This window comes from Hesperophylax consimilis, chromosome 10 (genome assembly GCF_061612785.1).
Source record: "Hesperophylax consimilis isolate HC1 chromosome 10, BYU_Hcon_1.0, whole genome shotgun sequence".
NCBI classification, from domain to species: Eukaryota; Metazoa; Arthropoda; class Insecta; order Trichoptera; family Limnephilidae; genus Hesperophylax; species Hesperophylax consimilis.
Genome location: NC_142845.1, coordinates 27964807 through 28091347, shown reverse-complemented (window position 1 = coordinate 28091347; position 126541 = coordinate 27964807). Strand labels below are relative to the sequence as shown.

At 34.2% G+C, this 126541-nt stretch overlaps 2 protein-coding genes across 6 annotated transcripts; both read left to right on the top strand.

The window, feature by feature from the left end:
• The first annotated feature begins 13704 nt into the window (after positions 1–13704).
• On the top strand, positions 13705–90348 carry LOC149420568 (putative chitinase 10). Its single transcript, XM_089636384.1, has 40 exons — positions 13705–13913; positions 30310–30373; positions 36365–36547; positions 37372–37523; positions 38134–38360; positions 38842–38962; positions 40000–40185; positions 41226–41382; positions 41530–41635; positions 42780–42988; positions 45021–45203; positions 46079–46230; positions 46841–47067; positions 47674–47794; positions 48743–48928; positions 49969–50125; positions 50274–50379; positions 51257–51354; positions 54497–54697; positions 55219–55370; positions 55969–56192; positions 58683–58800; positions 60340–60525; positions 60865–61036; positions 62757–62862; positions 63413–63532; positions 64313–64425; positions 66805–66870; positions 67841–68017; positions 69144–69295; positions 76435–76661; positions 77756–77870; positions 78570–78755; positions 79902–80073; positions 82954–83059; positions 83656–83845; positions 84365–84452; positions 84802–84850; positions 85357–85464; positions 89333–90348. The coding sequence occupies exons 1-40, from the start codon at positions 13872–13874 to the stop codon at positions 89979–89981; spliced, it is 6354 nt and encodes a 2117-aa protein (XP_089492510.1). The 5' UTR covers positions 13705–13871; the 3' UTR covers positions 89982–90348.
• An 8693-nt stretch (positions 90349–99041) lies between these two features.
• LOC149420567 (putative chitinase 10) lies at positions 99042–126314 on the top strand. 5 transcript variants are annotated; one of them, XM_089636211.1, is made up of 20 exons: positions 99042–99098; positions 103088–103151; positions 105547–105750; positions 106496–106647; positions 107981–108204; positions 108849–108966; positions 109439–109624; positions 110314–110482; positions 111207–111312; positions 111992–112227; positions 113477–113647; positions 116394–116545; positions 117960–118186; positions 118303–118420; positions 118673–118858; positions 119132–119303; positions 125030–125126; positions 125321–125430; positions 125540–125588; positions 125970–126314. In XM_089636211.1, the coding sequence occupies exons 2-20, from the start codon at positions 103088–103090 to the stop codon at positions 126037–126039; spliced, it is 2811 nt and encodes a 936-aa protein (XP_089492337.1). In that variant the 5' UTR covers positions 99042–99098; the 3' UTR covers positions 126040–126314. The 5 variants fall into 5 exon arrangements, with proteins under 5 accessions (XP_089492337.1, XP_089492336.1, XP_089492334.1 ...); XM_089636210.1 differs by lacking the exon at positions 99042–99098 and adding an exon at positions 99177–99416 and having other exon boundaries at positions 103088–103145; XM_089636208.1 differs by lacking the exon at positions 99042–99098 and adding an exon at positions 99177–99416 and having other exon boundaries at positions 111995–112227.
• The last annotated feature ends 227 nt before the right edge of the window (positions 126315–126541 follow it).

The window sequence follows — 126541 nt, the reverse complement described above, 5'->3', positions numbered from 1 at the left end:
CGACTCCGAGGTGATTTCGTTTCGTATTGCCAATATGGATACAAAACACTCAAATGGATAATTTTTTTAAAAATAACTTTTGGGTAACTAGCATAATATTATAATTTTTCAATAACCTATAATGTATATTGTTATTTTATTTATTTAACTTCTATTTCGACAAATAAATATACAGCAAAGTGATGTAGCGTAGTATATCGAATTGTGTCGGTGCACTAGTGTTGTCTTTTCCCGAGTTATTGATATATTTTATTAGTTTTTTTTGGTTTAGAGACTTATTTTGAGTATACCATACTTGCCGATCTTACTAAAATTGGACCAAATTCAATTTGTATACGTCAAGTACTATAATAATTTTCAATTTGGGAGGTGGTTATGGGTACCGCCGCCCCGGGAACCATTTATTGGATAACCTCTGCCATAGGTCACCCCAAGTGGTTCGCTACGTTTGGTGACTTGAGCAGGGGTGCCCGGGTTCATGGGGGTGAGGATTGTCCGGGTCTTGGCGATATATGCATCGGTCCGCCAGTTGCGTGGCAGGCCGGATCGGGAGACCAGTCTAAACGCACGCTCAAGTCGCGACGCGACTGAAGATGAGTTAGCAGCAAGAAGCCTATTTTCGAGTTACATGGATATTTAAATACTAGTTCATTTTTACTCATGATCCGATTTTCAGAACCCCGACATGTCTGGAGGTAGAGTGGAAAAAAATGGAGGTTTCCTCCACACCATTCGATTTGCAGTGTGGTGATTGGCAAGGGTTTTATGGCTTTAATGTCATTTTCAAAATTTCAACGAATGGCATTGGCGTTGGCTCTATTAACAAAACACAATAATAAGATTCGTAAAACAAAATAGTGAACAAAAAATTGCAATATTATATCGAAAATTGGTCACTTGCGATGTTTATGAGGTAAAAATTGGTCATTTTGGCCAAATAAACATCGCAAGGGAATTAAAACCTGTTGATTTCAGGAATTTTACTAAAATAAAAAATAAATATTTTATTTTAATACTTTTCCCTGTCTCCAACAACTTGAATGGTTTAGTTAAGTTTTGATAAACAAAAAAGATAACTATCTGTCCAAACAAGTATTTTATATTATTTTTAATTGATTAATTTAGAAAACGACACAAATTAATTTAATAAAATTTACTTGCGCACGCCGCGACCTGCGGATTCGTAGCCAAGAGCCTTACCCTTCAACCACGGAGGCAGTTCAAATGTACGCACCTACATATTTTAGTAGGTGTACCTATATGGGTAGTAAGATTTTTTTTTAATTATTAAAAGAAAGACAAACTAAAAGAAAGACAAATACTTCACTTACATCGGGTCCCCAAGGTCCATCCTGAATCCAGCCGACCCAAGTCAATAATAGTGAAGCTTCCAAGCGTGAGGGTAAAGAATGAAGTGCTGGCTGCAGTTGCCAACTTCAATAAAAAAAACAAGATGAACAAACTAAATTCTACACACATAGGCATCGATGGCACGAAATCACCAATTTACGTCAGTGAACATCTCTCTCCCGCGAATAAGGCCCTGTATGCAGCTACTAGGATGAAAGCCAAAGAAACACATCATAAATTCGTATGGATCCGAAATGGCCGGATCTTTGTACGAAAAAATGAAAACTCTGCTCACGTACTGTTGATCCGCGATCATGACTCCTTGGATTCTCTCACCTAAATTTCCCAATTTAATTTATCTGTAGAATGTATAATCTATCAAAATCTTAACAAAACAAAATGGAACTGATTTTTTTTTATCAAAACGTTAGAGGAGTCAAAACTAAAACAAATGACATAAAAAATGAAATTTCAATCAACAATTACGATATAATCTGCTTCACTGAAACATGGTTAAATTCATCAATATTTAGTAATGAATTGTTTGACGAGCGTTACCTAGTTTTTCGAAGAGATCGCGAATCCACTAGTTCAGCATCCAGAGAAGGCGGTGGAGTTTTAGCAGCAGTCGATAAAAAATTAATAACAACACGCAAATCATCTTGGGAAAGTGATGGAGAAGATTTATGGTTATCAATAAAACCGCACGAATATTCTAACTCACTTATCTACATTTGTGTATTATATATTCCTCCCAATTTATCTGTTGATGATTACTGTAATAGAATCAAGAATATTCAGGATATTTATCTACAACATAGTAATCCGAAATCTAAATTTATAATTATCGGCGATTTTAATTTACCTGAGATTAAATGGACACCTGACATAGCATATAACAACAAAACACTAGCTCCGTCCAACTACACTAGTCATAAAGCTCACTGTGTTGTCAACTTGGCCTCAATGTGTAACCTTCACCAATTCAATTATATTCTTAATGGAAATTCTAATATTCTTGACCTACTTTTTTGTGATGAAACTAATATTAATCTGTCTAGAACAACAGGGTTATCAAAAGTCGACAATCATCATCCCCCTTTCGAAATGATTTTAAAATTTGAAAAACTGAAATACTTAAAAGATAATCATTGCCCTATTAAATACAATTTTAAGAAAGGAAATTATGAAGCTTGTCGTCTAGATCTGTCAAATGTTAATTGGATCTCACTTTTCAGTAACTCGAATGTCAACAATAAGGTACAATTATTCTACGATACTTTGTGGGATATTATTGATAAACATATCCCGAAAAAAAAAACACAAATAAGAAATCACTACCCCAAATGGTTTAGTCAGTCTCTTATTAAGCTCCTCAAAGAGAAAAATAAAGTAAGACTGCGGGCCAATAAATATAAAAACCCGCTAGACTATGCTGAGTTTGGTATTCTAAGAAAAAGATCGAAAAAAATGCAAAAAGAATGCTATTTATCATATATAAATTCTGTTGAACAAGGCATAAAAGTAAATGTAAAAGCTTTCTGGGCATACTCAAAATCGTTGCGTACTACCAATTGCATTCCTAAATTAATGCACCTGGATTCTATATCTGCAGATAATGGACAACACATTGCCAATCTTTTCTCTAATTATTTCGCATCCGTTTATACTCAATCTAATCCCTTGTTATATACTGCCATGCCAAAAGTTTCACAAAACAACCAATTTAATCTTGGAAAAATTAATGTTAGCAAGGAAACCATTAAATCTTATTTAGAAAAAATCGATACATCCAAAGGCCCAGGACCTGATAAAATACCTCCCTTGTTTGTAAGATGTTGTTCCAGCGCGCTGATTAACCCACTTCTTTTAATATATAATGAATCATTATCTTCAGGAACTTTCCCAGACTTGTGGAAAAATGCACATATTGTTCCAATACATAAATCTGGTGATAAATCTTTTGTGAACAATTACCGACCAATCAGCATTTTATCTTGTTTTGCGAAAGTCTTTGAATCTATAATATATATTTCTGTATTTTCACACTTTAAACCGCAATTATGCATCAATCAACATGGGTTTGTTCCCAGCAGATCTACAAATTCAAATCTTCTTGACTTTTGTGATTATGTTTGTAATGCTTTCAATGAAAGAACTCAAGTAGATGCCATTTACACAGATTTTCAAAAGGCATTTGATAAAGTTAACCATTCTATTCTACTACAGAAGCTTGATCGAATAGGTATTCACGGTGATCTTTTTAGATGGCTTAAGTCTTACTTAGAAAATAGAACACAATTAGTACTTATTAATGGGTACGAATCACCTCCCATAATTGTAACATCAGGCGTACCCCAGGGGTCCAATCTTGGCCCACTGCTTTTCTTAATCTTTATTAACGACCTTGGCCCCATGTTACGCTGTGATTTTGTTCTATTTGCCGATGATCTTAAGATTTACCGCAAAATTTCCACTGATTCTGATCATGTTAAGCTTCAAGAAGACCTTTACACACTAAATAGCTGGTGCATTCAAAACGATATGTTTTTAAATACTGAAAAATGTTACATTATTACTTTTACTCGTAACAGAAAACGAAAGGATTTTGCATATTCCATTAATAATGTACGATTAAATGCAGTCACCACTATAAGAGATCTAGGAATCACTCTTGATTCAAAGTTTATGTTTGATGTACACATAAATGATATTATAAGTAAATCAATGAAAATGATTGGATTCATTCATAGAATATCGAAACCATTTAAATACCCCCAATCCATTATAACATTATACAACTCGTTGGTCAGAAGCAAATTGGAATATGGGAGTGTTATCTGGAACCCACATTATATAAAATATTCTAAAAGTATTGAATCTGTGCAAAAAAAATTCCTAAGACTGTTATCATATAAACTTGGATTAAATGCCTCACTCAAATCTTATGAAGAACGTCTACTAAACTTCAAATTTACGACATTGGAAAAAAGAAGACAATTTGCAGACTTAATATGTTTATATAAAATTATTCATGATAAACTTATTACCACTAATTGTCTGAGCAATATTCATATTAAAGTCCCTAATAGACATAATTTAAGGAGCCAAAATATATTCCATATTGATATATTTAATAATAATATTGCATATTTCAATCCACTATCTAGAATGTGTCGTCTGTACAATACAGTTGAATGTGACCTTATAGATATATTCGCAAACAGTCTCGCATATTTAAAAAAACAAATCAACCATCTTCTACCATGATATGTTATGGAGAACAGTTAAGAGATATAATTGCTTTATTATTTTCTTTACTTTTCTTCCTTATCCTTTCTCTGTACATTTACTATATTTTATATTTCATACTTAATATTCATGTTTTATATTTCTTTTTAATTATTATTATATTTGTATTTTTTTTTTCTTTCACCACTAGCATCTCCGCCTAATATCAACTAAACCTTGTTTACGCATGCTGTGAACATTTTTAATTGGGGTGTTAATATATGTGCACATTCCCACCGAAACAATATAAATGTAATAATTGTTAACACTCTGTAAATGTTTCAAACAATAAATAAATAAATAAAAACATTCCCTGGTTACGAATAACCTAACATTTGAAAAACTCCTACTACCACCACACTAAGCGGAAGGTATTGCTTGTGTTGTGATGGAGAACTTAGCCAGCCGAGGAATCGAACATGGGACGCGCGGGTGGGACCCAAACGCGATGCCCACTCAGCCACTGACCGGTCAAGTAAGTAAGAGCAATACAATTAATTAGTAGTACATTATTTTGATGTATCTCACAAGGTTTAGCCAGCGTTAGCAATTTAAGCGCCCGAAAATATATTTTAAATCACTTGATTACACAATGACTTTCCTCTATTTTTTATAAATATAATACATATTTATAAATTACGTGTGTAAACCTTTCGGAAGAAAATATTTAAATGATAGTGAAAATCCTATCAAAATCCATTTCGTAGTTTCGAAGAAAACAAAAACTAAGCACACAAACAGACAGACTCTGATACTTTGTTCGATACTATTTAGAGATTTTAGTAAGACCCAGTAAGTGCCCAGTAAACAAAAACATTATATGCCGAGACAAAAGGAGAAATAAATCGGAAAAATAACCACAAACACCAGATATACCTACATGACGAAGGACGGAAGACGGGAGATGCGGGGCGGGAGGACGAGCGGAACATGCACACACTCTTAGTTGGGTGGGTACCTACACATCAATAGCGCGCTCGCTGAGCAGAGTGAAATAGCAAGTGATTTTTAAAATACCTATTGTTCAAATTTCTCAGCGCCCGGGTTTCCTCTTAATATCTTGAATATGCTGTTTAAATGTTAAGTGTTTATCAATGCACAGCCCAAGATCCACTGTGACTTATTTAGGCTTTTACATTTTATTACATTACACGCATGGGGTACACAATAAAATGTTGAATTAATAAAAACTGAACATAATAAATGGTGCCTAATAATAAAACTTGCATGAAAGTACTTAATAAAATATTATGGTTGTGTTTTCCCGTAAAATGGAAATCATTCAAAATATTCATTATGGCGCGTTTTTTGTTGTTTTAATAGATACAATAATTTTCAATGTGTTAATTTTTCGGATCTTCCAAAATCGCACCAAATTTGTGCTTGTCTGTTTGACGTCACCAGTCACAAAAGCCTATGTTTTATTTCAACAGTCATTGTATTTCGTCGAGACTAGAGACGTTTTTATTTCTTAAGTTTAACCGCTTTCTATATTGAAGAACACTAGGTTAAATGTCAGCACTAATCACTACTGTTAATGTATTCTACTTAAGTGCAAAACAACGCCTCAATTTAGCGAATAAACGTAGTCATTCTAAAAATATGTCATCTCAAAATGTATTGCCAGGTGTGTCAAGGCAAGTTCTTTCAATGGATATTTTAACTTCATCTACTCTTTTTTGCACTTGTTTTATTTACATACGAGGATAAAATTATAAATCTGAAAAAACAATGTTAAAAATAGCAGAAAGTGTTATTTCAAATTGACCTATTGTAAACGATGATGCAGGGTAATCTGAACTATTACGCCAAGAAGGTCGATCACTCCAGACCGGTCTCGAAGTCCAGTGCCGGTTTAACCATATGGCAGAGTAGGCAATTGACTATGAAAGGAAAAATAATAACATAAAATTTCCAAACAATATTTTTATAAAATCGTTTAAATATCTTGATTGTTTAAAAATAATTTAATTATCAGTAAAATCCTTATTGGATATGAAATAGGACAAAACGTATTGGGATATAATTGACTTTTTTATGTGACACCTTACAAGAGCGCCCCTGATTGGAACCTTGAATGAACAAAAATGTCACCTACGGCGCTTTTTCGAGAAAAGGGTCTCGAAATTGTAAATGTTTTTTTTTTAAATTAACACCATTTCGGCCAATTTTATCTCTTGAGATGCTGTGTGGAGGGTCTTTTTTAAGGAAAGGAAGGAGAGGATGTTTTGGGAAGGTAAAGGGTGTGAGGGTTGGGTAGGAATCTAGGGATTAGTGTATCCAGGAGTGACGGACATGAATATATTCCTCCAACTGCGGTACAAGGCGATGGGTCGAGACACCAGTTGGAGAGATCAAAGTGCTGGACCCGATGAACCCGGGCACCCCTGCTAAATCACCAAACGTAGCAAACCACACGGGGTGACCTAAATAAATACAATAAATGGTTCCCAGGGCGACGGTACCTAAACCCGCCTCCTAAATTGCCTACTGCCTGAATCCGCCCGCCCTGAATCTCCAAGGGGCCCCAGCTCGATAGATTTCTAGTTAAAAAACAGCAAATAACAAAACAATCAAAACGTACCAAACTAAATATCATTCACAATTGAACACATAAACGAAAAAGCAAAAAATCACAAAGAAAAACTGTTAATAGTTTTAATATCTCTGTGACTTATTTGTGATGTAAAAGCATCATCATCAATAATTTAATGGACTTAAGGATAGTTCTATATCGCTCATAGATGAAAATCTCAGTTCCTCTTTCTTAGTTAATAGCCATTGATCGAAGTTCTTGTCACTATGTTCAAAATATTTCCAAAATTTCTACTGTGTTTTGAAATAACCAAAATGTTTTTACGACACACTTTAGTCTGTCTTTAATAATTTACGACACACTTTAAGTCTGTCTTCAATGTTTTACGACACACTTAGTTTGTCTTAATTGTTTTGAATCTGCCGAGCAAAATTACAACGTTTTTAAGTTAACGTTGTAGTTAACGTGTTAATCTTTAATATTTCAGGACGATTTTTAATTTTTTTTTGCTGCTGCTCCCAACCATCTGGAGCCAGTGAGACTATGGAATCCCCAATCGAGGTATGTTTTGAGGCTGAAGGTAGTGGGGAGGGGAAATAGATGTGTAAGAGGAAGGTTCATTCATATAATAATAATAACAATAATAATAATGTTTATTTCAGCTGGACAGAGCGGTGTGTGCAATGCTCTGCCTGCCATAAAAGTTCATTTAAGTTAATACATAAAAAGAAAAATAATAAATGAATACATTGATGAGCACATTAGGACTTTATGGTGGCTTGAGTGAAATTCTCCATCTCTGGTGTAGAGGCGCTCCCTGCCACTGGGCAACGGCCTGGACAAGAGTGTTGTCCGATCTCTGGTAGCGCTGACTCGTCCCGGCTATTCTGTGGCGCATTAAAGCTGCGAACCCATGCACCCTTCCTTCGGTGAACATCTGTGAGGCGCTGCATCGCCAGGGGAGGTAATAGCCCAAATAGGGCTCTGTATGCGTTGTTGTACTGTACTCGGAGTGTGTTCATGACGTCTCCGGTCTCACATCTGTCTGGAGCCAGTGAGACTATGGCATCCCCAATCGGGGTATGTTGTGAGGCTGAAGGTAGCGGGTAGTGGAAGGAGATAGGGAAGAGGGATGTGGGAAAGTACATGGCCATTCAGATCTGGTCACCAAACACGTCCAAATCCATATAAGCAACGTTTCAATTCTGTATGGTGGGTCTTACACCAGGGCGATACTGGGAGTATCTTCCACCCTGGAACGTGCCGCCAGTATAGTACATATTATTTTAAACGAATAAATTGTGAAATAACAGAAATTAAACAAATAATATTTATTTGCGCACGCCAGGATTTGAACCAGAGATCTCCGGCTTGCTAGTCAAGAGACTTACCACCGACCACGGAGGCCGTGATACGAGCTGATAATAGCCTTTCATACGTCGCCTTTCTTGCGTTACGTACATTTTAAAGGTAATTTATTGGTTTGACCTTGGAGCTAGAATATTTTTTGCCGTTCTTCCCAAGCCTCCCAGATTGTAGAATCCCACTGTGTACCAAATGTCTCACTCCCTTCAGCCTCGTTACATACCCAAATTGGGGATTCGTTAGTCCCATTAACTCCGAGATTTTTAAAAATTATTTTTAGTTACATTACTCCTCACAGTAGGCCTTGAGGAAAATATTTTCCCTCAGTTTGTCCAGGAGTGACGGGCATATGAATCTACCCCTCCCGGAGACCGGTTGGAGAGGTCGAAGGGTCTCCCAAAACCAGCCTCTTCCGATTTGGCCAGCCACGCATCCTGAATGAACCCGGGCACCCCTGCTGTCACCCCAAACGTAGCGAACCACTTGGAGAGACCTATGGTAGAGGTTACCTTGCTGCTTTTAAAATATTGTAAACTAGACAAAGCATACTCATATGTAAAGCATTTAAGCATTTAAATGAATCATCAACATAAAAAAGTTTTTTTTTCAACGTTGAGGATTTAAAAAAAAATCGCAAGTTGCGCCACAATACGAAGTATGTCAAAAAATATAAATAAATAGTAGTATATCTGTGTGTAAGGATATAATGGCCAACCTTATAATTCCAGAGATAGCCTCATTTTTAATGTCAGTGCCATACATTTTTTCCAACTCCTTCATTTGTACACGCAATTGCTTCATACGAAATTTTATAGCTTAACCGGATCTTAAATGGATCAGCAGAATCCATTTCTAGCCAAAAAAATACCTTTGAAAATTCAAGTCTCTATGTCTATGAAAGCGATTTTCAGCCCACTGTGCGCCGCTGTTCTAAAGGCCTCGTCATTTTTACCGAGAGTGGCCTCAACAGTCAACACGGCTTAGTCTGGCACTGTCGAGGTTTCGCCTTTTGTAAAACATACTTTTATAACAGCTTGAAGATGAGTAATCTTCCTATTTATACAACTGAGGTGGTTATACTTACTTCATGACAACAATGGCCTTAGAGGATCTGAAGATGACCCCAAATTAATCTGTTATGTTTGAACAGTGAACACAAGAGAAGGTATAATACTGGATGTGATAATTCGGTACCTACCGAATAAAAATTATTTATCGTATGCTGAAAAATTGTACACACCTACTCCAAGCAAAACTAACGTATCGAAAAAACATTTATTGTCATAAAAAAATTATTGAGCCCACCTTTAGGAACAAATTTAATTAAACAAAACTGCACTTACACATCATCCATTGCTTGCTTCGTTAGTTGAGATTTTTTTTGTTCCTTTGAAGTCCGGAAACAAAATCAAATAATGTAACTAAATAAATTAGCTTGCTTATTTATTATTATGCGTACTTAGTACATACTTCGACTCAAGTCACTGAAAAGCCACAACTTACCACTAACCATTGCTACCCAGGCAGTTTTCTAATTTCATAGAATAACCATATTATGCATAATAAAATAAACTCGACCGTTTGGCATTTCAACTGTCTATGTTTTTTTGTATGTTACGTTACCGTTTCAAAGTGGTAGTCGTTTTAATGGTTCAGTAAAGATTCTTCTTCAAATCATCATCATGCTAATTTGGAACTGCTTGACGAAAGTTTGGAAAAAAATTGTCATTATTATTTGAAAAAAGAAATGTTACGTACATATTTATAGCCATATAGTATATTGATAATGAATTAGTTCTGTAGGTATTTAAGTACATACTTATAATTTTTTATGATTTCAAAAATCTGATTTTGAAAATCAAAAACATGTTTTTTGGGACGACAGGTCTATTGTTCACAGAACTAATAGTAATAATTAATAAATAAATATATTTTGCAAAATTTCCTCTTCGCCACAGACATTCCTGGTGAGGCAGGTCATTCAAGACCTGAAATAATAAACACGTACTTACCAATTAAATAATTTAATAGGTGTGTAAAGATCATTATAATGTATATTCGGGGCGTATACTGTACAGATACTTCTAGAATCGAGAAGTTGTTTTAAAAGGCTTTATCCGTATTGAGTAACCAGATTTGAATAGCCAGGTATTTCCCAACTTCAGCCTGAAAACATGCCCCATATATGAGTACTGATGATTTATTAAAATGCGGCTAAAAACAGGATTGCAGTACATTTCCTTTTAAATTTTTTGTACATTCTTAATAAATCGGAAAACGTGTTCATGCACCTACAGATGCTCTGATAATTTATAATGACGAATTTTTATGAACACGTGTTCAGATATCGCGATAATACATCCCTTTTGTGGTTAATGTTTAGCAGGAAACGTGTCAATTTATTCTTTAAGGGCCTGCAGTCCAGCTTTTAACCGGATTACGAACAATTTGAAGAGATTCTCAGATCAGTAAGTTTTTTCCGCGTACATTCCCACTAGCTCCGGGCAGTTGGGACTCTAGTGTTGACGAAGTAGTATTCGAAATCGAAAACCACATGACTCAGCCAAATTAATAAGTTATTATTACGTTATGGAAGTCTGCGGTTAACTACCATTAAAGGCGCCTATGGGTTGAAGCGAAGTAATAATTCCACGACGTCCTCAAAGTCACCACTGACGTACATGATGTAGGTACCTAAAACACAAAATGTAATAGCAAATGTAATGATAGACACAGGCGCAATTGGAGCATTCCGCTCCGGGCGCTGACTTGTCAAGGCGCTGACAGAACCTAACAGCGTCCTTGAGGTGTTTACCAGCTCCAAGCACCGTTTGACTCAGGGCAGACAGATCGAGGGAGATTCCACCGAAAAAACAGGTTTCTTTTTCATTTTAGAACTTTCCCACTGTGCGTTGGTGTCGCTGGTTTTCCCGGCGGCGACAGATGTAATCCGCATTACAGTAGTTATTATTATTGGTAAGATACATTTGTATAATAATTAATAACATACAATTATTTATATATTCAACACGATACATTCTCATATACTATGAACTAGGATTGGGACAACGCTATTAAACACTTTTTGCAAGCTAACACATCTTATATAAGGACATTTTTATATACACAGTACAGATAAAAAAATCATTTTAAACAGACCTTTGCGTGAGTGGTGGTGTACTGGATAAACAAATAAATATTTTAATTTAGTAAATATATTGTTTTTGTTAGGAAGCTGAAGAATGAAACAAAAAAATGTAAAATAACATTGTCGAAGTAAGTCGGGAGTCTAAATTTAAATGGAATTGATAATCGTCGCTATGCACCCATTATTTTTGGGCATTTAATATACATACAAGGTATGAGGGAAATGTAGACGGGTGTTCCAAACTAGTTGGAAGAACTTTCTTTTAATCTTCGATATTATCGGTGTGGACAAATACATTCAAACGAGTCCTATTTCAAATGATTTGCCTGTATGTTTTTTTTTAATAAAGTCAAACATTTCCGGGTAACGAATAATCTGACAATATTTCAAAATCTCCTACTACCACCACAGTAAGCGGAAAATATTGCTTGTGTTGTGATGGAGGACTTAGCCAGCCGAGGAATTGAACACACAAAGCCTGGGTGGGACCCAAACGCGATGCCAACTCAGCCACCGACGGGTCGGTGTTATTTGTTACCCGTGAAAACCACGTAATGTATGTGCGAAGGCGGCTCGGGAATTAGAGTGCTAAGATTAGAAAAACCGAATTTTAACTTACTATGACAAGCTTCGAAAATACATGTTTGTATGAAAAGTTAAAATTTTAACAAAAAGACCCTTAAAACTTGATTTACGCATATTTTAAGCTATATATTTTATTTCTTCCAATGATCAAATATAAACAAGTCACGCAGTTAATAATACATAATAATCAGGTAGAAAAATAGCGAAGACAAATACACAAATACAAATACTCTATGCAGAATTCTTGCCTGAACAGACTATGCAATAATTCCAATAGCGTATTATCCAAGGTTGATATTTTCAGTTGCGAACTTACCAAATACAAGAGGTCCATAAAAGAATATTTCTCTGATGGTTTGTGAATAATGTTTATGTCTCTATTGTTTATATCTAATATGATTTGATTTATATCTACAACCTCTCTCCATGGCTATAATGTATTGTTTTGTAAAATTTTCGTTTTATATAATCTTTTGTTTTGTATAAATTTTTTAATTCATATTCCTTTCTTACAAATTTAAATAACTTATTCCATATTATGCTGTCTCAGTTAAAGTCACAAAGAGGAAATCCATAATTGGTTTTATTTTACTATACACGGTGTCCGGAAACTCGTAGTACAAGCGGGAAACTGGAGAATCTACACCACATGGGGAACCCAAAAAAACATAAAGTTTTTTGAATTGAGCATTTTCAAAAAAAAAAAAAAACCAAAAAAAAATATTTTTCTGCTATTTTAGGGTTAAAGTTTTTTCTGGTGTTTAGGGTTGAATAACAGATGTTTTAACCCTGCAGAGCAGAAATATTTTATGATTACACCGGGTTAAATGAAGGGTGATTTCAAAATAATGCTTCAAATCCGAGTTTCTTCATTTGTTTTACTTTCAAATAGATTTAATTAGTTGGGTACTTTGATCTTCAGTAATAATTTATAAGAATTTGATTAAAAAAAAAAAAAAAAAAATAAACTTCAAACTCGATTTACTCGATAACGAAAGCTCAAATAAAAAAAAAATATACTACAAAATCGACTCCAAATGTGATGTAGATTCACCAGTTTCCCGCTTGTACTACGAGTTTCCGGACACCCTGTATAATACTTATGTACAAACTGAATAAATGTAAACTGTCGATTTCCCGAAAATGAATAAACAAATAATATGTAACACAAGTGAACTCCTAGGTAAGGCGACATTATATAGTGTTTTAATTGATTTATATGTGAGTGATAAGCAATTAAAAATTCGGTAATGCACAATTCGGAATGTGGTTGGCTTGATCGTGATCACGATAAGCGAACTCCACAGTTGTTATCAACTCCGTGGGGTCAATTAATACATCCAAGGTAAAATAATAGCGTCTTCTATAGCTATATTTAGTCGTTGATACATTCGCCAATAAAGTTCAGTATTCATTTGATCGCGGTCGAGATAGGAAGGTGAACCAGTGCTGGTGAATGCAACGGTTGGAAAACAACGCGTTACAAAATAACAAACCGATAATAAACATATATAAACTTCAGTGTTGCTTCTCAAAGTGTTAAATACAAATAATAACAATAATGTTTGTGTAGTGAAAATTGTTCAATTTTTGAGAATGTTTTTTCGGCGGGAGGAAAAATCTACGAAGATGGGACCGGTGAGTTTTTTTTAATAGTAATATGACTGTACTAGACGTTGCTGGGGGTTATCCTTAGGAAATAGACATATTCCATTATGGACTTTTCTGTAGGCCTTTTTAAGTTATACAATTCCGTGCTACATTATTTTAATGTAACTCATGAGGTTTAGCCAGCGTAGTAATGTAGTGTCCGAAAATATATTTTTACTACTTGATTACAAAACATCGACTTTTTATAAATATAATATGCATGTATCATTTATATTAACCTTTCGGAAGAAATTACCTAAATGATAGTGAAAACTGTCAAAATCGATTGCGTAGTTTAGAAGAACTAAGCGCACAAATAGACAGACGCGGATAGCGTCTTTATTTTTTACTATTTAGAGAAAAACATGAGTTTAAAAATGTATAGGTACATATAAGTGCATTCTTAGGCATGCATAACTTATCTGAAAAGATGAGCCTTTTTACCTGATAAGGAAGCCACATTGGTGCATAATATATGTAATTTAAATTATTTTTTTTTAAATATTTGCACACATATAAAAGTTTTGATTTAATTTATTTGTTTTGATTGCTCATGAATACAGTAGGAAGATTGTTGTAATTTTTAATGGCTTGGTAAATATAATGATTTTCCATTTGGGTCATTTTTGTCGTTTTCCATTTCTCATAAGTTTGTAGTATTCCTGATATTAGTGAGATTTTTTCTTTACAAATTTAAAAAATAGAAGTTTGCTTTAATATATTTCCAATATTTTGTACTGGGAACAGTTTAAAGGGTGATTTTGTTGAGAATATAAAATTTAGATTAATAAATACTTTTTCGGAATTGAAAACTCGGTTTATGTACCTATTATTCCGTTATACAGGGTTTTCCAATAAGAGGTGTTATTTTGAATAGCCCGCTATTTCGGTAGATGTTACTTTTGAACAGAGATGTGCAAAATGGGTACCCAAAACTATTTGAAATGCAAAATGGAAATGGGTCAAAACTTTTCCATTTGAAAATGCAAAATGCAAAATGGTTTTTGAAAAGGCATTTCAAATGCAAAATGCAAAATACCTATTTTCAAAATGCATTGAAAATGCAAAATGGTTTCTCAGGTCAAACAATCAAAATAATTATAGAATTTTTAAACAATTTTGTCATTTAATAATGGACATCAATGTAGAACAAACATATTACATGATGGTATATCCAAAAACACCACAACTACAGATTATGAAACCACAAAAAATTTGCGCGGGACTAATGTTGCCAACGTAAAAACATAGAAACTGCTATCTAACATTTCATATTACAGCGTCATGGCCCCGTTCAGTATTTGAATCAGTATTTTTTGTAATGGTATCACTCAATTGCCAGGGCTCCTGCCAGGGAGCAACATGACAAATATAAATTATCTCTCATAGCGAGGTTGAGGACCGACTGATATTTGGGGCTTATGAAAAAAAGATGAGTGGAGATAGTAGGAAGAATGTTGCAAAAAAGCATTTAAAATGGAAAATGCGTTGAGAAAAGCATTTAAAATGCAAAATGCAAAATGGTTTTTAGAAAAGCATTTAAAATGCAAAATCGAAAATACCCATGTTGCATTTTGCATTTCCATTTGAAATAAAGCACATCTCTGCTTTTGAAGCTGTCATTTTTTGACATTTGACAAGTAGAAACTAGGCCATTAATAAAAATGGAACGATACACGCTTCAACAACGCATTGAAATTATTAAAATCCACTTGAGTGAATCAAATGCAAATCATCTTGAGTGATGAGGCCCATTTCCACCTCGGTGGCTTCGTCAACAAGCAAAATTTTCGCATCTGGGGCTCGGAAAACCCAAGAGTTATTGTTGAAAAGCCTCTCTATTCTCAACGTGTGACTGTTTGGTGCGGTTTATGGTCCGGCGGAGTCATTGGACCTTACTTTTTCGAAAATGAGGCTGGAGCAACATTTATGGTGAATGGATCGCTATCGAGAGATGATGAATGATTTTTTATGGCCGGAATTGCGTGGTATTGATCTGAACAACGTTTACTTTCAACAAGACGGCGCTACGTGCCACAGAAGCAACGAAACCATTGATCTTTTACGATTGAATATCAAAATAACACCTCTTATTGGAAAACCGTGTATATATGTATATATCGGTTGTGCCGTTGGGCTTGTCGGCTGATCACAATTTGGTTTATAATAATAATACATAATACACGATCCGATGTTTTCGAACATTAGTTTTAGCGTCATGAAATTTTAACGGACTTTCAGGGTGCACTTATCTGGCAAATGAGACAATACGTTTTATTGATTCTATATTTTTTTAAAACACTTAAATAAGAAAAAACACATTTTTTTAAAATCTCAGGTGAAAGCCAGGTGGTAAAAATATAAGTCAACAAAATAAAATACGTAATAATTCTAACAGAATAATTATTCACAGTTTAGGACTAGTTTGTATTTTGTTTACATGTTGGAAAAGTTATTTTGGTCAGTGGAGATTATGACGGTCAACCATTTAATAAGTAGCTAGTTTTTACTCGTTAAAATATGATTGCATTTCTGTGGTTAAGTTAAAATCATTCAGATAGGATCTAACCGTCATAAAACACTATTCAAGATATCAAAATTCAATTAGAACAATACAAAAATACAATAATATTTTTTTTAAATGTGCATAAGAAATGATTGATAAATTTGATCGAGAAAGAAAAACGTTAAATAAATAATATTTTTGCAAAAAAAATCAATCGACTATGATAACGTTTCAGTGCTATGTAAATAAAAGTGAGGAGCAGTTTTTACTCTCGATCTCATACTAGGAAACGAAAATATCTATAGGTCTAAATAATTATAGGTGATAATAATACAGAGTGTCCGGGGTAAAGTTCACTAACTAAAGGTAAAAGAGATAAATGACTTTTTTCGAAATTCCATCGATTATTTTCCGATACAAAAATATTTTTCCATAGACCTTAAAACATTTGAATTTCGAATTTTTTGCTAACTCTTTACTTCTAAAATTATGTAGAATCTCCCCCCGAAGTTAGCGCACTTTACCCCCGGACACCGTGTATAATGTTTGATCTAATTTGAAAAAATGACGAACATCTCAATAACTTCCTTACCAGTATGTTTATAAATCGTAAAAATATTAACAAACAATCAAAAGAAAACTAACAAATTTAATGTATAATTTGTCATTGAAGAAGAATATAATACTAATAAATCTAAACAAAACATGAAACAGAACAAGACACAGAAAAAAAGATTACTAAGTACAAATTGTCAATGTCATTTTTGTCGATTTAGACAATAATTAGGTCCCATGGCTGAGTTAGTTGAGGCGTTGTCTCGGCAAGAAAGAGGTCCTGGGTTCGGTTCCCAGTTAAGACCATTACTTACCGTTTTTCTGTTTCATGTTGCATTTAGATTTTGGAGTACTATCTTCCTTTTTAATGATTAATTACATTGATGGGTATACATTTGACGGCCGGCATAGTCCAGTGGTAACGCATTGGACTGCCATCCCGAAGGTCGCGGGTTCGAACCCGGCGTGCGCAAATAAATTTTATTTGATTAATTTGTGTTATTTCACAATTAATTAATTAAAATAATATATAGTATATTTGCGGCACGTTCCAGAGTGGAAGATACTACCAGTATCGCCCTGGTGTAAGACCACCATTCAGAATTGAAACGTTGCTCCAAATGGCTTTAGCCGTGTTTAGTGACTAGATCTGAATAGCCAGGTACTTCCCCACCTTCCTCTTTCCCTTCCCCACTTACCTTCAGCCTCACAACATCCCCCAATTGGGGATGCCATAGTCTCACTGGCTCCAGACGGGAGCAATTGGGACTCTTGTGAGGTATTCACCATAAAAAAAAAAAAAACTAAAAGTTATTGAAACAGTTATTCAAATAAAATTTAATATACAATTTGTTCACGTTTAGTAACGTCCAAAAGCGGATTATATATGCGATCGTCCAAAACTTGATTGAAATACTCTTCTTACAACCGTAAGACCGTAACATTTGTTTAATTGCATAATGCACTGTTCATATTGGGTGTGAAAAAGATCCAGGCGCGATATCTTTTTCTTGTCTTAATTAAATGAAAACAAAACCATTATTTTTATCGATAGCTTTCCAGTACAAAATAATTGCAAACAATGGTTATTTTGCATAATATGTTTAAATCACTACCAATTAAACACTCAGGTATTCCCATCACGGCTATACAACCAGTTGAGAGTGTTTCTCACGTTTTTCTCAGTCCCAATTTTTGCAATCTAGCAGACCATCATCTGTTTCTGAAGCAACACAATTCAACAAATTCGTGAATAGTAGAGTAAATGTCATGCGTCATGAATTGAATGAAATCGAAACTAATGAAAAAAACATAACAACTCCGACGGTTGACACAAGCTTTGGACAAAGACAACACAGATAACAGAAAATAAAAGCATTCAACGAACTTTCACTCGATGTAAAAGAGAGGGAAAAAATACATTTCAGATCCAAAATAAAAGATTTATAACGTAAAAAAATAAAACATGTAAACGTAAGACCATCATCTGTTTTTGAAGCAACACAATTCAACAAATTCGTGAATAGTAGAGTAAATATCATGCGTCATGAATTGAATGAAATCGAAAATAATGAAAAAAACATAACAACTCCAACGGTTGACACAAGCTTTGGACAAAGACACCACAGATACCAGGCAATAAAAGCATTCAACGAACTTTCACTCGATGTAAAAGGGAGGGAAAAATACATTTCAGATACAAAATTAAAAGATTTATAACGCAAAAAAATAAAACATGTATACGTAATAATAATAATATCATTGCAATACACATTTCAATATATTATACAACCGTATCTCATAACATTTGCAGATTGTTTATATGTTTTTCATTTCCACCTTTATTAGTCGATTTTATTTTGATTTATTATTTGATATCATCACTTATTATTGGCAAAGCACCCAGCAAGGCCCATATATTGAAATAATATTTTAAAATATGTAAATTTATTGTTACATCGTCATTTCATCTGAACTTTGAAATGTGCAATACAAAAGCGTAAGTTTTAGGTTACAAAAGTTTATCGCCATCTATAGACATCTTGGCCTTAATAATACACTGGACTTCCTTTTACACGGTTTCGAAATAACACGGTGCTGCATTCTTTGATGTCGTATCAAATAAAGTAATTTTTAAAAACAAAATTAAGATTCAATAAACAACGATGAATTTTATTTTTTTTTGATTTTTATACAAGGAAACGTATCCATAATTTTATTTTATTTTAGAATACTTTTTTTACACGGTATTGCATGGAACGTATCCACCGTTTAAAAAGTAATCCAGTGTAATTCCACAGCAGAACTTATTAATAATTAACTTTTTTTGGGCTTCACAAAATAAATCAAAATATCTTTTTGCATAAATAAACAGCCGGCCGGAACATTTTGTTAGAAATTTTTAATTTGTATCAGTTTTGTGCCGGTCCTGTATGAAATTAAAGTGGTCTGCAGATTCTGCATTTTTAATCTTTCCTTAACCATTGAAGTGTCACATCATCTCAGCGCATGATAGATTAGCTCATTACAGAGACGGTAGATCTCTTCCCAAGTCACGATGAGTTATGTAACGTGCACAAATGCATGAACGAGCATGCAGTAGAATCTGCTCCGCTGAGAGAAAGGATATCTTTAATCCGCAAGATGTTATAAGCTGTTTATCAATAGGCACTCACTGGAAAGATAAACCGAGAGAAGTGGGAGTGTCCGTGTTTCTGTATTCCTGAAATAAGGTAAATTTTTCCTTAACTCTGTTGAAATCGACTAATCTTTCTTGAGCAGATAATCGATTTCATTTCCCCAACTGGGGCCTAGGAGTCGTAGGTAAATTGTAACTATACATATTTGAATACAAAGAAAACCGATGATGCAAATCTACTGTGCACATATCTCAGTATATCTCCACAAAAGAAAACAGGTAACAAAAGTTGAAAGCTCAGAATCAGAACCAATAGAAAACAACCTCGGTGTTCCGAAAGGGTCGGTATTAGGTCCAATTCTATTCATTATTTAGATAAATTATATAATTAAAACATTGCAAAATTAGATTATTTGCAGACGATACATTAATCAACAAATTAAATGAAGACCTACAAAATATAGCGAAATGGCTGAAATTAAACAAATTAAAACTAAATGTAAACAAAACAAAATATATGGAAATAGGCAACAAAACGCATAACACAGAGTAAAAAAATTGACAATTAATGATGAAAAAATTGAAAAAGTAAATGAAATTAAGTACCTGGGTGTAATACTCGATTCAAAACTAAATTTCAAATTTTTAATATTTATTTATATATTTTGAATACAATTATTTTTTATTATTGTGTAGGTACTTATATTTATTTACTTATTATTTATTATTATTATTTTTTTTTGATAAATTAATGTTTTTAAGACAAGATTTTATTTATGCATAGCACAAAGGATAACAATTATTTTTATAAGCAATAATTGTTCGCCTGAAACACTCATCCACATTGAAAAAATCTCCTGATAAAAAATACATGACGCCAACGGGACTCGAACCCGTGTCCATTCGATTTCCGGTCGAAAGCTCTGACCACTGAGCTATGGAGGCTTAGCTCTTACCCGCGAAATTATTCAATATATGCTAGTGTTTCATTCAACAATTACTGCTTGTTACATTTTTACACGGGTTCGAGTCCCGTTGGCGTCATGTATTTTTTATCAGGAGATTTTTTCAATGTGGATGAGTGTTTCAGGCGAACAATTATTGCTTATAAAAATAATTATTATTATTTACTATTATTTTTTGTTAATATTCATACCATCCTTCTTGTCATTGTCAGTATGGTCACCCTATGATTGTGGCTGATAAGCTAACACAAGTACTTTGTAATACTTATATAGTCAGTAGAATGTTATTGTTGCCAACTTTAAACGTATTGCCCTGTTGTAATTTTCGTATGAATAACTGCAGTGTTTTTTAAAAATAATTTTGTAGGTTTATATTTTCAATATTATACTAAGTTTACACTATTTCAATAAAATATTTACTATAATTGTACGAGGTTTGAAATGTTGTCTTTTTTCTGACGTTTTTCCGCTCGTAAAGCTGCATATCTCGACACAAGAGTTTTCTAGTGATTATGATTTTATTGTAATACAGATTTTTTTTGAATAAATAATTAAATACAATCCATATTTTAGCGACGCCCCCGACTTCAAATATAGGTTTATCGATGTACATATTATGTAGGTATCTATATATATGTTAAAAATTGTTTTCCCTACTAGGTGAATGGACCGAATTAGTGACGTCGTTTGGCATTTATTGCATTTGGCCGATCATGTTGCGAAATTTTCCGCTACATAGGTAGGTACCCTACGAGTATAATACAAAAACCCGACAGGAACATTAACCAAAATACTGGTTTTTAACATATTTGAAGTCTTATTTCCGTAAATTTGATGTTAATCATCACTCTAAACGTGTTTTGAACGTTTCATTGCCGTTGTTTTGAATCTGTTCAGTAATTAAAGCTCAGAATCAAAACATGTATTATTATTATTACCTCCAACAGGAGGTAACTAACCTTACTACGAGGGGTATCTGCTGGAAATGAGTCAATGGTAGTAAAGGTTAACCGATTTCAATCTCTTCGAACTTCAGTACAACATCTTCAAACCAGACATTTTTTTAAACAATTTTTCTATAAAAGTGAACTACGACAGTGGTCTAAATGTCGTCTTCATCAACAAGGACAGGTTGTTTCACAGAATTTGAACATTTCATCAATTTCCAGAGTTAAATTCAATTTGTTATTATTTCATTATGGGTCTGCTGTTTTACAGTACTTGGATAATAACAAAACTTGAATTTTAACAGAATTTGTGGTTGTTATTTTTAAATTACGCTATACGCATCATGGCTTGGCCCATTTCAGCATGTCCCTCGTCATACAAGTGCTCAGTGGGAATGTATGGAGTAAATACAGTGCGCTTATAGAGCGGTTTGGCACAGGTGAAGTTATTTAATTATATTTTATTTGACTTCCATTTCTTTTTTAGTGTTTATTTTGTTCTTCCATTGACCTCTTTCAGCTAGATTTTTATTCTTGATATGTACTCATTGAACTTTTCTATTAGTTTTATATCTGGGGGAAGGATGTTCTAGAGTTTTGTTGCAAAATAAATTTATGCAAAAAAAAACAATTTGGAATGTTTTTTATGTCATTTTGATTTAGTCTATTTTGATGGATACGCGATTATGTCCAGTAAAAGATTTTTCAAAAGCTTTAACAGTATATTTTTGGCATGCATTTGTTGTACGTTTCACGCTTAATCCTTAGAAATTATTTACTTTCACATTTTTTTAAAGAATACGCCCTTCCAAAGCTAGACTGCTCTGCTCGGTTTTCTTTGTATTTAAAATATACCGCTCTGCGGTAGAACACATTTTGGCATTTGAAATAATATATAATATTTCTTTGAGTCTTTTTATAACCCCGAAAAGAATAAAGTATCAGGCCTATAAAATCCGCTTTAAAGTGCAAAATCTACTACTTACTAAACCCTTTTCGGACAAGTGAAAGAAAAACATTTTGATATTTGTGTTTAAACTTGACAAAATAAAGTAGAAAACTTTTTTTTTTAAATAATGATAGTCTCACACGGGCGTTGTACTCTCATAAATATGTTTGATTGAGAACGTGTTCCAAGTCCTAAAAAATCAGTGCCCCCTGGTGTACCGGTCTCACCGGGATAGTAGTGCTCCTGGCTGGGGTAGTAAAATCATCTCGTATCGTATCGTATATCGCCGTTTACATAAAGAATGTGCGATTTTGCCTGATTCAGAATATACACGCCACGGTGCGTCACCTTAAGCATATTTTTTTTCATTCCAGGACAAGTTTACAAGCTAGATTGCAATGCACGACCATGAACGCTTCCTCAGAAACCAGATTTATAAAGTAATTTATTAGCTTTACATCAAGGGCGAGAACGAAAGAAACCATAGTATTGGCTTCTTGGAGACGTACCAATGGTTCATGACATTATTTTTAGTTAAAAATGTTATTGAAAATTTGGTCTCCGGCGACTTTTTGTTGTTGTTTTATTTATTCTTAATATATATATTTTAAACAAACTATCAAAAAAATCTTTCATTTGCCATCACTCTATCCTAAATGTCAAATCAACGCCTTACAATACATCTAGACTTGTTGTTGTGTCACAAAATTAAAATAAAATGTGGCATGTAAGAAAAACTCAGATTTTTAGTAAATTTTTAATTCAAAAGTTGTTCATATATGACATTCAAAAATATATGTGTATGTTTTGATATTGAAAAGTTGGTCGAATACCTACTATAACAAGGCCGACTAAAGTTACAAGCCTTTGTGCCTGACGGATTTTGAGAAGTCAGTGCCGTGCCGTAATAGAGCAACGACAGTTTGCAAATGGCGACGATTGCTGTTGGTACTCGTTGTTACTGCTGATTTGTTATGTTGTTTTACAACAGAGTGATTAGACTATTTTAAACAGTGAAGTTTAGTTGGCAGCACTGAACTGACTTCGTAATTGGGTTGTTGCGCGCCCAGACATGTAATGTAGTCCACCTTGCATTTTCTCTACGACGCGCGACGCATGAAATCTTCAATGATGGAAACAACTCTATTATTTATAAAAATCAAATATAAGTAATTAATAATAATCAATAATTTTATAATTAAGTTCAGATATAAATTGCCCATCTGGTAACTCATTAAATACATATTTCTTTTTGAAATATTGTTTGTTTGTATGTAGTATTACTTTATGTTTGCTTCACTCAAATGTAAATTGTTAACCTCGATATGGGCTTAGCCCTAGTGAGGTTAATTTTTACGAGAAAAAACGTGTATTTAGACATTACATGTAATTTCTTGGCGTTTACTAGTATTTTCAGAGTAATAAAAAAAATTCTCATCACGCACGAGGGCATTTTGGCACTTTTTAAATGCAATATACGTAAAGGTACTACACGACTTTACGCGACGCGTGACATTTTAATTCTAAAACTAAAAATTCGAAATCACTACAATTGGCGTACTTTTTGCTTGCCACTTTGAGATTTCTGCAGCGCATCTATATATATTGTAACTTCATTGGTCTCAGTACGGTAATTTTTATTTGAAAAAAAAGTCATGAGACCAAAATGTCATGAATATTTTTTACTTCAAATAACCTCAGTAATCACTGATTAAAATACATCAGGTATGTCTCTATGGTTTTTTCAGGTAACTCTTAACGCATTGCGTATTATAATGCTGGGTATAACGTTTTTCATTTACACCCCGATTATGTTATAGTTCGTATACAATTATGAAATGAAACGGGAGCCGAGCCACGAATTAAGGGAAAGAAAAGTTCCTTTCCTATCAGTTGAGGTTCAGCTCGGCAGTTCGGCTCGCGTATGTATACGTCGCATTAGACACGTTATTGGAAAAACCTAAAAACATTGCGCTAAGTACAGGGTTTTCCAATAAGAGGTGTTATTTTGATATTCAATCGTAAAAGATCAATGGTTTCGTTGCTTCTGTGGCACGTAGCGTAGTTGAAAGTAAACGTTGTCCAGATCAATACCATTCAATTCCTGCCCTAAAAAATCATTAATCAACTCTCGATAGCGCAATCCATTCACCGTAACTGTTGCTCCAGCCTCATTTTCGAAAAAGTAAGGTCAAATGACTCCGCCGGACCATAAACCGCACCAAACAGTCACACGTTGAGGATAGAGAGGCTTTTCAAAAATAACTCTTGGGTTTTCCGAGCCCCAGATGCGACAATTTCGCTTGTTGACGAAGCCACCGGCCAGCATTTGGAAATGGGCCTCATCACTCAAGATGATTTGCATTTGATTCACTCAAGTTAATTTTAATAATTTCAATGCGTTGTTGAAGCGTTTTTCGATCCATTTTTATTAATGGCGTAGTTTCTACTTGTCAAATGTCAAAAAATCACATCTTCAAAAGTAACACATACCGAAATAGCGGGATATTCAAAATAACACCTCTTATTGGAAAACCCTATATTATAAAAGAAATTAACTTTTCACATTTTCCTGGCGACCAATTCGTGTTCCAAAATACCTAACATTCCTATTGGATTTACAGTAAGTAATAAATTCAAAAGTAATAAATGTACGAAACTTTAATACCAGAGGTCAAAAATTACTGAATTAAAACTTAGCAGATTGCCTTGAAAATCTTGATCTTACTTAATAAAATAACAATGTATCATTTTAGCGTGGTCGTATATTTTAGAATTAAACTTGCATGTGTTATCTGAAAAAAACCTGTTTCTATCATATAGATAAGTGTGTATATATTATACGGAGACTTTAAACCATGTTCCTATTGGTTGTGTCTGTAAATTTGTTTTGCGCGTTCCGTTTTCGATTCAAGATGGTGACCGTTTTGAAATCGTTGTTTTTATTGGGATTTATTCTCATTTTTCAAATAGATAGGTCTGTTTGTCTGAATAAAGATTGAAAAAGAATAATTATTGTCAATGAGATAATAATTAATTAATTAATTTATTTATTCATTTTCGGGAAATCGACAGTTTACATTTAATCAGTTTGTACATAAGTATTATATAGTAAAATAAAACCAATTATAGATTTCCTCCTTGTGACTTTAACTGAGACAGCATAATATGGAATAAGTTATTTAAATTTGTGAGAAAGGAATAAGAATTAAAAAATTTATACAAAACAAAAGATTGTATAAAACGAAAAATTTACAATACAATAAATTTATAGCCATGGAGAGAGGTTGTAGATATAAATCAAATCATAATAGAGATATAAACAAAAGAGACATAAAAATTATTCACAAACCATCAGAGAAATATTCTTTTATGGACTTCTTGTATTTGGTAAGTTCGCAACTGAAAATATCAACCTTGGATAATACGCTATTGTAATTATTGCATAGTCTGTTCAGGCAAGAATTCGGTTTAGAGTTCGTTTTGCTTTGATCAACCCTGAACAGGACACAAGAGCGTGTTGAACGCGCAGGTTACATTGAATGGAATCTTGTTTAGCAACTCTGTGCATTGAAAATTATTATTGATAACTACTTTATACAGGAATAGTGCATCATTATGATACATCAATATCAATACACTCCGTACACTCAGTGAATCAATTTTAAAGAATGAATAATAATAATAACATTTATTTGCCATTAGGTTAATTTTACATATTTTTTAACATAAATTCTATTGACAAAAAGGTCACTGCTCAGATATGAATTCCGGATATTTCCGGAATGCAGCTGGTTTTCAGCAGTGCCTCCAATATAATAGTATATACTATGCATATTTAGGTATAATAATGAACAATAAAATAATATTAACAAAAAAACCCAAATCAACACATACAAAAAAAATAAAATTAGAAATAGCAGGTATACAAATCAATGTAGCTAAGTATCCCCTTAATTGTAACGATAGCAACCAATCGCAGTAGAGCTTTTTGAAGCAATGCAACGATGTCGATATTCGAATTGACAGTGGTACTTCGTTCCAAAGCTTTGACGAAGAATAGCTATACATAACTACCCTCAAACACAGTAGTTTTATGTTTGGGGAGAACGAGTAAGTAGTTTCATTGATGCGTACTATGTGTATGAGAGTCACGGGAACCCTGCAATCTGTCAAACAGATAGGCAGGAACCTTTGAATTCATCAAATTGAAAATTTGACACAATTGATGTAATTTCCTTCTGTTCGACATATTTAGAATCTGGTGCCGATAGAGGTAAGGCGAGATATGATCGCGTCTCGGGACATTATAACAATATCGGACACATGCATTTTGGACTCGTTGTACTTGTTTTTGTTTTTTTTTCAGTAAAGAGGGACCATATACTGTGTCTCCATAGTCCAATATTGAGAGAACAAGACTATCAGTAATAATCATTCGTAATTTCATTGATATATGATCTCTTATATTATATAGCAGACAAAGTCTCGAATAGCACCACTGTGAATTATTGTTTTTAAATGTTCCTCATACCTCAATTTACCGTCCACCATTAGCAGATGACAAATGTTAAATGTTAAAGTGACGTTTCTTTGGACAAATTGTATAATTCCATTTTTCAAATAAGCAAATGCTATAAACATATTTGGTTTATATAACTAATGGTAGGTAGATATTTAAGTACCTACTTAAAAATCTTTTAAACGATTTCAAAGGGAATTTTCGTTAGAATCATAGACATCCAAATTAATTGACTTGCTCTAACACGAAATCTGGGTATCATTTCGATGAGCTGGAGGCAAACCTCATGATCATATTTTTGGCACCAGGAGGGTTCAAGAATACTTTGAATAAGCTACGACATCAGTCGTACATTGACCGCCGAAGAGCGCACATTGAAATAACCAGATCCTGCGCAGAAAAGCAAAGTTCGCTAAAGGAACTTTCTGTGCAGGATCTGAATTTTCGTTTTTAACCGAATCGCCTGGCGTAGCGACGCTAAAATTGAGTGGGGTGGGTAAATCATATCACTATGTCTATGGATGGGTTGTTTCACAGAATTTGAACAATTCATCAAATTTCAACGTTCATTTTCGGGTTCTGGGAAAGTCTAATTAAAGTTCTATTATTATATCATTATAGGCTAGTTGCTTGACAGTACTGAAATAATAGTCCAGTCAGTGGGGAGTTTTACCTTGCAAAAGGTTAGGTAGTAGCGATTTTGATATATGTTGTTAAGATTGAGACTCTAAAGAAAAAAAAAAGTTTTCGACCTTGGGAGGGTCGAGCTCGACCCGCCATCTTGGATTGAAGGTGCCAAAATTTGTTTTTTTCAATATAATTGTGAAGTGGTCGTTTTTACAACCAAATTGTTGAAGGCAAACTTAAAGACAACTAAATTACCTACATTTTTTGTAGAATGTTTTTTTTTGTAAGTCTAATAGGTAACGAGTTACAGTGGCGGAAATGTGAATATTTTTCTAAAAAATTATGAAATTCCCAACTTTGTAATTTTTTCGGGTTATTCATTACATAATTATAATAATTTTGTGAACTCATTTCCACACCACCATGGGTAGAGAACATGGCGCATTTTTTCTTACTGTTGTATCCTCAGTAGGTCTACTCCACAGATATACCAGCGATGGTAGATTTCGAAATTATGTTACATTACTATGAATTATGTTACTATAAATTATGTTACGTAATAACAGTCTTCGTCATCAATGTCATCATCTAACTCATTGCCTGTGATACTGAGATTCTGGGCTTCCATTGACAAAATCTCTTCTTCTTCGTCCTCGACATCGATGTGAACCTCTGGCGAATTTCGGCATGTTTGACCATTACAGCACCCACATACAATAGAACACTTCAATCCAGCTTTCCAGCAGCTACATGCAACGCCGCATGCTTTTTTACAACTATTGCATGAAATAAATGTTAATAAAGTCTCGGGTGCTGGTTTCTTTGTCATTCTTACTGGAACAAGCCCGTTGGTGTCACGTTTCCAGCCCCAGTTTTCTAAATTTTTTTGGATTCCATACCATTTTTGGACTTGATGGTACGTTCTAAATGCATGGTACCGTGCAGCGTCGTTCGTTGGTGGCAAAGAGGCAAGATTGAATTTGCTTTTTGTTGTCGACTTTGCGAAACGTTTGTAGCAGACTTCTTCCAAGGTTTCCTTATCCATGTCACCCCCGTACAAAACAACAAGAAAGCGTGTTCCTGCAACTGCTATGTCTTCTGGTGTTGCATCATGTTTTTTGAAGATTCCTATCATGGCATTGAGTCTTGTGTCATTTTGCACAAGCGAACAAAATTTTGTTTTTCCTTGGTTGAAGAAGGACGATTTTGTATCTCAGCCGCTAAAGGCATGAAGAAACAGAATATTCTCAGCCGTCTCTTTGTATTTAACACTATTCGCGAAATACAGTCTTTCAAAAGTTTTGCCTCTCCCGGGTTTGCGAAGATATATACTACTTTTGGGTGGTGTTAATACTGTCAGCAGATCTAGGAGATCAACATCTTCGCCAATAATGAAAACAGCGTCATATGATGAACACAAGGAAATCGCAGTATTGACAATCAATTCATCAGCATCTTCTTCAGCCTGCTTAACTGTAAAATCATCCTGTATAAATTGCTTTGTAAGCATCGAAATCAGACGGACTTTGTTATTTTCATTGACTAAAAATCGTTCTTTTGAAACTTGAACTGGCATTGTTTCATCGAAAAGAACATCTGCAGACATGTGATTCTTCGATCGGCGAAGTCTTTCTGCGGTTTTCGTGTTTTTTCACCATCATCAAGCGGATATTCATCGAAAACAATGACTGCATGTGATCCATAGTGATTTCTTCCATAGTGAACGTACTTCTCGCAAATTGACCCAAAATAATCATTCCGATTCCATACAATACAATACAAAATTTATCAAGAAAACTGGAGTTTTACAATTTTTTGTCAAAATTTTCTTCTTTCAACCGCTGTAACTCGTTACCTATTAGACTTACAAAAAAAAACTCTCTACAAAAAATGTAGGTAATTTAGTTGTCTTTAAGTTTGCCTTCAACAATTTGGTTGTAAAAACGACCAATTCACAATTATTTTGAAAAAAACAAATTTTGGCACCTTCAATCCAAGATGGCGGGTCGAGCTCGACCTTCCCAAGGTCGAAAACTTTTTTTTTTCTTTAGAGTCCCAATCTTAACAACATATGTGAAAATCGCTACTACCTAACCTTTTGCAAGGTGGAGCCCTTTTTTATCCCCCACTGACTGGACTATAATAACAGAACTTGAAAATTAACATTGAAATTTGAAGAATTTTTCAAATTCTCTGAAACAACGCGTCCTAAGTGTCTAACTAAATATTGTAACAAATTATTCAATTTTGGAAAAAAATCGCCTTATTTGTGATTTGTAGTTAAGTTTTTAAAGCAGCCAGCATTTTGCGCGCCGTTGTAAAAATGTCTAGTAATACGTAAACAGATTTTATTTTCGTCGATTAAATGCTAATATTACAATTCGAGTTGCCTGTACACGGTCAGATTCATTTATTGACACATTACAGAAAAGGAGACGATTACGACCCCTCCCCGCTCCTCGCAATTTGGTTTGTTCCCCTTTCCCTGATGGGCTAGTCAATATTAGTTTGGATGTCTTTGGTTTGGATGTAGAAAATTAGAAACATACGTTGCTTTGATACTGTTCACAGAACTACTTGTAATTTAAGGTCATGATTAGCTAGTAAGGATGAGGTACTAAGTGTTGAGTCACAGAAAATAATATGTTGATAATAACGATAATTGTTTTTTCCAGATGGGATTTTCAAAATGGTTACTCACTGCCATCACGTGTGTCTTCGTCATGACTTCATGCACAGGTAGGCACTGCTTATGACATTGGTATCTCACTTTGAAAACATCGAAGACCTTCATGGCAGAGCGCTAAGCTCTGAACCCAGAGTTGGCAGGACCAAGAAAAGATTTTTAACATTTTTTACATCATTTGATATTTTTGTCCTTTAGTCCAAGTAAGATTCTCTTGTGAGATTGAAGATTCTCTGGTGAATAACAACCGTTTAGCGTTATAACCTTGTAACCCATCTTAAAATGGCTTTTGTTGTGTTTAGAAAGTCTTGAATTTCCTCACTTCCTTCAACCGTACGACTTTCCTAATGGAGTGAGGATACCTTAGTTTCACCGGTTCTGAGCATTTTTAATTTTTGTGCGTTATCAGAAAATTATTCATTAATTTTCATTCATGAATGTAAGAACAGTTCTGGGCAACACAATGCCTTCTATAAACTAAATTATTGACAATACTTAGATAAATCCCAATTTCAAACTTAAAACTTAATTTCTGTTACCGTAAAGATACAATAAAATATCATTTTAGATTCCAATTTCAGATTCACGTAACACAGCTGGGTAACCTGATGCCTTCTATAACCCAAATTATTGACAATATACTCCCTTAAATTCCAATTTCAACCTCAAAACTTAATTTCTGTTACCGTAAAGTTACAATAGCCCATCACTTTAGATTCCAATTTCAGATTCACGTAACACAGCTGGGCAACCTAATGCCTTCTATAACCCAAATTATTGACAATATATTCCCTTAAATCCCAATTTCAACCTCAAAACTTAATTTCTGTTACCGTAAAGTTACAATAGCACATCAATTTAGATTCCAATTTCAGATTCACGTAACACAGCTGGGTAACCTAATGCCTTCTATAACCCAAATTATTGACAATATATTCCCTTAAATCCTAATTTCAACCTTAAAACTTAATTTGTTGCGTCGTCCAATAAAGAATATAATAACTTATCTAACTTCGTGAATCCCGATTTCAACCTCAAAATAATAAATATTGTAATTACATATCTAACGTCCTAAATCCCGACTTCAACTTAAAAAACTTAATATATTGTGAAACTTTATTTTAACTTAAAACTTATTATATATGTTCAATAGGTTACGATAACAAATTTCTACAAACATCACTTTGGTTACTTTGCCCACTCTGCCCAGATTGCTACGCCACTGGTAAGAGTTGTTACAGAAAAATATACTGAATTTTAAATAAAGAAGAACTTATTCAAACATATAGATTAATAAAATAGGTATGTTAAAATGTAATACCCAGTGGACGTATAGATAATTAGAATACCTATACATTGTGCAGGGGCGGAAATAAGACTCAAAAGGCGGTAGGCAAACGTATGCAAGTGTTCCTTGTGGAGGGGGGAGGATTAACGGAATTAAAGGGATTGACGAAATCGGAACGAATTACGGAAATATAACAAAGAAACCTATGAATAAAATACCCAAGGAAATTTTATCCTGTTTATACTTAGCATACTATGTTTGTTTTTATAACGGTATGACCAGTGGCGTAGCTAGGTAACCAAGGGCCCTGGGGCATATTAAAAAATGGGGCCCCACTGCTATGTAAACTGATTAGGTTTTATCAAATAAAAATATGAAATATACAAACACTTTAAAAATGCTAAGCTACTTAAGCTCTTTTTTGTGCACTGCAGACTGCAGGGCAGGTAATAAAAACATTAAACAGTAACAACATAAATTACAATTAATACTTGGTGTAGGTTTGGCTAATAAAACGAAATAGAGAAGATTCAAGGGTTTATCGTATAAAGGTCGGGCCTACCAACTGACTAAATAAAAATTATATTTACAATTTTTTCCTAGCTTTAGTTTTCGCAAAAGTATCAATGACTTCGTTTAAATCCAGGCTTGATGCGGTTTTGTTTTCAATTGCTATTAGCGATAAATGTCGGAGTCGAGTTTGGCCCATCTTATTTCTTAAATATTTTTTTATTATTTTTAATTTGCTAAATGGCCTTTCAGCTGCTGCAGAAGTGACAGGAATTGTAAAGAATAATAAAATTCCATATTTGCTCATTATTTCCTTACATAATTGGTGAACAGTCCATGCTTGAGTTAGTTGAGGTAAAACTAGATGGTAAATATTAATAAATTGAAGTGAAAAACTAGGGCCTATTATATCTGAATATTTTCTTTGGAATTCGTCACACTTTTGTAATAAAGTTGCTTCATCAATATGTAATAAAAATGTTGGTGTTAGAAAATCGAATATATGACAGACTGCACTCATACCAATAAAACGTGTATCTAATTGATATATTACTGTGTCTAGTACATTATTGAAAATCTCAATTTTCAATATTTTTTCTAGGTTTGGAAATCGGTGATCAGCAGCTAATTCATCAAAATGTTTTTAAACTTTTCTTTGCCTTTTTTCTTGAAAATGGGTATCAATACCATATTTTCTTGCAGTTTCACTGGCATTGCACTTGAATAATTCGAAATCATTTCTATAAATTTGCAACTTTGCTTTGGTCTCTGCTAAAACTTTACTCGCCTCGCCCAAATTGATGTCGCATTTTTGTAAAGTTTTAGATGCATAATTGATGTCGTTCAATACACTGTGCATGAATTCGCAAAGCAACACGAACTCGAAATTTAGCATTTTTGTTTTAATACTCTCTGCTTCACTACGCTCATCTTTATTAGGACTCTTTAGAACTATTTCTGATAATGCTTTGATAATATCAAAATAACGAAGTTTTATTGCAGATATCGTATTGACCCTACTGGACCATCTAGTCGGATTTAGTTTTTTTATAGTGGTGTCCGATTCGCCAGTGAATTTTGACAGTAGATCCCAACGTTTGATGCTGTTTCCGAAAAAGTTATACAAATCTTGCAACGTTGCGAAAAAAAACTGTATTTCCACACAACTGCTAACGGCATCATTTATCACCAAATTTAAATGATGTGTGGCACAATGTACGTACTCTGCGTTAGGCTGGATATCCTTAATATGTTTTTGTACACCATTATACACACCACTCATCACACTGGCTCCATCATAGCCTTGCCCCACACATTTTTTTAAATCAATATTTTTGTCGATGAATAATGTTGTCACTTGGTTGACTAAATCTACTGCGCCATGTTTGATGGCTGCATAAAAGCCTAGAAACACTTCTTTTACTTCTATATCAATTGGCTGTCCATTTCCGATTTGGTTATTACTGCATACCTCACAACAATGCTTAGCTGATCTACCTTCGATATGTCCTGTGTAGTATCCATTATCATGGCAAAACCGGTGACGCTCTAATTTGTTCTAGTAGATGGGTTTCGAGTTTGGTCCCCAAGCTCTCAATCATTTCATTTTGAATTGTTGCACTCAGATATCTTGTAGATCCTAAAAACATAAAAATACACAATTTCAAAAAAGTCAAGTCAAGTTAAACAGTTAATAATTATAAACAAAATAAAAACATAAAAAAAACTTAATTATAATTATTATTACCTTTGGGCATATCCAAAACTTGCCGCAAAATGTGATCATATCGGGCGACAAGCTCTACAAAGGACAGAAAATTTCCGTGGTATCCTTCCTGACTTAAGTCTTCTTGATGTCCTCTCAAAGCCAAAGAACTCTTTGCTAGGGTAAGTATGATATCGCATAACCTTTGAAGAACCATTTTCCAAAATGATGCTTCTTTGCGAATTTCATTTTCAAGTTCCTTGTCGATAGTATTAGTATCGTTTTTTTTCCAAAATTCATACACAGCACATGCTTCCGAATGGCCACTCGAACAACTGTGTTGTTTAATTCTTTCTGATAAATGCTTCCAATCTCGAATTCCCGTACACCAAACATCATTCCTTTGTGAAGCAAATAACCAGCAGGGTTGACAATAGACAGCGTCTAGTATTTTGGAATAACACAACCAAAATCGATTAACTGGCCCATATTTAGAACACGAAAAGTAGTACGATTTTAAAAAACACCTATTGTTCTGGTTGATGTCTGTTGGAAAAGGTCCTGAAGGCTGTAAAAGCCCCATATCAAGAATTTGACGTTTTTCGTTTTCACTTAATATTTTGTTCGTGAAGTTTCCCAAGTCATAAGAAGATTTGTCGTACACATTTTCGAAAATGTAGAGGTCTGTGGTTCCTCCAAGCCCTCCGCTCTTATGTGTGTCATGCAAACATCATCCACGTTCACATGATCGGCGGCGGAGGTATCTCATGGGTATCTCCAACTGCAATAATTGTCGAATCTTCTTCAGTAAACTTCTCAACCAACACTGCAGTTACCACATTATTTGAGTCATTATCAATAGAAATATTTTGGCCAGATGTACTTGCAAAAGGCTGACTAAAAAACTTGTCAATTTTTGTTTACTATCTTCTCTTTCTTGGCGTTGTTTGCGTTTAAATGCACCACTGGGTTTCTTCTTTTTATCCATATTTTAATACGCTACAAGTGTCGTTGGGGAATAACGCACATATCACTATCCGTCAAATTAACAACACTGCCAACCTACAGAAAGAATTTAGGGGAATTCCCTGAGCATAACTTTTGAATTTCTCTCAACTGAGTTGTCATGATTAAAGTGGGCTTGCAAGTTGCAACTTATCATATTTATTTTGAAAATGGGAGAAATTTCCAAAAGTTCAGTTCGATCGAGATTTCTGGTAAGGATTCGAGGGCCCCCTGGGCTTGAGGGCCCCGGGGCACTGCCCCGCGTAGCCCCTAGGTAGCTACGCCGCTGGGTATGACAACGAATTACATCGCCATAAATATAATTTAATTTATCATCGAAGAAGAATCTAAATAAATACAGGGTTTTCCAATAAGAGGTGTTATTTTGAATAGCCCGCTATTTCGGTAGATGTTACTTTTGAAGCTGTCATTTTTTGACGTTTGACAAGTAGAAACTACGCCATTAATAAAAATGGAACGATACACGCTTCAACAACGCATTGAAATTATTAAAATTCACTTGAGTGAATCAAATGCAAATCATCTTGAGTGATAGGCCCATTTCCAGCTCGGTGGTTTCGTCAACAAACAAAATTTTCGCATCTGGGCTCGGAAAACCCAAGAGTTATTGTTGAAAAACCTCTTTATACTCAACGTGTGACTGTTTGGTGCGGTTTATTGTCCGGCGGAGTCATTGGACCTTACTTTTTCGAAAATGAGGCTGGAGCAACACAGTTACGAATGGATCGCTATCGAGAGATGAATAATGATTTTTTATGGCCGGAATTGGATGGTATTGATCTGGACAACGAAACCATTGATCTTTTAAGATTGAATATCAAAATAACACCTCTTATTGGAAAATCCTGTATAATGGCACAAAACTGGTTAGTATACAACCACCCGTGAATGACTCAAAGAAGAAATATCCTAGTTTGTGGTTCAAATAGGAAGTCTATTTGAACAATATATTCACAGTGGTGGAGTTTCCGTTTGATAATGTGGCTCTAGTGCCTGGTTCTAACCACAGTATTGCATATAAACTTTTAACTGGATGACTGTACCTTATTATGTATTACGTAGCTAGGGCATAACTTGAACAATACCTATACAGGGAATCCGGGGGTAAAGTGCACTAACTACGGGAGGTGATTTTATATGATGGTAGAAGTAAAAAAAGATAAAAACTTTTTTCGAAATTCCAACCTTTTTTTTTCTCATACTAAAACATTTTTCCATAGAAGAATAATTATTTTCCCAAACATACAATTCAACTTTTTTAACCTAAAAACTACCTTAAAACGTTGGAATTTCGAAAGAGTTATTAACCTTTTCTACTTCTAAAATCATGTAGAATAACTCCCTGAAGTTAGTGCACTTTACCCCCGCACACCTGTATAGGCGTCTACGGACGTCTGGCCGGCCAGGTACTAATGGGGTATTTTCACAAACGCTAAATCACTAGTATTGTCTTTAATAGTTACACAAAAAATTTATCTTTAGTAAAACATTATTGACATTGGTTTTGGTTTACAGAGGCAGTTACAGACCGCGTGGTGTGCTATTACACCAACTGGTCAGTCTACAGGTCTGGGGTAGGGAGTTTCCCCCCCACGGCCATCGACCCCCATCTCTGCACTCATCTCATCTACGCCTTTGGAGGCTTCACTAAGAAAGGGGTCATCCAACCCTCCGACAGCTGGCAAGATATCGACAAGGGTGAGTTCTGCTATTTTTATTTTAACGATTAAACACCTCATCTATGCCTACGTAGATTTCACCAAGTTGGGATCATTCAACCCCGCAACAGATGGCAAGATGTCGACAACAATAGGTTCTGTTATTATATATCTTCTAGCAATAAACAACCTCATCTATGCCTATGGAGACTTCATAAATGGGGGATCATCCAACCCTCCGAGAGCTTGCAAGATGTCGACAAGGATAACTTCTGCTATTTATCTTCTAACAACCTTACGCAGACTTCATCAAGTAGGGGGTCATTAAACCCACCGATAGCTTTCAAGATGTTGACATGTAAGTTCTGTTATTTATCCGACCCACCGACAGCTAGCAAGATATCGGGTAAGTTCTGCTATTTACCTCATAGCAATTAACAACCTCATCTATGCCTATGGAGTCTTCATCAAGTAGAGAGTCATCCAAACTCCAACAACTGATAAGATCTCGACATCTAAGTTCTGTTATTTATTTTCTAGCAATAAATAACCTTATCCATTCCTGCAGAGACTTCATCAAGTAGTGGTTCATCCAAACTAATACTGCTGAATTTTTAAAGTAAAAAGTCTCGAAAGTTCCCACCTGAAAACTGATTTATTTAATATGTTAAAATGTTTTCATTTAGATAGTAAACTGAAGGGAATTGAAAACAGTAGAGTAGAATTACTTTAAAGCGAGCTTTTGTAACGTATAACGTATCGTTTCAACCTATTTAGAACCTATTTGAGATACTACTGGGGAGCACACTGTACAAGTGAAAATTATTTTATTAATTTATTTACTTAATTTTTTGTTTTATTTAGACGGGTATGCCCAATTCACGGGTCTAAAAAACACCAACCCTAACCTGAAAACGCTGATTGGAATCGGAGGATCAACAGAGGGATCCGCCACATTTTCACACATCGCCTTTGATGACGAAAGGCGGAAGGAGTTTGTACAAAATGTTATAAAGGTATGATATTATATGGTTAGCTGTGACATGGCTCGCTTATAACTTGGTATAAGAGGATCGTATATACATAATGCTTATGGAACAATTTCATGATATTTTGTTTAAGAAGGGTTTCATTTAATAATAACTATTCTGAGTTTGCTAATCGTTTGTTGGAAACAACATAGCTTCAATAAAAAATAGTATTGTGAATTCAGTAAAAAAATAATAGTATTCTGTAAATCATCATTGCTAACCGTATTTCCTTATTTTGACTTCTCCTACTCTCCCTCCTTCAACTCTCCACCCCCAACCAGAAATGTCTAAATTATATATGTACTTTTAGGTTAGTTTTAAAAACGCAAGTTAATGTATCGATACCGATAGCGAAATATCAAAAAAAAATTAAATATAAATTACAAAATAAAACTTTTCTAAAACATATGATCTTGTAGGCCAAGTTGATCAGTGTCCTGGCCTGGATTGAGACGGTTGTGGTACAAATTTAGAAAAATTCTAATAATGAGTCATCTAAAACTTTATTCTATGTCTGAAACTATTCTGTATCGTAGACTACAGGTAGGTGCTAGTGACTGTAAAGATTTAATAAAAAATCTGTTTTTGTTTTCAGTTCTTACACCAACACAAATTCGACGGTGTTGATTTGGACTGGAATCGCCCGGCTTATGGATTAGGGTCCAAACCGGAAGACAAAGACAACCTGGTCAAGCTGGTGCGAGACATGAGGGAAGGGTTTGTATCAGATGCTGAGGGAACCCCCGAGCTTCTGATCTCGATGTCGGTGCCCAGAGAAAGGGCCATCATAGAAAAGGGATACAACATACCAGAACTTAACAAGTGCGTTGTTTTATTTCTGGTTTGAATTTTTACACTACCATAATTTTATCAGAACTTTGAAACTGTATAAAACCACTTCGACCTTTAATAATTTATAAAAACAAATATTTGCCTCATATCATCGAGTTTCCAAAAAAATGAAATTTTCCCTTAAAACGTTATTAAACTTGAAAAATTACGACATCTTTCCAATGAAATTATAAAAATACAAGACACGTTACATTCATACTAATCGAACAAAAATATTGCATCGCTTATGAAAAGGATAGCCATTAAAATAATATTTATGTGCGAATGAAACGGCCTGCCAAAGTATGTCCGTTGGACCTAATTAAATCCAATTTAAAATTAAAAATTCATTTTACTTGAATAATTTTACGCACTACTCAAGAATATAAATTCAAATTATGCGAGCATTCACGGACAGCCAAAATTAGAAAATTTTAGACAAATTATTATTATTTTTTTTGAATAATTTCAGATATGTAGATTGGATGGATATCAAATGCTACGACTACCATTCAGTTCTGGATGAATTGGAGGTTCACCATCACGCCCCCTTGTACGCCACCAACACTGACCCCAACGACATACTAAATGTTGTAAGTATTGATTACAACATATAAGTAATCTCCAATTTCACCAGCCTCACGATATTCCACAAATGGGGATACCATATTTCCATAAATTCTATACTTGTTGTTCTGTGAACGGCAGACATTGCATTCAAAAGTATCGTTTCTAATTTTCTCTTTTATTATCAAAACAAAAATTACATCTAAAATCATAAGATTTGTACGTAGGTACTAAAATATGTACCTAATTTATTAATAGACACACAGATTTTAAATTAAAAAAAAAATATTCTCTAATGGATCATTAAAACGGCCACCATCTTAAACTGCAACCGGAACGTAACAAACAAATTTGAAGATAGATTAAATGCTAATCGGTCGAGTTAAAAAATTACTTCAATACATACTTTAAAATGTCCTAATTAAAGAGTTTATAAATAGAGTATTAATGTTAAGAATTATGATAGTTAAGCAAAAAAGTCTAAACAATTTTAGACAGAGCGCTAGAGGTGGGCTGCAAGGCTTATAATTGTTAATACAAACCTAATGGCCTCTTCTATATTTTTAAAGTATTATATATTTCTCACAATATCCCTTTAAATGTATGAAATAAAACCAACCCTTACAAGATAGGGTTGCAATGATGTCGGTCGTCGTTTGCGGTAATATGTAGGCTATGCGCTGCATATGAGGTTCATCAGTTCAGACAGCAAGGCTGGAAAAAGTGCGACACGTAAGTCGGTCGCTTGTAGTAATATGTAATTGAATGAATGAAGAGCTGTAGTGTCACGCACAAAGACCATCGGTCTAGCTCTTTAGCGATAACGTGCTCGGTCGACCGACGATTCACGTGGCACTATTTACAGCCTTATATCGCTAGAGATGCTAGGGTAGCATGTTGCCACCATAATGAACGAAGAATATCAAAATCTGGACGTATTACGATTCTAGAGTGTTTGGTTCCATTGACTCCGATCATTTGCGACTCGTTATCTGTTAAGTATATTATTATGTTTACACATTTTTGTTTTGTTTGATGATTAAATTGTTGTATCAAATTTCAGAACAACACTGTGCAGTACTATATCGACGCGGGGGTGGACAGAGAAAAGTTGGTGTTAGGTATTCCAACCTTTGGGCGTTCGTACACCTTAGCCAACCCTGAAGAAACCGCGATAGGGTCGAATTCCACCGGACCTGGGGAGAAAGCTCCATTCACCAACGAGTATGGATACATGGCTTATTATGAGGTTGGTTTTCTTATATATTCTTTGTAATTCAGAATCGTCCAACCAAATTGGTGTAGGGACCCAAAACCAGTGAATTACATATGGTTTTGGTAAATGCAAATTTAAACATTTCATTAGTTTCAAATTTACATATTTGTACAATTACCATTTGATTAAAATTTCTATCATTATAAATTTTTTTCTAAATTCCTTATCCAAGAAACAATATTTTTAGTATTGTCATACAGCGTACATAATGGAAATTATTATAACCTACAATGTTCTTATGTCTTCTTGATAAACTTAAATAAAAAAAATTTGGATACAACACATATCGAGATCTGAATAGAAAAAAACACCAAAAGTAGGATTAAATAGAAACCACACAACTGCGCTATAAACACCAAAACAGGTAAACGTCATTTTGCTGTTATATCATCGCCACTGATAATACTGCCAGAAGTTTTAACGGATCACATAATACGCGCTCTGTCTCGAGCAGGTAGTCAGGTAGATTGAGGGCGACATTTTGGCTTCTCTAGCCGGACTCTCTCAACCCAACATCTTGCACCGTAGTGGAAGGGATGCATTCATACATCCATCACTCCTAGACACACTGACCCCCAGATTCCAACCCACCCATCACACCCTTTTCGTTCTCAGAACTTCCTCTCCTTCCTTTCCCTAAAAAGAACTTCCACACAGCATCCCCAAAGATGACAGGCCCTGAGGGATTTTTTCCTCAGGACCTCCTGTGTGGAGCTAATGTAAAAAAAATTCAGGTGTCCCAATAGGCTCCAAGCATTGGCGACGTGTGAGAATTTTTTTTTGTCGTTTTTAATTGATAAAATCATCGGCCAATAAAATAACATCTACAAACGACAAATCCATTAAATTTTAAATACGCAAAAGAAATCTTCAGCACGGGAGATCATTGTGTCATTATTATCAATTTTAAAAAAAGAAGATAATTACAAAAAAATTTAACTACAATCACTTATTGTGTAAAAGCCCTATGGGTATGTATAAAAATTAATTAAAGGAATGTTATAAATGATCAGATTTGCGAGGACTTGAAGAGTGGAGAGTGGACTGTGGAGCGGCCATTCCCAGAAGCAATGGGCCCATTCGCCTACAAGGGGAGGCAGTGGGTGGGATACGACGACGTGCAGAGTGTTGAGATGAAGGCTCGGTACGTCAACCAACAGGGGATGGGAGGTAAATATTGATAGCTTTTTTCGTAAACTTTATTCTAGCGTTAACATACTGAAAGACTATTTGTATTTTTTTATATATTTTTTTAAATTTGTTGATTTCCAAGAGAGTGTTAGTAAACTATATATTTTTTAAATTTTTACTTTTTAGGTGTCATGTTTTGGACCATCGACAATGATGATTTTCATGGAACATGTCACGGAAAAACGTTCCCACTGGTCAACGCTGCGAAAAACGCTCTCATGAATAAATCTGTGTAAGTAATAATTATTAAAAAAATATATTTCAATAGTAGCAGTGTATATAAAATACAAAATACCAACTTTCTGGTATTATAATATTGGTGGTGCGCAAATCTTTCGTTCGCAATTGTGCGGAGATTGAGGAGATGCGGTAAAGACTATATTTTTTACAGGAGAGGAAAGATTGGGAAAGAGTACCCCTAGGTCTGGTCCTCCGTAGCCGCTGGTTCCTTTTACAAAAATCAGTTTAAATATAAACAAGGCAATTCCTTTTGACACTTTGTTCACATAACATAAAACAGTGATGTTCACTGAGGCGGGTTAAATGTTTCACTTGACCATGTGATATTCCAAAAAATCACAGCCGTGTTTACATCTGCGGGTATTCACAAAATGACACGACAATTCTTCTCGGTCACCAAAATGCAACAATAATACTGTTCCTTGTCATTTGGCCCGGATCAGCAGGAAAGGAGACAAGGGAAAAGGGGGGTGAAGGGTACACCTTTAAGGCTATTCAATTAAAACCTCACGCGCAACTAAGTATCTTGAACAGAGACCAGGTAAACGCTTTATAAATGTGTATAGCCCGGTTGAAGTTTAGGGATAAGCAAAATGTGGTAGGTAGATCTTGAAATAAAGTAACCTTTTTAAAGCACAATGTGTTGTTTTTCATGATACTAAAATATTACAGTAAAATGTGTTGGGTTTCATGATACTAAAAAATTACAGCACAGTGTGTGGTTTTTCATTAGACTAAAATATGACGGCACAATTTGTTGGGTTTCAGGATACTAAAATATTACAGCACAACTTGTTGGGTTTCGTGATACTAAAATATTACAGCACAATGTGTGGCGTTTCATGATGACCATTGAACTAATTGCAAGATTCTATCCGAATTAAATGCAATCTAGATATTGTCTTTCAGTTGAAGTATGATACAGTTTAAAATTCGTAAATTGAAATGTTTGAATTAGCTCAGTGGTCAGAGCATTTCCCTCGCAAGGAAGAGATCCTGGGTTAAATTGGTAGATGCGACTGAATCTTTTTCTTTCTTTGCTGTTTTACATCATGTGAAGTGTTGAAAGATTAAATATTACAGTTTGAGATTTTATTCATTAAGTTATTCCACTATAAAAATTAATATTCTTTCAGCGTTCCATCGGTTACAGAAGTTATCCAAACATCAGACAGCGTTCCATCAGTTACAGAAGTCATCCAAACATCAGACAGCGTTCCATCAGTTACAGAAGTCATCCAAACATCAGACAGCGTTCCATCAGTTACAGAAGTCATCCAAACATTTACAGAATCACCTGAAATTACAACTAAATCTTTACCCACTTTTAGAAAAGGACCCAATGGTAAGGGAAATTCAATATAAATTAAAAATTAAGGAAAGGGAATGAAGAAACCTATGAAAAAATATGCAAGGAAATTTTATCCTATTTATACTTAGCATACTATGTTTGTTTTTCATTCTTACCGGTATGACAACGAATTGAATCGCCATAAATATAAATTAATTTATCATTGGAGAAGAAGAAGATATTAATAATTCTGAATAAATATAATGTAATTTCGTGGCACAAAACTGTTTAGTATACGATTAACCGTGTTTACTCACAGTAGAAATATCCTAGTTTGTGGTTCAAATAGGAGTCTATTTGAACAATATATTCACAGTGTTGGAGTATCCGTTTTATGATATGGCTTTAGTGCCTGGTTCTAACCACAGTATTACATATAAACTTTTAACTGGATGACTGTACCTTATAATGTATAACTGGGGGTAAAGTGCACTAACTTCGGGAGGTGATTCAACATGACGGTAGAAGTAAAAAAGATAATTTTTTTTTTAGAAATTCCAACTTTTTTTCTCATACTAATACATTTTTCCATATAAAAAGATTTATTTTCCCAAACGAACAATTCATCTTTTTTTACCTAAAAACTACATTAAAACGTTGGAATTTCGAAAAAGTTATTCTCTTTTCTACTTCTAAAATCATGAAGAATCACCTCCCGAAGTTAACGCACTTTACCCCCGGATACCCTGTATAGGCGTCTAATGGTGTATTTTCAAAAACTAAGAATACGGTAAAAATGTGTGGAAGATTAAAACTTTATTTTTCTGATTCTGATTATAGTACAAAAAATATCTCAATTTAATATTATGATTTCTAAAACCCCATATTTCGTAACGGTTCCAACTGGCTACAACGTCATTATGACATAGAAACTGCCAAAAGCTGGTGAGATAGCTGTCACCAAAGTTGCCCAACGTGACGTCAACCCCGCCAAATTCACATATAAAATTCGTTTTGGCGGCAAATAGAAAATTCAGCTCTCAGTATAGTAATGTTGCTTGAAATGGCGTCAACCGTGTTTAGCCTGAACAATACACGGACCACGCAATAACGACTATTGATAATTTAATAAGAATCTCTTCATGTTCAAGATTCAAGTCCGGTTAAAAACGGTATTGCAGGCCTCGCGAACGAATTAACAGGTTTCCTGATAAACTTTTGGTAAATAACGTATACATTATCTTGGATACCTTGATAATATGTCATGACGAAACGCAAAACTATTCGAATTTTTATGAACAATCCATAGAACTTACTTCACACTTACTTCATTATAACAGCATTCCCTAAATGGGGAGATGCCACAGGCACAGATCATTTGGGCTAATCACGTGTTAAAGGCCAGCACTAAAAATATGCACTCTGTAGTCTGCAAGGAATGAGGAATACTGCAAATGATTTTTCCGTAAATTCTAAACGAGCAATTAGGAAAATGCATAAAGTTTCTATTATAAAAATAGTTATTGAACTGTAAGTTTTTAAGTTCAAGAATACAAAATACGTTCTGGAAATTTAGATAAACCACTCGAAAATGCCAGTAAAATACTGAGAGTAGTTACCTAACGCTGGCCGCTAGAGGCGATAGTGTAGCATGCTGATATTCCTTCCAGAAAATGGCGGTAAAAAATTATTCAACCATATACCGGATTCCAAGTGTAAAATTTATTTGGTTGATCAACTTTTATTGAACGGCACTATTTCTCACATAAGAATTTGAGCATTTTTGTTGAAAGACGGTTCACACTATTTGTCAATATGCTTTCAAGTGTCGACAAAGAGTCGAGTTGATCATATGGGAAATGTCAGAAGTTGTAGGTATTGTCTTTATTCTGCAGACAGCTTGGATTTTATTTAATAGAATTTACAGATATAAATATAATAATATTGTTTCCCATATGTGGGGATATTAGAGCTGTCTCACAAATTCCATTCATAAAAGGTATACATTAAATAATGAAATGAATAGGTGAAGCAAAAAAAAATATATCTTTAGTAAAACATTATTGACATTGGTTTTGGTTTACAGAGGCAGTTACAGACCGCGTGGTGTGCTATTACACCAACTGGTCAGTCTACAGGTCTGGGGTAGGGAGTTTCCCCCCCACGGCCATCGACCCCCATCTCTGCACTCATCTCATCTACGCCTTTGGAGGCTTCACTAAGAAAGGGGTCATCCAACCCTCCGACAGCTGGCAAGATATCGACAAGGGTGAGTTCTGCAATTTATCTTTTAACGATAAAACACCTCATCTATGCCTACGTAGATTTCATCAAGTTGGGATCATTCAACCCCGCAACGGATGGCAAGATGTCGACAACAGTAATTTCTGTTATTATATATCTTCTAGCAATAAACAACCCCATCTATGCCTATGGAGACTTCATAAATGGGGGATCATCCAACCCTCCGAGAGCTTGCAAGATGTCGACAAGGATAACTTCTGCTATTTATCTTCTAACAATAAACAACCTTACGCAGACTTCATCAAGTAGGGGGTCATTGAACCCACCGATAGCTTTCAAGATGTTGACATGTAAGTTCTGCTATTTATCCGACCCACCAACAGTTGCAAGATATCGACAAGGGTAAGTTCCGAAACCCACCGAAAGCTAGCAAGATATCGGGTAAGTTCTGCTATTTACCTCATAGCAATTAACAACCTCATCTATGCCTATGGAGTCTTCATCAAGTAGAGAGTCATTCAAACTCCTACAACTGATAAGATCTCGACATCTAAGTTCTGTTATTTATTTTCTAGCAATAAACAACCTTATCCATGCCCACAGAGACTTCATCAAGTAGTGGTTCATCCAAACTAAGACTGCTGAATTTTTAAAGTAAAAAGTCATGAAAGTTTCCACCTGAAAACTGATCTATTTACTATGTTAACACGTTTTCATTTAGATAGTTAACTGAAGGGAATTGAAAACAGTAGAGTAGAATTACTTTAAAACAAGCTTGTGCAGTGCATATTGTATCGTTTTTAGACTATTTAGAACCAATTTGAGTGACTACTGGGGAGCACAGAGCACAAGCGAAAATTATTTTATTAATTTATTTGCTTAACTTTTTGTTTTATTTAGACGGGTATGCCCAATTCACGGGTCTAAAAAACACCAACCCTAACCTGAAAACGCTGATTGGAATCGGAGGATCAACAGAGGGATCCGCCACATTTTCACACATCGCCTTTGATGACGAAAGGCGGAAGGAGTTTGTACAAAATGTTATAAAGGTATGATATTATATGGTTAGCTGTGACATGGCTCGCTTATAACTTGGTATAAGAGGATCGTATATACATAATGCTTATGGAACAATTTCATGATATTTTGTTTAAGAAGGGTTTCATTTAATAATAACTATTCTGAGTTTGCTAATCGTTTGTTGGAAACAACATAGCTTCAATAAAAAATAGTATTGTGAATTCAGTAAAAAAATAATAGTATTCTGTAAATCATCATTGCTAACCGTATTTCCTTATTTTGACTTCTCCTACTCTCCCTCCTTCAACTCTCCACCCCCAACCAGAAATGTCTAAATTATATATGTACTTTTAGGTTAGTTTTAAAAACGCAAGTTAATGTATCGATACCGATAGCGAAATATCAAAAAAAAATTAAATATAAATTACAAAATAAAACTTTTCTAAAACATATGATCTTGTAGGCCAAGTTGATCAGTGTCCTGGCCTGGATTGAGACGGTTGTGGTACAAATTTAGAAAAATTCTAATAATGAGTCATCTAAAACTTTATTCTATGTCTGAAACTATTCTGTATCGTAGACTACAGGTAGGTGCTAGTGACTGTAAAGATTTAATAAAAAATCTGTTTTTGTTTTCAGTTCTTACACCAACACAAATTCGACGGTGTTGATTTGGACTGGAATCGCCCGGCTTATGGATTAGGGTCCAAACCGGAAGACAAAGACAACCTGGTCAAGCTGGTGCGAGACATGAGGGAAGGGTTTGTATCAGATGCTGAGGGAACCCCCGAGCTTCTGATCTCGATGTCGGTGCCCAGAGAAAGGGCCATCATAGAAAAGGGATACAACATACCAGAACTTAACAAGTGCGTTGTTTTATTTCTGGTTTGAATTTTTACACTACCATAATTTTATCAGAACTTTGAAACTGTATAAAACCACTTCGACCTTTAATAATTTATAAAAACAAATATTTGCCTCATGATCATTGAGTTTCCAAAAAAAAAATTTCCTTCGAACATTATTAAACTTACGACATCTATCCAATGTAATTATAAAAATAAAAGACACGTTACATTCATACTAATCGAAAAAAAATATTGCACCGCTTATGAAAAGGATAGCCATTAAAATAATATGTATGTGCGAATGAAACGGGCTGCTAAAGTATGTCCATTGGACCTAAGTTATGTATCTTCACTCTATTAATTAATTCGTCTAAGCATTTAAACAAAAGAAGTACATGTTTAGCAATAAATAATTATCAATTATTAAAATAATTTTGGTACCTACTTTATCTCTTGTCTGTTATGATTAACACTTATCGGTTCCAATTTAAAATTAAAAATTCATTGTACTTGAATAATTTTACGCACTACCCAAGAATATACGTTCAAATACGCGAGCATTCACGGACAACCAAAACTTGAAAATCTTAGTCGAATTATTATTATTTTTTTTAATAATTTCAGGTATGTAGATTGGATGGATATCAAATGCTACGACTACCATTCAGTTCTGGATGAATTGGAGGTTCACCATCACGCCCCCTTGTACGCCACCAAAGCTGACCCCAATGACATACTAAATGTTGTAAGTATTGATTACAAAATATTAGTAATCTCCAATTTCACCAGCCTCAAAACATTCCACAAATGCGGATGCCATATTTCCATAAATGCTATACTTGTAGTTCTTTGAACAGCAGACATTTCATTCAAAAGGTATCAAAACAAAAATATACATAAAGAAAATATATATAAATTTCGGTGAAGAAAAAAAACATAAGATTAAGATAAATTTAAACTAAAAATATAGATTTAATATAGAATTGAAATAGGTTAAAACCAGTATATTTATATTACATGTTGTGTGTTTGTGAGTGATGTGTGTTTTATATTGGTTTTTTGTGTCATGTGTATGTTTTATTATTTTATGTTATGAAATTTTGGTAATATTGTCTTTTTTGTTCTTCCATTTTATAATTTTGGGTATGAATTTATTTTTGTTTTCCTCAATTTTATTTTCAAGTGTTAGACTGTTGAATGCTTTTATAGCATGGTATTGATAGTGTCTTTGCCCAAAGCTTGTATTTAGCGTCAATAATGTCGTCTTGCAATATTGTCAGTCGCCGCTTGCGGTAATATGTAGGCTATGCGCTGCGTATGAGCATCATCAGTCCAGACAGTAAGGCAGGAAAAAATGCGACATGTAAGTCGGTCGCTTGTAGTAATATGTAATTGAATGAATGAAGAGCTGTAGTGTCACGCACAAAGACCATCGGTCTAGCTCTTTAGCGATACGTGCTCGGTCGACCGATGATTCACGTGGCACTATTTACAGCCTTATATCGCTAGAGATGCTAGAGTAGCATGTTGCCACCATAATGAACGAAGAATATCAAAATCTGGACGTATTACGATTCTAGAGTGTTTGGTTCCATTGACTCCGATCATTTGCGACTCGTTATCTGTTAAGTATATTATTATGTTTACACATTTTTGTTTTGTTTGATGATTAAATTGTTGGATCAAATTTCAGAACAACACTGTGCAGTACTATATCGACGCGGGGGTGGACAGAGAAAAGTTGGTGTTAGGTATTCCAACCTTTGGGCGTTCGTACACCTTAGCCAACCCTGAAGAAACCGCGATAGGGTCGAATTCCACCGGACCTGGGGAGAAAGCTCCATTCACCAACGAGTATGGATACATGGCTTATTATGAGGTTGGTTTTCTTATATTTTCTTTGCAATTCAGAATCGTCCAACCAAATTGGTCTAGGGACCCAAAACCAGTGAATTATAGTTTTGGTACATGCAAATTTAAACATTTCATTCGTTTCAAATTTACAAATTTGTACAATTACCATTCGATTAAGATTTCAATCATTATAATTTTTTTCTAAATTCCTTATCCAATAAACAATATTTTTATTATTGTCATACACCGTACCTAACAGAAATTAATCTTACCTACAATGTTCTTATGTCTTATTAATAAACTTAAATAAAAAAAATCTGGATACAACACATACCGAGATCCGAAGAGAAAAAAACACCAAAAGTAGGATTAAACAGAAACCACACAACTGCGCTAAAAACACCAAAACAGGTAAACGTCATTATGCTGTTATATCATCGCCACTGATAACACTGCCAGAAGTTTTAACGGATCACATAATACGCGCTCTGTCTCGAGCAGGTAGACAGGTAGATTGAGGGCGACATTTTGGCTTCTCTAGTCGGACTCTCTCAACCCAACATCTTGCACCGTAGTGGAAGGGATGCATTCATACATCCATCACTCCTAGACACACTGACCCCCAGATTCCAACCCACCCCTCACACCCTTTTCCTTCTCAGAACTTCCTCTCCTTCCTTTCCCTAAAAAGAACTTCCACACAGCATCCCCAAAGATGACAGGCCCTGAGGGATTTTTTCCTCAGGACCTCCTGTGTGGAGCTAATGTAAAAAAAATTCAGGTGTCCCAATAGGCTCCAAGCATTGGCGACATGTGAAAATTCTTTTTTGTCGTTTTTGATTGAAAAAATCATCGGCCAATAAAATAACATCTACAAACGACAAATCCATTAAATTTTAAATATGCAAATGAAATCTTAAGCATGGGAGATCATTGTCTCATTATTATCAATTTTAAAAAAAAGAAGATATGTAATTACAAAAAAATTTAATTACGATCACTTATTGTGTAAAAGCCCTATGGGTATGTATAAAAATTAATTAAAGGAATATTATGAATGATCAGATTTGCGAGGACTTGAAGAGTGGAGAGTGGACTGTGGAGCGGCCATTCCCAGAAGCAATGGGCCCCTTCGCCTACAAGGGGAGGCAGTGGGTGGGATACGACGACGTGCAGAGTGTTGAGATGAAGGCTCGGTACGTCAACCAGCAGGGGATGGGAGGTAAATTATTTTAGCTTTTTGCGTAAACTTTATTCTACCTTTAACATACTGAAAGACTTTTTGTATTTTGAATATATTTTTGTTAAATTTATTAAAATTCCAAGAGAGTGTTAGTAAACTATATATTTTTTAAATTTTAATTTTTTAGGTGTCATGTTTTGGACCATCGACATTGATGATTTTCATGGAACATGTCATGGAAAAACGTTCCCATTGATCAACGCTGCGAAAAACGCTCTCATGAATAAATCGGTGTAAGTAATAATTATTAAAATTTTCATTTCTAGTTTCAAAATCTGGTAGGTAGATCTTGAAACAAAGTAACCGTTTTAGAGCCACCAAAATATTACAGCACAGTAAGTTGTGTTTCATGATACTAAACTATTACAGCACTGTGTTGTATTTCATGATACTAAACTATTACAGCATAATGTGTTGTATTTCATGATACTAAAATATTAAAGCACAATGTGTTGTATTTTATGATACTAAAATTAAGGCACGATGTGTTGGGTATCATGATACTAAACTAAGACAGCACAACGTGTTTTGTTTCATGATACTAAAATATTACAGCATAATGTGTTGGGTTTCATGATACTAAAATATTTCAGCAAAATGTGTAGTTTTTCATGATAATAAAATATTACAGCATTATGTGTAGTTTTTTATGATACTAAAATATTACAGCACAATGTGTTGGGTTTCATGATACTAAAATATTACAGCACAGTGTGTAGTTTTTCATGATACTAACATATTACAGCACAATGTGTTGGGTTTCATGATACTAAAAGATTACATCACAATGTGTGGCGTCTTATGATGACCACTGAGCTAATTTCAAGATTCTACCCTAACTAAATGCAATCTAGATAGTGTATTTCAGTGGATATATGATACTGTTCGAAATGACGTTAATTGATATGGTTGAATTAGCTCAGTGGTCAGAGCATTTCCCCCGCAAGGAAGAGGTCCTGGGCTCAATTTATAGATGCGACTGAATCCTTTTCTTTCTTTGCTGTTTTACATCTTTCGTTTGATATGAAAAAATGTGAAGTAAGATTGAATATTACAATGTGAGGTTTTACTCATTAAGTTATTCCATTATAAAAATAAATATTCTTTCAGCGTTCCATCGAAAGCAGTCACAGAAGACATCCAAACATCAACAGAAGCTCCTGAAGTAACAACTAAATCTTTAGCCAAGTTTAGAATAGGACCTAATGGTAAGGGAAATTCAAAAGATATTAAAAACGAAATTTATATTTCTGTACTACACCACTGATTTGAAACACAAGTAGTTTTGACAAAATCCTACCTTATTCAAGGAAGTATACAAAGTCTATGGCTATGTCCAGACTAGGCCTCCAAACGCATTGATCCCCTCCCAACTAGCAAATAAATAATTAAGCAGTCAAAAGGGCAAAATAAAGTGGATATAATAGTGTACTCGACCCTTACATCAAATGATTAGCCCTTTTGACAGCATCACTCAGTTTCCTATAACGATATTAATACTATTATTTCCGCGTGAAAGTCACCAGCTGCGTTAACTTTTCCTTATCTGTGGTGTGTATTTACTACACATTGCTTCTAATAACTTTAATAACTCTAGAAATATAATAAATTCTGGGTTCAGATTTTAGGTATTTCTCCATTATACATTTATGCACTGAATTAAAAGATAATATTTTACATAGTTTTCAAATTCAATTAAAAATCAGAGATTTTTGTTATAAATCGGAAACAAATACACCAATACAATCATCCGTGTGATACTAATACGCGAAGAGTATGCGAGGAAATGACATGCTATTGATGTCCCGCTTGCGGGACATCAATAGCATGATATATTTATACTAAAATATAAAATATAGCATGCGGGATTCGCTATGCGGGAACATGAGACATCCACACGTCTGCAGTTGTATTTTGATTTAGACCATCTATACCTACGACCGCACAGCTGTGTTTATGCTAGCCGCCAGCCGCTAGCCAGTTGGCCGGGAACCGTCGTTAGATGTGGACCCCTCGCACGTTTCTTTAGCATCTGCCGATGGTTTTTTTATGTTTTCAGCTATTAAATTACAATTATTATCACTTTTGATTTAAAATATAATAAACACAATCGAATAGCTATGAATATTCATATTTTTCCGATACTAAATCGCTTATTGTGAGATGTGTATTGACTACACAGCACCGGAACGCGTGGATTTTTTTAGCACAGTAAGAGAAAGGTTAATTATAAGGAGGAAGGAAGAGAGTGGAGGCGGTCATAGAAACTTTTTCTATGACAATTTTGTCGCCAGTTTGCGGTAAGAAGTAAGGTCCGCGCGGTAAGTATGGGTGGGATTTAAAATGGACACACCCATCCATCTAGCCAGAATGGTTTAAAATCCCCAGTTTTAACCACTTAACACTATTATTTCTTATATTATTTAAATTTGTAAATTAATTACAAGGGTTTTTAATGACAATATACATAATATCACATATTAATAAACTTTCTTTTATTAGATATCTTATTGGTAAAATAGACAACAAAAAAATAATAAAAATGATCATCACTCAGATAAAACATAAAACTAAAAAAGTTTATAACGTGAATGCTGTACTAAACAGGCTTGTAATAAAAAATATACCATACCTTCAGTTTCAAACGCCTTACTTTAGTCTGTAAATTCCTTATTGTCAAAGACTTTTTTTGTCATTAAATTTTAAACGCAAAATTTCTTTCCTCAGTTTCTGTTTTCTTGGGGTATCTTGCTGTTCTAACGAAAGCGGTTCCTACAAAAACAAAAAAATCGAAACCAAGTCTTCAACAAATTCCATAATCCATGGCACTAAACATTTATTACTAAAATTATTCTATGTGCCAATTAATTTATTAATTACGTGTTTATAAAAAATCTAAACTTTTAATACTATCGGTCACAAATTATCTCACACATTGTTGAGTTATTTCTGCAAAAGAATTTAGCTATTTTGAAGAACAAATTATTATAAGCATTAATTACTCGCCTGAAATATCCATACAAATTGAAAATATCTCCCGAGTAAAGATAAATGTCGCCGACGGGAATTGAACCCGCACCTTCTGATGTCCGTTCAGGTGCTCTGGACCACTGAGCTACGTCGGCTTATTCCCAACCTGCCAAATTATGCATAATATGTACTTTAATCGACAATTATCGCTTATTCTATTTTTTTCACCTGTAAATAACCAAATTTATTTTTGTAAGAAAGGCTTTGTTAGTGCTGAATTTCTCAGTAGATGGCGTTGAGATATATTATATCTACATTTGTTGGTGAAATATTTTGACTCGACAAATATTTTGTTTAATCTGTTTATAAGACAAGGTTTTTATGCATAGCACAAAAGATAACAAATTCTTATCTTTTTTTATCCTTTATGCTATGCATAAAAACCTTGTCTTTTAAAAAAATAATATTTTGAAGAAACTTATACTTCGACCTTTTCAGAATGCTCGCCTCGATACGCTCTCCCTTGCTAATAATAAAATATAATTATAGGAAACTCATTACGGGTAACTTATATGTGTCTAACAAGTATACTCGTGGGAGATCCCATGCACTCTTACATGCTTCGAAAGCGAGGACTTCTGCCTCAGATAGCGACTTAACTGATTAAGGCGAAGCTTTGCTAAATCACTATTGTGATTAATCTTTATAACAAATTATTGTACATTATGAATAACAAAAAATATACTTTAGATAAATTGAAGGTTTTCCTATCGTTTCGCTTGAGTAGAATACAAATAAAAAAATAAATTACTCAATAAAAAATAAAAATGTAAGCTGCTAAAAAAAATATTTATAATTAAACGCGTAAAGGAAACAACTTCTAAAAAATACAGTATTACAGCTAAGATTATCTGTGACAGTTTCACTTGATTAACTTTTTTGCTTTCTTATAAAATTATTTACAAAATAAATAAAAAACAGTTTTGTGCTAGAAATCGAACGTTTCTAAACTCCGTTTGTTAAGCGATTTTAATGCCTATTACCTACAATATAAGGTATACCAAGAATATACACATTTTTGGCTTGTAGCTTCCTCTTACCGATTATGCATTGATCATCTACATGTTCAACATCACTTATAGATAGTTCAGCAACTGTCTTTTGATGCAAGTCACAAAATAGTAAAACTACTCCCCATAACCTCTTTATACTTACATTGACTGGAATACATTTGTGCATAACGGTTTTAAAGAGAATTTGACTAAATAAATAAATAAAATAAGTAAACAACTATGCATAGATTCAATAAAATATTTTTTGTATTGGAATTCCTTATAAAGTTCTTTCCAAATAAATATATGTATTTCATTACATTTTCAGTAACAGCAAATGAAAATGAAGTAATTGAGCCAAAGATATTGTGCTATTATACGAGCTGGTCCACGTACAGAGAGGGGACCGGAAAGTTCACACCGAAGGATATCGACCCGTTCCTCTGCACACACATTCTATATGCCTATGCACTCTTCTCTAAAGAAGGTGACGTAACACACGCCGATCACTGGCTGGATGTTAACCTTGGTGAGTAAATTATATATAATTTATTTTATGGGTACCTCTATGTGTTATATTAATCGCAGCTATTTCAATCTGAAATAATAAAATCACTGTCAAATGATTAGTTTCATTAAATCTATTAAAACGGTGGAACTCAACGTTTCCTTTTTCCAAGACCTTTAACAAGGTTTATCACCGACAAAAAACTACTATTTTAAGGTCTTCTCACATCCTTGGGTATGGCTGATGATGATCACCCCTTTCTCATATTCAATATATGCCGGCGTTCCACAGGGATCAGTTCACTGTGTCGTATATCAATGACCTTTTGTTTATGACATTCTATAATGGCTTTTTATTTGACGAGCCCACAAAGGACATAGAAACTCTGCTAAGGTCTTATGTAGTGGAGTCGAAGCTCGTCATCCAAAAGGGTTCTCGTTTTGTGGACATATACGTTGATTTCATGGTATCCTGTGGTGTTTGTTTGTCAATTTTCGCTTTTGGAAACTACGTTTGTATTTCAATGTGCTATTTTTTCATAGATGGCTATGTGACGTTCAATGGTTTGAAGGTCGCCAACCCCAAGTTGAAGACAATGCTGGTCATTGGAGGCACCAATCAGGGATCTGTTACTTTTACTTATATCGTCGAGGATGATGGCAGACGGAAAAAGTTTGTGAGGAATTCCATTAAGGTTCGTAAGCAATTTATTTACATGTTTCAAATATGATAAAATGTTCATTAGACTCTTGTTTATTGCGACTGCTGTTGTCAAAAGGCAGAGGAACATGGTTATAAGGAAACCATTGGAAGCCTACATGGAAGAGCGGTATTTTTTTTGGTTCTGGACTCTGGATTAAGGTCGCGGGCGGGTTCGAAACCTTGCTTGAGAATTGGTGGTTAACAGGGACCGTTCAAATCTCAAATAAAATGGTGCTGATTGCCGATTTGATAACGACTTTAAATGTGATTGGGGTTCAAATATCTAGACCTCAGAATGGGGATAGACTGACTGGTTTATTATCGTAATGTAAACTTACTGTCCGTTTCCTTAGTGACAATATTCAATGATACATGTTTTGTTGATGCCAACTCTCGTCCAGTTACCTATGAAAGTAGACGATATTCGAGAACCATGCAGCCGTTCACTTGAAGCTGTCGATGTTAACTGCTTGAAGCAGTTCGCGTATTCTTGGTAGTCTCCGAGAAGTCGGAGCTCTTGCGGGATGTCACGTGTAAAACTTGCACTCTTTTGAAAAACCTCACTGAAAAATGTTTTTTTTTTTTCATAGTTCATGCGTGACAATAAATTTGATGGCCTAGTTCTGAACTGGAACTCTCCCGCGTCTGGCAAAGGAAAACCTGAGGATAAAGAGAACTACGGCCTACTGCTGCGAGAGTTCAACGAACAATTCGTAGCTGAAGCCGAGGCTCAACCGAGACTAGAGCTATCTATCACCATTACTCATGGAAAGGATGTTATCGATATGGGCTACGACCTCCCTGCTATTAACAAGTAAGTATACAATGACATCAGTAAACTGTTTTCAATAATTAATTGATATCACTGAATACACACTAACAGCCTTACTAATAAACATGCTGAAAATTTTATGCAATTGATAAACAACCGTTTGTGTGAATACCTCACTAATCCAATAAGTAAAATAGAAACTGATATTAAAAAGTTCATAGAAAAAAGTATACAATTTTTATACAGTCAAAGAAGGTTGCATATCTGTTGTATACTCTATTAATAATAATAATTTCCCATCGAATTTTGGTATTTGAATGTTGTATAAATTTCTTCTTTTTAAAGATGTCATAAAAACAATTACTATTTTAGAAACTACGTAAAATTACCTTTTAGATTTTTGTATTTGAAAAGTACTTTAATATATGTGAAAATCAAAATGTCGAAAAATTTCAAGTAATTAAAAAAAACACAGCTCTTTTATTTAACCCACCACTTGTGACATGAATTTGACTTATACATTTGGTCACGCAGGTCCTAAGCAATAAAGATTTTTTCAATCTAAGATTTTCATGCTACTTTTACTTGTTAAAATATTAAAAAGATATGTATATTTTAACAACAAAAAAAGTTTTATAATAAATTACATCTCGTTAATTAACCTTTACACTTAGAACAATAAAAATTACCAAGTTTTTTAAATGCTCATTTTAAAATATGAAATTCGATGACGGGTAAAAAAGTTATTCGACTTTTTCGAACCCCCCAACCTTTCATACATTTACGTCACCAATTGTGGGTTGATATTTGGAAGAAAACTTTCACTTTTATTTTAACCTCGTTGACACAATAAAAAATATTTTGTGTTTAATTTCCAACAAAACAACAACAAAAATCTGAACGCATTGCTTGCACATCTTAAAACGTTTATTTCTTGAATGTTATGTTTACCAACATCACTTTCATGTAAAATTTAGACCATGAAATTCAATTTGAATATTGGTATAACCCCAATTTTTTTGACGTAAAATGAAAGTACAATTTACAACGTGCAATAAGGAACAGCAATGAAGAATATTATGGCAATATATGTATTTGTATAGATCAACAACAACACGCTGATTCTGAATATATATGTTTCATTATACGTAAAATTTATTAATCTTAATTTAAAAACGAATAAAATTCCATATCACTAAAACGGTTCCATGATAACTCAACACAGTGACAATTCAACACACCTTTAAAAAGTGATATAAAGTCATTAGAAACGATAAAAAAAAATTAAACCTAACCTAACCTAAACTACTTAACCCAGTTAATGAAGTTTTTGTTTCATCACTTTCCATGACTTTATATAACTTTTTAAAGATGTGATGAATTATCATTTTGATGATTTATCCGATCACCCACTAAAACACACCGTTTGGTTGGTGTGATTAATCTGCTGATCAATTACAACTAATCTACGTTACTAATAAATCTATGGTTTAATACATCCACGTCAGGGTTGCCACTTCGTGGAGTATTTAGAGTACCCAAATTGGGGGAATTTCTAAGATTTTCAAGGATTTAGTTTTTTGGCGGGGAGAACCTATTTGTGGGGAAAATTCGGGGACTATGGGCATTTATAGATTATCCAACGATATTGAAAAATAATATTTACAATAATTGTGAGAACGCACTATATTTCGTTTTCGTTAACAGCAAATTTTCCATAAAAAGTCTATTTTTAAAGCCTGTACGAAAGAGATAATCCTAAAATGACTAGATAATAAATAAAAACTTTATAAATTTTGATAGAATTTTCTTTTATTTTGGAGTAAAGGAACTTGTGAGGATTTTGTGGGGAATTTGAAAATCTCTCAGGGGTATCTTAGAACGTATACATTAGCAACTCTAGTCCACATTCACATTTGAACCGATGAAAATATTTTAGTGTAGGTTTTTGTTTGTTTATTAGGTGCGGTCACGGATGATTTTTTGCACTTTACGATAACTTTAGTGATGAGATGCTGACATTTTACCTATTGTTCCTTGATGTTAAAAGCGGGTAATCTTAAGAATAAAAAACTCCCATATAAAATCCAGCGCCGGTTGAAAAAAATTTTGTACGCTTTGTGAGACGGGTGACTGGTGACATCATTGGTCACCTCCACAGATTTGATACATTTTTGGGAGACCCGAAAAATTAAATATAACAATAAAAAAAGTACAGGTTCATTGATAAAAAAATGGACTGCATTTCTTCATACCTTGTAGTTCTAGCCCATTTAATGTGATCTATCTCTCTTACACTGCCTGAAATTGTATATTGCCATTCCATTTTAACAAAATGAAATTTTCATAGTGATGACGGATCTGTAATCTACTAATTAATTTCAAAAATAATGGTCTGGTTTATGCATTGTAAAACTTGCCTTCTTTATTATCTGTTCAATATCTACAAAGGTGCGATGAGGTGTGTTCGTTTACGTTTGTGTATTTTGATTTAAAAAACATTTCGATTAATCAATTCTGTAATTTTTTCAGGTATGTTGATTGGGTGTCAGTTCGCACTTATGACTATTATGTAGGTCTCGATCCCACGGTGAACCATCCCCACCCGCTATACTCACTCGATAATATCCGCGACGATCAACTGAATGCCGTAAGTAATAAATTGATCATAAAATATAATAAAAAAACATAATACAAATAAAAATAATATATCTACTCTGAATAGAACATGTATTGGTATATTTTATTGTCATTGGTTATTCATACAACAAATGAATCGATCTTTAAAATTGAATATAAAAAAATAATCATTGAAGAAGAATATTCTACTAAGAGAAAAATGAAAAGATAACGGTCACAACTAGGAATCGAATCCAGGATCTCTTGTTCTTTTTCATATTTCGTTGAGGTTTGATAGTATCATCTTCTTCTTCAATGACATATTACGTTGAAGTTTGATAGTATCATCTTCTTCTTCAATGACATATTACGTTGAAGTTTGATAGTATCATCTTCTTCTTCAATGACATATTACGTTGAGGTTTGATAGTATCATCTTCTTCTTCAATGACATATTACGTTGAAGTTTGATAGTATCATCTTCTTCTTCAATGACATATTACGTTGAGGTTTGATAGTATCATCTTCTTCTTCAATGACATATTACGTTGAAGTTTGATAGTATCATCTTCTTCTTCAATGACATATTACGTTGAGGTTTGATAGTATCATCTTCTTCTTCAATGACATATTACGTTGAAGTTTGATAGTATCATCTTCTTCTTCAATGACATATTACGTTGAGGTTTGATAGTATCATCTTCTTCTTAAATGACATATTACTTTGAGGTTTGATAGTATCATCTTCTTCTTCAATGACATATTACGTTGAGGTTTGTTAGTATCATCTTCTTCTTCAATGACAAATTACGTTGATGGGTATAATCTTCAAAATAAGTAAAAAAAAATTCTGCCTCTTATTTATTTTATAGTTCAATTAATTCAATTGCAAAGTAAAAAATACACGGTTTTCCAATAAGAGGTGTTATTTTGATATTCAATCGTAAAAAATCAATGGTTTCGTTGCTTGTGTGGCACGTCTTGTTAAAAGTAAACGTTGTCCAGATCAATACCATCCAATTCCGACCATAAAAAAATCATTAATCATCTCTCGATAGCGCAATCCATTCACCGTAACTGTTGCTCTAGCCTCATTTTCAAAACAGTAAGGTCCAATGACTCCGCCGGACCATAAACCGCACCAAACAGTCACACGTTGAGGATAGAGAGGCTTTTCAACATTAACTTTTAGGTTTTCCGAGCCCCAGATGCGACAATTTTGCTTGTTGACGAAGCCACCGAGGTGTAAATGGGCCTCATCACTCAAGATGATTTGAATTTGATTCACTCAAGTGAATTTTAATAATTTCAATGCGTTGTTGAAGCGTGTATCGTTCCATTTTTTATTAATTGCGTAGTTTCTACTTGTCAAATGTCAAAAAATGACAGCTTCAAAAGTAACATCTACCGAAATAGAGGGCTATTCAAAATAACACTTCTTATTGGAAAACCCTGTATTTCATTACATACATTATATAGTTTGTGTGTAGGTAGTATTTAGTTGTGTAAAGTAGGAATGTATAAATATTTTTTACAATGTTTATTTTGATATATTTTTTGTACACTTTAGGATAGCACTCTTCAATATTTAATAAGTAATGGACTAGAGAGAAGTAAAATGCTATTTCTCATCGCAACTTTTGGGAGGACCTTCACTCTGGAGGACCCCGATTCCACAGCCCCAGGATCTCCTGCCTCTGGGCCCGGAGAAAAGGGAGAATTTACAGGGACCAAAGGCTTCTTGTCCACTTATGAGGTAAGGAAACCTATGAATTGAAATAAATTTTTATTTTAAAAAATTAATACATTAATTTGAAGTTTAGTGAGAAATACACATTAATAAACACCTAATACTGTCATTTTTGTTGATGGTTGTGGCATAAAATTAGACATCGTTTCTAAAAGAACCACTATAGAAACTGCAGGAATTCTTTACATGTTATTTTCAAAAGATTTTGAAACCGGAAATAATTAGAAAATTGTAAAAAAATTATAATTTCTCTTTGATTTTACGGATCTGGAGTTATTTCGATATAAACTTTTTTTTACAACCAATTTATGAATATTTAACATGATTTTTAAATTGTTCTCTTAGATATGTTCGAATCTGCTTCAAAACAACGAGAGCGACGATGGCTGGACCGTGGTGCAGAGCAACCCTCAGGTCGTGGGACCCTACGCCTACAAAGGAGACCAGTGGGTGGGATACGATGACGCGCCGACTGTCGCCTCGAAAGGGGAATACGCCGCTCGACTGGGTCTTGCAGGTAACATTTTAAGGAATACCTCGGGGTCTAACGTGGGTCCCCTACTATTCTTGAAATGTATATTTAATATTTACACATATGTGTTTATATCTTTTTAAGAAAGACAAACATTCCCGGGTTGACCTGACAATATTTTAAAATCTCCTACTAGCTTCACAAGCGGAATATAATAATATTTGGCTGACTTATATAGAAAAATCACCTCAGGGGATGTTGTGGAGTGTTGATGGAGGACTTTGCCAGCTGAGGATTGGAACTCACGGCTTCTGGGTGGGAACCAACCAGCCGATGCCATCTCAGTCACTGACCGGTCGATTGATTGATGAAATTATGGCATATTTCTGTGTTGTGGCAGCGCGTTGCGAGAGTAATTCGTGGCACATCCTGGAACACAGAAGATCGCATCTAGTACCTTGAAGACGCTAAGCTACTAGAACCGTCGAGAACAGTTACCGGCTGTGCTGGACTCGGGCAACCCTATATGGGTGCAACCGCGGAATGCTATCAGCTCAGATAATCGGTGAAACTCGCTTGAACTACAAGGGAGCAACCATCCCCCGCCTCGCTCCGCCACACCGTGCCTTCTTTCCGCACACCACAGTATCCTAAATATTGTTCTTACGTAACTCATTAATAAATTTATACTGATAAGAAAATTCAATTATTTGGCTTTTCAATGCCAATACAATCCAAAATACCGTTGGTACTGATTACTGTCGGTATTGATTGATGTCATTTAAGAATATATCCAAAATACTGTCAGTATTGATTGATGTCATTCAAGGATACATCCAAAATACTGTCAGTATTGATTGATGTCATTCAAGGATACATCCAAAATACTGTCGGTATTGATTGATGTCATTTAAGAATACATCCAAAATATTGTCGGTATTGATTGATGTCATTCAAGGATACATCCAAAATACTGTCGGTATTGCTTGTTGAAATTCAATGATACATCCAAAATACCGTCGGTATTGATTGATGACATTCAAGAATACATCCAAAATATCGTAGGTATTGATTGATGTCATTCAAAGATACATTCAAAATACTGTCGGTATTGATAGATGACATTCAAGGATACATCCAAAATACTGTTGGTATTGTTTGATGAGATTCAAGGATACATCCAAAATACTATTTTGCTTGCTTTTTGCCGATGATCTAAAACTGCTTATTTTATTTATTTGCGTTATAAATAGACTCATTTATACATTGACCTTGAGGTGATTTTGCACAAAAATGGCGTTATACAAATCATCTAATTACTAGTATTTATTATTATTTATTCATATTTGACGGCCAATTTGATAATAGTTTCTTCAGATAAATCCACAAGGGACTGCAAAATTCTTAGGTTTGTGATAAGAATGAGCATTTTTTTTTCCAAAACTTGAACAATGTGTTTAATTTGTTTAACTGCGTTGGCAGATCTAAGCTAGAATAAACTTCGGCTGTTTGGTTCCCATACCAGCAAAAATACACAGACTTACCAGAAGAAAAGCAAAAAAGTTTAAAAGAAAACTTTATATGAGAATGGTGAGGACCGAACAACTACTGCCACTGTCAGCGCCACGACGAAATATATTTAATGTGGCAGAACGAACGTGCTGGCCAAGCATGGCATTGATAAATGATATCTCACGTCCATATGCATTTTAAATACACAAATACGTTTTTCACAATTGCATTAAAAATATATATTTTCTCTCAGGGCTGACATTTTGGACCATCGATATGGATGATTTTCACGGCACGTGTAAACAAGGACCGTACCCCCTGATTACTGCTGCGAAAAACGCATTTTTTAAAACTTTAGGGTAAGTAATAAAAATATTAAAAAAAACAATTATAATATTATAATTATTAATTATAATTCTTATTTTTTAATAATATTTTTGTCCATATTATTATTATGATTGATTCAAAGGTTTAAAAAAAATATCAACATTTTTTGTTGACTGGTATCGTTGTTTTATTTGAACGGCAATCTAATTTTGTACAGAAAAGGTAATAATTTGCAGTTTTCAATAGGATTATACATAAATGAACATTTAATTATTATTATTGTATTTCATTCTTTCGATAGATAAAACAATTTTAAAAATAACGAACCGTATTGGATTTCTTCATAGTTGATAAAAAAAACTGCGCTTGCCTATGAACTTGCATGTATGATTCCTTTATAGTAAAGTAATCTTTCAAAAATACAGTGTATCAATACAATAATAACGGACAATGATTAAAAAAATACTTGAAGGCACATTGTACATATTACACACTAATAATTATAGATTTAAAGTCGTTTTGTACCCACCCGAACGTAACTTGAAATATTTTATTTAATTGAAAATTATATTTTTCCAATAGAATTCCAATCGCCGAGCCAGATAAAGTCCCTGTTTCGTCTCCTGAACCAGCTCTAGAATTCCAGCCAACAGAATCTACTAAAGACATAGAACCTGCTACTCCCTCAACAAACACACAGAGGTAAATTCTTACCTTCTTAATTTATTGATGAAGGAATAAGTTCACAGAAATTATCCCTATCCAGAACATAAGCCCTAAAATCAAAAATCATTATTGAAACCAATTGTTGGATAAAATTGATGTTACTATCATTTTAGATGCAGCATGTGAAACCTAAGCTGGTTAAATTTGATGTTACCATCATTTTAGTTACAGCGTTTGACACATAGGCCGGTTAAAATTGATGTTAATATCATTTTAGTTGCAGCGTGTGAAATCTAAGCTGGTTAAAATTGATGTTATTATTATATTAGTTACAATGTCTGAAAACTAAGTCGGTTAAATAAAAATTATGTATTTTTTCCGGAATGTGGGGCGATTAGGTCCCACAATTCCCATAGAGAGTGAAATACATAATATGTAAACAAGTATTACCATAAATTTAACAAAAAAGAATTTAAAACGAAAAAAGCAATAACAAGCTGAAATTACTTTTCTTTTTTAACTACTTTTGAAAAGAAGTAAGTAATACAAAAATAAATCTTTGTTTTTCAAGATTAACTCTATATCTTGTTTGTTTATCAATCGTAGAAGTTGAGATAAAAATTGCTTAAAATAGTAAAGGTTCTGAGTTCGCTTCAATATTTTTATTTTCTGTATATTTTTCCATTTCATATACATTAAAATTGTTGATATTATTTCAATACTCATCAAACTTTTGATTTCCACACATTTTTCAAAGCATCAACTATAAAAAAAAATTAAAACATGTCTGAAATAATATAACAAACTATTTTGCAGTCTTGGAATCACCATACCAACTCGAGGGAAAGTTCCAGTCTCAAAAATTTCAGGCGGTGGCGGAGTTAGTCCCGTCCTACCACCAATTACGGAAGAGGACACAACACAGAAAGGTAACTTCATGGTCTAATATTTAACAACAATAAAACATATATTTCCGAAGGTATGCAGGGATAGTGACATAAATACAATCTGTATTTATTTATAAAATTACCCTGGGATTAAGTGGCAACAAATAAAAGTAAGGATGGGTTTATTATCTAGAAATAAAAAAATATTTAAGAATACTTAAATGTATTACCACAAAAAAGACATAATAAAAAATAAATTAATTAGCATCCTACTATTAAATCTGTCTGGCAAAGGGCTTGCATAGGTAAAATGAAGGTGTGATACCAGTTCGTTCTTAATGCAAAGTAGTAGATTCCGGTTCTTCACAGCAACTGTCCTAGTTCTTATATTTTATCCAAAAAATAATGCTGTAGTCCATTGCTAAACAGCTTCATGCTGCTGGTCTCCAAAAGGGTCCCTCTTAACCATCAGGATCGGCAGATGTCATCCGATTCCATCAATCCAATGGTCAATGCTCCATATGCAAAGCTGATGCTCACAAAAATTGGCGAATGTGTTGGTCGAACCTCAGCCAAGAGGAATGCCCGCTGCTCTGGGCTGGTGATCACAGAATGGCTACTGCTTCCAATGCAAATCACAGATTCTAGCTCCTTCAGCCCCCGCAAATTAATTTTTTTACATTGTATAAAAATAACAACCAATTTTAGATTTTGAGACAATTTGTTTGCAAATAATTGATGATGCGTTTTGAGGCATCTGTAATAGTCCCTGTGTTAAGAAATGAACAGAATATAATTTTATAAAACAAAACCATAATACATATTATAATTAGTGATGCCGCCGGGTCTCATTTTCGGGAACCGGGTACCCGTTTGAGGAGCCGGGCGGGTACCCGGGTTATTAAACATTCAAAAACCCCGCCGATTTTCTTCGCCGTGACCGCCAAGTACCCATCATTGGCACATGACGTCCAAGCGTCGGTAGTAAGCGCTACGGCGTTTACAGCCCCTAGCTCCTTGGCGATGTCATTTTTCATTTCCGCACCCTTCTTTTCTATGTGGGTTTTAATGGTGTCGGAATACACAGGTTTGTAGCTAGGCTCCATATAGGCTACTCCCTGAAACCAGGCTACTCCACCATTTCTAATGGCGAGTGGTGCCGCGCAATCATCGAAGCAGTCAATTTAGTGATGTTTTCTTGTCTTTTGGCATCACAAGCCCTGCCACTTGTTACTCCAAAGGAAGTAAGTGTTCGTTAACTTCGTTGTTCTCGTCTTTTTGATGGATATTTTTTAGGTGTTTGCCCATAGCACTTGTCGATCCACTGTAAAGCATTTTCGAATTGCAAAGACTGCACAGCACTTTTTGTTCTTCTGGTAGCTCTTTAAAAAAATCCCAAACAAATTAAATCTTTCTTTTTACTGCACTCGTCATTGTAGCTGCTGTTTTAATAATCACTCGACAATTATAAAAAACACACTGATTAATTAGCACACGTTGGGCGAGCGTGTGGTAGACGAGTTTTGGTTTGTGCGCATGACTGGATAGGGTGGGGGTAGTGGGAGACATACAGCCCGTCGGTTCACGCAGCTAGCTCGCAGTCGACAGCAGTCAGCAGTCTAGTCACAACAAATGACAGTGACTCACAGCGCCGGATGCATAGTGTGGGATAACGTATCGTGTTATTATACCGAGACACGACTGTTTCGACGAAATAAATACAAGACAGCTCGTTATACCATTATTTTATTGTGTCTACAGTTAAAATAAATATCAAGAGGTCGTAAATAAATAGAACAGCATTCATCACGTAAACAATTCAAAAAAATTAGACGTCTTGAAATTAGAGCCGGTTCTTGTTGTCAGAACCGGGTTTCCTTCGGAGAACCGGGTCCTGTGGGAACCGGATCGGAACCGGGTACCCGGGTATCCGGCGGCATCACTAATTATAATACAATATGAAGAGATGATGTAAATAAAAAAATTACATTCGTAACAGAAACAACAATGAAAAATCATTAAGGACTCAGAAAAACACTCTCTTACGGACTTTTTATATTTATTCAGCTCACAATTGAAAATATTCACTTTCGATATCATGTTATTGTGATTATTACATAGTCTGTTCAAGCAATTTTTTGTTTACAGTGTGTTTTTCATTGATCCACTTTGAATAGAATAACAGACTAATAAAAAGAATAACAGAAGAGCGTGTGGAGCGCGTAGGTACATTAAGTTGACTCTTATTTAGCAACTAGATATTATAACTATAAATATACAGCAATATTAAATATTATTGTTAACTAATTTATACAGGAATAATGCATCAATATGTTGCTTTCGTACACTTAATGAATCAAAAAAAATTAAATAGTAGAATAACACTACAAAAATAAAACACTTATAGTTCATTCATTTCAGGCGCCGCTGGAGAAGGCGTCAGATCCACCCTTCCATCAAATAAGGACGAGGGTTCGACTCAGAAAGGTATTCAGTTCTTTAACTAAGCAGGTTGAATCAATTCACAGTTAGATAAAAGACCTGTCATACTAGTCATCATAATAGTCTTTTTGAAAAACAATTCATTCATCTAGAATTAAAACTAAGACCAATAACCGATAGAATAAGTTGATTTCCTGAAACTTGGCGGTTGTTGAAAAATATATCGATTTTTAACAAGCCACTAAAAAATTTGGAATTTTAAAAATTTTGTGAAAAAGCATTGAATAGAGAATAAAGAGTATATTATTTAATCATTGGAAAAAAGGAGCACTATACCGAGATTTGGGCTCAATATTTCCATCGTGCTCCAATTTCACTATTCCTCTACAACAGGGGTTCCCAACCCTGTGCCGATTCGTATGTGCACGCCACTATTCGATAGTGAAAGAATTTTTTCATAAACTAAATAAATTTTTCGTTTTGTAAATACATTTCTCCGTGTGTATGCAATTTGAATAATAATTGTATTATTTTGAAACATTTTTGTTTATTATTTATTAATAAATTATGAAAATAAATTATGGGAAAATGAGAAGTTGTGGAAGGAGTGAATGTCGATTGAAAATAGGTGGTGCCCGCCACTATACCGATATTTTAGAATGTGCTCTAGAGTACAAAAAGGTTGGGAACCCCTGCTCTACAACATAATAAAAATAAATTTTTTGTTATTTTTTTATTGATGTTTTAAAAATAAAAACCTTCTGTTGTCACTGTATTATGCGGTAAATGATGTTAAATATTTATCATGTAAAAGCCCATCAGGGCGTTTAAATTAATAAATAAATTAACTTAATATAATATGTAATAATAATAACTATTTTACTTTTATTTTCATTGCTTTAGCTAAGGTTCAAAGCTAAACTAAATGAAATACAAAGAGATGGTGCCGGAATGTTTGAATATTACATTTTAATTATAACCTCTAATATAATATAATAATTAATAATCATTTTAGTGGCAGAACCTCGCGTGGTGTGCTACTACACCAGTGGATTGGTGTACAAGACGAGCGCAGGCAGGCTCCGCGCTGGAAGCATCAACCCTTACCTTTGCACACATCTCATCTATGCCTTTGGGGTCCTCACTGAGGAGGGTATGCTCAACACTTCATTCAGCTGGCAAGATAACATGGGTAGGATTATTACAAAATATTATCTATTTATGTTCAATGTTTTTTTGGATCAGAGATGTTACTAAAACATTTTGGGTATTCAACATTATTTGATTTGTTATTCAGCCGGTTTTTCATCTTTAATGAGCGTGGAGAATTATCCACATTTTTATGGGGCTGACAGATTACGCTAGACGCATCATGGCTTAGCCTATTTCAGCATATCGCTTGCCGGTTCCATGATAACTCAACACAGTGACAATTCAACACACTTTTAAAAAGTGATAAAAAGTGTTTGGAAAAGATGAATTTTTTTTTTTAACCTAACCTAACCTACTTAACCCAGTTAATAAAGTTTTTGTTTCATCACTTTCCATGACTTTATTTAACTTTATAAAGATGTGATGATTTATCCGGTCACCGCGCTTGCCATACAAACCCAATGGGAATGTATGGTGAGCGATATAGCCCTGAGAATATAGCGCGGTCTGTCACAGGCTTTATTGTTTTTAGATTGTTTGTAGCAATCATAATATATTTTTCAAAAAATCATATTTTGAGAAAATTAAAAAAGCGGTACATATTTTCAGCTTACTGGAATGTATGTTAATATCTTTACAGAAACCATTAAATAAAAATTATATATATTTTAATTAATATAACATTAACTCTCTCTTAACATGTACGATTTGAGATTTTCACGGCCAAAAGTATTGTAGTGATTTGTTTTTGGGGTATTATGCCGTGTTGCGTTACCTCCTTTAGCCAACGTTTCGGGCAGCATTGCAGTATGCATCATCAGGGCAGATGTGCAACCTGATTACACATCTGCCCTGATGATGAACACTGCAATGCTGTCCGAAACGTTGGCTAATGAAGGAGGTAGCGCAACACGGCATAATACCCCAAAAACAAATCACTATAATATCTCTCTTAACATATATTTTTCTTCATGTAATTTTTGCTAATGTGTCATCATTTGAAGAAAAAAAGGAAAAGAAGCTGTTCAATTACAACACATAGCAAAGGTTAAAAAATCAAATTGTTGTTGATGGTCAAATTGTCGAAAGTGTCGCTAAAGTGATGCTAAAATGTTATGATTTTATACTCTTTGTGTTTATTGTACTATTGGTGTTAATTTGTTTAGGTGGCTACGCAGACTTCAATGGTCTGAAACTCGCCAACCCAAAGTTGAAGACGCTGTTGGCGATCGGAGGAAATGATGATACATCCGCCACCTATTCTTCGATTTTGTCCGATGGCAATAAAAGAAGAACCCTAACGCAGAATATTTTGAAGGTATACCTAATTACAGGAGGATATAATATTTACTAGGACCTCTGGATATTTTTACTAGCTAGGCAGTTAAAATATGTAGCAAGTGCATATATTATTTATTACAATGTTTTCTATCTGAGTTTTTGGCAAAGTGGCGATGGGTTGGTGTGCGATCGTTAAAATATTATTTCAGTTTTTATAATATCCGCTTTTTATCTAGATGAAATGAGTAATGTAAATTTCCAACAAAACATCTATTTACAAACTAAGTAATCTTGATAAATGCTTTTCAAAACTCCTAAATGTTCTTACTTAACTCTTGACAGCTAAGATGCCACACAAAACGTCTGTAACCAAGTGGGTCTTCCGATGACCCCATGCATATTTATGTCTTATGGGCTTTTAAACTATAGAAATCCCAATTATTCAGTCAATTATAATGGTAACTTATGTATTTGCGCAAGAATACGCAAAATATTAAAATCATATGTCAAGTATTTAAGCTAATATAAGGAAGATACTAATTTTGAGTACTACCGACTCCCGCACTTGGCTGCGGGCTAGTTAAAACTGTATTTGACACATGTGTGAGCTAGGATTTGTTATATTTAAAAAAAAATTGTTGGCCGGTACATCCCGGGTGGTGGGGGTAGGACCTGGGAAGGGTCTCATTGTATTGGGAGGGTCGTACCATTTTCAGTCGTTACCATTGTTTGGTCCGGACAACACCGGGGCTTGTCATTCATTGTCAGCGGGAATTCCGGCTGCACTTCAATCATGCGCGTTGTGATACCGTCCCTTACCGTAATTTAATCGCGAGTTGGGTTCGTACATTCGAAGAAACTCTTTCCACACTAAGACTTAGGGGTTGTGATATTTTGCATCTTCTCGCCAATCTTTTCTTTGTTTAAAACAATATAAAATTTTCTTCTCTCTTGGCTATGACCGATTTTTAATTTTTTTTTCTAAGGCTTTGCATATGTGTTCGCAGGGATGGAAAATTCCTCCCCTACAACACATAAGCCTCCATGAAAATTGGACCCTTTTCTTTGATATCTACAGAAAGCTACTTAAAGCTCTCTTGTACTATATATCTTTATAGACCTATGTACTTAACTAATTAATACGTTATTTACGAACTTGAACGCAAATATTTCCGTATTTATATTGTAATTAAATTCCATCAAACGTTGTGTAATTTTTTGATTTATGATATAGGATTTTAATTACCTTCATTTTTGTGGTAACCCCCTTGGTTCTGATCGAGGCGTTGAGTTTCACAATTTAATTGGTCTTTCCATTGCAAACCTAGACTTAAATGAATTCCCTGAATGAGCTAACTTTCCTATTGTAATTATTCTGATTCCCTGCACCCTAACAAAGTCGTAGTTAAACGCTGATAAAAGATATTATACATGTTTATTTGAACAGGTGATTAAATATAACTCAAATGGTTAATTGTTAGTAAATTTGATTTTGGTAAACTCTTGTGTCTGTTTGGCGCCACTCCTTTATGATTCTGCTGCTATAAGGTACATGTAAAGATTGATTTAGTAGGTTAATGTAATTAGTTAATTGCATATTTGACGAACTCGGAATAGCCCATTTGCTGGCATAATTTGGCTCCAAATCCTCCTGCAAGTAAACGAGATGATCGTGAGTCAATGAGAAATTCGCACAATCCTTTGACACGGCTCTTTGATTGATACCTAAGTTATCGCGTCCCAAAAAGCCTTCCACGTCATCATGCACTGCCTTCAAGTTTCCCCTCGAGTCCCGATACCCCCAAATTCCGACCCCTCCTTGGACTACAATTTACTTAGGGCGAACCGGTTTCGTCCTATATACAATCATATACTCACGGTTGGTGTGGACTTACGGGTCGTGAATCCTCATTCCACGTTTAAGAGAAGATGCGAGAGTGGTCCAGAAGACCTAAAATGCAAGCTGTATGCAGGTCCGCATCCTCCAGTAAACAGTACATACGAATAAATATATGTATACATACAGTTTGGGAAAGGTTTATAACTCGCAATACGAGGCTATCTACCTCGCATTCCAAGCTCGGATCTCGCACGAAGAGTTCTGCGAAACTCTAGGCTTGGTAACCGAATATATACGTAAGAATAAGGTTATACTAATAAATACTAGTAGAATAAGATCTTATTGATAGTTTGTTTTGGAGAGCTATCGAACTCCAGGCTTTTTGTTTGGTTTTGACGTTTTTATTTAAGAGAATCGTCATCTCTATTTGGTTTGGTTAATGGTCTTGTTGTAGGAGCGACCACTGCCTCCTATCTGATGAACTGTATTTGTTTTAAATTTTACCTCCAGGGTTCAACATTAATTTTTGTTCATCCTATCCCGTGATTTTCCAATTGTTTCAAGTAGTTGGTTGCCACATTAGAGAGTACTCGACTCTCAAATGTCTCAGGCAAACTGATGGGGTTCTGTATGAGCACCCAATCAATAATATTCAAATGTTTCGTATAATTATTCGATATAATCCTACTAACCCGTGATTTTCCAATTGTCGATTGTGAATGATAAGTATTTGTAAGCACGCAGCTTCCAGCTGTTTCAGGTAACTAATAAAATCTATGCGACTATCTAAACAATGGTATTTAAATGTTTCATGTAATTTTTCGATGTAAATCTTGCTAACCCGTGATTTTCAATTGTTGTTTGTGAATGATAGGTATTTGTGAATACGCAAAAATCGCTGCACATTGTACAATGACATCCTGGTAATTATCCTTATAACCCTGACAAATTATCTAGTTATGGCCAAGGTCGTTTTCAAACTATGCAGTTGACTGACCCAATTCTTCAGTGTATGCTTTGTTTATCAACAAATCGAATAATATAAACATCTCATCTGACCCACTAACCCAGATGTGAGATTGTTTATTTTAAAATTATCTCGCGCTCTCCTTGTGATTCAGTTTCGTTACCCTCTATTGTGCATAGTCAATTTAAAATATTTTTAATTCCTTTATTGAAGCTAAACTATTTTTTTTCTTTTCCGAATTTAGTAAATTTACTAGAGTTTAGTTGAAGAATAAATATATATATATAAGTATACATATCTCGATTGTCAAAATATGTTAAATAAGAGTACATATATTAAAAAATAAATATAAAATATATGATTCTACATAGTCTTGAATATTAATAAATACATATTTTCTTTTCAATAAAGTAGATATGTCCATAGGTAGGTATCTAAGATCGCTACCATTTCGATGTTCTGATTAAATGATAAATATATATATACATATATATGGTACATACATTACTCATATATACTATTTATATACAATATTTTACTTTATTTTTTTTTATGGATAAATACATATATTACATATATTAGTGTGTAATTCCTTTTTGTTGTTTCACTTTAATATTCAATTGATATACTTCCACTTCACAGCCCTTCTGTGTCTCCTGGGACCTGAAAATTATTTATAAAAGGAAAACTTACCCCCGTCAAGGTATTTCCGGTCGGGTAGTACACAACAACCTTGATGAAGAAATCCTACCTAATTAATTGTATTTTTCAACTAATTTCAAAATAAATCTTTTCGACTATTTATTCCTATATAATATTTTATTCTTGCTTGAATCATATAAATTAGCTGATAATTAATATTTTGTGATATAGATGTGCCGGAAAATTATAAATTATATAGGTCGAACTATTTTTGTTATTTTCTCTCCTTTTTAATTTTTTTTTAAAAATAAATTTATAAGAAAATTCAGTCCGAATTGCGCAAACTTTTAATTATTTCGATTCTGAATAAATTAAATATCTGTTAAAATTTTCTTCTAAATTGCACTGGTTTCACCAATATTTTAACCTATACACAATTATTTTTTTTTTTCCGAACTGTTACTTTTAGAACAAAGGTTTGAGCGTTTATTATTGTTTCCCTTTTGTTTTGTGTTTCTTTAAACAAAGATAAAAGTATCTGCTATTAATAATTTTAAACAAAATTATAATCTATTTTTAAATATCAATCCGCGATCACGTTCACTTTAGTTTAACGATAACAAACTCTTAAATTTAATTTGAATGTTTTCACTTTGAATGAAATAATTATTTTAGAATTTAAATAATTTTCATATTCACTAATGGCTTTTTTTTTCACTTTACACTTAACACTTTTTTAGCACTGAGTTTAAATTATATTTATTTTCACTGTTTAACCAAATTAAACTGACTTAACAAAACTTCACTGATGGGATTTTCAAAGGAATTTAAACTGAATTTAAAATTTCTAACTTTTCACAAAACTTCCTAAGTCCAGGGACTTGTTCAAAATTTAATACTTAGACTTGTTCAAAATTTAACACTTAGATTATTTCACTAGAATTTTACCAATAGACGTAGCACTGCGACGTAAACTCCGTTTTCAAAAATCTCGACTGACTCCCTGAAAACTGGTCTGCACCGCCATTTTATACCTTTCTCAGATTCCAAAAGACGTATCTGAATTTCCTCTGATGATCGATTCTATCTTTTACCAACTCGCAAATCCGAACATCCCTGCCATTAATATCGATTGTGCTTCCATAAGATCTTCTGCTTTCCGGCTCTGGGCGGTGGTTAATTTTTATCTCACAACTCTAAATCGATAGGGTCCGAATCGGGTAAGTTCGCGTTAGTCGCCCAAGCTTCCTTTGTCCTCCGTTCATACAAAATGTAGTTAAAATCTCATGATTTTGCGTTCCTTTTTTTTCTCAATTCGCGATAGGTCCATCCTCAATAACATATATATAGATCTCAATTTTATGCATCTCGTGCGAAAATTGTTTAAACCCATGCTGAAATCTTTACTACGCATTTTTGAATTTCGATTTGTCTAAATTCTACTTAATTTTATTGTCACCTATATGAGCTTTTCCATTTTCACCCGTACCTTCCCTCTTTATGTCGCAGATTTGAGTTTTCCTTATTTTTTTGGATTTTCTTTTATTCGCGACGTTTTCCTGCACAATTTTCTTCTTTATTCTTTTGTTATTTCTCATAACTCTATAACTAATTATTTTCCAAGTCGTATTTATTTATTTCACGGATAAATTCGAATTGTATCGCTTTTCTCCACATGGATCATTTCCTATCTCCGTTCTTTACCCTTTCTTTTATCTTTTCTTCACTTTTCCCGATGTGTGTGGTCTCCTGGAAAATTTCATACTTCATCTATTATTAATTAATATATAATTTTCCACACTTCTATGGGAGATATACCTAATTAGACTCTGGGATATCTGTCATTTTTATTGCCTGACCCAATCTCCGCCCCATCCTCTATCTTTGTCATACAAGATTTCACATAAATTATATGTCTGGACACCTGTTTACGTCTTGAATTTATGTACTATGGTCGTAAATTTAATTTAATTTCAAACCTATTAATTTTAATCTCTTTTGCCTTATCTAAATACCTCATAAGCTCCACGTTAAAGTTAATCGTTTTTCTAATCGTTTATTACCTTAACGTAAATAAAAATCATGTTCGGATTTCGATTGTTTATTTCCTAAAATACACATGAGACTGTCAACCTTTTATCTCATGTCACTTCTTCAGCCGTCTTGTGTAGCTCTAATATCTATCTAACCTAATAATCATGTAAAATGCCTACGTTTCCTGAATCTAATCTATCGCTATATGTTTAGTTTTACTGTCTTCTTCTGATACTCAATTTTCATGTCCCTAGGACCTTTGTAGCAGCTCAAAAATCTCTGTATTATCCTTCCATTCGGTCGCCGCACTTTTCTAAAATGTCTATTTTTTTTGCGAGATTTTCATTCAAAATTGATTTACCAATATGTCCGTTTCATCTTAAATTGATAACGATTAATTTCCATTGTTTCCAAAACTCTCACCTCTCTTTAGTACGATTTTTATCGAACATGACACCCTCCTTCTATCATAAATAATTGTACTACAGTTGAAAATTCTGCCAGTAATTTCCCTAAGTTTCTCCGCCCTCTCTTACACTATCACGTTTATAATTTTTTCATTGCATTTTTGTGTGTGTGCTTTACAACTTGTAAAACTTCCAAAGCCCTCGATTTCAACGGTTCGATACCTCATAAATGTCTCAGTCATTGTAAACATTCCCAGGGCTAGTTCCCTTGAACGTCGATGTTTACTCCATAGTGCATTCACCTCTAATTCTTGTGGGAAAGAAGAAGCCATTACTTATCCTTTTTATTGCCCGATCCAAAGTTCATTCCTTTGTCTGTAGTTAATGCACGCCTCTCCGTTCACTGATTGGTTATTCAAAATTTTTATCGTTCTTGACCAGATCTAATTGGTCGACAACCTTCAATATTTATTTTTAGGCCTAGAAAGGGGGTTTCTTTCTCGTCTTAGACGATTTTACGACCTCTCTGCTTTCGTCCCGGAACCTCGATATAATTCCAACTATTACAGGTGTCTACTGCAAGCAAGCCGGATCAATTCTTTCTCCGCCAGATGTCGTTAGCATGTCCGTTTTCATAAATACTTCGTATATTTTTAATCCGCGAGGTGGGAACTATGGTTTATCTGGTTTCACTGTGATTTACGCCTTTCATCACAGGGTTTAAGAAGACCCAAAACGGTAAGAACACACGAAAATTTAATGAGAGTGATATAAGTTATCGAACGGTCGCCTATAACGGCATTGCTGACCTGACTACGGAGGATTTTGCATCAAGACCTATCATTCCACCCGTACAAGAAAATGATTATCTAAGAGTTGAAGCCTCCTGACTATGAATCGCTTCCAAGAAATGTTGAACTGAATCCATGCGAGGTCAATTTTTTTCAGTAGTGACGAGGCCCAGTTCCATTTCTGTGGAGCGGTGAATAAATAAAATTTTCGGTACTGTGCTGAAAATAACCCCCAATTTTTGTAAGTTGTGCCGTTTTTTTAATAGCCCTTCAAAACTGCACTCTCTATTTTCTGCAATGTGATTTTTTGAAAATTCTCTGTTTGACTTGGAAAATTTAGCTACTTGAGGGATGGTGTTTTTTATGCATAAATCAAGACAATTTGTTTACAAATTATTGATGATGCGTTTAAAGGCATTTGTCATTGTGTCATTTCGTTCGAATTCCAACATCGCCATCTCATAATGATTTTTTTTTATCATTTTCGTTTCCTAGTATTTGCGTGAAAATGACTTTGACGGGATTGACTTGAGCTGGAACTACCCCTCTGTCGGTGACAGATCTAGTCCAGAGGACAAGCAAAACCTCGTAAAATTCGTCCAGGAGTTGAGGAGAGAGTTCAACTCCGAAGTGGGGACTGGATCGCCACTCCTGCTAACAGTTGATGTTCCGGGATACATGGGATACATCGAAAGGGGATACGATATTTCCCAACTTAACAGGTAAAAAACTACACAATAATTATTGTACTAAGTATATTGTAGTATTGTAATCTGTCTCGCAACGTCACTCAATTGGATAACGATGTATAGAGAGGGTGACTGGTATTTGCGGATTTTATAAGAATGATGATTTCTGAAGAGAAAAAGACTTATTATTTTAAAATTTTGTTTTACTCTTATTACGGCATAATAATATATGTTATCTATGTACACTCTAATTATCTGAAAAATGTATGTACAGGAATAAAAATATATTAACGGCTCTGTGACTACAAATCTAGCAGGTATTTTTAACAATGGTCTAAAAATAATTAAGTCAGAAAATTGTTAAAAATTTTGTGCTCCAAATATAGATTTTCCAGTTTGGTTTAATCTAGGGCTGTATGAATTTGAATTAGATAATATTTTCAACATATTCTCAGATGGATGGTCTTAACTTGATAAATCCTTTGAACCATATGTAAACAAGGATAAGGTTAGGTTAGGTTTTGATCTCAGGCGCCCATGGCTTGAGTTTCTTAACTTTGTAGTTAAGAAACTCAAGCCATGGGTGCCTGAGATCAAAACCTAACCTAAAAAAAAACTAAGGAAATTTGTATTTCCTTAGTTTTTTACAAATTTTTAATGTTTAATTATTATTATTTTTTTCATATTTTAGTCTTCAACACGACCAGGCTTTTCACAAGTAAACATTATCTAATTTTTTGTAATACTTGAACATATTTTTTTCTTTCAATGTAGTGAAACAAGCTAATTGGATTAGGAAAGATTAACCCAGTAAGTTACAATATACATACAATACTTTTCTCATTGCTGAGAATCGTGACTCCTATTTAATTTCCCTAGTGTCAAAGAGAGTCAAATACACAGACGTTAATAAAACTTGATTGAAACTCCATATCACATTGTTGATCTTCATCTGCTTCTCCCCCCAAAAACTTCTCCAGGTTTGAGTTCACAGTTTGGCAAGCACCTTGTTCACTTCAGAGTTCCTTCCACAGTAGGCAGACAGTTGATAGCCTATTGTGGATGCCTAACTAAGAAAATACACAAACATAATAATGTAACACACAACACTTTGATTTTGCTTATAGATACGTGGATTGGTTTGGCATCAAAGCCTTCGATTACCATACATGGTCATTCCCCGAGGTGACCCACGTTTCCCCCTTATACTCTACAACCAAAGCTGATGACGAATTAAACACGGTTTGTATCTTTATTTCTTCACTACCATAACAAAATAATTAGAGTCATTTAATAGCTGGATGCAACACAACACATGAAAAAGTGTAGTTTCAAGTATAATGCGTTGAAAAATTTTTGAAATTCGTAATGCTTCCTTGTAATTTGTAACTAGTGTTTAAATCTACAGAACGAAGTAATATTTACTAAGCTGTTTAAGAAGGATTAGAGATATGTACCAAAAAGGGGAGCAAGCAAAAAAAAAACTTGGCGTTTAGGTTGTAATTGCATCTAGCTCCTCAATTTCGGTTCATGGACAGGATGTATCATATTTGGCATACCAAAATCAATGGGGAACACAGAAGAAAGAATCATGAACTTCATTATTTATGTATTTTTTTAAGAAGTTGCTCATTACCGGTCACTGAAAAATGATATTTTTGAAAAAAAAGGTTTTTGGTTGTTTTATTATCATCATTGTACTCAAGTTTTAACATTCTCCATGCGTAATGCCTGCGATGGTTAAAATTGTTTGCTGAATTTACACTCCAAGTTTGTCTGATTATTAGGTTGAGAATAGTTCGAACCATAAGAATTCAGTATCTTGTATCTTCCATATAGTTTCTCTATGAATTTTTAAAAATGTCAATGGCGTCCATTTGATGATACCAGAACGTACATGGCATTTCGAAGAAGATCATTGAGAATATGATTTGATTTCAGGATTTCTCCGTTCAGCACATTATTGACGCTGGGGCGGATCCAGTCAAACTGGTTCTGGGAATCCCCACATACGGACGAACCTTCACTCTGGAAGATCCAGGATCTACGGACATCGGTTCAACTGCGACAGGCCCTGGGTTGCCAGGACCCGTTACAGGAGAGGCAGGATCTTTAGCCTATTACGAGGTCACTACCAAATTAAATATTTCTCTTGCATGAATGCTTTTCTTCGATGTGGTCTCACTATCTCAGTATAATAATATTCATTCACAGGCCAAAGGTGAGTGGTTTATTTATTGGTGAAATAGAATGAATCTTTCTGCGACAGACTGCATTTCACCTGAAATGATTATTTTTGATTTCTTATTCTAATATCGTATTCAGTATAAAGCTGATAGGTACCATCATCTGACATTCATGTATTCAGTATAAAGCTGATAGGTACCATCATCTGACATTCATGTATTCAGTATAAAGCTGATAGGTACCATCATCTGACATTCATGTATTCAGTATAAAGCTGATAGGTACCATCATCTGACATTCACGAATTCAGTATAAAGCTGATAGGTACCATCATCTGACATTCATGTATTCAGTATAAAGCTTATAGGTACCATCATCTGACATTCATGTATTCAGTATAAAGCTGATAGGTACCATCATCTGACATTCATGTATTCAGTATAAAGCTGATAGGTACCATCATCTGACATTCATGTATTCAGTATAAAGCTGATAGGTACCATCATCTGACATTCACGAATTCAGTATAAAGCTGATAGGTACCATCATCTGACATTCATGTATTCAGTATAAAGCTGATAGGTACCATCATCTGACAATCATGTATTCAGTTTAAATCTGATAGGTACCATCATCTGACATTCATGTATTCAGTATAAAGCTGATAGGTACCATCATCTGACAATCATGTATTCAGTTTAAAGCTGATAGGTACCATCATCTGACAATCATGTATTCAGTATAAAGCTGATTGGTATCATCATCTGACATTCATGTATTCAGTATTTTGAGCATATATAACTCACCAACTAACCATCTCACCGTTTCCCGCAGAGAGAACAGACCGCCAAACAAGTTGGTCTTGGCACACACTTCTTGTCTCATTCACATTCATACATCGTCTCACATACTATTCTATTATTCTGACTCTTGGCATGTGATCTCCACATTTCTCACACGATCATACATTGTTTTGCCACACATATCACAAGTCAATAATTCTTTTATTTTTTACTTGGTCTGTCAAATATATTAAAGTTTGTATATTTTTTTAATAAAAAAAGTATTTTTTGAATGAATGCACAGATCTGCTCGAACCTGCTATCCACAAATGATCCCAACAAGGAGTGGACAGTGGAGCAGCCCTATCCAGATTCTGTGGGACCCTACGCCTACAAGGGAGACCAGTGGGTTGGGTATGATGACGAGAAGATGGTGAAGAGAAAGGCCCAGTATGCGGCCAACAAAGGACTCGGGGGTAAACCATTATTTGTTTTAATTTTTTTTTTATAATTAAATAATAAGTTATTATCCAAGGTTGATATTTTCAGTTGCGAACTTACCAAATACAAGAGGTCCATAAAAGAATATTTCTCTGATGGTTTGTGAATAATGTTTATGTCTCTATTGTTTATATCTCTATTATGATTTGATTTATATCTACAACTTCTCTCCATGGCTATAAATGTATTGTTTTGTAAATTTTTCGTTTTATATAATTTTTTTTATTCATATTAAGAAACCTTTTTTCACTTTAAAAGCACAAAAGTCGAAATATTTTTCAAAGAATTTTGAATATCTCTCTGTCGGTATTTTGAAATATCTACGATTATAATAATTAATGGTAATAATAAGAGTTTATTCCTAAATGTATGCACGGGTAGTGCGATGCAATCCATTCTATATTTCGAAAAAAAAAATAGACAAAATAGCAATGAATACAATAAAAAGAGAAGTAAATATTTAATAGAGAAATTCATGCAAATAGATGTTTATGGAGGATATTTAATCGTCTCCCGTCTTTAGAGGGCGATCAAAGGGGACACCATCCAGATAACCATGGCAGTGATAATGGCATTCTTCGATTGGCGTAGTCTTCGCCGTAAGCATCCGTGGCGAAGTGCTCTGAAAGAGTGTAGTCGTCCCTCCAGAAACATTACCGTAGCGCTGCAGTATCTCGGTAGGCGGAATATTTGGCTATAAGCATTATTGTAAGCGACTTTTAGCTTATACCATTAGGATGTGCAGAATGCATTGAATAGAATTTAAAAAAATATATCAACCCTTTGACTATAGTGCAACTTAAACTTAAGTGTATCTTTTTTTTATTTTTTTTTATTTTTTTTATTTTTATTTATTTTTTTTTTATTTTTTTTTTTTTTTATTTAAAATTTTTTTTATATAAGATAATGTGTCCTTACTGGGGTACCCCGTTCTAAGGACACCTACCTTTAATCTCGAAGTCTTCTGTTGCCCGAGATACTCCCGCGTTTTTTTTAAACGTTAAATCCATACAGAATCTCTATTGAATACATAGACATATGAATATTAGTAGACCTGCCCTAAGTGATTAAAAGCGTATTATCCCCACTCCCCATACCGGTTCCATTGGAGCCGGCTGTGCTTGCGTATGGCCTCAAGTGAAATTTGAAAACGTGACGTCATCATTCTTGTGCGAACTATGGTCAAAGGCATCATCGGTTCATTTTACGAAATAACACGGCAAAATTTTGACTTGTACTATGAAAACTTGTAAAAATAGATGTGAAAAATAGAATAAACCCAATTGTCGTATTACATTCCATATATAAGCATTATTTTACTTTATTTTAAGCATATTCACATCGTATAATATGAATCAGTTGTTACTATCACATCGAGAAACGTCTGGACGCGAAACACAAAGCTGGTTGGTTGCTGGGAAGTAAATTATGAACATTTATAAAAGTGTCTTAACTAAATACTTAAACGAAATATTCGACTCTGAAAATAGAACCGAATTTTTTTTGCCGAATTTGGACTTCGCAAATTTGTTCATAACGTGGCGAGTAATTTGCGCTCCCATGTAAAAATGTCTATTCATTCAAAAGCAGATTTTACTTTTAAGAAGTAAATGGTGATATTATAATGCGAGATGCCTATTTACTGTCAGATTGATTTATTGACGAATCACAGTCAGCTTCACTCCCTTCGTTCTTCAACAGTTGATTTTACCCCTCGCCATTATCTTCTCGTCTATTAATTCCTATGTCTGTGATTGAATATATAAAATCTAATCTTTGGATATGCTGTTCAGAGGGTCGTTTTCAGGAAAGGAAGGAAGAACTGTTGTATGAGGGAGGAAACTCAGTGGCTGGCAAATGAATTCACAACCGAACTGTTGAACTAAAGAACTTGTAGTAGAAACAAAAGGTTCTCGAGTGACAAATGTCAACCGTGCACAAATGTTTGGCGTATTTTCTTGTGTGTTCCTCGCTAGCACTAGGAAGGAATTCCTTATTTCAGTGCATTCTCCCCAACTGCATTGGTAGCCTTTGACTTACTACCATAAATAAAATTAAAAGAATAGCAGCTTGCCACACTAAAATACATATTGAAAGTTGGGTCAAATCCCGGCACTGGGAGAAAAGGGAAAGGGCACTCGGAACGAGGCAATTCAAAGTACTCATAAACGAACCAGGCAACTACTCGATATGGACAGAAACTCACTGAGGGAACTGGTAGGACTACTAACGGAACACTGCCATCTCAGGAGGCACATGCAGTTGTTGGGAGTGGAAAACACCAACAGATGAAGGAAATGTGATGAGGATGAATTCACCTTTGGTGCCAATGTCCCGCTCTGCTGGGAACAAGGCTCAGATACCTGGGAAGACACATTGTAGAACTAGAAGTCTTAGCCACATATCCATATCCAATGACATCCCTGGTGAACCGGACCTGATTACTGTTAAAGGAATGAGGTAAAATGGGAAATAGCACAATGGACCTATGGCATAAGTGCTTACGGGAACTACATGTAAACCGTCTCTGCTCTATAAATAAATAAGACAAACGCTCTGTAAGAAAATATAATAATAAATCAATACCATGGCAGCATGGCAGGAGCCCCCTTCGAAGGTTTCTTGGAGAAATAACACCATGAAATATTCTATATAAGTTAATTTAAAGTTAATATATTACACATATTGGGATATACCTACATATATTGGGATTCTATTTTTTTAAATTAAATGTAATACAAATGATGAGCGATATAAATATGGAAGGAATTGTATTGCACTACCTCTTTTTGATTTGGTTATTAAGTTATAGTAAACACAGTTATCTGATGATTGTATTGTGGTTTTGTCATCAGGAATCATGTTCTGGAGCCTGAATCAAGATGATTTCATCGGAACATGCCACGGAAGAGCATACCCCTTAATTGAATATGGCAAGGAAGCTTTTTACGAAAGTCTTGGGTAAGCTTGTATTACACATTATATATTCAACAATACCATTTTCTGATTATCTATTCCCCAGTGTTGTGAGATTTACAAAAATGTTTCTAAGGAAGCGTTTGTTTTTAACCATATTTAAGTGTCGCATTAAAGATATTTTTATTGGTTTTTCATTGTTTTTCTTTTATCCACTCGAGCGATTGGTGTCATATATATATTCAGTTTATTATTTACTTTAATGTGGAAAACTTTCGTCATAATATTAATGTGGAAACATATGAAACTGCTTACTGCGGTTTAAAGCCAATGAATCCGTCTAGATTTCACAGTTTATCCCACATTTTTAGGTTCTATAAATTTGGCACATTATGGCAAGTGATCGCTCGAAACCTTTTTGCAAACTTGGCTCAAGTGGATTTATACCACTGTTTAAAAAAAATCTATTTAATTTATGTTATTGCATGTATATATGCATGTATACATGCAATAACTATCTATGTGTCGTGTGTGATTGCACCAATCCCCACCAAACTTCACATTCCGTATAAAGAAAGTAATATTATTTTTATCACTGTTTTTCCAAAAAATTGAATTAAATATTTTCATTTTTCATTTAGAATTAAGGGTACTCTCACTCCTGCGCCAACTAGTGCTACGCCAACTAGTGCTACGCCAACTACTGCTGGGCCAACCACTGCTACGCCAACTACTGCTACGCCAACTACTGCTACGCCAACTACTGCCACGCCAACTACTGCTCCATTGCGAGCCGTTACTCCAGTTTCCGCTCCAATTACTTCTGAAAGGGTAAAGCGTCAAATTTTAATACTTTATGGTTGAATATAAGAAGCATACAACAGGGCAGTTATACAAATTACATTGATTTGCAAAGGGGAAGGCACCAATAAAAAAATGTTTCGGGAAGTTAGTAAGGACCCTTAAAAAAATGTATCGAAATAATTTACTTATAAAAAAACATTTCTTTTATTTATTTATGTGTAATTGTATTTATACACGGGTGCTTTTTAGTCACCACCAGGGAAAGGTATAAAGGAAAAGATAAGGGTAAATGCAAAAAATTTCTTGTTATCTTGATCATTGTGAGATATATGATAGAACGCCAGCCTTCCTTGGTAAATATTAGATAAAAATAAAAAGGTCTTCACCAATACCAACACCGGAGAACATCTGTGATAAAACATATATTTCAAAGTATAACAAGATTTTCGAAAGTACTTTGAATAAAATGAAATAATAATATTTCTTTTTCACGATAATTTTTTTTTATTCCACCGATTTGAGTTTTAAAGCATGTTTTTATTTCAGAATTCCGAGGATGTTAATGGAGAAGCTGTGGATAGTTCTAAGACATCAAGCGAATTAGCGAGCTTCCTAAATTACCTGCAGAAATTAGGTGAGTTTGTTAAAATTATTTCCATAAATTTGTCGTTGACGTTTGTTACAAATTCCAAGTGAGACGAGCGACGACAAAGGGAATCGCCGTTACTTGTTTAATACACCTCTTTCACAAGGTCGATTAAATTCATGTTCTAATATAAAGTAATTGTAGGTAAATTAGAGTTCTACTATGACATTTGGACGAGTGATATCAAGTGAAGGCATTTTAAAAATAATTATAGTTTATAAGGATTTATAAAAAAAATCGCTGGAGACTAAAATATTAATTTAGTACCCATACCTATTAAATCAATCAAAAAAAATATTGCTTTCATTATATATTTATAATTTAAATTTTATTTCAGGGGGAATTGAAGGGTTGCAGCAAATATTATCACAGAATAATGGAGAAAGGTGAGAATAAAATCATTATAGTAATAATGAAAATTACACGCGGGCCACAGATAGCTGTGCACGATTGTGACACTGTAAAGCGGGCTACATACAGCAGAGAACTTTAGCTTCGTTCACTATGAGCTGCCATACATATTCAAACATAGCGGGACATGGGCACGCTACGCACGGCTGCGTTGGTATGTGACAACCTAGGCACACGTGTGGGCTGCGGCGGATGCGCCGGCCGAGTGTGGACGTCGTGTGCGTCTGTTTGTGGTCACACATTGCTAGCTGAGCTGCGCCATGAACACATCCATTTTCAATATCCTTTATCACGCGTAAAGCCACGTGTGTGCGCAGCTGTCTGTGGCTCGCCATAGTAAAACAAAACAATGTTGAACATTTCAACTAAGTCAATAAAGAATGTCTCTTCACGATTTTTTACAATTAAATTGAAATGTGAATATTATTAAGCCTGGTTTATGTGGTGCTTCAAAAACTAACTATTTTACTTTCTAATTCAGATTAACACCTACTTTGCGCACACCATCTCTATCTATTCCGGCAGAAAGGCCAAACACGATAAACAAACCAACCAATATATATACGGAGAGACCTTCGAATGAAAAAAGGTATTATGAAGATACTAATAATCCCACAGTAAATTTTGGTGAGTTTTATGGCCTCAGAAACTTTTCTGGTGCAAGTCCTCTCTCCGTATCCTCAAAAGTAGCAGTTCTTTTTTCAAATGCTGCAAAACCAGTTCCCGTATCTTACTCCTCAGATATTTCTGTTAATTTGCCAAATGACTCCATATCAGTTCCAATTGTATTATCTTCTGATCTTAAAATTTTCAACTCGGATGCTGACCCCTTTGCCGCCAATCATGAAATATCACTGAACCCCAAAAATGATGGATCAGTTTCTAAAACTGAAGTCCACAGTATAGGCAATTCGAGGAAAAATCAATTCAAAGATGATAAAAATGGAAAAAATAATGATATTCTAAATATTGATACAAGAATCCGTGAGATACCAGAAAATCGCGAGAGAAAGAGCAGATCAAGTAAAAAATCTAGACCCGTTGAAGACAAGGAAACAAAACAAGTTAACAGTTTAGACAAGCAAATAGACTCAGTTTTCGGGAAACAACCACGTGCAATATTAAGCAGGATGTCAGATACAAAGATTGATACAACATTGAAGCCATCGCCTCTGCCTGCAGCAAAACATCAAATGAGAAGTAATCTTAAAATAGAGTTGAGTACCTTCGAAACCAGTTCACCTAAAGCAAATTATAAAAGTACAACAGTTAAAAAAATTGATTACACAAGAAGAAGTCAAAGAGACAATGAGAGAATCAGATCATCATTATTTAGATCAACCACAACAAGACCGGTGTATGAAAACCGCGAGTCAAAATTTTTTAAAATTCCTGATGATCGCAGAAGGAGGAGTAATTCTTCTCATCGTGGGTTCTTTTATTCCAGACAGACCATAGAGCCCCATTTGGAGGAAGTCACCAAATCATCGACATCGGTCAACGGGAGAAAATCCGCCAGAGGTTTTTTCTCAAAGTTAAGATGAGAAAACCCTAACTGTCATTTTGGTCATATCAATTAAATTTGAAATTTGGTTGAATAAAGTGATAAGAAAGAATAATTAAAAAAATAATGTATGTGTTTTATGCGGAATGTATGCATAATAATATATTTTTTTTAATTGGTTGGGAAAAAAATACATCTTCGATTAATAATAATTGGTTATATGAAAGCAAAAACTATAAAATTGTTCAGTGTTCTAGTGATGAAGGATTTCATCAGAGATGTGCAAAATAGGTACACAAAACCATTTGAAATGCAAAATGGAAATGGGTCAAAACTTTTCCATTTGAAAATGCAAAATGCAAAATGGTTTTTAGAAAAGCATTTCAAATGCAAAATGCAAAATGCATTGAAAATGCAAAATGGTTTCTCAGGTCAAACAATTAAAATAATTATAGAATTTTTAAACAATTTTGTCATTTAACAATGGACATCAATGTAGAAAAAACATATTACATGATGGTAAATCCAAAAACACCACGACTACAGATTATGAAACCACAAAAAATTTGCGCGGGACTAATGTTGCCAACGTAAAAACATAGAAACTGCTATCTAACATTTAATAGCGTCATGGCCCCATGTTCAGTATTTGAATCAGTATTTTTTGTAATGGTATCACTCAATTGCCAGGGCTCCTACCAGGGAGCAACTTGACAAATGTAAATTATCTCTCATAGCGAGGTTGAGGACCGACTGATATTTAGGGCTTATGAAAAAAAGATGAGTGGAGATAGTAGGAAGTATGTTGCAAAAAAGCATTTAAAATGGAAAATGCATTGAGAAAAGCATTTAAAATGCAAAATGCAAAATGGTTTTTAGAAAAGCATTTAAAATGCAAAATGGAAAATACCCATTTTGCATTTTGCATTTCCATTTGAAATGGATTTATTTGAAATAAAGCACATCTCTGGATTTCATAAACATGTTTAAAGGTCAATAACAAAATTATTGCGGTTTGCATTTCAGTTCACATTTTAAGGGTTATAGTAAAAGGGAAATTAGGTTTATCAATTTCATTCCTTTTTTGTCGCCCCTCTTTCAACTAAACTGTATTTATAAACTTAAATTTCATGTAATTTTTTCGCCCGTCTTTCAACTAAACTATATCTATAAACTTATATTTCCTGTAATTTTGTCGCCCCTCTTTCAACTTAACTATATTATTTTATAAAAAAAAATTTCCTGTAATTTTTTTTGGGCTTACAACAAATCATTTAAGTGTAAATAATGAATATGTACACACAACACGGAAAGGACAATAATTATTTGTAACGGTACTGCACAGTCGCAGGCACATTGATAAAATAGAATAGATATTGGCAAATCATTTTAAAGAGGACACTTTGAATGTATTAGTTATAGCGTTAGCATAATTTAGTCTATGGTTAGCATCGAAAGTTTTGAACAAGTTTGGAATACCTGCTCGCAGTCCCCGCAAATGGCAAAAGATTCTGGGTGCAAAGTGACGTTTAAATTTAGAGTCGCGTTTCAAGTTGACAATGTGGTTTATATATTTTTTTTTGGAAAAAATTCGGTTTATGGGAGTCACTCTAATAACCGAAATTGAACTTGATTTAGACTCATTTAGGGCTGGGGAATCCGAATCTGTAAGAATTAGGTGGGGGTCGGCACTATTAACTGAGTTATAGGGTTTTGAAATTTCGTACGCGATACATAGAAACCATGTTTTATTTATCAATTATGACATAAGAAAATCAAATTAGTGACTATTTATTAGTCTCACATTTCAGAAGTGCCAACCAAAAAATAAAAAGTGTTGCCATATAATAATAATATCAATGCATGGAAAATTCAGAAAATTAAATATCATTTGCCAGATTTGTACTTTATTATTTAAAATCTTGTAAATATTAAATTTATATATATATAACCTAACCTAACTGTGATTTTCTATAACAAAAAAATGACCCTTTAATAACGCCCACTCGCGTCCCCTTTAGAGTTATATCCCAGTTTTCAAGTAGTTTGTGGGCTACGCTAGGTTTGTATAGACTGGTTTGTGATTTGATTCTAATACCTTTTTTCCATGTTATTTCCTGTTACAAAAAATTGCCCCTTTAATAACGCCTGCTCGCGTCCCCTTTAGAGTTACATCCCAGTTTTCAAATAGTTTGTGGGCTACGCTAGGTTTGTATAGACTGGTTTCTGATTTAATTCTAATACCTTTTTCCCATGTTCTTCTGCCTACTCTAACCCAAACTAAAAACCTAACCTATTTTGTAAAAAAATATTATTATTATATGGCAACACTTTTTATTTTTTGGTTGGCACTTCTGAAATGTGAGACTAATAAATCGTCACTAATTTGATTTTCTTATGTAATAATTGATAAATAAAACATGGTTTCTATGTATCGCGTACGAAATTTCAAAACCCTATAACTCACTTAATAGTGCCGACCCCCACCTAATTCTTACAGATTCGGATTCCCCAGCCCTAAATTAGTCTAAATCAAGTTCAATTTCGGTTATTCGAGTGACTCCCATAAACCGAATTTTACCCCAAAAGCAAGGGTCTCTGTAAAATGATTTACCTGTAAATTAAGTGAGTTTTTTTTTTTAATAATATTTCTAAAGCACTACAGAAAACAAATGCTAGTGGTATGTTGCTGAGCGACACATTTCTATTTAGGTATTTCCATCGCCCTTGCGGCGATTTTTCACTTAAACGATGCTCTAAAAATATCCAAAGAAAGACAGCTCTACACATAATTGCGCGTATTATGTAGTTAAAGTGCCATAACTAAAATAATGACGTGTTTGCACGAATTCTACGTCGCAGAAATGTTTTTTTTGAATGATAGCAATGGTGAAATTTGGCATAATTTTGAGAGTTTGCTTTTATTAATATTATGTTCACTTGAAATTCTCAGTGAGGCGAATACAAATTCACCGGTGGTTTCGGACAACCGGCGGATTATCTCCGACGGAATTGACCGTGAACACGAAAGGCGGACTAATTTTCCTCGACGTGGAATATTTTCCACAAGGCAGACTATTCAAGTAGAGCCCGCTTTGGAACAAGTCAGCAATTCACCGACGGTTTCGGACAACCGGCGGATTATCTCCGACGGAACTGACCGTGAACCCGAAAGGCGGACTAATTCTCCTCGACGTGGAATATTTTCCACAAGGCAGACTATTCAAGTAGAGCCCGCTTTGGAACAAGTCAGCAATTCACCAACGGTTTCGGACAACCGGCGGATTATCTCCGACGGAATTGACCGTGAACCCGAAAGGCGGACTAATTCTCCTCGACGTGGAATATTTTCCACAAGGCAGACTATTCAAGTAGAGCCCGCTTTGGAACAAGTCAGCAATTCACCGACGGTTTCGGACAACCGGCGGATTATCTCCGCCGGAATTGACCGTGAACCCGAAAGGCGGACTAATTCTCCTCGACGTGGAATATTTTCCGCAGGGCAGACCATACAAGTAGAGCCAGCCTTGGAACAAGTCACCAAATCTTCGACGGTCGATGAGAGAAGACCCACTGGAGGTTTTTTTAGAAATTTGGGATGAGAAAAATGTCTCTCAATTTTTGCTCTAAACATCAATAGAAAATTTTATAATCATACGATCGCAAAAGGAATACAATATTTTTAAAGCATTTTGTAAGTCCGATTATCAGATCGTGTACTCGTATCATAAATATGATCACTTGAAACCTTAAAACCCTCAATGAGGCGAAAACTCTCCGATGATTGTATCCGAAATCTGGTGGATTTTCACCAACGATCTTGTCAATTTGCTTTATGTACTTGCTGTTATAACTGTCATAGTATAATAAAAAATATTAAGTTTAAAATATTATAGTTAAGACCATGAAACTGCATTTATTCAATGTTTATTATAATAACTCACGCTCAAATAAATTAGATACTTGAAAGATGGGAGGATGTTTTTATTTATTTTATTAATTACTAGCTGTACCCCGCCAAGCATTACTGTAGCTCAGTCTGTCTGTGCAGATAGAGAAACAACAGTGCGTGTTGCTTTTACGTCCAATAGATGGCGCTGTTTAAAAAAAAAAAAAACAACATTTTTTTACCTGTCACATGTGACATCTGTATGATATAGGTATATAAAAACACGCCCGTATTCGAATGCAACGTTATGTCAAAATTTCAAGAACTTTCGGAGATTTAAGATGTTGAACAAACGACCATTTAAATTTTTATTTATATTATTTATAGATTAGTTATTTCATAGTTATTTAATTCATACTTATTTAATTATTATGCTTACCTAAAGTTTAAATCAAATACGATTGTAAAAGTTCTACCAGGTAGAGTTATATTAATCCCTTTCAGACCTTAATAATTATATTTTTATCACTTTATGTTATTAGTGTACTTTTAATTTAATTTAATTTCAATACAGTCCATTCTCATTAAATACATATAAATTACGTCTTATAAAATTCATATAAGATCCAGTAACATTACCAAATATCTTTTTTGTAAAAAAAAACTAATGTATCATCAATAAAAACATAAAATTGAGAATGCCAGATTGTAATATTTGATGCTGAATGACAATTGGTTGAATGAAAAATATAACAAAATACTGAATTAAAAAAAAGATACGTAAAAATCTTTTAAAACATATTTTAAAAATAAAATCGGTAGTGAAAATTTGGTCGAAATTAAACACAATAATAATTATTTAAAACGCAAAATGTCTGAAACCTAGTTATTTTCAAATAAATATCATGTAACAGATTTCCAGATAAAGTTAAAAAAATGCAAACATATAAATCACGATATGAGAACAAGTGTTCCTGAAAAACCGAATATTTTCGCAAAACCTGTTAATTCGTGCGGAAGGCGTGCAATCCCGTGTTTATAACCGAATTACCAATAATTTGAAGACATTCTTACCAAATTAGCAATACTCATTTTTTTCCATGCGGTATGAAACAGTTGTTGCTTGACAGCCTTGACAGTTTTTTCTTCTTCAGAAGACATTACCACTGCCACCACTGGAACTTATATTGCCACATTTCGGCCAATTTGCAAAAAACCCCGAGCTTTTACTGGCCAAAGTGTGGCCATTTTGAAGAGATATATGTGTAAAAAGAGAATTTTTTTAAACTTCTCACGTCTTCGAAACTTCGACATTCACTGAGATCACTTTTTTACACAGCAAATGGTTTCCACATTTTTCAATAGATGTACCATCTCTATACAGTGGTCTAATAAAAACAAGTTTTTTTCAGTTTAGAAATATTTTAGAAATGCTGTCTTGTCGTTGCAATAAAAATTCCCGTCAATGTATATTTCACTCAAATTCGGCTATATTATTGTAGGTATATCAATGTATTTGTTGCATCCGAAATTGTTTCCGAATTATAGCTTCAGATGCACACGAATTACGTGTAAATGAATTTGAAACGAAACGAAAGATGTTTATTGGTATTGGGTGATTATATATGTAGGGATGAAACAAGATATGAAATGAGGGAAAAAAGGAGACCAATCACTCAGGGGTGGGGGATTAGCTGCCCCCCAAGACAAAATGCTGAACAAAAAAAATATGGGAAAAAATAATAAATGTAACAAGTTTAGAGACAGATACAGATGTAACGCGTCGTCCAAGTTAGGGTCAGATTTCCGTCCAGGCCCGAGAGGCTCCGGCCTAGGACCCCCAAGCTCGGGGTAGAGGGCCCCAGCTAGGGACTAATTTTTCTTTAACAATCTTCACAGGTAAGATCCCGATATGAAATAAATTCCTCGGGGCATAATATGTCATCTTTGGAGACTCATTGAAGAATATTTTACACATTGTGGACAGAAGACTTCGAAAATAATTTACAATTTTTTCCAAGGTTGGGGAGACCCCGGCTAAGTGCCAAAATGATACACATTGAGGACATGGCATAATATTTCACATTTTTACATAAGCGGAAAATGTTGCTTGTGCAATGATAAATGGCTTAGCCAGCAGTATTTTGACTCGCAACGCCTGGCTGGGAATCTGAGGAATTCGTTCACTTGGCTAGTAGCCGGTTATGCTGGTAGTACCATAATATTGTTATTCCGATTTGACAGCTCATAGAAGGATCCACGATCATGCGAACTCTGGCGGGATGAAAGGTACTATCCAACACGGACACCACCTTGAAACAGAAACGGAATGTACAAACAAATTAAAAGACATACGAGATCCGACTCCGCTGCGCTCAGTCAGTTAAGAAACATAAATGAAGAACTAGGAGTTAAAAACCAGCTCCGCGGGTTTTTTGCTGCTGGGCCCTGCGGGCGGCACTCGGTTGGGCTTCGCCCAGTTTAAGTGATACCAACAACAGTTACATTTAATATATAGATATTAGGTCATCCACAGAGAGCGTGAGTATATATTGTTGAAACACGGAACAGGAATGAATAATAACATGCTCAATTTAGGTATAATAAGAATAAAATTTGTTTGAATAAATGAAATTTTACGTATTTGTGATGGATTATTTTTTTAATTATTTATAAACCAATAAATTAACATACATTTTTTTTTGGTATAATCCACCTCACTAGGCTGAGCCTGTTCCGAGGTGGCGGGAGTTTGATCTAATTTTAGATAATGCGAATTTACATAGAATCAAAGATATAAATAATTAGATATGTGGCGTTGAGAAGAATCCAGATTAACTAATTAATAATAAACCGCTCAACCTACTTAGTACCTACGACCGAGTTACGTACTTGCAGCCGAAATCAAAACAAAGCAACCTACCTACAATACGTCGCAGTCCGTCTGGCACACTACGACAACTCGCCAGAAGGTTCGAGTCAACCGCCTATGCATAATTGCCGCGCCGCCGAAACTTCGCGAAAGGCCCAGACTGAGCGAGTGGCTTCGATTTAGTTGCCATTCATCTACCTACTGTTGCCACCGGCCGAACAGTATAAATAAGCCCGACGCAGCGAGACAGTCAGTCAGTCATCAATCTGCCGCCAACGATTTACTAATCTCACGAGTGACGATCGGCGCGTCCCGCGCCCCTCGCGAAGGACAATACACCCGGCTTCGCCGGTATAATCATGGACTCCATCGGGACATCATATTAGCGTCTCGGCCACGTCCCTGGCCAGCGCTACACGGATTACAGCGCCTTGGTTCCAGCGTCTCTGACCAGCGCTTCATCCACGCATCATGACCACCATGAGGACACGCAGCATCCTCTCTGGTTTACGCCGCTCCCGCTCAACTGCCTACAAGGTCCGCCGCACCTTCGGCCTTCCCGTCAGCACTGGAGTATTGATTCCCCAGATCGCCAGTGCCCGACAGTCATCGAGTCCCGGTCACCAGCGCCCGGCGTCGACTCACTGACCCGCGCTTGACCAGCACATCACCCCAGCGTCCGGAGAATACCACATCTGTCCTACGTCATCTCTTCATCACGGCAACTGACTCAATAAACACCGTGATCTTCACGACACCGAATTTTATTTCGTGCCTCTCACCCTTTTAAAAAGAAAAACATAAGAAATAATGAAAATACAAATAAATGAATGAGAACAAATGAGAAAAATTCAGACGTGGAGTGTGCTATAATTTATGATATTGTAGATGTTATCTGTCCGCAGTATACAATGCCTTTGTTGACTATCCATGTGTGGATTTTGTGTCTTATATTTACACTTGTTGCCAGGTCTTTAATATCTTTTTCCATTAAATTGAAAATTTTTGGGGCCAGATTATGAAAATGTCTCTGTCCATGGGTGGTATTTATCTTCGGGGTCATGTGTTGATGTCCTTTTCTTGTTTCGTAGTATGATGGTTAAGTTTGTCTTTTTGGTAATAGAGTTATAATTTTTATGTATAGTTGCTGTATGTTCAGTACGGTGAAGTCCTTAAATAACTGTATTGTCGAGAATCTGTAAGTTTTTTTGTGATAACTTTAATTAAGGCTTTTTGCGCTTTGAAACGAGGGTCCATATTAGTTTTAGCAGCACCACCCCAACCAATCATACCGTGAGTGATAATGGACTGGGCTAGTGCGTAATATGTATATTGTTTTTAGAGTCTTCGTTTGTATTATGTTTCGTATGTTCTTAAAGAAATATATCAGTTTTCTAACTTTACCCGCTGTTTATTTATTTTTTCTATCCATCTAAAATAGTTGTCAATGTAAATGCCTAAGTTTTTAATTACCTGGGTTCGTGTTAATGGGTTGCATAGGCAGTTGTTTTTAGATGTGCAGTCATGAATGGTTTAGTTTTCATCGAGTCTTGGTTGTCGTCTGGATCTATGCTAAATGTCATGTACTTTGTTTTATCTATATTTAGTGTCAGCAGATTATTGTCTAACCAATATTTAATCTTGTTTATTCCTTCAGTTGCATTTTTATATACATTTGTCCAAGAATCCGAAGTAAAAACAAGAACAGTGTCATCCGCAAAGCAAATAATATCTCCACTTATGTCAAGCTGACATAAGGAATTAATATATAAGAACAAGATGGGTCCTAATGTACTTCCTTGGGGAACTCCGTAAGTTATGTATCTATTTGGGCTTGTTATATTGTCTACTTTTAGTGAGTGGCTGCGGTCAGTTATATATGATTTGAACCAGTTATAAGCTGAATTTTTAATACTTACCTATGTTTTCCAGTTTTTTAAGGAGGATTTTGTGGGACACTGTATCAAAAGCTTTGTTCAGATCCAAAAATACCGCAATGCAACTTTTTTTTTGGTCAACATTTTACGAATGGTCTCTGTTACTTTTAATATTGCATTTTGTGCTCCCATATTCTTTCGAAAACCATACTGGTTTTCTGATAAGATTTTATGTTTGTCTAAGTAGTCCACAAATTGGATTTTTACTAGATTTTCGAGTACTTTAGTGAGCACATTTAAAAGTGAGATAGGCCTGTAGTTTGTGGGATTATTTTTGTCTCCAGATTTATAAATAGGCACTATGTTTGCAGTTTTAAAATGGCTGGGGAATATACCGCTAGTGATACTGAGATTACAGATGTATGTGAAGGGAAGAACAATTATATATTTTATTTCTTTTATAAGTTTCGTGTCAAGTTTGTCGAGTCCAGTAGCACAATCGTTTCTCAATTTGTTTATGTGATGTATTATGTCTTTGGTTTGCAAAGTTTTAATTCTAAAATTGTATTTAGAATTGATATCTTGGGCAGTCATGAGGTATTTGTCAGCAAGTGTATTTTCATCAGTGTTCATTTTATTCAATAGTTTTCGGGCTAATTTTTGACCAATGTCTGTAAAGTAATTATTTAATGTGTTAGCAATATCAGTCTGGGCATTCATTATTGTATCATTAACTTCTATTTGTTTGATTTGTTCTGCTGGTTTCCTATTTATGTTATTGATTTTCTTTACAGCATTCCATAATACCTGTACTGAATATCTACGCCAGTGACATCGACTGTAAATGCCGGTTCCCTCTCGGGGGTACCTTGGATAAGGATTTGCAAAGAAACACGACTTGCGAATGTCGTCGGACAACTAACTGATTGTGCCAGTTGTTTGCATATTTATTGAGTTGAAATTCAACACGTATTACTGTACAGCCATTATTTGTATCTCTAAACAGGATGCATTAAAAGCATTAAGGAACCAAGAAAAATAACCAAATTTTAATTACTATGGTAAAATCCCATTTGACACATGATACGTGTCCGGTGATAAGCTTCAAAAGGGATTCGGCGTCGTTAGTTGCGTGATAACAGTAAATATTCATTTCCTTAATTATTTTAATAATTATGTAGGTACATCCACCTGCTGTCCGGTACAATACCTTTGGGTCTTCTTTGTTTTCTTCAATTTTTCGTCTATAATATTCTTCTTTAGTTCGTTTTACTATCAATCGGCAGATATTCCTATATTTTTTGTAGTAATTTTGGAGCCTTATGTTATTCGGCGAGTTTGATGCCTGTTTATGTAGCTTATCGCGCTTATGTAAACATTTCACCAGGTTGTCGTTGATCCCAGGGTTAAGTTTTTTATTTTTGTGGACCAGCGTTCGGAAGGTTATGTATTTTATCACATTCATATTTATTTGTTCGGTGAAAATCTTCATTGCTGCATTAACATCTGTTTCATTTAAAATATTTGCCCAGATTACGGAATCAAGAGATGATCTATGTAACGTTAAAGAATTGTGCAAGTTTGGATTGCCAGGGTAGTGCCCGATTATTGTTTTGTTGAGACTTTTTTCGGGTGGCTGCCCTGCGATCGGTTGGACGAGCGGGCTAAATAACCCGGGTAGGTAGATCGGGACCAATACGGGGAGTGGACGATTCCGCGGTGCGCGTTGCGTTTTGCGGGACAAATTAATATTGTACAAAAATGGAAAAGAGCACGCGGATACCATGAACCGATCCTTCGGAGACTTTCCGTGTTTAATTAACCAAACATGAAACAGACGTTTTGACTCCTGCGCGAGATCAGCCGGTTCTTTGTTCGAGTGGTATTGCTCGACGAGATTAAAATATACATCAGTTATTTGGATTAAAAAATGGTTTTATTTGTGAGTGGTTTTGAAGCGTAATTCCTTGGAAACTACACTGGATTACCAAGCATGCTGTCGAGGTGACACAAAGATGAATCATCATTGTTCCGTTAAACGTTCAATGGATGCTGATTAATTGAGGATGGTCTCGCGCACTCCATCCGACGAATCTCTACCCGGCGCAACCTGCTCACCTTCAAAACACCTTCAGACGTGACAACATGATCAAGGTTCTTCAATGCTTTTACACATTATGCCTTCTTGCCTTAGCCCCATCATAGTCCTGGTGATTGACAAGGGTCCATGCTCATCAGACGTGACATTGGCGCCCAACGTGTGGTAACAAAATTACAGAGTCATTATCTGTGTATTTCAGTTGCGTTTTATTTTGTTGACTGTCATTTTTTTCGTTATTTTTCTTGGAAAAGGCTATCATTGTAGCAAAGTGGTCAGTTACTGTTGTATTTATTATAGAAACACTATTATTGAGTACATGTCTACAACTGATATTAACTGTTATCGTACCTAATATAATTTGCTCATAGGAGACTTGCAGTGCTTAAATATGTGTTACAACCGTCAATGTCTATAAGTTGAATCAATATTGTATAGTTTGTCACAATTAAAGATAGTTATAACAAAGTTGACTGAAATAATAGATTATGACATATTGATTAATTGTACCCGTGTTTATGAATAAAAGGAGGGTAATTATGCGATGAGATTAGCAGTCGGTTTAATTAAAAGGTGTTAATTTTACTCCAACTGGTGGTAATTCTTTACCTACAACTGTTACTGTATATAATAAAGTTTAAAGTTAGATTATATATACACCTTCATCAGGCGAGTAAAAATCTATACATAAAGGTAGATTATTACAATATAGCGCCCCTGAGGTGATATCTCATAAAAGCGGCGCTATGCAAATTGTCAAATAAATAAAATGTTTATATTTTATTGTGTACATATGCATTGATATACAACGGAAAATGTTATCCGATTAAAGATTATTTTATTAAAAAACAAATAACTTTGTTAACATCACTTTATTATATACAACCAATACATATTTCATGAACGAAGTTCACCTCATCAGGAGTAAGTATACACCGAAGTCAAAAATTAAATATAGATTACAATTGGAAAGAAGAAGTGGAAGGAGGGGTGAGGGGTAAGAGTAGGCTGGGTTTATAAGAATTAGGATTTACAATATCGTTAGACGGGAAAGACCAGTTAAGTGGGAAAATATTTAGAAGAGAGTTTATAAAAAAAATTCTTGTTAATTATATCTGCTTTTATATTAAAATGTTTTCTAATTTCTAAAATTTCTAACTTACTTATTAGCGATGCTTTATATCCTGTGTGAAGTATTTAAAGACCTGAATTTTTATCGAAAGTGTGATCATTATTCAAAAGATGATTTGCAAACTCAGATTGACTATTTCCATTTAGCGCCCTGAGATGTGCTTTAGTTCTGACTTCAAAGTTTCTTTCACCGTCCAGACGCTTAATAATATTATAGATGTATTGCTAAACTAGAGGTGGGTCCTATGAGTACTTTTCGTTACTGGGTACAATGAGTATAGGTACAGAGAAATACCTGGTAAAAATACCAGTGACAAAATACTCAAAAGTATTTAATACCGACCTGAGATTGATTCTAAATACGTAATTCTAATGCACTCATAATTCTGACCACATATTCCCCACAATTTTTTTTTCTACTTATATGTGATTCCCCACAATAATATTTCGAAATCCATGGGGAGGAGGTAGCTACAGAATTCCATATAGAAAAATTCCCCACGTGGATCCATCCAACAGGATCAAAAATACCCGTTGAAAATACCTATCAAAAATACCTACTAAAAATACCGATCAAAAATACCCATCAAAAATACATATCAAAAATACCTATCAAAAATACCTGGTAAAAGTACCTAAAAGGTATTTTGGAGATCTGTCACAAGTACAAAGTATCGCATGGAAATACCCGGTACTTTTACTGGGTACGATAAATACGCCTCACCTCTATGCTAAACACATTTAAGTGTCAACGGTTTATTTATGGTGTCAACACATTTAGCCAAATTATGTGCGAATTGAGAAGATTGTGGGGTTAGTTGTGGATTTAATTTCAAGTTCATTACCAACTCGGTGGGTTAATTTAATACATACAACGTAAATTTAATGACGTCTTTTATGTATAGTTGTTGATTGCTTCGCCGATAAAGTTCAGTATTCATCTGCTTGCGGTCGAGATAGAACCGGTGAACGGTCGTAATAAACTTGAAACAAAATAACAAATATAAATAAACTTTAATGTTGCTTCCCAAAGTGTTGCAAAGGATTAAATATAATAATTAATGTTATTATTATGATTGTTTGTGTAAAAATGTTCATGTAGTTCAATATTTTGTTCAGTTTTTGAGAATATTTTATCAGTTGAAGGAAAAATCTGCTAAGATGGGTTTGGTGAGTTTTAAAATTCTTGATTTTAGAGTTTTGTATGAAACAAATTAAACAAAATGTTTCCAATGTCGACCAATTCGAGGTTCTAAACAACATTTAGATATGTAAAATTGAATTGTGTTTACAGAAGTAATTTAAATATATTACAAACACATATATTGGGTGAAAATTTAATGCCAAAGGTCAACGAATAGTGGATATAAAACTTGCACATATTGCAGATTGCCTTGAAAATTTTGATCTTCAATAACAATGCGTACTATATCGAAGGCCCTGTATAAAAGTACAAGTCCAAATCTATCGTTTTGAATAAATATTTTGTTTTTGGGCATGCACGGAGAAAAATGAATATTGCTAACTTATTAAAAATCTCTTCAAATTATTGGTATTCCGGTTTAAAACAGGATTTCAGGCCCTTTCCTAAGCTAATAGTAAATTTCTTACATATCGTAAACACGTGTTCATGCACCTTAATAATATACAATGACGAAATGCGGAAAAATAATGATTTTACATCATGATAATACGTTTGTATTTTACTAAAAGTTTATTAGGAAACCTATCAATTCATTCGTGTTACGCTTGTAATCCGGTTTTTAACCGGGTTACGAATGATTTGAAGATATTCTCAATAAATTAGCAATATTCAATATCAGACATATTTCTAAATATGTATGCGAATGTAAACATTTTTTATAGTTTTCACTGAAATTTCTAAAGTTTAATAAAATGCACGGACACAATCATCAAATTGAAATGTAAACAATTCGAAATAGATTTATATAAAACTGGGTAAGTACATCTAAATAATTGGATATTTTCAAACAGGTTTTTCGACTCTTAAGGAGTCAACGTTTTTATTATCTTCTATTTAAAACTGGGAAGAGCCGTTTTTGGCTAATCTTTTGATACCCATGTAAAATTATTATGGTTTTTTGGACTTGTTTCCGTTTAATATTGGGCCGTCGATAATTGGGTAGCATTTTAGTGAGTTGAAGAATTTTGTCTTATACCTACTTGAAATACTCGGGTCATGTAAAGTCAGAATAACATATGAGTGTGTATGAGACGAAATATGAAAGTGACTGAAGTAAGGAGTGTGAGCCGAAACAGAGTTGTTTAGCGGTCTATCTTATCTGCTTACCTCTCCCGGGAAACGACATGATGGTTAATTAGTTAGTTACAAGTATGTGTTATTTAAAACAGGACTGACTCCATTTAATTTATGTATCGAAACGATATACATTTTTAAAATACCTGCTAGCGATAACTCCTAGAACATCACAAAATTTCTTGAATATATTGTTTTAACTTTACTTCACATCTCAAAATTTATTGTCTGTTTTTTATGTTGTTTTCGTTGTTGTTGTTGTTGTTGTTGTTGTTATTGTTATTGTTATTGTTATTGTTAGTGTTATTGTTATTGTTATTGTTATTGTTATTGTTATTGTTATTGTTATTGTTATTGTTATTGTTATTGTTATTGTTATTGTTGTTATTGTTATTGTTGTTATTGTTGTTATTGTTGTTATTGTTATTGTTGTTATTGTTTTAAACATTCACTTATCGTTATACATATTTGTATACACCTTTATTGGATGGTTGGTTTTTTTGTGTAACCCTCTGTCTGTTGTATAAATAACTTAACAAAATAATAAAATAAAAACTGAATGGAATCTTTCAAATCCCAGTGTATTAATTACAAATTAATATCAGGGATTTGAAAGCCGGGGATTTCGTACTGTTAAAAAAGTGGTTCAATGGCAACTAAAGAGAGTGGCAACTCAACACACTTTTGAAATAAAGTAATTTAGAGTGATGAAAAAAGATCTTTAAACCCAATCAAAAGTAACCTATTAAACATAGTTTTTTTCATCACTTTTCGTAACATTTACATTTCAAATTTGAACCAAAACTACCAACTTCCGATTCGATTTACTCGAAAACGAAAGCTTAAATAAAAAAAAAAGTTGTACAAAAAATCGACTCCATAAACGCTATACGTATTTTAAGTGTACTACGAGTTTTCGGACACCGTGTATAATATTCGTCTTTTTTACAAGTACATCTGAAGCTGTAAATCGTAAGAAGTCACGGATGCAACAATTCACAACATAACTAAAAAGTATACCGGACATTAACTAAAAAAAATTACTTAAACTAAGAAATATATTGTGTACATAAAAATATGTTTAAAAAAACAACAGTGATAAATACCTTCTTAATAATTAAATAAAAACAACCCCCCCCCATTCACACAAGCATAGCATTTTATGGCGGTAGGTACATCAGATCTTTAAATAGAAATATAGATACATAATTATGGGAATGAAATGATACTACATAAATGAATTATTAATCTATTATAGTATATTTTATTAATATAATATATTTTATTCTCATAGCTCAGAAATGCACAAAATAATTTGCAAGGCAGATAGAAATATTACACCTTTAAATTTATACGATGAGAATGCCAACATTTTTATAAATCCCAACCAGGAATTATTAGATTCCTGGTCAAAAAAAATTTTACACGCAAAACACTTCAATTATCTTAACCAAACGTATGTTGACAAATTTTCGTCAAACAAATGGTTGAGTATTGGAGAGTTGAGCGCAGAAATAGAAGGATTTATGCTTGCCATTCAGGATACAGTTATGAATACTAAAAATTATAGAAAGCATATAATCAAAGATACAAATCAAATAGATGATTTGTGTAGAAAATTTTTGGCTTTTCCGGAAACTATAGAACATATTATATCGGGATGTTCTATATTAGCACCGTCCGAGTGTACATTTAGGCACAATCAAGTTTTAAAAATAATTCACCAAAATTTGGTAATTAAACATAACTTGATTGACTGCCGCAATATAGTACCTTATTATGAATACGAACCAAATTCATTTTTAGAAAACGAATTTTTAAAAATATATTATGATAAAACTATAGGTACTAACAGACCGAACGATTAGTCATAATAGACCCGATATAGTTTTACATGACAAAATTAAAAAAAAAAAAACTTATATCATTGATGTCGCTATTCCAAATTCCTGTAACATTCAAAAATCTGTTAATGAAAAAATAAGAAAATACACAGATTTAGGAAACGAAATAAAAAGAATTTGGCATTCTCAGACTATAAAAATATTACCATTCGTTATTTCGGCTACTGGCATTATACCTAGCTCTCTCATTAAAAATTTAGGCGTATTAGATCTATCAAAAAATTTATATATAAAGATGCAAAAGTCGGTCATTTTGAATACATGTAGGATAACGAAAGATTTTTTAAATATTTATGTTGAGGGATCAGTAGGATTTATAGGCCCTGTTAGAAGTTCTACCGAGCCGAACCCTCTGATATGAAAATATCTGGAGTCGGTGAATTTTTTTTCCCATTTGATCTCTGGTGAGTTGACGTGTTGTTGTTCTTGTATTATTTTGTATTTATTTTACTTATATAATGCACTTGCATAGTGTTGATTGACTAGCTGATCATTTGTGGAAAAGTGAGTGGAAGGGTTTAGTTTTTCCTATGGGGAAGATTTAACCCGGACAACAAAATCGGAAGCATAAAAATAATGTGTTTATATTGTTGTACAAGTAAATATCTTGAAAAAACATAATCCCACTTATTTAACATGATCATTGGTTTTTTTTCCAGATGGGATTTTCGAAATGGACACTTGTTGTCATTGCGTGTGTCCTCGTCACAGCTTCAGGTACAGGTATTGTTTTTGGAATTGCTAACTCATTTTGAAAACTTCAACGACCTCCATGGCGGTAAACTACTTTAATAAATAAAAAGTTGTTTCCAACCCAGAACCCAGAATTTAAATGGTGGAAAAAAAAGTATTTTAACGGGTACTTTACATTATGGATTAGTTGATATTGTTCTTTGTTCTAACCTAAGAGTTCTAACCTCTATGGGATGTATATCCGATGTACCTATATACTCTCAGTACCTTATTAGTATGATTTAGAATTGCAACTTTGCTAAAAAAAGCTTTCGTTACGTGACTATATCTGAATAGGCTAGTATTTCTCAACAATTTGCGTCAGTATAGCGCGCTTTACATGTGTTATTGTAGGTAGGTAGCCTTTTCTAAAAGAATCTTTTTTCATTTTTTTTTATCAAAACTAGTTTCTGAACTAAAAATAAATGGCAGGCCATTCCGAGAATTTTAACCTATTGTGTTGTAATGCTCTGTTCCCAAATTTCGTAATATTCTTGAAAGATATGATTTAGTGCACTTGAGGCGATTTTTTTACAAAAACAACGCTATAAAAACTATTCATTGACTGTAATTATATTATTATCAGAGTGTTCGGGTTCAGGTTCAGGTTCAGGATCAGGTTGTGTATGAGGCAACTCACGGAATTATTCTACCTCTTTGGATTTAAGATCCATCTCTTTTATATAATTACCTTAGCCGAAAGCATTTAAAACTGGTTCAAAAGTACTTGTTATCGAGAAAAATCTCAGTAATTTTTCAGTTTACACTTCATAGCCATTTGAGGCTACCAGTGGAGTTCCACAGGGTTCTCTCTTGCAACCTGTAATGTTTTGAATATTAATCAACGACATAGTTTTAGCAATATTTGAAGGAGTAAACATACCATTGTTTGCCGATGACATTACTATCTTATCAATGATTACTTCAGTCAATGAATTTAATATTCTCCATTATAATCTTAATGCCTTTTTTTTAATCCAAATTTCCTATTCCCTCATGCTAGTTATTGTGTTAGGATAGGTTAGGTTTGTTAAAAGAGGAAAATTCTTGCTTTATCCTTATGTGGTTAAATAACCAAGTATATATTTAAACATTTTTCACCTTATTCATGCGGTATCCGTTTGATAAGTCAGAACGGATAGTAACCACAATATAAAAAAATTAACCCAATGAACGCAAAATATGAATAATATTTATGGGCACTTACATTATTTATCTAGATATGCAAAATTTATTAATATGTATAACATAGTAAAACAAGCATAAAAAGTATTTAACAAATATTTTTATGCGTGTTTTTTTATTTTATTTGGTTTATGTGAATCCGCACATGAGCCCCAACTGGTCCCAACTGTCTGGAGCCAGTGAGATTATTTTATCCCCAATTGGGGTATGTTGTGAGGCTGATGTGATGGTAGTGGGGAGGGGAAGGAGATGGGGAAGTCCTGGCTATTCAGATCTGGTCACCAAACACAGTTGTCAATTCTGAATGGTGGTCTTAAACTATACTGAGAGTATCTTCTTCTCTGGAACTAAACCTATATATTATTTTAAATAAGTATTTTGTGAAATAACAAAAATTGATAAAAAAAATTACTTGCGCACGCTAGGATTTGAATGCGACCTTCGGATTGCTAGTCGAGAATCCTCCCCCTTGAACACGGAGGCCGAGAATAATGGAGAAATCTAGTAAAAAAACATTGTTTTATTTTTAGAATATTCACTGCCCTACGAGTATTTATATATTTATATAAATTTTCAGCACAAATTATAAACGAAAGTTTTTTGTTGTTTGTTTTTGGGGTGTTATGCCGTGTTGCGCTAACTCCTTCTTTAGCCGACGTTTCGGACAGCGTTGCAGTGTCCATCATCAGGGCAGATCCGGTAGATCCGAAGATGTGCAACGCTGTCCGAAACGTCGGCTAAAGAAGGAGTTAGCGCAACACGGCATAACACCCCAAAAACAAACAACAAAAATGCTTTTGGCCGTGAGAATCTAAAAACTTACCTATAAACGAAAGTGTTTTATTTATCGCTGGAGTCCCGGTGGCTTATTTGTAAATACCCGACGCGTTATCCATTCGGGATATTTCAGCAGCGCTCGAACGCGAGCTGTACTACGAATTATGGGAAAGGAACATTGATTAAGAGATAGGTAAATAGCTGACGTTATTATTATCGAAATATCCCGAATGGATAACACGTCTGGTGTTTACAAATATGCGTCCCGGTCGGTATCTAAAACCCTATAAAAAAGAATGCATAGAAAGAATTTTTTTTTTGCTAACGCAGTTTTCATTGAATTTTCTCATAAGGTTGTTATTTAAAATTTTCTCATAAGGTTGTTGTGTTATTTATTTAAATAAATATTTCGCTACATTTTCAGAAACTGCTGCAAGTGAAAATGCAGAAATCAAGCCAAAAATGTTGTGTTACTACACCAACTGGTCAGCATATAGAGGGAGATCCGGCAAATTCACTCCGAAGAATATAGACCCATTCCTCTGCACACATATTCTATACTCCTACGCGCTGTTCAACAAAGAAGGTGACGTCACATACGCCGACCCCTGGGTGGATGTTGACCTTGGTGAGTAAATAATACATAGTTTTTCGTGTTCATATATTAATGCAGTATAATAGTATATTTGACACAATTTTTTCGCTAGGAAAAATAGAAAATAATCACCGTAAAATTAAAACGGTGGCGCTCGACACTTCGACCTTTGATTATCATTACAAGTCATTTTTTACTGCTGAAAAGTTATAAATGTTTTTTTTATATTTCATAAGTGCACACACCACTGTGTGCCTTTGAGTTCCCTTTGCGATATCTACGTAAACAACGAATGATCGCTTAGAAACGGAGAAAAATGAGCGTGGCTGATTTATTGAAATCCTCTTCTAAACGTGATTGCAATCCATTTCCAAATGAAATTTTAGTCCATTCAGAATATATCGGAACACGTATTCATGTAATTGTGCTTTTCAGAATAAATATAATGATGAAATGCGACAATAATAGAATTTTTATGAACACATTTTTAGACATCCTAATAACATATTCGTGTTGAACCGACAGGTTGTAAGGAATCCTGTCAATTCATCCGTCAAAGGTCTGCAGTCTGCTCTCCTCTTACATATTATTCCTCCTAGGTTATATTAAATTTATCAATAAAAACAAATCGCTACCTATCCAAAAGAATTCCGATTTTAATTTCCAATATGTTTTGTGGACGTTTCTTTCACGGCAAAATGGCATACATTTGTCTATTACTGATTGATAAAAACATCTATAAAAAGTGAATTTTAGAACAAGAAATTTTGTTTGCTAGGTGGATACAAGACCTTCACTGGCCTAAAGGTCGTCAATCCTAAGCTGAAGGCAATGCTTGTCATTGGAGGCACCAACTTGGGATCTCTAACATTTACTTATATCTCCACCGATGATGGTAGACGGAAAACCCTCGTTAAAAATTTCATTAAGGTTCGTAAGCTATTTTTTAACTTGTTCCAAATCTGAATACTGTGAAATTTTGACAAAATTATCAAGGACTCTAAGGACGGATTGTTTCAGAGAATTTGAACAATTCTTCAAATATCAAAGTGAATTTTCAAGTTCTTTTCAAGATCTGTTATAAGTTGAGTTCTGTCAAGTAACTGGTCTATAATAATATAATACCAGAACTTGAATAGGACGTTCACAGAATCCGAAAAAGAATGTTGAATTTTGATGAATTGTTCAAATTCTATGAAACATCCCACGTTTCACAGAATTTGAACAATTCATCAGATTTCAATGATCATTTTCAAGTTTTGTGAAATTTTCCGTCCTTATTAACTAGTAGTTATAAGAACACTGTGAACAGTAGACCCATCGTTTACATACCAAAGTATTATTCTAATTTACTCTCATTTATTATATCAAAACTAAAGTGTCCTCTGATAACATTAGATTTGTAAATACTTATCTACTTAATAACAAACCATACATTTTATGTAACATTTAAGAAAATTTCAAATAAGGAATTACACAATTTTAACTTTAGGCTTTTCCTCAAATGCAATGTTCAATTTTAGATTATTAAAAAGTACTCCAGATACTAGCTGTACCCCGCAACGCGTTGCTGTGACTCAGTCTCTCTGTGCAGATATAGAAACGATAGCGGGTTTTGCTTTTATTTCCAACAGATGTCGCTGTTTTTCGAAAAAAATATGTTTTTACCTGTCACAGATGATATTTTTATAAAACACGGGCGTATTCTAATGCAACACTGTGTCAAAATTTCAAAGCGATCGGTGAAGAATTATCAGAGATTTAAGATTTTTAACAGACGAATATTTAAATTTTTTATTTATGAACATAGATTAGTGGAATTTTCAGACCTTTATTTTCCGCAAATCGTGTGCTGTGCCCTGCATTATGTTTTTTATACGTACCCTCTCCCCAGTTGTAGATAATAGTAAGGAACAAGAGTAGTCCATTGATTGAGAGTATACCCTAAGAACACAACAATGTTGCACAGTGCTTCTTTGTCTGTATAAATTACGTGTGACAATTTTTTCACGATAGCAGTTTGAAATTTTGAATATATATTTTATATACAAATCGCTTGTAATTCCTCATGATCGAAGTCCAGATCTAATGTATAATAATGTCTGTTTCTAGTTTTCTCAAAATAAAAATTCTTTCACTTCTTTCAGTCTCACAACTTTCTCGAGTGGGGGCGCTATAAATATTCCACTAGTTTTAGGCAGTTGAAACTTTCGTGTGGTATCGTATAAAAAACTTCTTCAATTTGTCATTTACATTTTTATAGTTTATGCGAGACAATAATTTCGATGGCATAGTTCTGAACTGGAACACTCCAGCAACTGGCAAAGGAAAAGCCGAGGATAAAGAGAACTACGGTCTACTGCTGCAAGAGTTCAACGAACAATTCGTAGCTGAAGCCGAGGCTCAACCGAGACTAGAGCTATCCATCACCATCACACACGGCAACGATGTTATTGATATGGGCTATGACATCCCTGCCATCAACAAGTAAGAAGAGATTGACATACTCTATCTGTTTGGCGACCAAAAGAGGAAATAACGGATGAGCCAACTTTTTTTGTTTGTTTCGAATATATTCGTACCTAAAAAAGTGTATTCTGGTCTTGGGTCGATCCTGAACGATCCGATCATTTTGATCCAAACACGAATTACCAACGATTGATATAGTCAATTTATAAAAACATATAATACATTATAAATTTGTTATAATTTTGTAATGTATTATCTTGTAATAAAAATAAAAAAATGTATATTCGATCAATAATTGATCGACTAGCTCTCAGCTTAGTCAGCACCCATCAAGGGCGTGGCGAGCGACCATATACATGAATACATTTTGAAGATCGGTCTTCACGAATCTTGTTCTCGCGACATCTCTAGATAATAGCAATGGTAGATACCTGAAATTTGAAATAGTCTAGAACCGCAGTAACTGTTCATTACAGACAGTGATAACACATCGATTTTTTTCTAAGTTTGAAGATCGGGTACTTTTGATCCGATCACTTCGCCAATGGGTCGTGATTGACCACGGTCATATAAAATGATCCGATCGATCATGTAGAAGTTTACTGTCTATAATATCCAAGTATCTCACAGGTGTTCATATTTAACATCAATATGTTTTTCAGGTACGTTGATTGGGTGTCAATTCGCACGTATGACTATTATTTAGGTCTCGAACCTACGGTGAATCATCCCCATCAGCTGTACTCACTCGATGGGACCCACGACGACCAAACGAATGCCGTAAGTTATAAAATGACCTATTCCAGTATTTGATAAAAATTTCTGGATTTAAAAAAAAAAAATCACTCAGAATAAAAAATAGCGGCTGTTAAAGATTTATTGTACTGATAATGTGGAAAGAGATTGACAACTATTCGATGATAATTTCTTCGGTGCTATTATTAATATTGGATAATGACCTTAAAAAATCTAACTTTATCTTGCTCTTATGGTAGCTTTGTCGCCAAATGAATATTAATACAGTTGTGGTGTAAACCACAATTCTTTGTCAAGTAATGTACAATAAAACTTATGTATTGAATCGACGTTGGTTGTTGTACCTACGACATATGGAATTCCTGGGAAAATAATTTAAATATATTATTATTTTGGAACGATCGCAGTATATGACTCATTGAATAGAAGAATGCGCCCGTTACATACCTAAGCGAGACGATTGACAACAATTTCGAATAATATTTCTAAATTTCAGGACAGTACCATCCAATACTTAATAAGCAAAGGACTGGAAAAAAGAAAAATGTTGTTTCTCATAGCGACCTTTGGGAGGACCTTTACCCTGGAGGACCCTACCTCCACAGACTTAGGATCTCCGGCCTCTGGGCCCGGAGAAAAGGGAGAATTCACAGGGACCAGAGGCTTCTTGTCCACATATGAGGTAAGGAAATTTCTTCAAGTTATTCATCTTTTTATAATCACAATACTTTATCCAAATAGGAGATTCATGGGTGTTCCCCAGGGTTCACATCTGATGCTAATTAAATGTAATATTGAGGGGTAAAATTGCGCTTGCTGATATAAAGAGCAGTAAATTTAAATATAAAGCCAAGGCCTGTTAATAAAGGAACAAAAATTTCATTGACAATTATTTGATACGGGATATTTATTACATATCCGAAAACCTGTTCGAAAAATTTGTACCCTCATTATATTATGGCTCCCTCATCATTCTGACTAGGTGAACACGACCAAGAATGCCCTTATGTGTAATATTTAGTAAAATATATGTGAAAAATTTAACTCCTAATTATATTCCAACTTTCTGAAGTCCCCGGCGTTGCACAAGCTTTACACAGAGTTTTTCGAAATCTAATGTAGATGGTGATCTTCCTCTTGTTTTCACATCAAGTGTGCAAAATTTATCAATCTCGGAATAAAACTCTAGATATGTATGAAAATAAAATACACGCCACCTGCCCTTTGTCCACTACAGACACTCTTCTTTATATATAAATAAAATATAAAAATAAAACTGTTTTCTCGTGAACTTTCACCGATCATTTAGTTGTTATTTTGCGACAATTCTTTTAACATTTAGCACGATTTTTAATTATTTGCTTTCCTAAGATATGTTCGAATCTGCTACATAACAATGGGAGTGACCATTGGACCGTTGTTCAGCCCAACCCTCAGGCTGCGGGACCTTACGCCTACAAGGGGGACCAGTGGGTGGGATACGATGACGCGCCGACTGTCGCCTTGAAAGCGGAATACGCAGCTCGACTGGGTCTTGGAGGTAAGATTTTCAGGAATATCTCAGGGGTCTAACGTGGGTCCCCTACTATTCTATATTTGTAATTTTTATTTTCATATTACACAATATGTGTATGTTGGTGCTGCACGTGAGAAATATGAAATATTGTGAATGTCAAAGCCTGTGTTAGTGGCCAGGATATCAGGAATCGTTAGGATGTTTTTAAAAGTTACACAATACAGGTGTTATTAAGTGTCACCCTACGCGGATTGTGCCTATACTTAATGAGCACTGACCCATCAGTGGGAGTTTTATATCACTTATGGGGCGATCAAGAGTTAAAAGTGCTTTAAGAGGGGTGATTTAAATATAAATTTGGGCCACAGGCATACTTTGGGCGCTTATTTTAAAACACTAGATAATTCCGCACTTTTTTGATGTTTATATATATATGTTTAATACATTTATAAGGTTTCCGTTTCATAAAATTTCAATTTTCATTCAGATTTCATGACAAAATTTTCTCTGGAATCTGACTTTCCTAACGATAATAATAACGCATTTAATGGTTTGTTCTTGGGCCATGTCAAATGTTCGTCCACGGCGCTTTCTTTGTCAGTGAACTGGATCTGTGAGAGAAATATCCCTGCAGAAATAAACAGTTCAAATTGATCAATGGAATCCGTTCCCGGCCTGTCTCTGTCTCTCCAATTATTATTTAAATTAACGTTTTTACATTAATATTAAAAAACTTGGTTTCTTTCAGGGCTGGCATTTTGGACCATCGATATGGATGATTTTCTCGACACGTGTAAACAAGGACCGTATCCCCTGATTACTGCTGCGAAAAATGCATTTTATAAAACTTTAGGGTATGTAAAAAACTATTGATCTAATAAACATTTTTAAAAAATAAGTATTGTTAGGGATACTTTCTATATAACTATGGTTAAAAAACTTAGTTTATTTCTGGTTGTTTTATAATAAATAAATAAAATACCTAGTTTCCTAGTTTGCGTGGCAGCTTTTGGGTAAAATAATTAAATATTGAGAAACACACCTAAAACAACACTTTTTAATAAAATTATTCACATAATGGATTTTTTTTTATTCACCATAGAAATAATGTCAACAATCTGCATAGAGTATGAAAATAGAAAAAGTCCCAGATAATAAAAGATTAAGTAGTGTTCAAAACTCTTCAAACTATTTTGTATTACCTAAACAATATATCTTACCATACATGCTGTATACAGGGTGTAACAAAACGTACCCAACAAACCTTAACCAATGATTCCTTATTTTGAGTTACTTATTCCTTTTTTTGGAGTGAAAACATGTAGATGTCATTTTGCTGTCCAGTGACATGTTATTCAATTAAAAAAAATACAAAAAAACTGTCATATGTTACCATTGGTTACAATTTGTTACTACAGGCTTTCCCCTATCTTCCAATTCTGTGGGAACAGGACGGAGCTAGTGCCACGTTAAAGTCTGTCTGGTACGGCTTGTAACACCCCTATAAAATACAAATGTAACGTTTTTTTCTAGTAGAATTCCAATCTCCGAGCCAAGTAACATCCCTGTGTCCACTTCTGGTCCAGTTATTAAGCCCCAATCAACTTTGACCTCTGAATCTCCTCGAGTTCCTGACTCTATGTCTATTCTAACTCCAGATTTACCCTCTGCTTCAAATTCCCCCCTATACCCTCCCACAAAACAGTCATCAAAACGACGAAGACAAGCAAGACAAGCAACAAACACGGACAGGCCTTCGGGAAAGACAGGTAAGAATTCAATATTTCAAAAATGCTAATATTATTTAATGTTGTGTGTTCATTTATTTGTTTTGATAATGAGGATGTTTCCTACAGCGAATTTCACGTTATTTAAAAATCTATAATAAAAGGCTCTGCTACACGTACACTTCCGAGTGGCGGTACCACACGCTGCTCTAGGCAGCGTCACAGAAAAGTCTCACAATGAACGACGCTGTAAGCCCGTACCTTACATTTCTGCGCAGCGGCCTGGAGTGGCGCTTGGTAAAGTAAAGTCCTAAGTAAGGTACCGGCTTACAATGTAGTCCATTGTGAGACTTTTCTTTTTTTAATGTTTTTATTTAGTTATAAACCTTTTAACAACTTATTTCGATTACATTAAGAACACTTTACAATACATCTAAAACTTAATCTTTATAGTATTTAGGCATAACCCACGAAAAGCAGCAAGGCTTTTAGCTTCTTTAACATCTGTCGGTAATTCATTAAAAATCTTACATCCTTTAAAATAGAGATTATTTTGGGTTCTCGAAAAATTTGTTTTTTCCGGAGCATCTTATTTATTTAGCTTAAATATAAATATTAAGGTATTGTAAATTATTCGCTGTCTTAACATTCCTAGTTTTTTTCTGAAAAATAATTATCTTAAAATACCTACTATAATTCAATACTCCTCACATATATCTATTTTGAATTATTTGAAATTTCTTTAGAATCTTATTTCGAATAGCAGCATGTCCCGTGACGTCGCAACAATCAACAATTTGACTTATATCTTCGGTATTATTCGATACGTTCCAAAAAATTATAAAGTTCTGACCCCAGTACGCGTTAATTAATATGATACACTTGTAAAAAATATGAAATTTAGTTGTAAGAGATGACCTCATGAACCTTTTTTTAATGAATTGTTAACCCTTTTCGCACATCAATTTTTTAAATTGAAACTATAAAGCAAATATACAAATTGATAACATTACAATCAATTGCCATACTTTAATAGTAGGAATAGTTACAAAAAAATCCAGTATCTTAAACATTTGAAATATTGGACGATAAATGAATAATACGAAAAATATGTAAATATATAGCACAATATACCTAAAAAACATCGGAAATTATATATCACAATATATCTGAAAATCAACGGTAAATATATGTCACAATAAATTACAATAGATCTGAAAATCATTGGTAAAATATCAATCAATTAGTTTTAAACTTAAAGTAAATAAAATTTGTTGAAAATCAATTTCAGAACCTCGCGTGGTGTGTTTTTACACAAACTGGTCGTCGTACAGAGGGGAGGGGGGTATGACCCCTGTGGCCCTGGATCCCTACCTCTGCACCCATCTCGTCTACGCTTTTGGTAGCATCACCAATGAAAGCATGGTTATATACTCAGATGAACCAAAGGACATTGTTGAAGGTAGGTTTACAACTGGTTTGATCGACGAATAGACGATCAATAACAACATTGAAGATTATTAATAATTTTCGAGAAATACGAATTGAAATATTCTTGTAAAACTAATACAGAGTGTCCGAGGTAGGTGATTTTACATGATAGTTCTAGTAAAAACTCTCATTGTTCAATGACTCAACAGATTCATGTACTACTATCAGAGTTCGAACTAAATCTCTTTCTGCCATCTGTAAAAATTTACAGTCTCTCTCAGATCTTCAAATTATCCAAAGAGATCTTCTCCCCTTATACAAATTAAAATATAGTCACGTCACCCTATTCCCAACATGTTTTTAAGGAATCGGTATCCTTAAAACCATTCGATTCTCCCAGCTCGTGCTGTCAATATGTAATATGTTCAATGATATTATTTCATCTAAATGGCCCTTTCTTTTATTCACTGATGGCTCCAAATGGCCGGATTCTCCTAACTGTAGTATAGATATTAACGTTTACCACAATAATTCTAATGACAAAATATTCCATTCAATTCAAAACCAATTTTCAATATTTTCAGCCGAGTGCGTGGCAATAATTGAATCTCTCAAATATATAATCAAAAATAATTTTGAACATTCCCTTGTTCCCTCCGATTCCCTTAAAAAAACACGCCATATTCTTAATCCTGATAATCACTTTGTATGCCTTATTTGGGTGCTGATAGTTTTCATTCCACAGAGCTCTGGAAAAACCGTAACTCTTATTTGGATTCCTAGAGATGTTGGTGAGTGACGATTTTGCGGATACCTTTGCAAAACAAGGAGTATCTAATCCTATTGTTATTCTCGTAAGCTACATTTCCCTCTCCGATATTTTTTCCAACCTCAAAGAAAGATCCCGCAATGTTTGGAAAGAGTTTTGGCACATTCTTAGTCAATCCAAAGGAGCCTGCTAACCCTCAATACAAAGGAATATCCCATAAAAAACCGCGGTTTGAACAATTTTCCCTTTTTTCCAGAAAAGAAATTTCCCCACTTATTCGAATGACAATTGGACATTGTGCCGTTCCTTCTCACCTTTTCAAAATGCATGTGCTCGACTGAATATTCTCTGGTTTAGAATTGGGAACTTTAGATCACACACTTTTGGTTGATCCTCTTCTATCAAGCCTTATTAAAATTGCCTCCCTTCCATTCAACATCTCTTCTCTTCTAAGTCTGATTTCGACTATACCCTTTGTAGAGTTCGGACTTATCGTGGCGTGTAAAGGTAGTACTCAGTAAAGTAATATGTGATCTAATAGTGGTATTTATTAGTGAGCTGTTTGTAACAAAAGACACTATCCTAGCATGCATCGACTTTTATAGAATCTCGCAAGCATACTATCTCGCTTGCACATACACATTAACACAAAAACCACACCCCTACACTTAAACAATAATTACATGTGAATATTTTTTTTCTTCAACTCTATACAATACAAATAACTAAATATTTCATTTTTGACTTAATACATTATTTATATACATGTAATCACTATTATTTTATACACTTTTCTCACTTTGGGAAACGTGGGCGTGGCTGTGGTCCGGAATTAAGGATAAAAGCGAGAAAAAATTGGAAAAAAGTATGAGTAAAAAAGACATTTGATTTTTTTCAAAATTTCAACGTTTTAAGATAGTTTTCAGGTACAAAAGTTGAATTGTTTGTTTGGAGAAAATATTATTCTTCTATGGAAAAAAAAACAACGGAATGTAGAATTATCTCTCATTGCGCACTTTACCCCCGGACACCCTGTATTGTAATTCGGTGAAAGAATCCTGTGGTTATTAGATGATTGTTAATTGTGTTGCTAATTGGAATTAACATCACCGTTCTCAATTCAAATCAATTATTTTATTTTACATTATTGTTTTATTTTAATATCACACCAGAGATTATAGCATCCCCAATTGGAGTATGTTGTGAGAGTGAAGGTAGTGAGGAGGGGAAAGAGGAAGGTGGGTCAGTAAATGGCCTTTCAGATCTGGTCACCAAACACGGCTAAAGCCATTTCAACCAACGTCTCAATTCTGAATGGTGGTTTTACACCAGAACGTACGAGCATATTCCACTCTGGTACGTGCTGCAAAAAAAGTAATATTTTAAATGAATACATAAGTTGTGAAATAACACAAATTAATCATTTTATAAGGTAATTTATTATTCAGAATTGTTATTTTTTGATCTACCGGTATTTCAATGGAGATGCTTCTAGGAATCAGCGTCATTGATCCCTTTGGTACCGGTGAATAATTGGAAAACACGCCAAATGTTGATAATTGTCACACTAGAACGGGTCGTTTTTACGACTTGTTCTTAAGTTCAAAAACACGGCTATGGAACGATTGGCTAGCCTCTATGTTTCCTCTCTCTTCAAGACCCATTTTCACTCCTTTTTCTCCTCAAAAAGACCCTCCACACAGCATCCGCAAAAATGACACAGGCCCTGAGGGATATTATTTTCCCCAGAGCCTTCTGTAAAAAAACCCTTTGTTAGGGATATATTGCATGGAAGACTGTTTTTTTGTATTTTTAAAATATACATGTCAAAAAAGGTATTCATAAGATGTGATTGAACATTAAAAAAATAAGCATGTCAATCTGTAAAATTCGTCAAGCATAACTTCACACGAATATGATGAGAATTTTTTCTAATTGTTTATTAAAATATTTCTGTCTTATAAGTTACATAAAAATTGGTAAGTGAATGATATATTTATTTTTTAAGATGGTTATGGAAATTTCAACGGACTGAAGAATGCCAACCCTCAGCTGAAGACGATGTTGTCGATAGGGGGCATGGCCGAAGGTCCCGCCACTTTCTCATATCTTCTGGATGATGATGAACGAAGAGCAAAATTGATTCAAAATATTGTCAAGGTACAAATAGATGTACTATACTACTAATGAGGAATTCCCACGGAATTTCATAGTTATAATAATTTTCAAAGCTTACTGTTATATACAGACTTGGTGGTACTGTGAGGATCTCAATAATAGAATGCGTGTGCGGATAGAATGTTTATTAACACTTTAGAACGGATTGTCTACTACTATCTTCTTAGCTGTCGGTTGGGAAAAGAGAGCGAGCAGATGCATCCATCTTCTTTTATACATCGATCTGTCATCTCGCTCTTACACATTCAAAAAGCAGGCGTACCACCTAAAACCTTTCTTACACTTACATTTTTTAAAGCTCTCCAAAACGATCGAAATCTGACAGGGTAAGCGTGACGTCATATGTACCTCTGTTTTGTCGGTTATCTCCAAGGTTGTATCCCAGTCGATGTTGTTGGTATAAAAACAATAATTCCCAATTTAAATATTTATTAAGATTTCCAAAAACATGAATCTTTTGAGATAATTTGTACACTACAGTGGTAATCCGTTTGTGATCCTCACGGATCACAAACGGATTACCACTGTGAAGGTTCTATCAGAACCCGCCGACAAATCACAGGGCGTTTACGGTACTCTTAAGGTTTTAATCGTTTTAAATGACGATTCATTCGTTCTACTTACAATTGTATGTAATAAAACTTATTTCTTCACAATCAGCATTTGTTGACCAATATCAGGGGTAGGCAAACTGCTGCCCACAAGCACTTTTGGTGCGTCGTGCTGACAGAACCGCAAAACAAAAAATTAACACTCTGAACACTAGATCAGTTTTCTTTCACTGTATGTCAGGTACTGTGTATGACAGATAATTCATAGTCGTCGTGTTAGAGCAAATATAAAAAAATAAGTTCAATTATTTTAATTTAAAGTTGGTGGTTTGGTGAACAGGTTCATTCATAAGTTAAAACCTGTATTGTGTTAAAAATGCAAAAAAATAAGTTGCTTATTTATCTGATGCATTTCGAAGGAAACGATTCTCGTGTTCCGAGAGCAGTTATCAAATTATTGTTTCAATTAAAAATAGGAGAAAAATATTTTCGAGTTTTGGATGTAGTGTTGAACCTAGGGACGCCCATACAGATTAATGCTTTAAGTTAAAACCATTTTTGTTTTCCAAATGAAGGATACTTTTCAAAACCGTTGGAATCAGTGGAATCTAAAATTCTAATATCATTTTCAAATCATTTTATTGTTCAGCGTGAAACCATAATTTAAGCTGGGGACTAGCATACTTAAGTTAGAACCAGTCTTGTGTCCAGAATGCACGAAAAACAATCCAGTTGCGGATTGTTAAAATAACGTTAAATGTTATGTGGACTTAACATTTTTGCTGTTCTGGGCTGCGAGTCATATTTATAGCGGCTAATTTAATGTTTATGAAATTCTTTCTCAGTTCTTGCGCCTACACCAGTTTGACGGGATCGATTTGGAATGGGATTTCCCCACATTTGGTAAAGGATCTAGTTCTAAAGACAAAGAAAACTTCGTGAAGCTAACCCGAGAGATGAGGGAGGAATTTGATTCGGAGATTCATGTGAAGTCCCCGCTTCTCTTTTCAATCGGCGTTTCTGCTGTCAAGAACATTATCGACAAGGCTTACGTTCTTCCTGAACTTTCCAGGTAAAAAGATTTTTATTTCCGGTTCACGAATTAAAAATGTTATAATTGACTGACGAAAGAACGTCAAGGAAACCCCAATTTGTATAATAATATTTAATACATTATACCACTTGCAGATATGTGGACTGGATGAATATTCGGAGCTACGATTACCATTCCTCCTTGCACAATCAGACTGTTATTGGTCACCATTCTGTCCTGTTTCCCGAAGTCGACGAAGATCAGTTGACAATTGTTTGTATCTGTTTATTTTTGTTTATCATCTCAGAAAACTGCGTTACCCTGTCCTCTCCCTTATGCCAGATTAAATGAGGGAAGAAGGAAGAATATTCAGAAGATAACAAGTATTCTGCTTTTGCATTCGAGTATCTTCTTGCATCTACTTCATTAATTTGTCGTCTAGTGTTTTTATGGAAAATGATTTGCATAAGTTTCCAATTTTATTGAAAAGGTATTAAAAAGCTGACCATATTTATTTTATTACAGAGCTTCTCCGTCCAGCACCTAATCGAAGGAGGAGCAGATCCTGCCAAACTGGTGCTAGGAATTCCTACTTACGGGCGTTCTTTCACCTTGGAGGATTCTGAGTCCACAGCCATCGGCTCTGAATTTTCATTCCCTGGGGAGAAGGGACCCTTCACACGTACAGGTGGATTCATGGCTTACTACGAGGTAACTTAACTGAAGAACTTCTGCTTCTTCAAGATCGGTCTAAAGCTGCCAGAATTTGGATATTCAAAATTGTACTAAAAGCAACTTTGCTTCTTTCTAATTGGAACTATAGCTTTTACAATTGGTTTCGTTTTGCAAACTTTAATAACACTCTTTGTTGTCCTGCAACTTGTTCCATTGTATGGCATCTTTTCATGGGATGTCCTCATTTTACTTTCTTTATAGTTTTATTGTTGTTTGTTTTTATTTTACTTCAGTACGCTCTCTTTTTAGATATGTGAAAGTCAACTTCCGAAGAATGACTCTAGCGAATCGTGGACCGTAGTGAAGTCAGACCTTGGAAAGAGGGGACCGTATGCCCACAAGGGCGACCAGTGGGTGGGTTATGATGATGTGGAGAGTGTGGCGAAGAAGGCGAAGTATGCCGCCGAAGAAGGACTCGCAGGTAGCTTTTATTTGTCAAAGAATCGAAGGTAAAATTGACAATTTGAGTTTGAGTGGTATATTCCATACACCACATCAGCGATTAATTTGGATTTAATCTTTCACTTACAAAACGGAGATTCATCTCAGGGTGTAAATTGTTTTCAACAAATATGCTGTGGAGAAATACGGCGGAATCAAAAATGATTTCGTAGAGAATTGTTAAAGACCGAGATCAATTCCCGGAGGCACATAAATATATATATAAATATTAGTTTTCCGTTTGTTTTTCTAATTCGTATTGTTTGAATATTGTTTCTACAGGTTATACAGTAGAACCCCGTTAATTCGAACCCCGATAATTCGCAAAAACGCGGAATTCGAAATTTTCGCCAAAAAAATATCCACAGAAATTTATTTTCATAAAAAATGGTTTTTTAATTCGTTAATTCGTAATTCGAAATTTATTTTTGATATTATTCGAAAATTTGTTTGTGTAATTCGATAAACTTCGATTTTTGCGAAAATAAATCATAAAATTTCGTAAATCTGAATCTAAAAGACAGCCATGACGGTAAAACGCCGAAAAGTGTATTTTTACGTGTTTATACATCGTCCTAATTAGTATAATTATTTTGTAAATCGGAATCGATTTACACTGGAATGTCGTATTTTTTCCAATTTATTTCGAATATCCGAGTTTGAAGGGCCGAGAAAATTCGAAATACGTCGTAGTTTTATGAATTTACACCAAATATCTGAATACAAAGGGTCGGCTGCGATAGAATTCGAACGCCAAATTTGAATTTACGTGGAAATACGACATATTTTTACGAATATATTTCAAATATCTGAATTTAAAAGGCCGGCCGCGACGAAAATCTGCCAAGAAAATTCGGTTTACGCGGAAATATATCGTATTTTTACAAGTTTATTTCTAATATCTGAATTTAAAGGGTCGGCCGCGACGAAAATCGGCCGCGAAATTTCGATTTACGCGTAAATATATCGCATTTTTACAAGTTTATTTCAAATATCTGAATTTCAATGGTCCGGCGTGACGGAAATCGGCTCCGAAATTTCAATTTACGAAATATATGGTATTTTTACTAAATTTACTTCGAATATCCGAGTTAAAAGATCCGGCGCGACGGAAATCGGCCGCAAAATTTCGATTCACACGGAAATATAACGTATTTTTACGAAATTTACTTAAATTATCTGAATTTAAAGGGTCGGCTGTGACCGAAATCGGCCGCGAAACTTCGGTTTACGCATAAATATATCGTATTTTTCGAATTACCGAGTTTAAAGGACCGGCCGCGACGTTAATCGGCCGCGAAAATTTGATTTACGCGGAAATGTGTGGTATTTTTATGAATTTGCTTAGAATAACTGAACTCGAAGGGCCGATCGCGGCGAAAACCGGCTGCAAAAATTCGATTTAAACAGGAATAATTCGTATTAATACGAATTTATTCCAAAGATACTATCCAAATTTGAAGTGGCGGCCGAGGAACTCGATTTTCGCCGTCTTTTTTTTTTTCATAAAATTTCAATTTTTTTTTTTTTTTTTTTTTTTTTTTTTTTTTTTTTTTTTTTTTTTTTTTTTTTTTTATATATACAATAATATTATTATTGGGTTTATAAAAACAGTTTATTTTTAAACAAGTTCTGCTGTGTAATTATTATTACGCGTGACAGCTGTTTCGCCCTCTGAAGGCATTATCAAACTGTGGGTAGCCCACTTACAGACGATAAATTTATATTATTTCTAGGTAGGTATTTTAATTTCATTTACTGATTTCTTAATTGATTTCTAAGTAAAATATCAAAAATTATTAATGGTTATTACCCCAGCAAAGTTTCCCCAATTAGTGTAATGTTTAAATTTGACTGAATGTCTTTATGTTAGTTATTCCCAAACGATGACTCATAGGGTTATTTTAATAGCATAATTAAGTACTTCATAGTGCACTCATATTTGCATTAGGTTTGAAGATATCTAGTAGGGGTGAACGAATTATATTTGTTTGTTCATTAATTAGAATAGCTTTTGGATTATTAGAGTTTTTGTTAATTTCTAACTGCTCTAAAAGATTCAGTTTACGGCCTTTATTTTGTATGTGTAACGGAGTTGGTTTATTATTATCATTAAGTGAGTGATTTTCATCTAGGAGATGTTTGGCAAATTGAGATTGTATTTTATTATTATTTTTAAAAGATCTTATATGTTCTTTAAACCTAGTGTTAAAGGACCGGCCCGTTTGTCCAACATAAACAGCGTTGCATTCGTCACACTGGAGTTTATAAATGCCACTATTTTGTAATTTGAGTACCTTACTTTTTGAGTTTTTAAGAGATGATCCTAAGTTGTTATTTGTGCGGAAGGCAATATCTAAACCACACTTTTTGAGGACTTTGGCAATTTTATTAGATGTCTGTCCGATGAATTCTAAACACCCGAATTTATTATTCGTCTTATTATTAGTCGTTGGGTAAATTAATTTAAGGTTATTTTTGTGTTTGTTATTATTAATTATTTTTTCAATGTCTCTACCCTTGAAGCCATTATTTTTAGCAATAGTTAGGATTGTATTTTTTTCCTTCTCGTATGCTTTCTTGTCAAGTGGGATATTAGTAAGCCTATGTACCATTGAGTGGTAGGCAGATAATTTATGTGACCATGGGTGTAAAGATTTATAATTAATGGTCGTATCTGTAAACGTAGGCTTACGGAAAATTTCAAACGTATGTTTATTATTTTCTCTACCGATAGTTAGGTCTAAAAAATTAATTTTATTATTACACTCTCTTTCAACCGTAAAGCAGATTTTACGGTTGATGGAGTTAGCAAATGTGACAAAAAGATCTAATTGTCTGTTGGTACCTTTCCAACAGACCAAAATGTCGTCAACATAACGAACATAGTATATTATGTGTTTGCTAAAGATTGAATTTAAAATTTGTTTTTCAATGTAATCCATGAATATTTCTGCAAGAAGTGGACTGAGGGGCGATCCCATTGGTAATCCGTCGTTTTGTTGATAGAATTTATCATTAAACTCAAAGTAGTTAGTTTCAACACAAATTTTAAATAGATCGAATAAGTCTTTTTTAGTAACTGGGTTTATATTAGATTCGTCTAAAATATCTTCAATGATTTTAAGGCATTCTTGAATAGGGATATTGCTAAAGAGACTGACCACGTCTAAAGATATGAACTGGCAATTGTGCGGTAGATTAATGTTTTTTATTTTATTTACAAGTTCGAGAGAATTTTTAACGCTATGTTTTGGGTAGAATTTAGTATGTTGTTTGAAAAGAAAGTTAAGTTTTTTGGCGAGTATTGTCGTTGGGGCGTTTATAAAAGAAACAACGGGACGTATGGGGATATTATCCTTGTGAATTTTAGGTTGTCCGTATAATGCAGGAGCCCTTGGATTCATCACCATTGCACTTCTTCTAGCGAATTTATTTGGGAATATTGATTGGCAATTATTTATTAGGTTGCGCACGTTTACTGAAATTTTGTCCGTTGGGTCCTTTTTTAAGATTTCAAAGTCTTCTGGTTTTAGGAATGCTTCTACTTTATTTAAGTAATCAATTTTGTTTAATATAACGACGGAATTTCCCTTATCCGCTTTAGTAATTGTGAGGTCGCTATTTTTAATTTTGGCTTTAATATCATTTAAAATTTCCGTTTCTTTTATATTGAATTTATTTTTATTTTTACTGGTTGATTTCAAAGTTTTTCTCAATATATCCGCTGTTATTTGTTTAGGTAAGCCGTTATTTTTTATTTTAGACAGAGAAATTTCTGTGTCGATTGCCAAACATTCAATTTGTTTTTTAGTGATATCTGAATTTATTTTATATTTGAAGCCTTTATCTAGTAAATTTATTTCATCTTCTTCAAAAGTTTCACCTGATAGGTTAATAGTTTTTATATAAAACTCCGTGTTTGTATTACTTTGATATTCATTGACTTTTACATTTTTATTTTTAGATTCGACAAGTTTTTTAAGTTTATTTTCCTGAGTTTTGAATTTATCAGATATAATTCCGCCGATGTGTTCACGAGTATCGTAATCCAGGGTATCAAATTCCCATGGATGCAGTTTAAAAGTTAATTCCGAATGCAATACCTTGATGTAGTGAAGTATTGTGTCCCTTTTCCGACAACATTCCTTAGTCTCCTCCTTCAACCATATCCTCTGCGCTCGATGCACAGTTTTTATGGCTGCCGAGGATTTGCTTTTGGTAGAAATATGCACGTACTTGGGGATCACGTTTAACTTCAAACACTCTTGGTTAAACCAAAGGTTTTGCACTATTTTCCGATGTTTTAATTTTAATCGTCTGTAAAAAATCACTTGGGTAGCTATATCAGCAACCTTCAATTTATTTATTGTTATTAAGTTTAATTTGTAGAACTCCATTTTATTTTTTTATTTTTTATATATACAATAATATTATTATTGGGTTTATAAAAACAGTTTATTTTTAAACAAGTTCTGCTGTGTAATTATTATTACGCGTGACAGCTGTTTCGCCCTCTGAAGGCATTATCAAACTGTGGGTAGCCCACTTACAGACGATAAATTTATATTATTTCTAGGTAGGTATTTTAATTTCATTTACTGATTTCTTAATTGATTTCTAAGTAAAATATCAAAAATTATTAATGGTTATTACCCCAGCAAAGTTTCCCCAATTAGTGTAATGTTTAAATTTGACTGAATGTCTTTATGTTAGTTATTCCCAAACGATAATAAACGATAATAAACAAAATAGTGGCATTTATAAACTCCAGTGTGACGAATGCAACGCTGTTTATGTTGGACAAACGGGCCGGTCCTTTAACACTAGGTTTAAAGAACATATAAGATCTTTTAAAAATAATAATAAAATACAATCTCAATTTGCCAAACATCTCCTAGATGAAAATCACTCACTTAATGATAATAATAAACCAACTCCGTTACACATACAAAATAAAGGCCGTAAACTGAATCTTTTAGAGCAGTTAGAAATTAACAAAAACTCTAATAATCCAAAAGCTATTCTAATTAATGAACAAACAAATATAATTCGTTCACCCCTACTAGATATCTTCAAACCTAATGCAAATATGAGTGCACTATGAAGTACTTAATTATGCTATTAAAATAACCCTATGAGTCATCGTTTGGGAATAACTAACATAAAGACATTCAGTCAAATTTAAACATTACACTAATTGGGGAAACTTTGCTGGGGTAATAACCATTAATAATTTTTGATATTTTACTTAGAAATCAATTAAGAAATCAGTAAATGAAATTAAAATACCTACCTAGAAATAATATAAATTTATCGTCTGTAAGTGGGCTACCCACAGTTTGATAATGCCTTCAGAGGGCGAAACAGCTGTCACGCGTAATAATAATTACACAGCAGAACTTGTTTAAAAATAAACTGTTTTTATAAACCCAATAATAATATTATTGTATATATAAAAAATAAAAAAATAAAATGGAGTTCTACAAATTAAACTTAATAACAATAAATAAATATAAAATTTCAAATTACGTGGGAATTCGTTAATTCGAAATTTGATTTTTGATGTCCGCAGGATTTCGAATTAACGAGGTTCTTACTGTATCCTCATAAAAAATAAAGCTTAAAAAATACAATTTTAGTTTAAACCGTATTTCCCTTTACACAACCAATGAAATCGGTTTCAAGGATGATTTTTGATTTTAGGGCTGATGTTTTGGACAATCGATATGGATGATTTCCGTGGAAATTGCGGATTGGGGAAATTTCCTTTGATCAATTCTGGAAAGAAAGAGTTTGAGAGGTAATTTTAAATCATGATATATTTCATTTGTGTTGCTATCCAAACGATATTTTGGTGTAGAAGACGGCTGTGACGTCACGCTTATGTCCCTTTCTACCTGGCTTGGGTATCTGTGATACTTGTTGCAAGAGTAAAACAAAATAATTGATTTAACCATTTAATTTTTTTTATTAATATGATGAACTATCTTGCAGAGTTAGAAACGCCATGCCAGCTCGAGCGCCCCGTCCAGTCCCAAAAATTTCAAGCGGTGGAGGAGCTAGATCATTTCCATTAAATACGCAAGTGAATTCAACTCAGGAAGGTGACCTGATTATTTCTTTGTCTAATTATTATAACATTTTTTATTCCATTGTTTTAATGTTGCATTAGCCAACAAAAAAATTATTTGATTGAAATCAAATTTATTTCAGAAGGAAATGACGTGTCGCAGAATAAATTATCAAAGAACAATGGAGGAAGGTAATAATAAAATTACTGCAATGATTGTGAGATTTTCATTTATTTCAATACATATTACAGATATATCAGTTAAGCATGAAGAATGGGAAGGGTTGTTTCGGAGAATTTGAACAATTCATCAAATTTCAAAGTTAATTTTCAAGTTCCATGAAAGAGTTTTTCAAAATCTGTTATTATTTAAGTTCTGTCAAGCAATTAATTGTAATTTGATGAATTGTTCAAATTCTCACTTTGAAAATTTGAAGAATTATTCAAATTTTCCGAAAAAACCCGTCCTAAATCTCTACGACTATCGATTGAAATTTATATGAACACGGATCGTTAGTTTAACTCGATTTATTTGTTGCTAAAAATAACTAATTAATTTGCTTTCTATTTCAGATTAACACCATCACTTTTGATTTTGGTTTTGGTCAGTTTACGTATTTTACTCTTTGAATATTTCTGTTAATTTGCCAAATTCCTCCAAGTCCGTTCCAATCTCATTCATTTATTTGATCTGACTATTTTAAAACAAATACTGTTACCCCTTTACCGCCAATCATGGAATTTCACTGACCCCTGAAAATAATGGATCAACTTCTAAAAAAGAGCCCATAGGATGTGAAATTCTAGGAAAAGACAATTCGAAAATGGTAGAAATAATGGATTTTCCCAATATTTTTTATTTTTTTATTAAAGTATTTTTATTACAGAAAATATAACAATTATCATATTATGTCAATAAAGGATATTGAAATATATGTTTTTTTCTTTATTATTCTTATCTCCATAAATTGAGCTCTGTTATATCTCTGCTTACCAGCAGATTTTTGTGAGTTGGGAACTCTTGATTAAGTAAAAGGTTCTTTACAATTATTTCGTGTATTTACGTTACAATAAATTTAAGTCTGGATTTAGCTATACTGTTCACTACCTGAGGGTTGGTAATTCTCTTTTTTTGCAAGCTTGAA

Bases quoted from the DNA above. Each gene is read 5' to 3' on its own strand.
- LOC149420568 (XM_089636384.1), top strand. From the start codon at position 13,872: ATGTTTTTTCGGCGGGAGGAAAAATCTACGAAGATGGGACCG. The intron at 62,863-63,412 runs GTAAGTAATAAA...TTTTTCCAATAG, and splicing joins GCATTTTTTAAAACTTTAGG to AATTCCAATCGCCGAGCCAG. The intron at 69,296-76,434 runs GTATACCTAATT...TTCGTTTCCTAG, and splicing joins TAACGCAGAATATTTTGAAG to TATTTGCGTGAAAATGACTT.
- LOC149420567 (XM_089636207.1), top strand. The intron at 106,648-107,980 runs GTTCGTAAGCTA...ACATTTTTATAG, and splicing joins TCGTTAAAAATTTCATTAAG to TTTATGCGAGACAATAATTT. The intron at 109,625-110,313 runs GTAAGGAAATTT...TGCTTTCCTAAG, and splicing joins GCTTCTTGTCCACATATGAG to ATATGTTCGAATCTGCTACA.